The following is a 119,596-nucleotide window of genomic DNA, read 5'->3' on the forward strand; positions in this document are numbered from 1 at the left end:
AGTAGAGCTTTTATGTCAAGGACAGTAGTTCTCTTAGCAGCTTCACTGTAATATCAACATCCCTTCATTACCCTTTGCAGGCAGTGGGGACCTGGTTGAAAAGCTGTACTTTATAAATCTCCCCACTGTATTTTCCACTGCATGCATCCGATGAAGTGGCCTGTAGCTCACCAAAGCTTCTGCTCAAACAAATTGGTTAGTCTCTGAGGTGCCACAAGTCCTTCTTTTCTTTTTGCGGATACAGACTAACACGGCTGCTACTCTGAAACCGGTACTTCTCCAGTGCTAGACGCCTCTTTCCCCCAGGTCCTATGTAAACATAAAGGTTTCCAGACTCCATCTGGTTCCAGTTACTCACTCAATACAAATACACCCGCTTTCGGAATTTGTAGAAGGAGACTTACCGCCCTTGCATTGCCTTATAAAATCCTTTGCAAAGCGCTCTGCTGCCCCTGATATACCTGTCGGTCTGCAAAATTGATTTCCCCCTTGCCAGAGATTAACAATTCCGGGCCCTTCTTCCTCATAGTCTGAGCCAAAGTTCACTACTAAAAATGGCTTTATTAACCGCACACCCCCCCCCCTTGACCACCAAGGACTGCCTCTTCCTGAAATCCCCTGTTCGTATAAATACAGGAAGTAGAAAGAAGAGAGGCTAAAAGCGGTTTTCTCTCACTTCAGTACTTAGTCCACTGTCCCCCTGGTACTACTGAGGCAGAAATTGGTATTAAATCGCCTCCACCACCATCTTCCCAGCAATAAACCATCAGGATGCGGCGGCTTCGCCCAGGGATGGGAAGGGATTGCTGTCTGCACAAAGGAGATCTAACGCCATTCTGAAAGAGAAAGTCTCGCACAGTTCGCTGTAATGATGAAAACACCGGCCGAAGCGGAGGGGGCCTGGGGTCTCGCAGGGTAAGTCTCGAACCTTTCGCCACTGCAAGTTTTGAACACGAATTTTGCGTCGCTCGCTGCTTTTTTTGGTTTTTTTGGACAAAGGGCTCGCGGCTCCATTCAGAGGCAGCTGGGGCAGCTGTCAGCCGGGTTCACCCGGGCGCTCTGCCCTTCCTTGAGCGCCCAGGTGCCTATGGAAACGAAACGCGAGGAAGTGATGTGCGGAGCAAAGGCAGGTATTTGGGGAGGGAAGCAAGAGGGTGAGCTGCCGCTGTAAAAAGTGTGCACCGGGGAGTCCCGTGCTTGTGCCAACAGGGCACATCTCTTCCAGCAGACTTGGTCTGAGTTCACCGAAATGCTGAAACAATGAATCAGGGCCCAATTCTGCCACATGCCGCTCACTCCGGCTCTGATCCAGCTTTGCATTTTCGTGCACGCTTAACCGTAAGCACCTGCGCAGGCCCCCGACTCCGGCGAGACGCCAGGCACGGGAAAGTTAGGGCCCCGCTCGGGTGCTTTTCTGGCCGGGCGGCAGCCTGCTCCGCGCCTGGCAGGATCAAGCCCGAAGAGGAGGTAAGCAAGCTGGTCTTCGGATATGGAAGAAGTCCAATTTCAAGGGCCGATTGGCAGCCACCCAAGTATCCGCTCTGTTGAAAAGTCCCCGCTGAAGCTGGGCATTCCTGTTTCCTATGCAAAACAATCAGGGGGAAATGACATAACTGCTGCCCCCTCCGGTTACCCAAAGGGAAACCCATAACGTCCCAGGTATTGTGCGGGCCTCTTATCGGGCTGACACACTCCTTTACTGTTTCCCATCGCCAAAGGCTCCCGGATATCCCGGTGGTGGGGGTGGTAGAAGAATCGGGATCGGGACAGCCAAGGAAGGGCTACAAATACGCTTGCATTATCAAACAGCAGACCCTTGTTCCATTGTGTGACCCGAGAAGCGAGGGGAATTGCCCTTAATGTCACCAACAGTGGCTTGTGGCCAAAGGGATACAAAGATGTGTGTACACGTGGAGAGGAGGTTTGGGGGAACGCTGCTCTTGAAGTATCGCTGTGATTTTAAGCATTGTGGGTATATCCCGGCTCCAGATACTTCAGGCTGGATTATGCAACCTTTATTCACATGGATGAACACTTTTACTCCCACTTAAACTGGTAGATTCATTCATGTAGGGAAGTGATCACTAAGTGAGCAAGGGCTCCACACTCTGGCCCTTAGAGCTGGTTGAATGACTTTTCTTTAACCGTGGTATCTTGCCTTTGCAATATTAAAATGTTTCCCCAATTCATATGAGCAAGGTTTGTTTCCGTTCCAGATTTCACTTTTCATATTACTTCGTTCAACTTAATGCTAAACAATAAAGGACAAGGTTTACACAGTAACAAGATACAAAGCAAATAGACTGGTTATTCAGATGATCAGTGGAGACCCAAAAGGGCAACTTATTAGATGCTGTTGTAAAGGAATAAATATGCACTTTGTAGATATTTCCTGCATCCATGATAGTTAAGGTGCCAGCTATCGAGAAATGAGATGAATTAGGCTCTTTATCTCTTTCTCAGCTCAGCTGAAAGGATCCACGTTTGCATAGCAGAAAGATTTGCTTTCAGTTTAGAGTTTCATGGGGAAGTAAATACAACACACAACAGTGATTTGGAGCGTAATAAAGCTGCTTTCAGGGATAATGCAAAGTGAATGTGTTCCCCTATCTTGTTCAGATACTTGCATTGGTTAGATTTATTAGGAACACATTTGATTTTACTTTTTTTTCAACTGACAGTCTCCCCTTCTTATCAATAAATCCCGACTTGTAGACAGTAACTTCCATATTAGGAAATTCCTGGTATCACTAACTCTTCCGATTTGTCACACAATTCCTGAAGACCTGTAATGTGATATTTATAATATATAATTTGTGGCCTCTTGCCTGACACACTACAGAATTAAGAACTTGTATGTGTGGTGCCCAACTCATTTCCTATTACAACCACATGGAATAGAGCAGGGGTGGGCAACCTTTCAGAAGTGGAGTGCCGAGTCTTCATTTATTCACTCTAATTTAAGGTTTCGCGTGCCAGTAATAATAATCCATGTGATCCATGCTGAGCTGTGCCCCCTTTGGCCCTGTCTGCACCCCTCACTGCCCCAGGCTGGGGCCAGAGGGCCACAGCTGGGGGCGGCTGCAGAGCCCCGGGCCAGCGGCCGGAACCCCAGGCCGGCAGCAGAGCCCCCGGGACCAGTGGCCGTGACCCGGGGCTGGCAGCGGGCTGAGCGGGGCCGGCGGACGGAACCCCGGCTGGCAGGGGGCCGGCAGACAATACCCCAGGCCGGCAGCGGAGCCCCCCCGACTGGTGGGCAGGACCCGGGCAGTGTGAGTGCCACTGAAAATCAGCTCGTGTGCCGCCTTTGGCACGCATGCCATAGGTTGCCTACCCCTGGAATAGAGCATAGAAATCACAAAATGTTTATGGAAAATATTAAAAAGCTGCATTTTACATTTTTCAAAACAACTTTAATATGATGGAAGATGAGTTTCTGGTGAAGGACAGGGACCTGATTTTTAAAATTCTGTGCATAAAGAAATGCATATGCAATTGACCAAACAATCTTCTTAATTGCATATACCAATGCAGTACATGAGTCCGCAGGTGGCTGGCTAAATCCATAGTAGGCCAGTCATATGCAGAACGTCTGTGTACAATTACAGTATCCGTGTGAATATGGAACACACACAAGTGCACTTGCAATTTACAAAGTATCAGTCCCTAGAAATGGCATCAGAATCAGCCCTGTGTAATCTAAATCAGTAAATATGGACATTTTTCCAGAAATGTGAGAGAGATGCTGAAGGGATTACTGGTCCAGAGACTGGATTAATAGGTCCTTAGAGAGATGTCTGGGGAGAAGGGTAGCTAGGAGCTGCATAGCAGCCAACCTAATCAAAGTCTTTAAGAAAGGGATACAGGAGGAACCAGGAAATTATACACCAGTAAATCTGACCTAGAGTCAGGCAAGTTCCTAGGAAAATTAACAAGTGATGAGATCACAAAACATCTGGAGAAATGTGAGCTGATCAAAACTAGGGAGCATGGTTTCATAAAAAGTTACATGCTTTGACTCCAACATCTGGCAAATTTCTGGAGGAGATAATGAAGAGAGCAGACAAGAGCTAAGTGAGAAACATAACGTGCAGTACTTCCATATTAAATCGTCATTTTGGAAAATAGATGGATGGGGACTTGGAATGAGTTATGGAGGTTTTCACTTATGGGTCACCAATCTGCATCCAGTTTAGTTCTCCAGTGACTCAGTTTTCTGTGTGAAATGAATTGATGGTCTCAGTCCACTTCTTCGTGACAATTGGCCCTGGCACAAAACACACCATCACAACCGGCACTAACTTTGTACCCATGTGGCCAAGAACTGAATGATCTGGAAACTGAATTACCTTCATAGTTTCATAGATTTTAAGGTCAGAAGGGACCATTATGATCTTCTAATGTGACTTGCTGCATAACACAGGCCAAAGAACCTCACCCAGTAATTTCTGCATCAAGGCCATAATTTCTGTTTGAGCTATAACTTTTAGAAGGATTGTCTCATCAGGTCAAGTTGAGACACGTTGCAAAGGAGGACTGAAAAAGCCAGCAGTGGTGCTGCCTGGGCTGTGTGTGTTGTGTAATTAAACAAAGATCTAATCTCTAGGACCAATCAGTAGGGCACATCTTACCAGCACTAAAAAACAGAAGTAATATTATGTTAAAAAACCCTCAGCAGTCCTCATTTCACCAGGGTCCTGATCCAAAGCGCACTGAAGTCCATGGAAAGATTCCTATTAACTCCAGTGAGCTTTGGACCAGGCCCAAAGTTCCACTTAGTAAGCTAGTACTCAAGTATCCAACTACCACATGCGATGCATCTTCTCGGAATGGAGAAGGAAGGAACTGGTCTGATGGTTACAGATAAATTGCTATGGTGAAATGTTATAAGTCATGGTGGAGAAAGGGGGCAAGCAAGCAGTGCCTAGATTAATGTTTTCCATTCTGATTGTAAATGACTCATAGCGGTGGTGGGCAACCTGCAGGGACATGCTGGCTGCCACTTCCCGCAGCTCCCATTGGCTGGGAACAGAGAACTGCGGCCACAGGGAGCTGCGGGCGGCTGTGCCTGCAGACAGTCAATGCAAATAAACTCTCTTGCAGCCCGCCAGTGGATTACCCTGATGGGCCGCGTGCGGCCAGCACATTCCTGCAGGTTGCCTACCACTGATTTATAGGAAAGAAAATACCACCACCGAGACTTACGTGTTAGTACGTAAGACCAAACTTAGAAGATTGCTATAAAGATGGAAAGAAGAGATGATATCAAAATAAATCTGCCATGGATGGGTTAAGAGTTTGGACAGGAAATGCCTCATGAAGTTAATTTTAGATAAACACAAAGCATATCTGCACCTGTGTCACTGCAGCTTGTGATCTTATCAGGTGTCACAAGCTAAGCAGGGCTGTCTCTGGTCAGTATTTGGGAAGTGATCCTGAAGGGAGTCCTGCCTCTGACTCAGTGTTGAAGCGATGCCTCAGCATGGTACTAACTAGGAGACCCTGTGAGACTAGATGGTCTGTCTTTGAGAAGATGAACAGAACTGAGCTCCTGATGGCCACTGCGTGGCTCCTGAGGGCCCAGTATTTCTGTTCACAAAATTGGGGGGCATTAACCTAAGCTTCCTGTGCACATTCTAGTTCAACTAATTACATTCTGCTTATTGAAATTTCCACTGCCGAATTAACTAAATATAGCATTCTTCACTTCCTGGCCTAAATTGCTGGGTGCTGTTTAACAGTTTTTGTGCTCCACCCAGAAGTCAGGCAATGGTGGGTGAAATAATGTGTGTGTGTGTGTGTACGTATACTGATATTACATGTATGTGGAATCTTTAGTGGTGTAGTGTGAGATAAAGCTTTAATCAGCATGAGTTTCAGATGGTGGCATTATTCTTCAGTGTGCATTATTCATCATGCCATTGTGCATTTTGTGTTGATACATGCCAGGTATTTTACAGAAAATCTATTTTATATAGTTTTTACCTATTATATAGAAACTTTGTTTGTGTCCCTCGACTAGTAAAGCCAGGTGGCTTAGTTTCCCAGAATCCAATCATAAAGATGTTGAGGGAGCCATAAAGATCTCTTAAAAACTACCTGAAATATATACATCAAGATGTCTCTCTTTTAAGGTCTTAATATCTGAAGACTACCCATTGGAAAGTGGGGAATGTCCACTTTCCAATGGCACAGCATTTCCCATTTAGATTTCTAGAGAATGGTGAGTTATTGGACCTGAACCTGAAACTAAAACTAAATATTGTCCAATCTCAGCTTTGGACTAGGGCAGTCAATTAATCGCAGTTAACTCATGCAATTAGCGCAAAACAAATGAACTAGATTTAAAAAAATAGTCGCGATTAATTGCAGTCCTGAACAGGTGTTTTCACGGCACTGTTATAGCCAGTGTTGCAAGATATTTATGTGCCAGATATGCAAAACATTCGAATGCCCTTTCATGTTTCGACCACCATTCCAGAGGACATACTTCCATGCTGATGATGCTCATTAAAAAAATAATGCATTAAGTAAGTTTGCGATTAAACTCCTTGGGGGAGAATGGTATGTCTCCTGCTCCATGGTTTTACCTGCATTCTGCTACCTATTTCATGTTATGGCAGTCTCGGATAATAACCCAGCATACGTTGTTCAATTTAAGAACACTTTCACTGCAGATTTGACAAAACGCAAAGAAGGTACCAATATAAGATTTCTAAAGATAGCCACAGCACTTGACCCAAGGTTTACAAATCTGAAGTGTCTTCCAAAATCTGAGAGGGAAAAGGTGTGGAATATGCTGTCAGAATTATTAAAAGAGCAACGCTCCAATGCAGAAACTACAGAACCCGAAGCACCAAAAAAAGAAAATCTGCCTTCTGTTGGTGGCATCTAACTCAGATGATGCAAATGAAGGTGTGTCACTCTGCACTGCTTTGGATCGTTATCAAGCAGAACCCGCCTGTTCTCACTTTCAGGCAGGGCCGGCTCAAGATTTTTTGCCACCTCAAGCAAAAAATTTGCCACTCCGAGAGCGCAACTGCCCAAGCAACAACAAAAAAAAAAGGCTGGCGGGAATGCCGCCCCTGGAATTGTGCTGCCCCAATCACGTGCTTGCTTTGCTGGTGTCTAGAGCCGGTCCTGCTTTCAGGTAACCTTGTAAATAAGAAGCAGGTAGCAGTATCTCCCGTAAATGTAAACAAACTTGTTTGTCTTAGTGATTGGCTGAACAAGAAGTAGGACTGAGTGGACTTGTAGGCTCTAAAGTTTTACATTGTTTTGTTTTTGAGTGCAGTTATATTAAAAAAAATCTATATTTTTAAATGGCACTTTCACGATAAAGAGATTGCGCTACAGTACCTGTATGAGGTGAATTGAAAACCACTATTTCTTTGATCTTTTTTACAGTGCAAATATTTGTAATCAAAAATAAGTGAGCACTGTACACGTTGTATTCTGTGTTATAATTGAAATCAATCTATTTGAAAATTGTAGAAAAACATCCACAATATTTATAATAAATTTATAATAAATAATTCAAATAATAATTGGTATTCGGCTATTGTTTAATAGTGCAATTAAAACTGCAATTAATCATGACTATATTTTTAATCTCACAATTAATTGTGATTTTTATTTAATCATTTGACAGCCCTACTTTGGACCAATGTAATTTTGGAAGTGGAGAGAGGAGGAATTCTGGGTGTGGGGGGCAGGAGGAACTATTTCTCTGGCCGGCTAGTTAAAAAGAAAAGGCAGCTCTTTGAACCTGCTCTGGGATTTGGAATGTTAAACTAAATCCTGGTGCAGATGGATCAGTGGGGAGAATGTAAGTGAGGTCATCAAAGGTGCATGATGTATGTAGTTTATCACAATTCCACAATTTATCATGTAGATATCACCTTCATGTAGGGAGGTGTGTGCGTCTGTTTGTGTAGCACTTTGTGAGCCTTGATGGATGACTGGTACTGTGGAAATTTAGATTTAGGAGAAAATATATATTTAGCAAGAATCCTCTAAGCCACCTTGGGCAATTAGGAGTCACTTCCATGAAATCCCTAGTGCAAGGTAGTGTTGCAGTCAAAAAATAAATTGCCCCAAGTCAGCAGTAATGATTCTATTATTTTCAGGGATGTTTAGATCAGAGTTAGTATGCTGTACCCAATGTGGGGCACCAGGAAAAAGGACATTGAAGAACTAGCACAGGTCCAGAGGAAGGACTGAGACAGGAATAATTAGGACACTCAGAGGTCAATCCATTGAGAAAATACAGTTAAGATCCAATATGCCTGAAGTTTTTAAGATGCTAAAGGAGCCAATGCAAAGACATAGATTTGCCTTTTGAATGCTCATGGACCAAAACCAAGAACACAGACAATGGAAAAAGAAAATATATGCATGTAAAGGAGTGAGCTTCAGGGTTATTGGAAGCAATCAATCCAGAGACATGTTAAAACAAATGAAACAGGTACTACAATAGAGGTTTCAGGGAGAGGGGTATGGTCTGAGCATTGGTCTGAGAACCAGGAACTCATCAATTCTAATCCTAACGCTGACACTAACTCCCTATCTGATATTGGAGAAGTCATTTAAGCCAACATTTTCAAACTTGGGTAACTAAAGTTAGGTACTCACAGTTAATTCCATGGTTAGGGCCAGATTCTCTCCTGGACCAAGATCTTCTTGGTGCAGGGAGGAGCAGGAACTAGAGCAAGCCAGTTTCTTCTCCCTGACTGTGCAATCACAGCACCTCTGGCCCCTGCCCCTAGGCACTAATTTAACTTACCATAGCTGACAAAGGGCCCTACAGGACCACATTCCAGATGAGAATTTGCAGCATGCCATCCACCTCCTCCTTCTCCCACCCTACCCGCTTACTGGGGGCTGACCGGGGGATGGTTGATATAGGAGATGTCTCTATCAGCTTTATACCTGCAGAGGGATTTCTCTTTAGAGCAGGTGTGGCCAGATTCCAGCCATTTTGTGGCACCCAGGTTTAAGGGGAAGGGGCCTTGTCCTCCTGTATGCTGCACATTGGAGAGCTTTTTATGGTACTGAAGTACAAATAAATAATAGACCCCTACATAAGTGGGGTGATTTTCAGCAACAGTAAATACCTCTGAAAATCAGTTCCCCTTATTTAGGTGCTGTTTGATCTTAGCCTCTTTGTACCTCCCTTGTCCCAAATGTAAATAAAAATGGGATACCGACATCCAAAGAGCATTGTGAGGGTTCATTCAAGTTCAGAAAGAGCTTAGAAGATGAGGAGTGCTAAGCAATATTGTTGTTTAAAATGATACCTTGAACAAGCAGAGTCTCCTTCGTGCAGCAGTTCCTTCCATTAGATTCTCAGGTGCCATATACACTAGTTAATCAGCAAGACCCATAGTGGAGATTCTGTTAACCTGCAATTCAATCTCTATTTTAGAACACACCAGTAATTCACTTCTGCGGGAGTATCAGGTGTTCATCCCCCACCGCTGTGGCACCTCCTTGTGGTCATGTCTGGGGAATAGCTCTCGACTAGCCTGATGCCCACTCGGGTCTTGTGTGGGGTAGACACCCCATGACATACCTTCGGGGTAAGGATGCCTTCTCTCCTGGATTCAGAGTAACAGCCGTGTTAGTCTGTATTCACAAAAAGAAAAGGAGTACTTGTGGCACCTTAGAGACTAACCAATTTATTTGAGCATAAGCTTTCGTAAGTTGGTTAGTCTCTAAGGTGCCACAAGTACTCCTTTTCTTTCTCCCCTGGAGTTGCCAAAGCTGGCCCCCAGGTCATCTCGCTCTTGCTCCAGGTCACCTACCATGAGAAAAGCAGTCCACTCTTCTCCTCCATGGTATCCTGAAACTTTTCTATCTAGAATTCTAAGTCTTGTGATGCCACTTCCAAGGCTTGCTCTGCAGGTACTAACTTCTCTGGTAGCTTTTGCCCTTGCTCCACAGACTCTCCCCACACCCTTTCTCTAAGGGTCCACTGTATTTTGGTTTCCCTCCATCTTTGTCCCTGTATCCTTTAACTTTATCTGTAAGAGACTCTGTCTTTCAGTTTCTTCTCCCCCTCTGTCTTCACACCCCCCTTCTCTACTGCAGCCGTGCCCATGCTGTGGTCCACTAACCTTTTCTTCGGGCTCTTAGTTGGGATGCTGCCTTTCCCTGAGCTACAGTTCTATTGTTTGTAATGGCAATGCCCCTTCACATGTCCTCGCTCCCCACAGGAAAAACAGATGCTGGCCATCCCCCCGGCCCCTGCTATCTCAACAGGTTGGATGCCCTGGATTTTCCTGCATTCCCTCCTTTAGGGTAGGACTTCTTATCTCTGTACTGGCAGGGGCACTCTCTTCTAAGGCGTAACATTGCCTTGGCCGAACTTCTGGCCTCCTGGCCCCAGAACTTCCTTTCCACTCCTGACCCCTAAGGCCCCTGCTCGTGTCCTGCAGGATCCTGAATAAATATTCCTGCTCCTCTGCCAACTTCACCGACTAACCCTGTAAGTACACCTGTGCCTCCCATTGTCTCTGCTGCTTTTCCACGCCCTGTCTGAGTACAGTCTGGATCCCGCTCTGCTGTTTATTGGTCGCCTTCAGCGAGAGCAGTAACTCTGGGGTCCACTTGGGGAGGGCGCACTTGCCTTCAGCAAAGCACACAGCAGCTCCATTGTCCCTTCACTTCTTCTCTACTACAGCCTCTCCCACTCCACTTGTATTGGGGTGATCGTCTGCCTGAAATTTGACAGGGAGCTCCCTACTGACTGCTGTGGCGCCTCCTTGTGGCCACAGCTGGGGAATAGCCCTCGACCGGTCTGATGTCCATTCAGGCCTTGTGGCATGTAGACACCCCTTCACAAGGAGCTTTGATGTAAAGGTGATGAGATCAAGACACCTCTGTTTGTTTTCTCAGTTTCTTTCCTGCAAGATGGAGGGGTGAGGAGTGTGTTGGACAACAATCAGTTTTTTCCTTCCTGGGTAGTTTTTGGCCAATATGTTTGGTTTGGAAGGGATTTGAGCCTCCTTTATCGTGTATTTTAACACGTAAAAAATGTTCAGCCGCTGATGTCTGAATTGCCTTTTAATGCAGCTGGACATATGAGAACATGGCTACTAAAATTTGAGGCACAGCTGGTAATTGGGGGACTTAATATGTTGGATTTGCCAAACCAAAGCATACTGACTTCCTTAGAATGCTGGTGAGGAAGAACCAGACTAGCAGCTGTGCTACTGGAACCTATAGGGTGTGGCAGAAAGCCCATGAAAGTTAGTGGAATGACTCCCATTGACTTCCGTGCACTTTGCCAGAAGCTAGGACTGGACGACAGGGGATGGATCACGCAATAATTGCCCTGTTCTGTTCATTCCCTCTGAAGCATCTGGCACTGGCCATTATCGGAAGACAGGATACTGGGCTAGATGGACCATGGGTCTGACCCAGTATGGACGTTCTTATGTTCTTGTGAATTCTGCAGGCCTGGTTCAGGAGTCTAGCTCCAGAGCAAGGAGGATCAAAGTGTCTTCAGTCTCCCAGAGCTTTGAGCACCTGTATGAATGAATGGGATAGAGAGAGAGTGAGGGAATGTGCAGTAGTAGTCTACAGTACAGATTTAGCCCCTCTCAGAGCTGAAATTTCAGCAAAAGCAGAAATACACTGTGACTCTGAACAGGAAGCTGCTTTTACTACCTAACTTTTCATGACGTCATAGGAAACTGTGGTTTTTATAAGCTAGTGAAGTAATTTTATAGACTTTGAAATAAAGACAAAAGTAGTAAGAGGTCTTTGAGTTAATAGCCTTTTAAAACAGAGGTGTCTGTAGACAAAAATAGATTAAGGGCCTGATTCTGTAAGATTAATGATGTGCATTTATAGAGCACTTTCCATCCTGAAGGCTCCCAAAGCACTCCATGAACATATGAACACAGCACTGTTTACATGCAGCCACCTCTGGGGTGGAGAGCAACAACCAAGTGTTACATAGCATGCTGTACAAGTCTGAGGAGAAGAAAGTTTGATTAAAGACACAGGGGAAAAACCATGTGGCATTTATTTTTTAGACAGGAGAATCAAGACTTTGTCCATCAAACCCTATCCAGACCCTACATGCATACGTTGTAGATTGCATCTTCCTCTGACAGCTGTGCCAAGTTGCAACTTTCAGGGTTGAAACCTCAGGAGGGAGGGTAGGTAGTTTAAGCTCAACTTTTGCACTATTAAACCACCCCGTAGTACTTGGGGACACATAGACCATGCAAAGATGGTTGGGAAATCTACTAGCCAGTGAGAGAGACAGGCAACAATGCTGTAACATATGCTGAGTGGCTGGCCCATATCAGCTGACTGGCTCATAGGGCTGGGGCTGTGGGGCTATAAAATTGCAGTGTAGACATTCAGGCTCAGACTGGAGTCTGGTGCTGGGACCCCAGGGGCGGGAGGGTCCCAGAGCCCAGTCTCCAGGCTCCAGCCTGAGTCCAGATGTCTAAACTGCAATTTTATAGCCTCAAAGCCAGAGCCCCACAAGCCTGAGTCAGCTGACATGGGCCAGCCACAGGCGTTTGAGTGCAGTGTAGCCATACCTGAGTTGCTAAGGAAGGCACTTACTACTATCCTCTAATTTTTGCATAGAGCCTAATTTCCTGCCTATCTCCCCTCACAGAATCGTGCTGGGCAGCACAGATGCTACCTAAAAAAAACTGAGAACACTTGAAACCAATGGGCCGGATCCTTCCCTCACTTAGACAATGATTCAGCGGAACACTTATGCACCTGCCTATTTATAACTGCCTCATTGAATTGGAGCCTTACACTGGTTCGAATCCAGAGTCGCTCTGCTGAAGTCAGGAGAGTTCCATGGGTAGAGGTGAGGTTAGAATCCGGCCCGGTATGTGCTGTGTGCACTTTACAAAGAGAACGCTCTTCAATCTGGTATTTTCCACTGTGAAGTAAAAATGTGGGTTTTATTTTTTTTGTCACAAAACAGCAGTGCAAGCAGCTGTGGTCAAGCAAACTGCACAGTTTAAGCTCTGGAAATGTCGCAAAGCTTCAAGCTTCACCAGATGTGGTTACTGCTGTAGCCATAAGCACATTTTTTCTGTCCATCTGCTACCTTTCCGACTTACCTAAACAATTCCAACTCACCCCAGACGCTCGGTCTTTAAATCAATATGAACTCTGAGTTGGGGATAGAGGGAGCTGGCATTTCCTTAAAGATTCCATGTGGTGAAGGTTAACACTTAAAGTGATTTGCTCTGCTTTGGTCAGTACCAAAAATAGTATAAGTCAGATCTTTCCGTGAATGAAAATGATTACTTGAGCGGGAAGAGATTAGCAGATGTGAGCGCTGCATAGCTGATTGTGCTAGTCACATTTTCCTCATGCAAGCCAGGCAGTACTAGGGCATGTAGCTTGTTTAGATGTATATCAGTGTGCCTTTCCCGGTCTTTTGGCATCTTTGCTAAACACAGAATGTATTTGTGCTGGGCAAAACACAGTGGGAAGCGGAAAACCTGGAGTGCAGATGCTGACCTGGCCTGATGTGAAGCCCAGTCAGGGGAGAACACCCTCTGCTGGTCAGGGACAAGTACCTTGTCTTCAGCCTCCTGGCAATTAGGATAACCACCCTGGCTCTGGGCAAGTCACAGCTACAGCCTGGGAAGGGCCCAGATGAAACCTAACGTTTTGGCATTGGTGAGGCCTCATCTGGAGTAGTGTGTCCAGTTTTGGGCCCCACACTACAAGAAGGATGTGGAAAAATTGGAAAGAGTCCAGCGGAGGGCAACAAAAATGATTAGGGGGCTGGAGCACATGATTTTTAAAGATTGGCACTACATTAGCCTTTTTCCAGTCATCCGGGACTTCCCCCGTTCGCCACGAGTTTTCAAAGATAATGGCCAAGGGCTCTGCAATCACAGCCGCCAATTCCTTCAGCACTCTCGGATGCAACTCGTCCGGCCCCATGGACTTGTGCACGTCCAGCTTTTCTAAATAGTCCCTAACCACCTCTATCTCCACAGAGGGCTGGCCATCTCTTCCCCATTCTGTGATGCCCAGCGCAGCAGTCTGGGAGCTGACCTTGTTAGTGAAAACAGAGGCAAAAAAAGCATTGAGTACATTAGCTTTTTCCACATCCTCTGTCACTAGGTTGCCTCCCTCATTCAGTAAGGGGCCCACACTTTCCTTGGCTTTCTTCTTTTTGCCAACATACCTGAAGAAACCCTTCTTGTTACTCTTGACATCTCTTGCTAGCTGCAGCTCCAGGTGCGATTTGGCCCTCCTGATATCTTTCCTACATGCCCGAGCAATATTTTTATACTCTTCCCTGGTCATATGTCCAACCTTCCACTTCTTGTAAGCTTTAAAAAAGGGAAGAAGGAGGATCCTGGGAACTACAGGCCAGTCAGCCTCACCTCAGTCCCTGGAAAAATCATGGAGCAGGTCCTCAAAGAATCAATCCTGAAGCACTTACATGAGAGGAAAGTGATCAGGAACAGTCAGCATGGATTCACCAAGGGAAGGTCATGCCTGACTAATCTAATCGCCTTTTATGATGAGATTACTGGTTCTGTGGATGAAGGGAAAGCAGTGGATGTATTGTTTCTTGACTTTAGCAAAGCTTTTGACACGGTCTCCCACAGTATTCTTGTCAGCAAGTTAAGGAAGTATGGGCTGGATGAATGCACTATAAGGTGGGTAGAAAGCTGGCTAGATTGTCGGGCTCAACGGGTAGTGATCAATGGCTCCATGTCTAGTTGGCAGCCGGTGTCAAGTGGAGTGCCCCAGGGGTCGGTCCTGGGGCCGGTTTTGTTCAATATCTTCATAAATGATCTGGAGGATGGTGTGGATTGCACTCTCAGCAAATTTGCGGATGATACTAAACTGGGAGGAGTGGTAGATACGCTGGAGGGGAGGGATAGGATACAGAAGGACCTAGACAAATTGGAGGATTGGGCCAAAAGAAATCTGATGAGGTTCAATAAGGATAAGTGCAGGGTCCTGCACTTAGGATGGAAGAATCCAATGCACCGCTACAGACTAGGGACCGAATGGCTAGGCAGCAGTTCTGCGGAAAAGGACCTAGGGGTGACAGTGGACGAGAAGCTGGATATGAGTCAGCAGTGTGCCCTTGTTGCCAAGAAGGCCAATGGCATTTTGGGATGTATAAGTAGGGGCATAGCGAGCAGATCGAGGGACGTGATCGTTCCCCTCTATTCGACACTGGTGAGGCCTCATCTGGAGTACTGTGTCCAGTTTTGGGCCCCACACTACAAGAAGGATGTGGATAAATTGGAGAGAGTCCAGCGAAGGGCAACAAAAATGATTGGGGTCTAGAGCACATGACTTATGAGGAGAGGCTGAGGGAGCTGGGATTGTTTAGTCTGCGGAAGAGAAGAATGAGGGGGGATTTGATAGCTGCTTTCAACTACCTGAAAGGGGGTTCCAAAGAGGATGGCTCTAGACTGTTCTCAATGGTAGCAGATGACAGAACGAGGAGTAATGGTCTCAAGTTGCAATGGGGGAGGTTTAGATTGGATATTAGGAAAAACTTTTTCACTAAGAGGGTGGTGAAACACTGGAATGCGTTACCTAGGGAGGTGGTAGAATCTCCTTCCTTAGAGGTTTTTAAGGTCAGGCTTGACAAAGCCCTGGCTGGGATGATTTAACTGGGAATTGGTCCTGCTTCGAGCAGGGGGTTGGACTAGATGACCTTCTGGGGTCCCTTCCAACCCTGATATTCTATGATTCTATGATTCTATTTATGAGGAGAGGCTGAGGGAACTGGGATTATTTTGTTTGCAGAAGAGAAGAATGAGGGGGGATTTGATAGCTGCTTTCAAGTTCCTGAAAGGGGGTTCCTAAGAGGATGGATCTAGGCTGTTCTCAGTGGTAGCAGATGACAGAACAAGGAGTAATGGTCTCAAGTTGCAGTGGAGGAGGTTTAGGTTGGATATTAGGAAACACTGTTTCACTAGGAGGGTGATGAAGCACCGAATGGGTTATCTAGGGAGGTGGTGGAATCTCCTTCCTTAGAGGTTTTTAAGGTCAGGCTTGACAAAGCCCTGGCTGGGATGATTTAGTCGGGGATTGGTCCTGCTTTGAGCAGGGGGTTTGACTAGATGACCTCCTGAGGTCCCTTCCAACCCTGATATTCTATGATTCTAGCCAGAGCGGTTGGCCCCCAGCCGTACTACCAAGAGGGGGTAATATGGACTTAGATGCCAGACCCCTCCCACAGGCAATGCAATCCTCAGATGAGAGAATGGGCCCAGACCATAACATGGTGACCTGTTTCTCGTGTGGGCAACCAGGACACATCTGAAGAGAATGCTCCCTTATGAACTGCAAGTACGCCAAAGTGTGGACAAGTACGCCAAAGTGTGGACACCTACCTGGGAGGCAGAAAGAACCTAGGCTCTAACATGGGAACCTGCTTAAGCATTGGAAAATCAGAGAGGGGATGTTAATAACTCTTACCTGCCAGAGCCAGAGCTGGGGCTCCAAGTACCCATTTCCCCAAGGCCAGCACAGGTGCAGATAAGTGCCGAACTCCTGTCTGAGCAAAGAGCTCAGGTTTTACCCCTTATTGAGGCCTTCTCCAGTGTAGTTTCCTCTGCACCAGGTCAGGCCCAGCTGATACACTGCCACATTGAGACAGTCCTGGGTCAGTGATATAGAGAGACCCCTTGGCCATTATCACAGAAGATGTGGGAGACTGTTCAGGAGCAGATGCAGGCTACACTGGATCAAGGGTAGTCGAGGAGTTCCAAAGTGACTGGCCAAGTCCCATCACGCTTGTCCCAAAACTTGAAGGTTCAACACACTTCTGCATAGACTTCTGAAAAGTTAATGTGATTTTGACTTTTGATGGATACCCAATGCCACAAGTAGACAAACTTTTGGAACAGGTAGGGCCTGCCAGAACTTTAGAGCTTACAAAAGGGTATTGGCACATCCCCTTGTAACCCACATTGCAAGAAAAAACAGCCTTCTCAACACCCTTCAGGCTCTTCCACTTCCAGACAATGCCCTTTGGCTTACACAGAGAAGCCGCAATATTTCAATGTTTAGTGGACAAGATACTCAGGCCTCATCAGCAATATGCTGCTGCATATTTGGATGACGTTATATACTGCGACCACCTGGAGCTGTTCTCCAGTCCTTGCCTGAAGCAGGTCTCACAGCCAATCTGGCCAAATGGAAACTAGCAAATAAAGAAGTTATTTATCTTATCTGGGTTATAATGCAGGAAGAGGTCAATTTAATTTAGGCTGCTAGATAGCGTGCTGGCATTGGTAGTATGTCTCATTACTCAGACAAAGAAACGATAAGACACTTCCTTGGGCTAGCTGGCTATTGCAGGCAATTTCTCTCTGGTTTCACTAGTATCGCGGCCCCTCCGACAGACCTAATAAAAGGTGGGAGTCCAAAGAAGATCCACTGGAACAACAACTGTGAAAAGGCCTTCAACACTGTGAAAAACTGGTTGTACCAGGAGCCAGTCCTGTTCAATCTGGATTTCTCAAAAGAGTTCATTTTACAGATGGATGCCTCAGATGTAGGCCTTGGTGCTGTACTCTCACAGGAGGTGAATCGTGAGGAGCACCCAGTCATGTACCTGAGTATGAAGCTGTTCCCCAGGGAGAAGGCCCACTCTGTGACTGAAAAAGAGGCGCTAGCCATCAAATGGGCCGTGAGTCTCTTAGACATTATTTGCTGGGTAACCCTTTCCCCCTCATTAGGGGCCACATCTCCCCTCAGCAGCTCAAAAAAAGAAAGAGACGAACACCCATGCTATACAGTGGTACGTTGCTCTCCAATCCTATAATGTTAGGGTAGAACATCATGCTGGAGCAAAACACAGCAATGTTGGACTTCTTTTCATGGGAAGTGGGGGAATCCAGATCAGCTGTGGAGTGGGGGGTCCAAGCTCCATCTTAGATAGTGGGGTATGTGGTGGGGCAGGTGCCCACCCTGGTCAGGGAGGAGTTAAAAAGCTCCTCTGCACACAATCAGCCCCACCCCAGCATAACTGTGAGGCCTGTGGCACCTAGAGAGGGGTGGCTCCTTAAAAGGGAGGCTACAAGCCCACTAGGGGGTAGCACTCAGATAGAAGTGGAGTTAGAACACAGAGGTCTGTGCCCTGTAGAGCTGGGGCTGCTTGTACAGAAAGCTGGTGGTGAGTCTCTGCCAGCTGGACTCTCCAGAGAGGTAGAGGGACCATCTTTACTTTACTTTACTTTACTTTGCTTTTCATTAGTGCCCAGGGTACTGCTTCTCAGATGCTCATGGGCTTGGGAACCCAGCCCCATTCACAGAGACTATTTACCTTTGGTCTGGCACAGTCCAGACTGTTTTGTGGACTGCAGGATTAATTTGTTTGCCTTTTCCTTTCTTTGGGACTGTGATTGCATCCAGTGATGGGGGAGCCACCACCCTCAGACTTACAGCGGGGAGACTGCACTTCAGATCAGTCCTACAGCCAGAGAGGCACTGTGCTCTGGGGTACGCCTGCTCTGAGAAACAAATAGCTGGCTCTCCAAATGCTGCACACATGTATGATTTAAAAAAAAAATACAGTAAACTTGTGTTTCATAAAGCATGAGGCAGTTGCTGCAATGCAGCTATCTGAGAATTTGCTTATCTGTGAATCAGATTAAGCAAAGAGCTGCTTGGGAAACTTAACCAAGCAAGAACAAACACCAAAATGTTGGCAGCCTCCCAGCTTTGCTGGCTACCTGCAATATTATTTTGCAAATCTCTATTAGTCTCCTTACCAGACTCAGTGTCCCTAGTGACATAGGCACATTTGGCTAAGTTGCAGCCTGTGAGCTGGCTCAGCATTTAATCCTAGCTGCCAAAAATGTGTGGTGTGTTTTTTTTTTTTTTTTAAAGTCATATCTCCAAGGATATTACTCAAGATGCACAAGAAAAAAACAGAAACCGCTCAACACGCTGAGCTCCTCATGCTTACTCAGCTTAGATTTGGGCCACTTTTCTTCTTGTCCAGAAACAAATTGTAGGGTGGCTGCCATTTGAACTGCCCTGGGTCTGGAAGTGAGCTTCAGTTTGCTCCTAATCGTTAACTGATAGGATGCATTATGTAGTTCGTTAGGCTAAAAAAACCTCGACACAGGGATATGGACTTCTCTTCCTTCACGTTTAACAAAGGCAAAGTGAAGGGATCCTCGGTGGAGTTCTGACCTCTCTTGGGTTAGTTGCTTTACTAATTGCCTCATGCTCTAGCCATGTGTTCAGAAGCATATTTATTATGTGTTTGTTTAACTGCTGATCATTTTTTCATGTGAAACCACCAGTGTCACGAACGTTCACTTTTGTGCAGCTCTTTGAAATGCTAAGGTAACTTTTCGTAGAGTGCTTTGAAAATGAAGATGGGGCTGAGTATTTTTCTTATAATTAGGAACTGTTGCAAAAAATGTGGTAAGTTCAAATCAACCTTGTTTCAGTGCTGTCCCCCCGTTATTGTTAATATTGGTCTGGCCAAAACCCTACAGCGTGACAGGTTCCTAAGGTGTGACAAGTATACCTCAGTCTGCCACGTACAAGGGTATCAGCCATAAGCGCGCTATTGTTTAGCAATGCATGGGTATAACTGTGTGACATCCACTTGCTCTAAGTGGTAAAAACAGCGGTAGAGGTGTTAAACTCTTGGACTTCAAGCAGCCGCAGGTGACTTCCTGCTTGCATACAACTCCATCCGGCTCTCTTACAGTACAACGGCATCAGTACAGAGTATTTCCACTGAAATCAACTAAGGGCTTGTCTGCAAAGGCAGGTATACCAGTAGAAGGTACAGTGTGAATTTATAACGCAATTCTTACACTAGAATAAGAGAACCCACACAGGGCGTTATACTAGTATAACTCTTGCACTGTAAATTTACACCCTATTTATATGGGTATAAGTGGCTGGGGTAGTTTTTTGGGGTGGGGTTGTTGGGTTTTTTTGGTTTAGCTTATGATGTTTTGCAAAGGGTTTAAGCTAAACTGAAAAACGCTTTTAAACTGGGATAAGGGTGTGCACCCAGGCAGGTATATGGGTACAAATGAGTTGATTTAACTATACTGGTATAATTATACTGATATAACTATTAAAGCTTTCCTGTGTAGACAAGCCCTTACTGGAATTGCTATATTGTGAGCTGTACTTAACTGTTCTCACCCATTTGAGAGCAAATGTAGGGCCCAGTTTGGCCACTCCTCAGTTAAGCAGTACCTCACTCTGAGTAGTCTCTGATTTCAGTGGAACTGCTCAGCAGGAGTAAGGATAGCAGAAAGGGGTCCTTTATCAGCTGGAAACTGAGTGCCTGATTCTGTTACATTAAGGCCCCATTTCATCACTGGCAGAGTAAAGGGGCTTTAACTGTGTGTAAGCATAACTTTTATGCCTACTTGAAGATGCCTTTACACTGCCAGAATGGTGTAAAGGGACTTAAGTGTAACTCAGGCCTTGTCTACACTGCTGGCAGCATATAGGGTATGTGTAGCTACATACCACAGTGAAAATCGGGCTGCGTCCATGCTGCAGTGAGTAGCTACGTGTGGCAGTGAAAGGCTCAGGCACTAGGGAGGCCGCAGGGAAAGGCTCAGGCAGCTCCCTCCTGCCAGAGCCTTTCCCCCGCTCCCTGAACATTTCTCTGGGGTGGAGAAAGGCTTCAGCAGGAGGGAGGCAGTGGGACACTACATTGCTAAAAATAGCACTGCTTAGGTATGTAGAGGACATACCCATCGGGTTCAGGTGTGTCTTTATTCTTCTAAGTAGTGCCACACCCTCTATACTGCTATTTATACCTGGGCTAGGGGTAGCGCACAGTATATGTACTCTACTGCACCTTTGTTTATCTGCCACGTCCTCAGGTTTGGCCGATCGCGGCTCCCACTGGCCATGGTTCGCTGCTCCAGGCCAATGGGGGCTGCAGGAAGTGGCATGGGCCGAGGGATGTGCTGGCCGCCCTTCCCGCAGCCCCCATTGGCCTGGAGCGGCGAACCGCAGCCAGTGGGAGCCGCAATCGGCCAAACCCGCGGATGTGGCAGGTAAACAAACCGGTCTAGCCTGCCAGGGGCTTTCCCTGAACAAGCGGCGGCCCTAGTTTGAGAACCACTGGTCTTCTACCGCTCGCCAGAGGCATAGCGGTAGAATCAGGCCCTGACGATGGTTCTTTTCCCATCAGTTCAAGGGAACCAAAAAGCAAATCTTCCTGAAATGAGGGCTCTGCAGGTCTGTTTGCAGGGTAATTCCATTTCCAATTGTTCATGAACAAGGCACACAGGGATACAGTATTTTTGTACCATAGCAACCAGAAAAAAAAGTAGGAAGGGAATTTTTGTAAGTAGTTACCTCTTTTTTTTAAGAAGGGGAAACTAAAGCAGGTTTTCTGAACTTCCTCATGCCATGAAGCAGCACATTAGGGAGTATTTGGAAAGCCACCAGCAGGGCAAAAGATGGACAAGTTTGCTTTTTTGATTTCAAAGCATGTCAAGCAGTTTTAGGTAAAGACCACTCCAACTGTGACTGAATGGCCAGTGTTGTTGACAAAGATTTCTACTCAACCCCCAGTCAATTGGGCCAGAGCTATTTGAGTAGGCTACATAAATAATTGCTAGGGACACCCTTTGGTTAAACATTCAATTTCTTTTGTCTCTGGTTATTAATAATTTATATTATGAAAATGGAAAACACTTTTTTAAAAATCTCATTTTACTTCTCATTAGTTGTGCTTTGTTTCTATTTTGCATTTCTCTTAGTTTGAACAATGACCATAGACTAGTCATTTTCACTCTGGTTTGGATGCACTAACTTAGTTCTGCAATTAGAGCTGGTCAACAGCTGTTTGTAAAAGAGGGTTTCATTAAAAAAAAATAGACCTGTATCAAGTTGAACTAACTCTTTCAGTTTTTTGACTGGGAATTTCTAAATGAAACAAAATGAATATTTGTTTCCAATTGAAATTTTTGTTCAAAAATAGAAAATAGTTCGAAACATTAGACTCCTTTTTTGCCACTGAATGCAAGAAAATGAATGATGTCTAGGTTTGGGGGGTTTTCCACTTTCTTTTCCACTCTAACTTTTCAAACATTCCTCAACTTCAGAAAAGTTACAGAACAGCAGAGTTGCAAAGTTTCCTTTTGTCACTTTGTAACTTTCCCAAAGTTGAGGAATTTTTGAAAAGTTATAGAATAGTAAAAAAGAAACAGAAGGAAAGAGGAATACAATAAAGAAGAAAACAATCTCAGACATCCTTCATTGTATGGGACAGAGTGACACAAAAGGGAGAAAAAAGACTTTCCAAAACTTAGGACATTTTTGAATTTTTTTCAGAAAAAAATTGTGAACCTTTTTGAAAAAGTAAGACACAACTGTGCTGTTTTGAACCCTGCAAAAAATAGAAACAACTTTGAAATTCCAAATCCCTATAGGTAAGGTGACCAGACAGCAAATGTGAAAAATCGGGATGGGGGTGGGGGGTAATAGGAGCCTATATAAGAAAAAGACCCCAAAATTGGGACTGTCCCTATAAAATTGGGACATCTGGTCACCCTAGCCATAGGTTTTAGGTTTCGGAAAAAGTTTGCTTACAAAACCTAAATTCTGGACTAAATTTGACCTGAACAGAAGTAATTGAATTAACATTAAAAGACAATACTTCTAAATGTTTGAGTGAATTTAATGTGCACGGAAGTAAGATGCTAACAGTACTGACTGTAGCCAGGCATAATATTGGCAAGAGCTGAGCCAGCTTCCTCTTGTACAAAAGTCTGCCAACGCACAGCTTAATCTTGACTTGCCACTTAAATGGACATTTTGTTGATTCAGAGAATCTCAATAGGGAACTAACTAAACCCAACAAACTTGTTTCTACTTGGGATTTAATAGGACAGGAATACAGAAGTGGAAGGCCAGATCCCCTTGTGTTAAAATGTAATTCCTAGGTTCCAAGACCAGAAGGGACCATTGTGATTATCTAGTTTGACCTCCTATATAACACAGGCCAGAGACCTTCCCCAAAATAATTCCTGGACCATATCTTTTAGACAAACATCCAATCTTGATTTGAAAATTGTCAATGATTGACAATCCACCACAACCCTAGGTAAATTGTTCTAATGGTTAATTACCCTCACTACCAAAAACGTATGCCTTATTTCCAGTCTGATTTTGTCCAGCTTAAATTTTCCGCCATTGGGTCATGTTATACCTTTCTCTACTAGATTGAAGAGACCTGTATTAAACATTTGTTCCCCATGTAGATACTTATAGGCTGTAATAAGTGACCCTTAACGTTCTCTTTGTTAAGCTAAATAGACTGAGCTTTTTGATCCTATCATTATAAGGCATGTTTTTGAATCCTTTAATCATTCTCATGGCTCTTCTGTGAACCTTCCACAATTTATCAACATCCTTAGTCCCATGCAGTAGCACCTTACTTACTTCATGAGTGGTCCCAGTGAAGTCCATGGAACTATTTGTGGAACAAACTGCTATGCAACCTGAGGCAGGGTGTCAGGATGGCATTCTTTGTTTTTTCCAGCATGGCTCTGTTCGGTACCTACGTCCATATTTATTATGTGATTTTTCAGAGGTGCTGAGCACCCAAAATCTTAATTTCAATGGGAATTGTGGGTGGTCAGCACATTTGAAAAATCAGGAGAATCAGTTAGGTGCCTGTATATGGATCAAGGAGCCTAGCTTTGGACATCCTCACTGGAAAATGTTGGACTTCACCTTTCAGTGTCTTTCTTTACCCATGTGTAAAAGGAGGTTTTGAGATCCTTGGATGGAAGGTGCTTGGACCTGTAAAATACTATTACGTAGGTTTCCATTAAAATTAGGATATGGTATTTTATTATTAGGTGCCAGGGTCACCGTTCCAGAGACTGAAACCTTCCACTTGTCCTCTGACCAGTCCTCTGTCACAGTCAATGACAGTGAAATCCTCCTTATATCACCCTCACCAGTGTGCCTCAATTCATGGCCCCAGAGGGACCACTGTTAGGGTGAGAAAGTAATACAGAATCCATAGCCTATTTGTTCTTTGCCATCTCTGCTGAAAGCTCCTCCTGTGAGTGCTGGCACTGGCAGTGGGATTTCATGAGATGAACATTCATCTGCTGAGAAGTGGACGACCACCAGCCTATTCCTTATGGGCCACTGATGAGCTCTCAGAAGTGAAGAGTTTCTAGCCTGATAACTGCCAAAGAGAACTGTCTCAGGGAACTGATTGCTGGTATTCAGGGCAATATGCTGCAAAAGAGGGCTTCAAAGAACAACAAAAACGGGAAACACAGACATTCGCTGAATTAATAGCCTGTAGGTGATACAGAAATAAAGGAGAGGGAACCTTTAAAGACTCAGCATTTACGAGAAGATTCACTTACATATTATTCACCCTTTGGCTGCTGGAACATGTACTGTAAATGTTACTATTCTATCATTTTGATAGTGCCATGGTGCTTTACAGAACAAAATAAATAGACAAGGGCTCTGCTGTAAGGCGTTTATCAGTTAGACTAATGACAAAACAAATTAGTGACCCAAGTGAAAGCATGAGGTGGGACAGACGAAACCAATAAGTGAAAGGAAGTGCTGTGCTGACCATTAGTTGTCCATAGACCACAATTTGAGAACTACTAGGCTACTTCCTAAGTCATGCACACTTTTTACAAGGCAAGACTGATTGTTCATAGGATGGACTTCCCTCTCTGGGAAAAGGAGTATTTGTGGCACCTTAGAGACTAACAAATTTATTTGAGCATAAGCTTTCATGAGCTACAGCTCACTTGCATCTGATGAAGTGAGCTGTAGCTTACAAAAGCTTATGCTCGAATAAATGTTAGTCTCTAAGGTGCCACAAGTACTCCTTTTCTTTTTGTGAATACAGACTAACATGGCTGCTACTCTGAAACCTCTCTGGGAGTATCCAGTGAAATCAGATTGGAGCCCATCGCTATCCTTCTTATCCAATTTTATTTTCAGTTTTTTCCTGTAATTCTCAGAGCCTATGGGGCAGGAACCCTCTGTCCCTTACTCCTAATCTATCCAGAAGCTGTTGCGGCTTCTTTGATCACCCATTTCCTTGCATTGAGACCCAAGAAGACACTTTCATTTTAAATGAATGGATGTTTACCTCACTAGTGCTTGACATGGTGGTTGCTGTGATCTCTGATAACATTGATGGTATATCCTTTCTGTGCCCTTTTCACCACTTTCTCTTGGGTCTACCATGAAAAAGCAATATGTGATCATGAAATTAAAGCCTTTGTGCACTGATATGTACAAGGGAGTCGATTTAAGGTTAGGTGAGCAACCTTAACTATAGCATTTCCTGTGGGGGGTGGTGGTTGTTGTTGTTTTTTGCTGAGTCCTTCACTCTGCAACCTTTGTTCTTCTAATCATGTATGTATATTGCCATGAAGTGCCGGAAAAAAATGTAGAGGACAGAGTGCTGACTGGTCAGTTTCAGGTTAATGCCTCCACACCAACTACTACACTGAGATATTTGTACTCTGCACAAGATCATCTGTGAACAGATTCATAGATTACTAGGCCAAAAGGGACCATTGCAATCGTGTAGTTTGATACCTTGTATTATACAGTCCACAGGATTTCCCTTAATTCCTATTTCAACTAGCCCATATCTTTGGATTTTTTCCTAAATCTTGTTTTAAAAATCTCCAGGGAATCCAGCATGGCACTTGGTAAATTGTCCCAAGGGTTATATACCCTCACTGTTCTACTGTAAATTTGTCTAGTTTCAACTTCCAGCCAGTAGATCATCTTATACCTTTGTCTGCTAGACTGAAAAGTTCTGTTATCAAATTTGTGTTCCCTGTGTAGGTATTTATAGACCTGTGTGGAGAGATTCAAGTGGTGCAGAGCAGCCTACGGCTGTTAATCCTATAAGAGCAGCCATGCTTCACTCCAAACGCTGGATCCATTAGCTGCAAACTAGGGAAAGTTCAGATCTAGATCTAAACTTTGCAATTTGCCCTTATTTCTATAATAGGCTGAACCAACTTGCAGATCCAAACACCCTCAACCTTTTGAGGAAGTTTGGATCCAGATTCACACTTTGCAGTATGGGTCTGTGATGCAGTGTACTCCCCACATTGGCCCTGAGAAAGCTGAATTAGGCCAGATGGGCCCAATCCAGGGGAGAGATTTAGGCTAGGAGGAGGCCACTAATTGGAAGCAAATTCACATATGAGGGTACAGGCGGGGCTTACATAAAGCCAAGAGACTGGCAACAGCTGCAGCATGGAGAGTGGCAGTCAGTCATTCCTTTTCCCCGTCCCGAGGGAAGGAGGGCTAGCAATCCTGAGACCTAGTAGGCCTAGGAGAGATGGGTTTGACTAGAATGAATGGAAGCAAGGTAGGAAGTAGTCCAGGGGTGAAAGCAGTAAGGCCAGGGAAGCTGCAGACCTTGCCTGCTTGTTAAAAACCCTGGGCTGGAACTCAGAGCAGAGGGTGGGTCTGGGTTCCCCTACCAACCACTGCGGAGTGGTACTGCGTGGACAGTGAACTAGAAGACTGCCTGAGTCACTGCAGGAGTGACAGGGTTAGGGCAGTGGGTGTGAGGAGTGCCGGATGCCGCTTGAGCAGAAAGACTTTGGAGGACATCACCCTGCGTGCCCCCCCTCCCCCCCTGCTCAGAATGCCTAAAGGGGGTGCCACCCCAGTATCAGTAATGAGCCCTGTGACAGGGCCCATCTAATGTAACCCTAGCCTGTCACCTCTTCTACTGTACTTTACCACAATCCTGATTAATTATTATTTTGAGGACTAGGATTGGAATTTACAATTCAAGCTAGGAGAAATGTTTTGGCCAAAAAAATGCAGTTTTGGTGTCACCATAACATTTCTTGCAATTGAGTTGATTTTGCTGAATTGTTCATGTTAAAATGCCACAAAAAACGAGACAGCCAAAACATTTTGTTCCGACATTTTCTAAATTAAATGATTCAATTTTTGGATTCAAAACTACTACTTTTCATTTTGAAATTTCCTCCAATTTTATGAAAATTGAATAAGAAACACTTCATTTTGACGCAGATGAAAAATTTCATTTGACCCAAATCTTTTACTTTTAAATTTGTCAAACAAATTTTTAAATTTTTTTGGGTGAACCCCACAGAATTTTTGTTAGCTTTTCAGAATTGTCTGAACAAACAAAGCAAAAAAATCAGTTATTTGCACAACTCCACTTACTGACTATCATTCATGTGCCATGAAGCTGGCTATAAAGAAACGTGGTGCAGTAGTTAGCTTCTATGATAGTCAAGGTGAAGGTCTGAACTCAAATTTGTTTTAACGTGGTCGGCTGTGAGGCATGCCACAAATGTATACTTTCTCATTCTCTGCCAGCCTTCGCATGGGTTACAGATAAAGCGCCCTCCTTGTGTCATCCCCACTCAGCCCCCTGCTTACAACTGGGCTCTCTCTAGGTTTGTAATTACCATCATTCTCCATCTAGTTCCAACAGTGCTGTAACATCAGCTCCATAAGGTCTTAGCTTTTTCCCTGTGTTGGATCTGATACTCCTTGAAGATGATATTACAGCGTTTGACGATCTCACCCAGATTTATGTGCTTTAGCCACAAGCTGGCTTATCCTCAATTTCAGTCTCCTGGTATTTGATGCTTTTGGTCCAAAGGTTAATCTGTTGTTCTCATCCTTACAAGTGGTGTTTGACAGCTGTTGCCTCTGTCTTTCTCAGTAGCGTGCTGGCTGACCAATGTTGTGAGAGCTATAGACTGCCTCCTCTTACACCAATTCTAAATCTGTCTGAGCATCATTTCCCTCTAGGACGAGGAAAGCATAGCAATCTTGTTTCTCTCTAGATATAATTAAATGTAAGATCCAAGAGAAATGTAGATGCAATAATTTATAATAAAAGGAACAAATCAGTCAACCAATTCTGACAAACAGCTTATTTCAAAAATCCAAAATCAAGACAAACTGACAAAATACAATATAGGATTTTTTTTACTTGTGTCCATTCTTAAGATCTGATGAGTCTTCTCAATATAACTGATGCTGGCTAATGAACAAAACTGAAGTTCTAGTGCTGTAGTTAACTGGTTAGTGTGTGTATACTACTGCCCTCTCCTGGCTGGAATTGGAATAGCTCAGCTATGTGTCATGGACCTATATACAGCTAACCACTGACAGGTTCTCATTCAGATCAAGTGGTAAAGGTCTGGTTGCAGAAGCACAGACAACATACACTCTCTTTCTCTGCTCCAGCTGGTCTTGGTGTATATTACAAGTGACACCCATAAAGTCCTAGACAGCCATGAGTTTGCATTATTTTTAGAGAACTGAAGACCAGAACCCAAGTCTGCACTGAGCTGACAGGATCACTGCCCTTGTCAATGCCTTTGACTTCAGTGGGGTTGTATAGGTTGTAAATTTGGCTCCTTAATGGCAAAGAAATGAGTTATGGTGGTGATGTATTTATTACACTGTTACCATGAGACAAAGCAAATTACCGTGCTATTTCCAACAGAGCTACCATGCAATCCTGCCAAAGAAGGCATGGTGTTTTAGTATAATTATTATACAATTAAATAATCCGTGTTGCCAATGAACATGCACTGTACATGTTCCCAGCAAGCTGCTTGAATTCAGCTCAGCAGAGAGTGCGAGGGGATTTAATCCTGATTTGGAGTAAGAACTCAATACAGAGATGTGGTGCAGGCAGCTCCGGGGCTGGCTTTTCTCATTTACATTGCAAAGAACAAAAGGTCCCTGTTGGCCCAAACAAATCTCTGCCGAGATGCAGGGGTGGGAAGGCAGGATGTCACTTCAGAAAGGCTGTGGATAAAAATCATCAGCTGTGTGTGAGGACCGAGCAAGCAAGTGTGGCAGGCTGTATGGCTCCTTACACTTGGCAGAACAAAGGGAATTCTGAACTGTTCCCTGCTTTTTCCTTGCCCTGGTCTGTGCAGTTACCTGTGGAGTCTACTGTTAAATGGCTGGGTTATGCCCTTCCACTGCCTGGCATCTAGGTCTTGTGACTGCTGCACGGAGAGAAGTCAAGTGTTGCTATCGTGTACCGTATTGACTAGCATGGCATGGGGGTCCCAGCAATTAGAGCTGGAAAAGAATTGTTATGTCACCCACTCCAGCCCTATGTCAATTGACTCTACAGTGCTTTCTAGAATTTAAAATGTGTAGCTTTCAGGGGCTCAAGCAATGGGGCTCCTAGTGCCTTCCCTGGGGAGGTTATTCCACAGTCCAATAGATCTCACAGGCAGGAAGTTTCCCCTATGTCCCTTTCTTAATTTCCCCTATTACTTGCTCCTCTTTGCACCTCCTTGTACTACCCTAAATCATCCTCCTTACTCCAGCGCCCACATCCTTTCACTGCCGCCCTGTAGATTGGCTGTAACTGAGCCAAGCTATGCATGTTTAGCTCTTTTATTTTTACTCATCAATCAACCCCTTCAAGTCCCTAATCTGTTCTGTTCTTCTCAGATCTCCCTCCAATTTGACATCACCTCTCTGGTAATAAGGTGCAATATTCCCAATTGAATTGTATTGGAACTGTACAGAGCGAGACTGTTACCTGCCCAGTTCCTATCCCACAATGTGATGACTCTCTGCATACGCAGCTACAAATTGCATTTATCTTTTCTGGTGTCCTAGTGCATTGCAAGCTCATGTCTAATTTGCAGTTCACTCTTGCCATCAGGTTTCTCTCAGCAGTGCTGTTTTCCACATTCTCCTCTCTCGTTAAACTGCTTTCAGTTTCCATGTGTTAAGCTGCATTCTTCCACAATGAATTCTGCCTGTTTCTAATCTCTGACTCCAGGCTGCTTTGTATTTGTCTCTTGGCCCTTCTGGTACTTGCATTTTCTCCCAGTTTAGTAACTTCTCTGGATGTCATTAACATGTGTGCTATACTGGATCACTACTCATTAACACTAGATCTAAAAACACCAGTCCCTGCTATATGCTGCTTCATACTTACCCACACCTGTATATATACACCACTGATCATTAAATCAGGCCCTGATCCTGCAGTGTGTAGTTTATGGGGTGGGTTAACACAGCTGCAAGGAGCTCCACTGAAGTCAGTGGGACCTGCAAGGCATAGCAGCAGACTGCCTGCATGCTACATATTAAAGGACTGGGGTATTGTGGCTATCCATCTGTTTTTTTTGCAAGGCCAGAAAGAGGCCTTGGAGAGCAATGGGCCAGATTTTCAAAGGGATTTAGGCACCTAAGGAAGCAGACACTTGAAAATCCCAGTAGGTGCCAGTCTGAATCTTTATGCCCCTGAATATCTTTGAAAATCTGTCCCTTCCACAACACATAACAATGAACATTGTCCCTCTTTTCACGTCAGTTTTCACTTTTTATTGGCAGGGTTCAGGATTCCAGGCTTGTTTGTCTGATTTTTAATCCACATATTTTGCTTCTTCTGACTTCCCTTCTTCCACTAATTATCATCTCCCATGTGTTTCCTTGGCTGGTATCTTCAAGACTAAATTAACATGGGGATATTTTGATAGTAGTTGTTGCAAAGAAAAAAAAGGAGGGGAGGAAATATAAGAATAATTGTATTTTGCCACAGCTTTAATTCATTTTTATTTTAATGGATCCTTTGTACTTCTGTTTAAAGGACACTGTCTGATTAAGCATCATCTGCTGTAGTTTTAAAGAAATTTCCTCACCTGTGTGACAAATAATTTTATATGAAAATTGAAAATTTGTAAGTCTTTCGCTTATCTCTATCTGTGCTCTTTGTCTTGTGTTTCTCTCTGCTTGGATAATGAAAATGGACTGATCAATATCGGGTTCTCCTGCACTACCACAATGGAGCAATGTTTGGCTTTGTAAAAGATTGCTTTGACAAAACTTAAAGTGGGGGGCCAAGAGTGCTGCATTGACTTAGTGCCTTTGACAGGAGACATTCAACTAATTCAGGTCTGAAATTTGACCTACTTTACAATGTGCCCTAGATACTAAGCGCTGTATTTTCCTTTTTTCTTAAGTAATACCAAACCAAGAGAAAAATAGAGCCAGATTAATTTCAGCTCTCAAATCAAAAGGATGAAATTGACACTAAAAGAAATAGAAATTTCCAAGAATCATGTGCTTGTTTTTACCAAAAGAAAGTGATCTTTTAAAAATAAACAAATATAGAGGGGCCAATGGTGAGATTGATGATCAAACCTAGTGCTTAAATAGCGCTTTTCACCAGTAGGTCGCAAAGTGATTTACAAAGGAGGTTAGTGTCATTATAAATAGGGAAACTGAGGCACAGAGGTGGGGTGACTTACCCAAGATCATCAGAAGGCCAGTGATAGAGCAAGGATTTGAAGCCAGGGATTCTGAGTCCCAGTCCAGGACTCTATCCTTTAGACAACACTGCCTATGAATACAGGCTCTGATCCAGCAAAGCACTTAAGCATGTGTTTAACTTTAAGCACATGAGTAGTCTCATTTACTTCAAAGTTGAGCATGTGTGTAAATGCTTTGCTGGATTGGGGCCAGGGGCCGGGATCAACCTTTGCTTCAGGGTGGTAATCTGACTGCAGTAAGATAATAGCAAATAGGAGTAACCTTTCTCTCTTCCTCCTCCTTCCAGCCCCCTACTTAGGATCAGGGCCTAAAAGAACACCTATCCCTCGTCCTTAACAATGCATCCACTTCACTATTCTAAAGGTTTCTATCAGGCTAAAAATAAGCAGCCAGAAATAAAATGAAAGCTAATGTGAAGTAGCCGATTGCACCCTCTCCCCGGCACTGCCCCTCACACTGTATTCCCCCACTTCTCAGCAGTCTCCACAAGGGTGCACACTGTGGAGGTCACTATTATAAAACTGAGGACTGACACAGTTTCCGCCTTTACTTTCTCACTTTACAAAAGTTCCCTTTCCAGTGGCTTCTGATATCAATGCAAGAGCTGCAAACATCTTGGGCCTGGCTCTTCCCTTCCGTGCACCTTCTGTAGTCTTTACACCAGTGCAGACTGGGTGTGAGATGTCACTATTGGTGTACTGGAGTGAAGAATTTCCATTGGGTAATACGTTACATTTCCTTTACCCAGGTGTAAATGACCAAACAAGGTGCAAGTGGAGTTCACTGCTCAGTGTGCACTACACCGCCACCACCCTCAGTGCCAAATTCAGGGGGTGTGAGTCTCTTCTGCTCAAGCTGTAGCTACTCATAGGGGTATGTGTGTGGGGGGAAGAGAGGGTATTTATTTATTTTTTAAAGCTCTGGAGTTTCCCAGTTACATCCTCAGTGTTGGTTAAGATTGTAGTTGTCACACAAAGGGGGGAAGAATTAGGCCCCTTGTCTTTCTAGTCCCTGAGCTCCCTCTAGTGTTCACACATACACATTGCATCCGTTCACTTCAGTTTCACTACTGGTTTAGTAGCACGTGAGAGAGGAGTTCCGCTCGTGGTCTTTGGGTCCAGTCCTGCACTCTCTGCTAATCTGAGCTCGCCCACCCTAGCTCAGTGAGTAAGCTTTTGAGGATTTTGACTTTGATTTTTGAGGATTGAGGACTTTTTTTTTTCCCTTCAGTTCACTCTTGGTGAGGAAGCTCTGTAAGTAAACACACACCTTTACGCTGATGTAAATTAAACTGTGCACAAAAAGCATCGAGGCCCAGCTCCTCAAAGGGCCTGAGCTCCTAAGCACACCACCTCCTTCTCTCAGGCTATTTGTTGCCATGGTTTTAACCAAAGGTGGGGACCACCCCACCCCACACACTCCTACCCAGGCTACCCTGTGGCTGTGGTGTGTGCTCACTGAACCCTGTCACCAGTGTGTGCAGGGGTGGGATTTCAAATGTCAAACTTCACAAATACTGTCCCACCTGCTCCTAGCATCCGCAGAGAAATGTAATCATAGAAGGGGGGTGTCAAGGTTCCTTCCCTACTCTGAACTCTAGGGTACAGATGTGGGGACCTGCATGAAAGACCCTCCCCCCCCAAGCTTATTCTTACCAGCTTAGGTTAAAAACTTCCCCAAGGTACAAACTTTGCCTTGTCCTTGAACCGTATGCTGCCACCACCAAGCGTTTTAAACAAAACAGGGAAAGACACCCTTGGAGACATCTTTCTCCCCCCCCCCCCCCAAATATCCCCCCAAGGCCTACACCCCCTTTCCTGGGGAAGGCTTGATAAGAATCCTCACCAATTTGTACAGGTGAACACAGACCCAAACCCTGGGATCTTACGAAGAATGAAAAATAAATCAGGTTCTTAAAAGAAGAATTTTAATTAAAGAAAAGGTAAAAGAATCACCTCTGTAAAATCAGAATGGTAAATACCTTACAGGGTAATCTGATTCAAAACATAGAGAATCCCTCTAGGCAAAACCTTAAGTTACAAAAAGACACAAAAACAAGAATATACATTCCATTCAGCACAGCTTATTTTACCAGCCATTAAACAAAAGGAAATCTATGCATTTCTAGCCAGATTACTTACTAACTTTACAGGAGTTGTAAGGCTGCATTCCTGATCTGTTCCCAGCAAAAGCATCACACAGACAGACCAACCCTTTGTCCCCACCCTCCAGATTTGAAAGTATCTTGTCCTCTTATTGGTCATTTTGGGTCAGGTGCCAGCTAGGTTACCTTAGCTTCTTAGTCCTTTACACGTGAAAGGGTTTTTCCTCTGGCCAGGAGGGATTTCATAGTACTGTATACAGAAAGGTGGTTACCCTTCCCTTTATATTTATGACAGGGGGAAACCTCAGTGTTAGTGTCTCAATTTTTCTTAGTTTGAGTATCTGAGAGGACCTTAGGTACAGAACCAAGGCCTCCCAGCTAAAATCAGACCTTTTCTAACTCACTATGTCTTACAGGCAATGTACTCCTTCAGCTGGGCTTCGGTTGGGGGCTTCCTGTGGCACACTCAGGCTAATCATTTAAAGCTACTGTATGATTCCAGAAATCCTGGGAAGGTTACAGATGCAGGCTGACCCTGAGGCAGTCTGGTGGCATGAGCTGTCAGGGTCCCTTGCTCTCTTTAAAAATATGGTATAGTGAAGTGTACTTGGCATTCCTGAAAGCTGATTTGGTAGCCTTGGGGCTCCTACTCTTCCAGTGCAGAGGACAAATACCTTGTTTTAAAGTCAAGGGCAGTCACTCAGATCCTTCAGGTAGCGAACTGGGCCCCTGGAGGCTGAAATCTTTGATCCACAGAGGTACAGCATAGGACAGTGCTAGCTTCCCCCCCAGCCACTGACAATGTGCCTCCACCCTGTTCTGTAGGTGCCAGCACTGGGAGGATAGGAGAGAGGTAAGTCCAAATACCACCAGCCCCCAGAGCAGAATAACCACCAATGTCTGACATGGCTGGAACGCCAGAGGTGAATTTATAGCTCAAGTTAATCTTATTTCAGGCAGGAACTGTCATTTCCTCTATGTTTGTGCCAGTGCCTAGCACAATAGGGCTTTGACTTGTAGGCACACAATGGAACTGTTAAATAATAATAATATCTCTAGTTTGATGCCAGTCAAGTAGTGTGGTGTGTGTGTGTGTGTATTTACACTTCTTCACAACAAATGGTCGCTCTTCACTTCTCCTTAAAGGGGTTTTCTTGTGTTGTTTCAGTCCTGCCACAGATCCTGGTGAAGAAGATGATGATGAGACACGGCCATCTCAGTCCATCACTCTGCAAAACTGCCTTCCAGTGCCTGGCATCTGTGTTCTTGATAAACTCATCAAAACATGCCCAGTCTGGCTTCAGCTGAGCATGAATCAGGACAGGGCTGGAGAGATACTCAGCAAAGAAGCAGCAGGGGTAAGTCTACATTTGTCCAAAACAATTTCAGCTCAGACAAGCACATTTCCTGGCCCTCAGGGGAGATGGATAGCTGTGGTATGGTTTTGGTGGTTGTTCCCTCCCTCCCCCCCCCCAAAAAAAAAAAAAGTGAAAGCAAATGTATTTAGCAGTTTCTGGTCTTTGTTGGCTAGTCTTATGTTCGTGGGATAGACATTTCCATTCTCTCTAGAGTGGTGGTGCGTGTGAAAGAGAAGGCTTATACCTTTGATTTACTTATCAGTTGGTGTCTGGGAATAGTTTTCCTATTTGTTTCGTAGCCCTGCTCTGTTGTGCTTTCAGATATCTCCATATACTCTCTGTAGTCTGATGCAGTATTTTTCCAATATCTCTGACTTGTAGCTTCCTTAAAAAGTGAAATCTTAAAGGTGAACAACAACAAAAGCGTGTTCATATCCCCAGTTGCTTCTTTGGGGTGTCAATTTTGCTTGTTGATTTTTGTACCTTAGGAAAACCAGCAACATCAAAATTGTCTTCCTTGTAGGAGGACATGAGAACTAGTGGCAGTTTTCAGCCCTTTATTGGCAAGAGATGGGGTTTGGAAAGAAATCTTTTCTCCCAAGCGCATGCCAGGTGTTTGCGATAGAGAAGGGTTGACAAAAACAACAAACAAAACGTGTTTTAAAAAGTTTTGATACAGTTGCTCAGATTTCATGTCCTTGGTACTGTGATGTCATTACAGTACCTCTCCGGTTATCCATAGAAGCTCCCAAAGTAGACAAGAACTGAATTTCTAATGTAAACAAAGCAAGATATAAAATGCTTTTTGTATTGTTTAGTCTGTGGGGGAATAACTCTCAGGAATTCTTTATATGTCATAAAGTATTGGGAGATGATTAGGAGGAAGTAGGGTGGATAAGCCCAGTTTTTCCCTCTACTAAAAAGTGGCCTGCTCCCACTTCTCTTCATTCACTGCCTGGTGTTCTAAGGGAAGGTAATGACCCTGTGCAAACCAAAGAGACTAAAATGACTAAATGAAAACTGATCTGGAATGAGGCTAGGATTAGGGGTAGAGATGCTGCGGCAGGGAAACCTGAAGCACAGCCAAGCTGAAGGAGAAATTTTAGACTGTTTTATGGTTTCATTGTTCTTTAGCTTACCAATAAAGCCAAATCCCAGGAAGGGGTTAGGTGAGCACAGATGCCACAGAGTGAGCCCAGGCCTGCTGCCTGTACTTACGTTTAGTTGTATATTGTCATCTGAGTAGTGTCACTAAGCTCAGTGTGACTACTCAGTATGAGTAAGCGTAGCAGAATTGGGTTTATCGGAGAGAGTCTGTTCGGTCTCATCGTGTCATGAGCCTTGAAATGTTGCTGGGGTGTTGCGGGTTTTGTTTTTTGTTTTTTATTTAAATTAAGTCCTGATGCATGAGGAGACCTGGTCAAAAAAAAAAAAAAAAAAAAGAGGGCCTGGTGTTTGTGATAAGGGAGGTTTTTACAGTAAAGGCTGTATCTGGGTTAGACTAAAGCCTGTACAAGCCCATCTCCCCAGATGCAGGGAGTAAGTCCCAGGGACACATGGTAGAAACTAGATGACTCAGACCCAGGCCTGCTGAGATATATATATATATAATATAAAGGGCAGCTTGAGTTGAGGGACATGAGGAAAGGAGTAGAGAAGTTCCCCTTAACTTGTGGGCCGATGGCCGGGGAGAGCAAGGTTGCAGGTAGCAGGCTAAGAAGTCTGGGAGCCAGTCAGCGGGAGGAAAACTTCAACAAAGGGAGGAGAGAGGCTCTCCTTAGCTCCCAGGCAGGGGGCCTGAAGAGTAAGACCTGCAGGAGTCCCTGGCTCTGAGGAAAGGACCTGGTCTATATGATGAACCTGTGCTGCATGGTTTTAATTTAGAGAGGTAACACTGAACCCTGAAGAAAAGGTCTGGAAATCCTGATGCTTTTGGGTGGAGGGGGGTTGGCGCACTAGCTGGGGAGTTCTCCCTCAGGCTCATGTGGCCTCCCTGGACAGAACATTAGAAAAGGGCAGTCTGGCTAAGAGCTTGCCTCCCCCTTTTCCTTCTTTAATCTTTTGCTAGCAATAGAAGCCGTAGTGGGTGTTTACACCAGTTCCTTTGGAAATGAACAGACCACCTTTAGCTGAAGGAAAGGTGGGAATAGATTGTGCGGACTGCAGAGTGCCCAGGCAATTCACGTGCTCTCATTGTGAGGGTGGCAGTGGATGTTGCCTTTTCATTCTCTGAGTCAGCGTTCAGGGATGAAATCTAGCTCGTGGCAAGTTAGAAACCAATGTCTCCTCTGCCATTTGCTGGTTCTCGCAATGGCATCCAGCTGCCACAACGTTAACATCTTTAAAGCTCTCCAAGACATCCAGGGATGGGCAGTGTCTCTGAAGGACATTCGGGGGCAAATCCTGTCTCTGCTCCCCCACCCACCTCTTCCACAGGCATGATCCCTCCCCCTCTGCAATAGGTAGCCAGGAGAGGAGCCAGCCCAGAGGGGTGCCTCCCAGGGGAGAACAACTGGCCAGCCGCAGAGGGGAGCATGTGCTGATGCTGTATCCTGCAGAAGAGGGTGCAGTGGACATACACTAGTTTAATGTCAGAGAGCTGGGGTGGCGCATGCTCTGCCTGCTCCTGAAGCTCATTTTAGGATGGAGCAGCTCTCCAACACCCCAGAGGCACAATCTGGAAAGACTTATTTACACAATAGGCTCCCAAAACCTGCAAATTGGGAACTAGTTAGCTGCAAGCTCAGGAAGCCTGTGCAGCTAAGGCCCCATTTCTACAAACATGGCCCAAATATAACCTTTGGAACCATGGCAACAAGTCTTCCTGATTAGAAAAGAGAACAGACCGGTTTCCAGGTTTCACTTCTCACCTTGTTAATCTGAATTTGAACCAAAATGGATCGTGTTAATCGGTAACTCAGTGATCTCGGGGGTCAAACATACATTAATTCTCACAACAGCCCAGTGAAGTAGGTTAGAGTTATCAGCTCGGGGAGCTGAGGCACAAAGAGATTAAATGATTTACCTCCCTCCCTGTACATGGGAAGGTGCAGGGTGCTCACAACCATCTCTGACACCTGCTTGTCTACCTAGCTAATCATTTATATCCTGCTCACCACCATGGCATGGGGTCAAGCTGCCCTTTGAGTCTGATCCAGTTCAAATATGAAGTGCTGAAGGACTGAATTTCACATCAGAGAGCAGAAGACCTTACCAGGCTCTCTGTTGTATTGAACAGAATGGAGAGCCACGCAAGATACACCCAAGGACACTCACTCACTGTCTTAGCAAAACTGCTTTAGCCTGTGGCCAGAGTGGTTGCTTGAATGTGACGTGAGATGCTCCCAACCCTAGGACCCCTGAGGGTTTGTGCATTAGCAATGCTCCTAACCTGCCGACCTCAGAACCTACATCAGTTCCCCCTATGGCAGTGCAGTGCATTGTGACTTGGCTTCTAGACAAACTCCTCTCAGTTCCTCTTCCCGAGAAATCAAAGCTTTCCTGGTGTAGTTCCAGTGCACTGCAATTATTTAATCATTTTCCAGAATCACACTTCTCCTTTAGAATGTTAATACCGTGGTCCCAGAATTAGCTAAGTCTTTGAAATCACTTTTATAAATACCTTGACTCTGTCTTACCTAAAGCTGCTTTAAGGAAGAGGTGATGACAGAGTCTTTGCTCATAGGATTTCAAGCTACAGTAACTCCTCACTTAAAGTCATCCCGGTTAACGTTGTTTCGTTGCTACATTACTGATCAATTAGGGAACATGCTCGTTTACAGTTGTGCAATGCTCCCTTATAACGTTGTTTGGCAGCCAACTGCTTTGTCCACTGCTTGCAGGAAGAGCAGCCTGTTGCAGCTAGCTGATGGGGGCTTGGAACTAGGTGGACCGGTAGCCCCCCTATCAGCTCCCCTGAGTTCCCTGTGCGGCAGCTGCCCCAGGCTATCAATTGCCGGCAGTTCAGCTGTCCCTCCTGCCACTGCCATGTGCTGCTCCTGCTCTCTGCCTTGGAGCTGCTCCCGGGAGCCTACTGCTTGGTGTTCGGGGTGGGGGAGAGGGGTGCTGATGTCACGGTGTCCCCCTACCCCCCTGCTCCTGCCCTCCGCTTACCCCATCCCTATAGAGCGGGGGGTGGGGACAGGGGACATGATAGGGCTCAGGACAGAGACAGCTTGCTAGCAGCAGCTGCTGTCTCAACTTGCTGATCTACTTAAAAAGGCAATGTACTTAGAGTGGCGTCAGCGTACTTAAAGGGGCAATGTGCATCTCTCTCTCTCTCTCTCTCTCTCTCACACACAGGGTGTCTCTCTCTGTCTCTGTCTGCCATGCTGCCTCCCCTCCCTCCATTTATGTTGCCTTGTAGAGTGAGGCTACATTAACAACAATGTTAACCCTTGAGGCCTCAGCTGAGTGCTAGTTCATCATTCAGCACTAAGGCATTTCCTGGGAAATATTCCACTCTCTGACTCCACCACCTCAACCAAGCTTCACAATCATCATCACTGTGTACCAGTATTAAATTGTTTGTTTAAAACCTCTTTCTCCCCCCCACCCCCTCGTGAGTGTTTTGTCTGGTGAGAAAAATGTCCCTAGAACCTAACCCCCCCCATTTACATTAATTCTTATGGGGAAATTGGAGTCGCTTAACATCGTTTCGCTTAAAGTCGCATTTTTCAGGAACATAACTACAACGTTAAGCGAGGAGTTACTGTACAAGTTAGATACATATTTGACATTGAAGTCGGATTAGAAACAAACTGAGGAATGCACACAGTGCTTACGCTGCACAAAGAAGGTACTGACTCAGCCAGAAAGCCCTTTCTCTTCTTGATTAAACTTGCTCCTGTGCTAGTCCAACATGCCCACTGCTTTGAGCCACTCAGGACCAAAAGTTAGTCATTTGCTATAAAATCAACTTATGGCTATTTTAATCCTTTTTTCTATAAATGTCTAGGGGGCCCCTATTCTATACTCATGCTAGAAACTCGAGTGAGGATGTACTGGGGCAAATTCACCATCACTTAGGGCAGTTGCATCAGGGGTTGTCATTTGGCAAATTGTGTGAAGTTGTGCAGCTTTATCTTCAGGTTAAGTAGGATATCAGTGGTGCATTGGGATTCTGCTAGTCCCTACTGCAGGACTGAATTTCACCCAGAGAAAATATCCCTTAGCAGTAGTTATCTTTGTCATGGAAGATTTGACATACTGGAGTGAAACTAGAATGAAATGTGTTAGATGTGAATTGAAAAAGACCTTTCTCTGGTTACCGGAAAGAGTCTCATTCTCAGATATTTAACGTTAAGTTCACAAGCTCCTACTTCTTTTCCTCTGCTTTAGATATTCCTAGTTAGGAGAGATGGTAACATGAACAACATGGTACTCTTGGTCCACTTCCCAGCCCCGAATGCGGCTTCTGATGTGCAGGAGTACAACATTAAAGAAGAAAAATCACGTAAGTTTTCTCAGACTTTTATCTCTTGCTCTGACCATCAGATGGGCTTGACTCTTGACTGCAAGGTATGTACACAAATGTGCTTGTAATGAAAAAGATCTACCGTTCCTCCAACTGTGGCAGGATCTTGACTCCTCCAGGAAAATTTGTTCAGATTCATTGTGACCAATTGGCCCAATTCTCCACTGATCTGTACCTTTTGTCATCATTTGTACCTGTGCACAGGGTAGTGTAAAATGCTATCATGTTAGAAGAGTAGCATTTTATTCAGGCAAATGAGAATGGAAGCATTTACACAAGTGTGAGTAGTGATAGAATGTGGAAGGCAATGGAGAATCAATCTCAATCTATTTGATTGATTTAGTCTTTATTTCTGCTCTTGAATTAGCTGCCAACAGACTTTGATTTTTGCTAATTTATTCTTTATTCATTTCTTATTCAAACACTTTGTACAAATATTTTTACCTATTGGTTGTTCCTGAATTGTTTGTTTTGACTGTGTCTTCAGCTCTTCAGTATTCACAGTATATGATTGGTCCCCAAAAGAGCATAGTGTTGTTTCTGTTCCCTGATTGGATGACTGAACCTTTTAAAAGCAAGAAAGGGGAAATCAAAGAAACTCCAAAAGGCACATGTCTGGTGCAGACTTTTGGGTGAGCACAAAGCCACCAGAGCTTAATTTGTACCTTGGCTCAGCCCCGGCACCTCTTTTCAGGCTGGGCCACAGCCTGGGCACCTCTTCTGTCAGTGGTGCAACGCATGATCTTGCATGTACGGTGTGTGCAAAGTCACACTATGCAGAGGATGCCAGTTTGTAGAACAAAATGTCATCCTCCATGCAGTGTGACCTCACACGTACAGTGAATGCGAGGTCACATTGTGTGAAGGATGCCATTTTGTGTGCCCTGGCACTTCCCTCTTTATAAATTAAGCACTGAAATTCACACCTGTATTAAAGACATTTTTGCTTTCCAAAAGATGTTTGCAAATAATTTCTTTGATAAGCTATTCAGAGAAGAAGGGTCCATGAAAGAAAGTTCAGATTTTTTTATTAAAATGATGAACATTCACACATTCGGTTCCACAGTGTAAGCCCTGTGGCCTCAAGCCTACATGAGAATGGAGCTAACTGAGTGAGCTCTCTGATGGCATCTACTGGAGAGCGAGGGGAGCCAACTCAGTGAGGCAGTACCTCATTTACATATTAACTGTGGGTAGTTTGGGGACACTGGGGTATAATTTGACAAAGTTTTGTTCTTGGGGGTGCATATTTTTGACATTATCCTGTTGGGAACTCACCAGGCAAAGCCTGGACAATGACTGGGCATGGGGTCACCCTGATGAAAACTGATGGATGTTGAGATGGGGTAAGAGGCCCTGGACAGAGCCAGAGGGCAAGGAGAGAGAAATGGTGCATTGCTGGCTAGTTGCTAGGAATGTCTCTCTAGGTGGTAGGGACTTGGATGAGTTTTTAAGACCATTGATCCCCTTGTATTTGAAAATCTGAGCTAAGAGCTTTAGTTGCCTTTTTTAAGCCAAGCTCACCAGAAGTTCCAGTTTTCTAGCCAATGGCAAGCAGAAGTGAGAGCCCAGCAGCAGTTTAGATCACCTGAGCTTCAGGCAGAGCAAAGCATTAGTTGGGTTCGCCACAGGCCACAGCTTCTAATGGGGGAGCAGCAGACAGAGCAGCAGCATGCACTACGCTGGGAGCAGAGGAATTCAGAGCAATAGTCTGTCAACCTAGTGACTCTGGCGTGGCCCCCAGTCCTAGCTGCAGACATCAATATAGCAGGACAGGTGGCAGAGCCCCAGAGCAATCTATGAAACAGGGAGCCTGATTTTCCTGGCCTCTTGGAACCACAAACAGTGAGTGAGGAAGTTGGGGACCTATGAACTGAGAGTGGGAGGCTGGGAGATGGAACAAACTGCATCAGCCAGTCAGGGTCCAATTGCTTGGGACTGGGACTTATGCCCCCTGAGCTAAATGGTGGTGGTAAATTGTAAATATTTGTCCCCATTCAACCTGGCCTTCCCCCCCACCCCCACCATACAGTTCGTTTTAAACCTCTGTGCTCATGCCATGGGTACAGCTTTGCAAAGGTGCCCAGATTGGTTATAGGTTCCCAGGTTACGGGAGGGGTGGGTGTGGGGAGGTCTGTAAAATAAAGACCTGGCCCTTGCCGCTGCTGACGCTATTGGCAGGGGGGTTACAACAGTATACCCAACTCCGCTACATAACCAGCTGGAATGGGGATTACATTTTACTCTTAGATTCATCCTGAAAAGCTTAATATTAATTTATGATAACCAGCATTACGAGCTGTTTCTTTTCCCTCACATTTTTTCATATATTTGTTTGACTGTCTGGATTATCAAACAGCGAGGGCACAGGAATATTCCTAGATTAATGGAATCATAGAGTTTAAGGCCAGAAGGGACCTTTAGATCATCTAGTCTGATTTCCGTGTATATCACAGGCCAGAGAATTTCATTGTTAGTCCTGTATTGAACCCAGTAACTCGGTTTTGATAATGTCTGTCTTCCAGTCTTGAATATGTGTGTGCATAATGGTATATCACAGCACAGAGGGTGTTAAATCACCTTGAACAATTTAAGAATTATTAAACTATCTATAGCAACATCTATGCATTATTCATAAAGAAAATAATATGGGAACTTCAAGGGATAACTGCAGGATCTGGAGAAAAAAGATCTGTTCTCTATTGTAAGTTCATGTATCATTTAGATTTTGCTTGGGGAGCTATTGTTTTTTGATACTAGCAGTTATTCTTTGGAGCTGTTAGCAAGTTGCATTCTTGAACGCTGGCATTATCACAACATCAGATCCAGATGCTGCACTTGTTCAGCTTGTACTCTGCACTATAAAATCTCTGGCTTCTGTGAATAAAGGTAAAATGAAATACTCTTATTTAAAATCACAATATAATGCCTTAGCTATTTTTTTAAAATTTGCTATCTTAGTGAACTATCAATAGAACTATGGGCCCCATTCTCAGCTGGCGTAATTCTCTGTAACTCCATTGGTTATATTGATTTACTCCAGCTGAGGATCTGGCCCCAGGAACACCAACAAAATGAAGGATTTAGTGTAGCATTTCTCCAAATTACCTCCCAGTTTATAATTCATGTATTACACATGTATAGTCTGGGGTGCATACAGAAATAAGCTTCCTGTCATTTACAGCAAAAAATTAATAAATACACATCATATTTATAGAAGTGGCACAATTCATGGAGCGACAGAATTAAAACTTAGTTCCCATTCAGGAGTATGAGAAATGGCACCACATAGTCATGCAGAAGTCAGATTCCTCTCATGGTTCTTCACATTTTTAGCCCTGAGTTCTGTCAGTGATGTGTCCTAGATACCTTGTCAGTTCTTCATACTTAGCAAGTTTGACAGCAACAGACTAAAGCAAACTCTAAGGGTCATGCTTTTGGTTTCTTCTTCATTTAGGGTAAGTTGCCCACCTTGTTGATTCTAGAGGAATACAAATGAATTCCTATTAATAAAGCTAAAGGATTATATCAGATGTACGATCTTACATGAGAAGACAGGAGAACTGGAAAACCTAATACATCTGCTCTGATTTGTCTTTTTGGACAACAGTATCTCCTTCTTGGAGGTTTTATTCAAAAGATATTTATTTTAGCAAAGAATCTCATGTTGTCAGACTAAGTGGATTAAATACTGTTGCTGGGGTTTTGTGATTATTGTGGTAATTCATATTTTCTTTTACTTTTCTAAAGTGCATTTCTTTTTTCTTTGGTTTCAGAGTAGCAGCTGTGTTAGTCTGTATTTGCAAAAAGAACAGGAGTACTTGTGGCACCTTAGAGACTAACCAATTTATCTGAGCATAAGCTTTCGTGAGCTACAGCTCACTTCATCAGATGCATGCAGTGGAAAATACAGTGGGGAGATTTTATATACACAGAGAACATGAAACAATGGGTGTTACCATACACACTGTAACGAGAGTGATCAGATAACGTGAGCTATTACCAGCAGGAGAGCGGAGTCGGGGGAGGAGGACACCTTTTGTAGTGATAATCAAGGTGGGCCATTTCCAGCAGTTGACAAGAACGTCTGAGGAACAGCGGGGGGGGGAGGAATAAACATGGGGAAATAGTTTTACTTTGTGTAATGACCCATCCACTCCCAGTCTTTATTCAAGCCTAAGTTAATTGTATCCAGTTTGCAAATTAATTCCAATTCAGCAGTCTCTCGTTGGAGTCTGTTTTTGAAGTTTTTTTGTTGAATTGCCGCTTCTAGGTCTGTAATCGCGTGACCAAAGAGATTGAAGTGTTCTCTGACTGGTTTTTGAATGTTATAATTCTTGATGTCTGATTTGTGTCCATTTATTCTTTTACGTAGAGACTGTCCAGTTTGGCCAATGTACATGGCAGAGAGCCATTGCTGGCACATGATGGCATATATCACATTGGCAGATGTGCAGGTGAATGAGCCTCTGACAGTGTGGCTGATGTGATTAGGCCCTATGATGGTGTCCCCTGAATAGATATGTGGGCACAGTTGGCAACGGGCTTTGTTGCAAGGATAGGTTCCTGGGTTAATGGTTCTGTTGTGTGGTGTGTGGTTGCTGGTGAGTATTTGCTTCAGGTTGGGGGGCCATCTGTAAGCAAGGACTGGCCTGTCTCCCAAGATCTGAGAGTGATTGGTCGTCCTTCAGGATAGGTTGTAGATCCTTGATGATGCATTGGAGAGGTTTTAGTTGGGGCTGAAGGTGACAGCTAGTGGCATTCTGTTGTTTTCTTTGTTGGGCCTGTCCTGTAGTAGGTAACTTCTGGGTACTCTTCTGGCTCTGTCAATCTGTTTCTTCACTTCAGCAGGTGGGTATTGTAGTTGTAAGAACGCTTGATAGAGATCTTGTAAATGTTTGCCTCTGTCTGAGGGGTTGGAGCAAATGTGGTTGTATCGCAGAGCTTGGCTGTAGACAATGGATTGTGTGGTGTGTCCTGGATGGAAGCTGGAGGCATGTAGGTAGGAATAGCGGTCAGTAGGTTTCCAGTATAGGGTGATGTTTGTGACCATCACTTATTAGCACCGTAGTGTCCAGGAAGTGGATCTCTTGTGTGGACTGGTCCAGGCTGAGGTTGATGGTGGGATGGAAATTGTTGAAATCATGGTGGAATTCCTCAAGGGTTTCTTTTCCATGGGTCCAGATGATGAAGATGTCATCAATGTAGCACAAGTAGAGTAGGGGCATTAGGGGACGAGAGCTGAGGAAGCGTTGTTCTAAGTCAGCCATAAAAATGTTGGCATACTGTGGGGCCATGCGGGTACCCATAGCAGTGCCGCTGACTTGAAGGTATACATTGTCCCCAAATGTGAAATAGTTATGGGTGAGGACAAAGTCACTAAGTTCAGCCACCAGGTTGGCCATGACATTATCGGGGATACTGTTCCTGACGGCTTGTAGTCCATCTTTGTGTGGAATGTTGGAGTAGAGGGCTTCTACATCCATAGTGGTTAGGGTGGTATTTTCAGGAAGATCACCGATGGACTGTAGTTTCCTCAGGAAGTCAGTGGTGTCTCAAAGATAGCTGGGAGTGCTGGTAGCATAGGGCCTGAGGAGGGAGTCTACATAGCCAGACAATCCTGCTGTCAGGGTGCCAATGCCTGAGATGATGGGGCGTCCAGGATTTCCAGCTTTATGGATCTTGGGTAGCAGATAGAATGCCTCTGGTCGGGGTTCTGGGGTGTGTCTGTGTGGATTTGTTCTTGTGCTTTTTCAGGGAGTTTCTTGAGCAAATGCTGTAGTTTCTTTTGGTAACCCTCAGTGAGATCAGAGGGTAATGGCTTGTAGAAAGTGGTGCTGAAGAGCTGCCTAGCAGCCTCTTGTTCATATGCCGACCTATTCATGATGACGACAGCACCTCCTTTGTCAGCCTTTTTGATTATGATGTCAGAGTTGTTACTGAGGCTGTGGATGGCATTGTGTTCTGCACGGCTGAGGTTATGGGGCAAGTGATGCTGCTTTTCTACAATTTCAGCCCGTGCATGTTGGCAGAAGCACTCTATGTAGAAGTCCAGTCGGTTGTTTCGACCTTCAGGAGGAGTCCACCCAGAATCCTTCTTTTTGTAGTCTTGGTAGGAAGGTCTCTGTGGGTTAGTATGTTGTTCAGAGGTGTGTTGGAAATATTCCTTGAGTCGGAGACGTCGAAAATAGGATTCTAGGTCACCACAGAACTGTATCATGTTTGTGGGGGTGGAGGGGCAGAAGGAGAGGCCCCGAGATAGGACAGACTCTTCTGCTGGGCTAAGAGTATAGTTGGATAGATTAACAATATTGCTGGGTGGGTTAAGGGAACCATTGTTGTGGCCCCTTGTGGCATGTAGTAGTTTAGTGTCCTTTTTCTTTTGTAGAGAAGCAAAGTGTGTGTTGTAAATGGCTTGTCTAGTTTTTGTAAAGTCCAGCCACGGGGAAGTTTGTGTGGAAGGTTGTTTTTTTATGAGAGTATCCAGTTTTGAGAGCTCATTCTTAATCTTTCCCTGTTTGCTGTAGAGGATGTTGATCAGGTGGTTCCGCAGTTTCTTTGAGAGTGTGTGGCACAAGCTGTCAGCATAGTCTGTGTGGTATGTAGATTGTAATGGATTTTTTACCTTCAGTCCTTTTGGTATGATGTCCATCTGTTTGCATTTGGAAAGGAAGATGATGTCTGTCTGTATCTGTACAAGTTTTTTCATGAAGTTGATAGATTTCCACTCCATACGGCTAAATTCAGTGCCTTGCGTAATGCAGGTTTCAGAGGAGCAGCTGTGTTAGTCTGTATCCGCAAAAAGACTATGCTGACAGCTTGTGCCACACACTCTCAAAGAAACTGTGGAACCACCTGATCAACATCCTCTACTGTATCTGCAAAAAGACTGGGAGTGGATGGGTCATTACACAAAGTAAAACTATTTCCCTATGTTTATTCCTCGCCCCCCCCGACCCCCCCGCTGTTCCTCAGACGTTCTTGTCAACTGCTGGAAATGGCCCATCTTGATTATCACTACAAAAGGTTTTCCCCCCCGCCCCCACTCTCCTGCTGGTAATAGCTCACCTTACCTGACCACTTTCGCTACAGTGTGTATGGTAACACCCATTGTTTCATGTTCTGTGTATATAAATCTCCCCACTGTATTTTCCACTGAACGCATCCGATGAAGTGAGCTGTAGCTCAAGAAAGCTTATGCTCAAATAAATTTGTTATTCTCTAAGGTGCCACAAGTACTCCTTTTCTTTTTACAGGTTAAAGAGGACAATATATATATATACTTTTAAAAGATGATAGCATTGTAGTAATCTGTCAGCTCTGAATGTCTTTTAGGGCTAACCCAGGTTGACCCAGGGGGATCTCTTCTTCAGTTTCTTAGCTCCAGCCCTGTGAGCATCCAAACAGCAAAAAGAGAGGAAAACTTTCTTGTGCCCCTGTTTGTCCCTTGTTCCAGCATTCAAGCTGATGGATGGACTTTCTTGCAAGTAGCACCTTCATGGGTGTGAGAGGGCCGTTAACCAAGTCTTTGTATTGTGATGTTCCACAATGGCCCATTTAGTTTTGATAGCCCTCCTTGATGGGCAGTGGACCATTCCTCCTGTCTGGTTCACAGGTTCAGAGCAGGTATTTTTACAATTATAAAGCAATACTTACAAATCACCTTTTAGCATGCGATACAGACATTACAAGTGAAATTAATGCATGCAGATCTTACCAGCATTCCATAGAGTCTAAACACTAAATGCATTCTTCTAAGTCTAACACCTATCTTGAACAATATGAATGTACAGGTGAGCTGGTCTAGTTTCCAGCTATGAATTTGTCAGTGCTAAGCTGACACCTTCTGTCTTGGCAAGAACTGGCACCTGGTCTGCCAGCGTCACAGGGGGTTTCCAAGAACATCCCTCATCCTTTGACTTTGAAAAGTCCCTTTCTAGTTTTTCTGAGCATCCTAAATTGAGGCCTCGTTTAGCCTCCTTTACCCTTTCAGCAGCCCCCCACCCCCCACTGCGCATCACAAATCCTTGAGTTAATCATGGTTACTCCTACCTGCTCTCTGGATCTACAGTCATAATGAAAGTGATATTTGGATAACTGTGTACCAACAACGCTCCCAGGATCTTCCCACTCCTCAGTCTTGAGTAGAATTAGAGTTTCATAGCATATTCTTGAATGCCATCTATGGCCCTTTATCTATTAGCATCTATAAATCTTCTGTATGATTCTAAAACTGAGAGAGGGAGATGTCTTTCATAGAGCATTCCTCGAGCACCATATATGTTACGTTTCGTGCTTTATACTGAGAAATTATATGAATTAGTCAATATTTTCATTCCTAAAATCCAATTTCATAAAATGTCTGATTCAAACTTAGTTTCTTTCTGTAGTTCTGCAAATACATGTGTATTTTTACTGTGTACCATATAACAATTGTGTTTTCCCTTCCTCTTGACAAAAGAGAGGATGTGAGTCCTTTCCAAATGCGCAGAGCAAGGGGTAAATAAGAGAAGTAATTCACCTCATGTACAAAATAAGGAAGAACAGATAATTTTTGATAAAACCATTAGAGAATTAACCTGGCAAATAAACCAGTGCTAGGGGGTTTTTAGAGCATGAGAGAGCTAAATATGGTAAGTTAAAGTACTATGAGCATCAGGGCTTCAACATGGGTTTTGGTTTATTAGTCTAGGTTCCTAGGCCTCATTCTGCAACCCTGACTCATGTAGTTAGTCCCACTGACTTCAGGACTACTCATGGGAGTGAGGGTTGCAGGTTTGGCCATGAATTCTTGAGACTGACTTTAAATAGATGCTGTTGATCTTTTTCTAAAGGCTTTAACTGAGTTGGTCCTGGATATAATGAGAACTCCTTGCTGAGTCTTGCCTTCAAAGGTATCTGCACTCTTGCACCATCCACTCTAGGGACCTCACCCTCGGGTGCTTAGAGTGACAGGTGCTAGAGCCTTTGTGGTGGTGTCCCTTAGGCTGTGAATATCACTCTCCCCTTGAAATCTAGATCAGCAGCTTCCTCCTCAGATGTGAAATCTTTCTCTTCCTAAGGTGTTCTCTTTAACACCTTCTCCTCCACTCAGACAGATGCACCTAAATCTTCCATTATTTTTATTTGGATCCTCCCTGGTTGGTTGTTTTCTGTACTTTTGAGACTGGTCATTTACTTTATTGCTATAATGTGTATTTCACGTTGCTCTGATGAGGATGTTCTCTACAGTGTCCCGAGTACCTTTAGGAGGACAGTGCTTTTACAAACAATATTGGGCCCTCTCACTCCCTACTGCAATAAAACCCTTGGGAGAGGGGGTACAGGGTAGGGAATCTCCACTAGGTTGTTTTAATTTTCTTGATGGAGGTTTGTCCCCTGTCATTCTGTTGGGATGCAGGGTTTTCCCCTCTCTGGAACAGACCACAGGGCCAACCCACAAATCCTGGCAAGTGATCACCTGGAGGCAAAAATCTTCTGCACAGAGTCCCTGTACCTCTGATCAGGTTCTGTACCCCAGGTATTTCCTCTCCTGCCCCCAACTTTGCTCATGGGCAGAGCTCCAGCAGCTAATGACTGACCCAGGATGCCCCTTTAAAAGAGAAACCCCAGACAGAGAGGTAGGGTCCAGTGGAAAGATAACCCAGCCTAAAATGTGTATTCAACTCATAAAATCACACTGAAGAACTCCAAACACATAATGCAGATAGCCTGTCGAATGTGGTCTGAACGAGAACTGTGGGCCTCATTATGTAATAATTACTCACCTAAGCAACCCCCTGGAAGTCACACTAATGAATAAAACCCAACCACCCTCCTTCCAAAGTTCATGTAACGTGGTGGTTGGGCTGTTATAAAGAGGATGGGGATCAATTGTTCTCTATGTCCATTGAGGGTAGGACAAGAAGTAATGGGCTTAATCTACAGCAAGGGAGATTTAGGTCAAATATTAGGAAAAAGTTTGTAACTATAAGGATAGTTAAGTACTGGCACAGCTACCGACATCAGTGAGTTTACTCTAAAGGTATATTTGGCCCACTAACTTAATGTAAGACTGAGTTGGGACTTCAGCAATCAGGGCTCTTTTTTTTTTTTCATTACTGCTCTGGTCTGAAAAATTCTGAGGTTTAAGTCAAAATAATGCCTGATGTAACTCCACTGACTTCAGTGAGGTTACACCTGGGTTGAATTTGAGCATAATTGAAATCCTTAAACAAACTTAACAAAAGCAAACAACTTTGATATTATAAATGGAAATAAGATGTTCCAGATTATCCAAACTTGGTGGTATTTGTAATGAGACACAATGAAGTAGGTTATGGTGCATGATACCTTGGCTTATAGTATGCTGTGTGTATCCATATAGTAGGTCATGCTAGTACGTTGGCTTATAGACAGCAATTGTACTTCAGTGCACAGAAAACAGTTTCGAGGCAAAGCCAAAAAGGATACATAATGCACCTTGATAGGAAAGGTGCTGAAAATTACTGCCCTCGGAAGAAATTTAGGAGCAATCTCTGAATATTCTCCCAAAACTTGCAGAGATAATAGCAGAGAAGATGTTGGCAAAGCAATCCAGTATCAAAGCACTGGTCCTGGTTGGACCAATCAGAGTTTTATATCCTGCACTGATCACCTTATTTGGCCTATCATAGAGAGAGGCCCAATTCATGAAGTTAAGAGCTAGATCCAGATTCCAACTTCTCCAGAAGTTGAGGAGGAAGGATGGAATTTCAGAGATCAAACTTTGGAGCACTCCACTCTGGACCCATCTCTAGTTTAGGCTCACGTACTTGTTCCCACAAGCAGATGGGTATTACTATTGGAAGCAGCTGTGAAAGCAAGCAGCACCGATGAGTCAAAACAACAATTCACGGAGCTGAAGGAGCTCCTGGAATAAGAGGAAGTTCAGAAGGGTGGGAATTAGTTAGGCAAAGGGAAGAGACAAAGAACAGTGGAGCAAGGAAGTTGCTCCAACAGCTGAACTTCTGCAACTGATTTCCTTAGCTGCACTATTTCAAGCGGATATGCTTTCTAATGCATCACAGCCAGCTAACTTAAACCCGACTACCATGTTGTTTCAGCTATTTCCTGACTCCTGCCCAACCCCTCTCCTCCTTTCCAAGCACCAGTGAAAAGAAAACTCTGTGATTATGGACTGCTGTCATTTGAACTGAGTGATATGAGGAAAGTTTAAGATGAATTAATGGTGGCTGTGAGTGTACTGTGAGGCTCTCTGTAGCAGTGGCTCTCAGACTGTACCCCTTTCAGGAGTCTGATTTGTCTCGCGTACCCCCAAGTTACACCTCACTTAAAACCTACTTGCTCACAAAATCAGACATAATACAAAAGTGTCACAGCGCACTATTACTGAAAATTGCTTACTTTCTCATTTTTACCATACACTTATAAAATAAATCAACTGGAATACAAATATTGCACTTACATTTCAGTGTATAGTATATAGAGCAGTATAAACGAGTCACTCTGTATGAAATTTTAGTTTGTACGGACTTCGCTAGTGCTTTTTATGTAGCCTGTTGTAAAATTAAGCAAATATCTAAATGAGTTGATGTGCCCCCTGGAAGACCTCTGCATACCTCCAGGGTACACATACCATGGTTGAGAACCACTGCTCTGTAGTGTGTAAGTAACCTTGGCCAACAGCTAGCAATTTTTAAAAAAGACTGCATATTTTACACAAAGACATGCAATCGGGTGGGATAGACAGTCCTGAGGGGGCGCTCTGTATATTTCCCATAAGCTCAGATATAAATAAAAACAACAGCCCTGATCATATCCCCTAATCAGAGAGAGGTGAAGGCCCTGTGCATACTGTCACATCCCATCCACATGGAAATGGGGTTTAACTGCCTCAGACGCTGAGTCTCCCTTTCCCCTGACCTTGCACGGGGTGTGCCAGGGTTCAGAGTGGGCACTGAGCAGGGGAAGAGAGAGCAGACTAATATGAATTGAAATAAATAATATGTACATTGTTGTTAGATGTTCTGCAGTGGCTCAAATTTCCACAAGCCACTTCTAGTGCAATTGTCTGCTGTGCTTTGTTTACAGCAATAGAAAAACTAAATGTCACCATGGTAATCAATGGCAGATCCCTCTCATTTACTTGTTTACATTTTTGTCTAGTGCATATAGTGGTGTTAGGGTTGCCAGGCGTCTGGTTTGTGACTGGAATGCCTGTTTGAAAAGGGACCCTGGTGGCTCCAGTTGGCACCCCTGAGCAAGCCATTAAAATCCGGTCAGCAGAGTAGCAGGGGCCTGGGGCTAAGGCAGGCCTGCCCTGGCTCCACGCAGCTCTCGGGAGCAGCCACCAGGTCCCTGCAGCTCCTAGACACATGGGCAGCCAGGTCCAGCTCCACTGCTCCCACTGGCTGGGAATTGCGACCAATGGGAGCTGTGGACGTGAGGGCAGTGTGTAGAGCCTCCCTGGCCACCCATGCGCTTAGGGACTGTAGGGACCTTGCAGACACTTCCTGGGAGTCGTGGTAAGCGCCGTCAGGAGCCCGCATCCCAAACTGTCCCCTCCCACACCCAAACTCCCTCCTGGAGCCTGCACGCCGCAACCCCCACCTCAACCCCCTGTCCCAGCCTGGAGCCTCTTTCTGCATGCCACACCCCCAGCTGGAGCCTTCACACCCCCTGCCCCAGTGAAAGTGAGTGAGGGTGGGTGGGGGAGAGCGAGCGACGGAGGGAGGGGGGATGGAGCGAGCAGGGGCAGGGCCTCAGAGAAGAGATGGGATGCGGTGGGGCCTCAGGGAAGGGGCGGGACACGGGTGTGGCAGGGATGTTTAGATTTGTGCGATTAGAAAGTTGGCAACCCTAAGTGTTGTTCTGGCATCTATAACAGCCCTGGAGACTGACCTCCTGACACTCTGAAAAAGACAGGCCCCTGGTAAGAGTGAGGGGATACTTCAGTCTCCAGGGCCCATTCGCTCCCTAGGGCTTGTCCACATAGTGTATTAGTCTGCACCAGAGGGGCGTAAATTCTAGTGTGCACTAGAGTGTTGCTCAGTAACTGGCCAGTGTGAGCCCTGCAAACATGCACTAAAAGTTCCCTAGAGTACATTATTGTAGTCCTGTTTCACACAGTACTAATTTAATCACTGAGTGGCAACTTGTGTTAATGATCTTTGTAATGTGAATATTTGTCTAGAAGTATTGCCAGCTCGTGCAATTTTATCATGAGTCTTGTTGTGTCTTTTTCTTAAAGCACCAGCTGATGGAATCAATAAATTACATGAAATCTCAGCTTCCATTTAAAAAGAAAAAAAGTCCCAAACCCTTAGGTTAGGGTTGCCAGGTGTCCGGTTTTCAACCAGAATGCCCAATCAAAAGGGGGCCCTGGTGGCTCTGGACAGTACTGCTGACTGGATTGTTAAAAGTCTGGTTGGTGGTGCATGGGGGCTAAGACAGGCTCTCTGGCTCCCTACGGCTCCCGGAAGCAGCTGGCACGTCCCTGCAGCCCCTAAGTGCAGGGGCAGCCAGGGAGGTTCCGCGTGCCCTGAGTACTGGCTCCACAGCTCCCATTGGCCAGGAACCAGGGCCAATAGGGGTGGGGTCTGCAGGTGCAGGCATTGTGCAGAGCTGCCTGGCCCCTCTGCCTAGGGGCCCCAGGGACATGCTGGCCACTTCTGGGAGCCGCCTAAGGTAAGCACTTACCAGAGCTCACATCCCCTCATGCACCCCAAACCTCTCATCCCTGGCCCCACCCAGAGTGTGTACCCCTAGCTGGAGTCCTCACCTCCTCCCACACCCCAACCCCCTGTCCCAGCCCTGAGCCCCGTCCCACACCCAAACTCCCTCCCAGATCCTGAACCCTGCACCCGCTCCTACACCCCAACCCCCTCATCCCCGGCCCCATCCCAGAGCCCACAACCCCAGCTGGAGCCCTCACCCCCCCCCCCCGCACACCAACATCCTGCCCCAGCCCAGAGCCTCCTCCCAGACTCCAAACCCCTCATTTCTGGCGACACCCCAGAGCCCGCACCCCCAGCCAGAGCCCTCATCCCTCCCACACCTGAACCCTCTGCCCCAGCCCAAAGCCCCATCCCACACTCTGAACCCCTTGGCCCCAGCCCAGAACCGCCTTCTGCACCCCACACCCCTCATCCCCGGCCCCACGCAAGAACTCGCATCCCCAGCCGGAGCCCTCGCCTCCTTCCGCACCCTTACCCCTTGCCCCAACCCAGTGAAAATGTGTGAGGGTGGGGAATCATAGAATATCAGGGTTGGAAGGGACCTCAGGAGGTCATCTAGTCCAACCCCCTGCTCAAAGCAGGACCAATCCCCAATTAAAATATCCCAGCCAGGGCTTTGTCAAGCCTGACCTTAAAAACGTCTAAGGAAGGAGATTCTATCACCTCCCTAGGTAACGCATTCCAGTGTTTCACCACCCTCCTAGTGAAAAAGTTTTTCCTAATATACAGCCTAAACCTCCCCCACTGCAACTTGAGACCATTACTCCTTGTCCTGTCATCTTCTACCACTGAGAATAGTCTAGAACCATCCTCTTTGGAACCACCTCTCAGGTAGTTGAAAGCAGCTATCAAATCCCCCCTCATTCTTCTCTTCTGCAGACTAAACAATCCCAGTTCCCTCAGCCTCTCCTCATAAGTCATGTGTTCCAGACCCCTAATCATTTTAGTTGCCCTTCACTGGACTCTCTCCAATTTTTCCACATCCTTCTTGTAGTGTGGGGCCCAAAACTGGACACAGTACTCCAGATGAGGCCTCACCAATGTCGAATAGAGGGGAATGATCACGTCCCTCGATCTGCTGGCTATGCCCCTACTTATACATCCCAAAATGCCATTGGCCTTCTTGGCAACAAGGGCACACTATTGACTCATATCCAGCTTCTCGTCCACTGTCACCCCTAGGTCCTTTTCCGCAGAACTGCTGCCGAGCCATTCGGTCCCTAGTCTGTAGCAGTGCATTGGATTCTTCCATCCTAAGTGCAGGACCCTGCACTTATCCTTGTTGAACCTCATCAGATTTCTTTTGGCCCAATCCTCCAATTTGTCTAGGTCCCTCTGTATCCTATCCCTACCTGCCACCGTATCTACCACTCCTCCTAGTTTAGTATCATCCGCAAATTTGCTGAGGGTGCAAGCCACACCATCCTCCAGATCATTTATGAAGATATTAAACCGGCCCCAGGACCAATCCTTGGGGCACTCCACTTGATACCGGCTGCCATCTAGACATGGAGCCATTGATCACTACCCGTTGAGCCCGACAATCTAGCCAACTTTCTACCCACCTTATAGTGCATTCATCCAGCCCATACTTCTTTAACTTGCTGACAAGAATACTGTGGGAGACCATGTCAAAAGCTTTGCTAAAGTCAAGAAACAATACATCCACTGCTTTCCCTTCATCCACAGAACCAGTAATCTCATCATAGAAGGCGATTAGATTAGTCAGGCATGACCTTCCCTTGGTGAATCCATGCTGACTGTTCCTGATCACTTTCCTCTCGTGTAAGTGCTTCAGGATTGATTCCTTGAGGACCTGCTCCATGATTTTTCTGGGGACTGAGGTGAGGCTGACTGGCCTGTAGTTCCGAGGATTCTCCTTCTTCCCTTTTTTTTCACTCTGCCGACTACATGCACTTAGAGCATTTGTATGGGGACACACACAATTGACTGTATAAAAACGCTTTCTACAAAACCGACTTCTATAAATTCAACCTAATTTCGTAGTGTAGACATACTTAGTGAACTGGAAAGGGAAGTGGCATCTGGGTGGAAGGGATCAGACACACAGAGAGAGGCAGGGGGCAGTGAGTGGAGGTAGCAGAAAGCCTGATAGCTGGACCATGGAAAAGCCAAAAGCTCAGCAAGATTCAAAAAAAGGAATAGCCATTCATATGAATAACACCTACATTTTCACTGTCAGGATAGAAATTTACAAGGGATATTTATCCTCATTAGTCAGATTATAAGCAGATGCCAACTGCCTAACTGGAGGTATAAATTCCCCAATGATAAGCTTATCCCATTAAGGTGTTTCCTGCACTGTGCTCTGAATTACTGGTACTGGCCGTTGTCAGAGACAAGAGATTGGATTAAGTGGAATGCAAGTCTGATTTGGCAATTCCTGTGTTGCTAAAAGTGCTCCTCGTTAGCATGAACAAGTGAGCTACCCGTACACTGCTGCCTGGGACGAAGAGCTCAATTGTCTAAAGGGAGGGAGTGTGATCAGTGGACAGAGTAGGTGACTGAGGCTGTGTACACTTACAGTGGTGTAGAGAGCACGTACACTGTATCAATAGCAGTGGAGATGCTGGGCACTGCTTAGGAGAGTAAAGACAGGCCAGAACCTTTGGGTGTGTACATGCCTAGCCACTGCTTCCCCCAGCTCTTTTTAGCAGGGAAGGTCTCCAGCAGCGGAGAAAAGGCTCTGGCAGGGAGGACAGCAGGGAAAGACTCCAGCAGCTCCCACTGCAGCAGCCTTTCCCCTCTGCAGGGAACTGCCGGAGCCTTTCCCCCCTACTTTCCCCCTGCTGGAGTCTTTTACTGCCACATATAACATACCATAGTGTGGATCCAGCCTGCTTCTTACTGTGATGTGTAGCTACACATACCCTATATGCTGCTGTCAGTGTCGACAAAACCTGAGAGACTGTCCCTAATTCTGCTATGGGATCGGTGTGGGCAAGCCACTTAACATCTTTGCCTCATTTTCTCCATCTGTAATAATAACGCTTACTAGCTCCAGGGCTGTTGTCAGGCTAAGTTAGTGTTGTCAAACTTTGAGGGCCTCACATGTAAGGTGTGTTATAAGTGGAAAGTATTTTCTATCCCATAAGCCATGTTTGAGTGATCCTGGAAGCAGGTCACTTTTCAGCTGATGTGTAGTTCGGTACCACAGACTGATTTCCACCTTTCGTCAGACTGGTTGTGGTGGGCGTAGGTTCTCTGCTATTCCCACATTCCCAATGCTGGAAATTCTGGTAATTTTAAGGGGTTCCCATTCAGAAGATTCAGCTGAGCTGTGTGCATAGAATGGAAGCTTAGGCAAACAGCTGAGTGGGATATTGTTAAAAATGATAGCAGGAAGTTGTAGTCTCTCAGAAGCTCTCCTTCAGGTTCACCAGTACTGTTCAGTATAGTATGAAAATGCATGGGGAGCATAAAATCTCACCATTTATACTTGAACTGTGTTTAACATCTCTTTAATGTGCTTCCCATTTTAAACCTGAAACCCTTGTGCATACACTTTTTCTGAGGTGACAAACTCGCTTTCTATGTGGCTTCTATGTAAACATACTATTGCTTATCAGTGGCTATTTTTCTTTTCTGTCAACTGGATTTCTCCATGAAGAATTTAAAAAAAGATTTTCCTCATTTTTACACTAGGCTTTAAACCAGTAGGATTGTGGGAAACACCTGCTGGAAAGATGGCCACACTGCTCTGTTCTTTAATCCCCACTCTGGCTTTTTTTGCTTGATTTTCATTTGCAGGAAGAGTGATGCAAAATCTCTGTTTCATCATTATAGATGGAGGCAAGACATGTAGTTCTAGGGTAATGCTGCCTTACACTGATCTGCAAACTGCCTTAAACATAACCCAAAGGATTCAGTGTTTCTAACACTGCTACTTTTAATCAGCACCCCTCATCTGTGCCCTTGTCTTAGTGACTGAATTGGAACATATTATATATAATACTTTGCATTTGTACAGTGCTTGCTTTGATGATTTCAAAGAGCTTAACAAATATTAATGAATTAAGACTCACACAAGTCTACACTAGGTACTTACATTGCATGGAGTAAAATGAGGAAACTGAGGCACATAGAGTTTACGTGATTTGCCCAAGAAGTCGGTGACTGAGCTGGGAATAGAATTTAGAATTTCTGATTCCCATTCCAGTACCTTAACGTCAAGAATTTCCTTCATGCTGTGAGGCAGTATGCTGGGAGGGTGGCCCTTTAAGCTAGAAACATCACTCTTTTGATTGACTCCTCTACCCTTTCAAAGCAGATTCTAACCTCCTATATACAGTTGGAAAGTTTGGCTTTTCACTTGAGTGGCTTCATTCCAGTTCTTGAACCCTCCCTTCAATATATCAAATTGCTTCCTTCAGAATCTCACTGAAAATTTCCCTTTTCTATTTAGCTTATGATTGATTCTCTCTGCAAAGTGTTTCATTATGCTGTGTGTTAGAACTAGAGAACTACATTGTTCACAAAATGAGAGAGAAAAACTGGTGTTTAGTAAATTTTAAAAAAAATCAGAAACTGCAAATCCCATACATTTTTATTCTGTGTTAACTATACAGCATAAGAACTAAGGGTCAAAGTTTAAACAGTGGGCTCCCTTCTTGTACCAACAGACACTGGTTAGGTCATTTTAAATGTCTACAGCCTTGTCCACACTGGATAGGATTTGCTGGTATAGCTATAGCAATATAGCAATACTGACACACCCTCCTAGTGAAGACTCAGCTAATACTGAACAAACAGCTGGGCTGGATTTAACCAGCTCCCTAAGGGTTCTCTGGTAATCCTTGCATGGTGTAATTAGTGTAATGGCTCTGTGCCACCCCCTCCCAGGGAGAAAGGTGTCCATAAACCCAGCGATTCCCTGACTGCCAGAATGGCCCTTGGAGAGGATATAATTTAGAGTAACCCTGATGCTCTTTTAGATTATGCCAGGGACCAGACCAGACTGTGGCCAGCTCCAAGATCAGAAGTGTCTCCATGTCTGCTGCACTAAGGGCTTCTCTCCACAGCAAATCAGGGTGTGAACGTACAACAACAGCCTCACTACACAGTAACTGGTTGTGTGGACCCTGCTAGCATGCACACAAAGCAGTGCACTTTGATGTACTACAGTTTGAAATGGGAGTATGTCAGAAAGCACTAGGGAACTTTTAGAGGATGATAGCAGGGTCCATGTAGCTTGTTAGTGCATGGCAGGCTAGTGCGCTGTAGAGTTACACCCAAGACCATAAACTGACTCCCTGTGGAGACAAGCCCTGACTGTATCTTGTCCGCAGCTGAAGATCCAGGGTGAAATCCAGGCCACAACTGAAGTCAATGGCTAAAGTCCCATTGACTTCAATAGGGTAGGGATTTCACCCCTAGCCTGTTTCTTTTCCATAGCTCCCTCGAGATGAATCTATATAGGTGAGCCGTGGCAGAATTTCAGATTAAATATGTTAATCATACAGCTTGGGGTTTTCTGAATGATTTTCGCTGTATCCTAAAACTTAAGAACATCCCCCCCCAGAAATTCAGGGAGTGGAAAATGGATTTTGAGGTCTGTGTTTCAATATGGACATCTCTAATTTATAAGAGAAATGATAGTTACAGATGCATTCAGTACATTGAACCATTGCACCCATGGTACCTATTGCAATCCTGGTAACCATGAACCTCCACGTAGGGTGAAGATACCTGAATCTGATCTCGCTTACACAGGTTTAACACCAATCTAACCCCATTGAGTGAAATCCTGGCCCCTATTGAAACCAATAGCAAAACTCCCATTGATTTCAAAGGGCCCAGGATTCCACCCATTACTTTCAGTGGAATTATTCTTGATTTACACTAGTGCACATAAAAGGAGAATGAAGCCCAAGTAGTTTAATTAAAAAATGACATACTGTGTAGGTGTTCCACTGTCTTGCAGAATAACAACATGCAAGGACAGGCAGGGAGCAACTAGTTAGAATGTCACTTGAAATTAGAGAATCCCCAAATGGAAATTTTACCTTCTATTCAATATTAGCCAAGGCATTCCAAATCTGCATAATCCTGCATGCACTGTAATATACTGCTATTCATAGTGGAAAGGAAAAGGAAGATTCATTCTAAATACTTTTAGTAGGTGATTCTATTGTAAATGTGGCAATATTTCTCTACTGCTGGGCTGTTATAAATAGGTTGGTGCTCAATGTGCCGCTTTGCTATTATGGAAGGAAATTCTGAAGCAGACAATCAAACAAAAGATTGCCATCTAAGACTGTTCTAAAATTGATTATGCTGTCCTGTCTGAACTGTATTCAATGTGTTATGTACCAAATTGCACTGAATTATCTGAATCAAAAGTTCACTATTAAGCCTCTAAAATTCAATAATCTGGGGTGCATTGACATCCTATCATATAATAATCTATTTTAAATTATCATTAAATGCTATGGGTCCTGTGTAGTATGTTAAAATTCCATCTCTCTCTCTCTCACTCACACACAGTATTTGTAAGATTGTAGCATTAATCTATGTATAGTGGGGGTGCTGAGAACCATTGAACCCCCTGTAAACCCTGTGTATGATAGAAACCACTTCAAGCCAGGGGGTGCAGCTGCACCCTGGCACCCCTAGTTCCAGCACCTATGCAGTGGCCAGAGCATTTACTGGTAGCCCAAGATGGATATAAATATATATAGTTGATACAGAGGTTTTGGCCATTATCGTTTGTATTGTTACACGGTAATGGCCAAAACCCCTACAATAATGTAAGTATTTTGCACTATTACTGCAAAACACTCTAGTATATATTTCTATGATGGAGGAAGCCTTAAAGAATCTTTGCAACAAAATTTTATACTCTCTTTTATCATTAAAAACAAATCTCTCCCACTGTAAAATACATAGAGAAAGGTACATAAAAGAGGGGGAAATATACTGACAAACTAGGGTTGCCAACTTTCTAATCGCACAAAACTGAACACCCTTGCTCCGCCCCTGTCTTCCTCTTCCCTGAGACCCTGCCCCCCACTTGCTCCATCCCCCCTTCCTCTGTCATTCTCTCTCCCCCACCCTCACTCACTTTCACTGGGCTGGGGCAGGGGGTTGGGGTGCAGGACGGGGTGCAGAGTGTGGGCTCCAGGAGGGAGTTTGGGTGCAGGAGGGGGCTCAGGGCTGGGGCAGGGAGTTAGGGTGCAGGAGGAGGCGTAGGGTCCGGGGTCCAGGAGGAGGTTCTGACCTGGGGCAGGAGGTTGGGGCGTGGGAGGGGGTTCAGCCTGCCCTGACTCCACATGGCTTCTGGAAGTGGCCGGCATGTCCCTGCAGCCCCGAGCGCCAGCTCCACAGCTCCCATTGGCCGCCGGCACCTGTGGGCACAGGCAGCACGTACCGCGCAGACCCAGCTGGCCGCCCCTGCGCTTAAGAGCTGGACTTGACAGCTGCTTCCAAGAGCCACGCGGACCCAGGGCAGGCAGAGAGCCTGCCTTAGCCCCTCTGCGCTGCAGATCGGAAGCTGCCTGAGGTAAGTGCTGACAGGGTCCCTTTTTGACCAGGCGTTCCAGTTAAAAACCAGACTCCTAGCAACCCTATGACACACACATACAGCAGAAAAATAATTATTTGCATTTTTAACTTCAAAATGCTTTTCCCATCCAGACAAACACACATGTAGATATGGGGAGAGAAACATGCAAATGAGAACAGCCACATGTATGTTCCAAAACTTCCATCTGTCAGTGACAGATTTAACTAGAACAAAGTGTGTTTGGCTGTGATCTATTTTTTCATCCCACTATTTCTATTATCATCATAATATATTGACTTCCTCTAAATTAACTAATATTAAGTTATGCTGGGTCATCAACCCTCCTCTGCTTCCCTGAAAAATCTTTTTACAATATGCCATCTGAAGCCAGTTCTCTGCCATTTGTACTAATCCAAATGTTGGCTAGGAAAACACTTACCCTCAGATGAGTGAGAGTCAAACCCATCCGACTTTTCCCCCATAGGGCTCAGTGAGAGCAGTTGCTGAATGCTTTTCTTTTTTCTCATCAGTACTGTACCTGGAAGGATCTGTTCTAGTGTTTGAGGACATCTTCAAACTGGTAGCATTCTACTGTGTCAGTAGGTAAGTTGGACTCATTGAGTTCATAGAGGGATTGGTTCATGCATGGCTGGGGTAACACCGTGGCCTGAACTGGTTTTTGCCCTCTCTTGTGGTGGTGCTTCTATATTTGACTTGAGGGCATGCTTAAGTCAGAAGGAAGGACAGCTTGGTCTATAAATGCAAGCTTCCTGTATGAACTAATGTTATATCTAAGAGCATGCAAAGTAATCAATTCTTAAATGATCTTTCTCCTTTCCTTCTCTGCACAGCTTCAATTGCAGAGCAAGGGGCAAGTTTTTGTTGTCAGGGTAACTCCATTGACATCAGTGATTCACACCAGTAGCACAAAGAGCAACACCTGGCCTTAGAAATGCAAACATTATTCTTCTTCCTTTTAAAAGATGAAGATGGGATGGCAGAGGGGAGAATACTGTCATTGAGAATGAATTCGAGATTGGCCCACATTGTGAAGTTCTGGCCCAGATTTAAATTCAAACTTCCCCAGAGTTTGGAATTCAGACCATTATGCAAAGAGGCCCAGTCACAAGATTCAGGTTCAGGTCTGAGACCAGATCCAAACTTCCCCAGTGTTTAGGGATAGGATGTTCACACACTGTGTTCCCATCTCTAAAAGCTCTGCTACACTTTTGTACAGTAAAGTCCCAAGTTGTACACCTTCCAGTAGTGTTACTTCTGGAGCTCAGGGGAACTCGATGGGTTTAGATCACAAAGGTTTGGCAAACCTTGTTTTCAGCCTTTCACAATCCTAGAGCCTCGCTTTGTGTCTTCATGTTCGAACAACCTCAAACACAAAAGTATCATGGTGAAATCATGCAAAATCTACAAGTATCCCGTGTAATGAAACCACAACCATAATCTACTTGGGTTCACTCCAAACTTAGCCCTGACTCACAGAAAGGCTCATGCCCCTTGGCTTTCAGACTCTAGTTATTACTACAGAGCTGTCCTTAGTCGTTACAGACGTAACTCCCATTGACTTCCCTGGAAGTTTTGTCTAAAGTCTGCAGGACTTGGGCCCACAGCTGGAGCACAGCATTCTGCACAGTAGCTGGGCAATGGAATTTTTGGTGAAAGGTGTCACAGTTAACCTACTGTTACAAAAAGTCCCATGGAATCATCAATGTTCATACAGAGCAGACAGGACCTGAGTTTAAATTCTGCAAGCCTGAGAACAGACCTTGGTTTAGCTATTCCATGCCGGAAGTTTGGACTAATAAACTAATCCTTCCACTTTAGAGGAATCTGAATCTAATCCAGATGGAGATGGAAGTCTTGGTGTTACCTGGGTTACTTCTATTAATTGACCAGCATTAAACAAAAAAATATTGCAGGAGAGAGGAGTTAACACCAGGCATTTATTTAGAGACAGAAATTCAAAATATACTGTATAGACGCTAGAGTGGAAAAGACTTGTTATGACATCTTGTCCATTTCAGCAGGGCCAGGCCCTCTCTTATGTAATACCTGGATAACCTAGCCTATGCATCTACAGTAATCCAGTCTAATTTAATCTACACTTTTATGCCAACCATATCGCTGTGACAATCTGAGCATCCTACTCCTACTTTATGTAGTCGAGTTTTAAATTCAACTTGAATCATAGGACTGGAAGGGACCTCGAGAGGTCATCTAGTCCAATCCCCTGCACTCAAGGCAAGACTAAGTATTATCTAGACCATCCCTGACAGGTGTTTGTCCAACCTGCTCTTAAAAATCCCCAGTGATGGAGATTCCACCACCTCCCTAGGCAATTTATTCCAGTGCTTAACCACTCTGACAGTTAGGAAGATTTTCCTAATGTCCAACCTAAACCATCCTTGCTGTAATTTAAGCCCATTGCTTCTTGTCCTATCCTCAGAGGTTAAGAACAATTTTTCTCCCTCCTCCCGTAACAACCTTTTATGTACTTGAAAACTGTTATCATGTCCCCTCTCAGTCTTCTCTTCTCCAGACTAAACAAACCCAATTTTTTCAACCTTCCCTCATAGGTCATGTTTTCTATACCTTTAATCATTTTTGTTGCTCTTCGCTGGACTTTCTCCAATTTGTCCACATCTTTCCTGAAATATGGTGCCCAGAACTGGACACAATACAGTTGAGGCCTAATCAGTGCAGAGTAGAGCAGAAGAATTACTTCTCGTGTCTTGCTTACAACACTCTTGCTAATACATCCCAAAATGATGTTCACTTTTTTTGCAACAGCGTTACACTGTTGACTCATATTTAGCTTGTGATCCACTATGCTGTCATTCCTAGTGCAAAGACTATGATCTTTATAGTGATTGTTCACATTATAAGACAGGTCTGATTTTCATTTATCCTAATGCTACTTTACACTGCTTGAGCTGTGTAAAAGGGCCACAAGGTACATTTAAGGACACTTACACTGCCAGAGTGGTGTAAACAGCCTTCGTGCAGAGTCTCTAATCATATGATCCACTGAGAAAAAGACCACTCAACTCACTTCTGCGTTGCAATTCTAGTAATGCCTATTGCAGCTAAAAATGTACATTCTCAACAGAGAGGAAAATGTTTCTCTTAGTTTCTTTTATAAATGACATTACTGAATGTAACCTATGCTCTTGATGTTTCTACTATTTTCAGAGATTGCTGTCAGATAAGAGAAGGTAAATGGGAAATAATTTTCAGACAGCACTAGATTAAAACAAAGGCTATTAAGCACTGGCCTTCCACTGCTGGGAGTTTGTAAGAGTCCAGCATATGCTCCCGAGTGCTGATGAGTTGTGTGACCTCTGCTCAGACTCTAGTAAATAGTAATCTATAAATAATTGGAAACAATTTATTGTAGCTGAGAGCCTCTGCTCAGGAGAAAGCTAGGTCTGTTCTGGCATGGTGGCTAAATTACCTCGAACCACTAAAATAGTACCTGTAGGTGAATGGGTGATTTGGTGGCAGCCCAGGTAGTGAATAAAATAGATTTTTTTTCTAGGGGTTTCATTTCTTAGTATTTTCTAAGTTACAAATATTTACCTAAATAAAAAACGAAGCCAATTCCCACCCCCACATATCCCACACCCAGACCCATACGAATAACAGAATAAGAGAAGGCCAATGGCTCACACTCTGTTCCTCTTTTACACCAAAAAATTTTCCATGCAAAGAGATCCAAACATAAACTCAGCTTATTAAAAATAGTTACACAATTACGTGCTCAGTGATGCACATAATAGCCATGTTAAGGGTTTTCCCTTCGCCCTCCCCTGGTTCTTGTCACACAGACAGAAAGCAGAAGACCAGAAATCCAAAGTGCAGGCAATGCAATATTTATTGGGGTTAATCAAGCAAGCATGTCCATAGCTCTGTATGCTGCAGAGCCTTCACGGTCCCCTTTCCCTTCCTTAGCAGACATAATTATACCTGTACTGCATGCCCTTGGTCCCACCCCTCACAATTTATGGTCATTTTCCATTTTGGAGGGTCTTGGGTCCAGGGGCTTCAGTACCACCTCTTTTGTATCCCATGGGAGGGGTAAGGAGTGAGGTTGTGCTTCAGTCAGGGACAGGCATTTCTTTGGCTTTTAGCTTTTCTTATACCTTCCCCACATCCTCCTCGCCCCCCCAGACTGGTTGCTTGACCTTATCTCAGGAGAGGAGTTGAGGCAGGACTGTCCTTCAAGTGTGCGCTCGTATATTAAACTCCCACTTTACCTAGCAACACTTTAGCTCTATTTCTTATCTCTTCTCGCCCCATCTGCTTGTGGGCAGATGTAACACACAGTGTCTTGTTCTTTGTTCACACGTATTAGTAAGAATATAAAAATATCAAAAGTCAAATGGGCAAACAAGACCCAGAATTCTATCTCGGGCAAATATACAGGCCTGAATACTACATTATCATCACTAGCACTCCTAACAAGCCATGGCGCGTGCATTTCAGTCAGCAAAATATACACCCTTTTGTAAGGGGGAAGGCAGTTCACAGTGGGTTCATCTACCAACACACGAGACCTTCTCAGAACTGCAAAGTCATACGGTTTTTTTTAAATAGAGACCATCCAGTCATGTGGTTAGTTTTTCTAAATATGATTTCCTGCTGCTTGCAGAACGGTTAGCTAAGCTTTTTCACACATAAAGCCATGCAGACCCAGCTCTTCACTGTCTTGTTAATTTTATTATTGACTTTGAAGGGCCTTGTTAGGATGGGGAGTCGGGAGAGACAGTATAGCAAATTATTGTTAGACAAGGAGCAAACCTAAACAATTTGTAGTGATCCCAAAAGCATAATTACCATAGAACTCAGAGTGAAGGTTTATTTCAGTGGAATCCAGCTAACACCCGTCACATTTTCCTTATAAAAATTCTACACCTTCCAAAACCCCAAATGTTAGAAAGTCTAGGAATAGACGACTCATGAATGCAGCCAGTTTCCCACTGCCCAGATGATCCTTCACCAGTCACTCTGTCACATCACTCAGTGTAGCCAGACCCTACTCCATAATCCTACTTTGCTATTTAGAATCTAAAATATGTTAAGCTCCGATTTTATGTAAAGGAGGGAGGCGGAGTAGGAAGAGATGAGAAAAGTGATAGAGGAAAGTCTGTTACCCCAAGATAATTCGAATTATAAGTATTAATTCATAACTTTGTACATACTTATTATTCTTTATTATTTGTACTGCAGTAGCACCTAGGAGCCCCCACTAATGGGCCAGGCCCCCCCGTGCTAGGAACTGTACAAATACAGAACAAAAAGATGGTCCCTGCTCCAAAGAACCCAGTCTAAGTACTGAAGTGCTAGAGGGGGTTAGACTAGATGACACTTGCGGTCCCTTCTAATACTATGATTCTATCATAGCACTTTCCATCCAAAGGTCTCTTTGTGTTTTACAAACATTACAAGCATTTAGCCTCACAGTGGCCCAGCGGGGGTGGGTATCCTTATCTCTCCTTTAGCATGGAAGAAACCAAGATGAAGCCACCAGCCTGGCCCAAAGCAGCCTCACTGGGGCTGAGAATCTGCTTGAGACCAGAGTAATCTCAGCCAGTGCATCTTGCAGCTTTCCTTGTCTAAGCTTGGGGATTGCACTGGTGCAGCTGCGCTGCTGCTGACTTTAGTGGCATTAAGGGCCCTTCACACCTGGCAGAGTAGAGCTAGAATTGCTAGCAAATCAGATCTCTAAAATCAAACGGCAAAACTCTGAGTTCCTAATGGTTGGGTTTTTTGCTTTATTTATTTTCACAGGGATTTGCTGCCCTTCACACTCAGGCTTCCCCAAGCAATACTGGAGGCCAATAGCTTTGCAGACCTCGAAACCATTGCTAGCCTGGGGATCGGTAAGTCTTTTATGAAACAGCTTGAGCTTTACGCAAGCTCACGAGAACCTAGTAGCTTCAAAGCAGTTGAGGGTTGTCATGGCTGGCGGATAAGAGAGGCAGTACAACCGCTTTGTGCTGCTCTCAGAACAGGTAGAGAAGCCTAAATAAAGGGGAGATTAATTTTCTTTTCTTTTATACAGACACACTGAAAAGGGGCACCTGTCCAGGACCTGTAGGTGCCCAGGGTATAATGTAGAAATACCCACACTAAAGGACACTCCAACATAACTAATGTGCATCGGTGCCTTTCAACATAATGGGCAAATATTCAAAATAACTGGCAATCCAGGCAAATGAAAAGCTAAAACCACCCTCACACTCCAGCAGTTCATCACCTCACAATCTTTTCCCTGTTCTCAAGTGATTGGGGGAAAAAAAGACCTGTGAGCTGTGAAACCTCTATATTTGGATTAATCTCGCAGGACTCATGGGAAATGCAATGACTGCTGTGGATGGGTCACAAGTGGTAGAGCTGATCTGCTTTTGATTACTTGGGTCAAGCTTCAGCTGGGACAGAATCTTCAGAAGATTGGGTATTTTTGACTACATGACCCACCTTCAAACTAGTGATCCACTGCCACCTTAAATGGTGCCATTCTGAAAAATGTCATTTGGAGGATATCAGATCAGTGCCAATTTGCTGATTAAGCACCATCTTCATTTATGTTGATGTATAAAGCTGACCTGCTTTCATTACTACGCCCTGGAGTTGCGCCTTGGTGGCTTCAAGGTGCATGAACTCAGTGCTCTCCAAGTAACGTAGAATGGCCATACTGGGTCAGACCAAAGCTCCATCCAGCCCAGTATCCTGTCTACCGACAGTGGCCAATGCCAGGTGCCCCAGAGGGAGTGAACCTAACAGGTAACGATCAAGTGATCTCTCTCCTGCCATCCATTTCCACCCGCTGACAAACAGGCTAGGGACATCATTCCTTGTTATACCAATAAAATAAAAACTAGCAGAATCTTATTAAAGGGGAAAAGGCAAAATGCCACATTTATTGTGAATACAGAAAGAATTATAGTAAGCAGTTAGTTATAACATTATATAGCTATAACATTCCATTCAATTTCATATTTATTCACACACACACAGGTTCTGCAAGGTTGTTATCATAGTTACCAGCCTTAGAGTTGCTCATGCCAAGCCACTGGCCAGGTGGCCTGGACATGAGGAGGGAGCAGGGCCTTGTCAGATGCTCATCTGATGCTCCTGGAAGTTGGTTTGCAGAATCAGACCCCAAAGTTCTCACTTTCTAGAGTCCATTTTTATAGGAATTTCTTCCTACGCCAGTCTATGGGAATTGCTTCATCATGCTGTTGCTGAATCAATCAGCAGATGGCACATTCCTAATGGCTCTGTGCTGCCAGATGTTATCTTGTTCTTTGGTTCTCCCATCCTTGAGGCTGTTGGGTGGATTCCAGTCTGCCTTCTGGGGGTCCTCTGGTTATTTCCACTTGACGCCTTCTTCAGCCGATGGACACTGGATTCTTAGGCTGGCACCTCCCTGATCATTCAGTTATTATCCACACCAAACATCCATCCACATACATCCTCTAGCTCTATTTTAATCACAATTGTTAACAAAGCGAGATGAATAAAACAAAAGGGCGGGGAGTCTCTGGGTGCTGTTTCTGTTGTTACAGAGTATTGCTTTGGGTCTCTCTCTGTGTGAGTAGTTGTTGTTACAAAGAATTGCTTTGAGAACGGACTCTGTCTTAGAATGTACTAACACAATTAGCAGCTTGCAAGTTTCGCACAGAGAAGGAGAGAAACAGTACCAAAAACCAAGAGACCTCTTAATTAGTAATACTCTGGAATTTAAACTATGGGGAATCAAACTAATTTGTGATTTTAATACAGAACTTCTTTAATACGGCCTTTCCCATCCTGGCTAATAGCCATTAATGGACTTAACCTCCATGAATTTATCCAGTTCTCTTTTAAACCCTGTTATAGTCCTAGCCTTCACAACCTCCTCAGGCAAGGAGTTCCACAGGTTGACTATGCGCTGTGTGAAAAAGAACTTCCTTTTATTTGTTTTAAACCTGCTGCCCATTAATTTTATTTGGTGGCCCCTAGTTCTTATATTATGGGAACAAGTAAATAACTTTTCCTTATTCACTTTCTCCACACCACTCATGATTTTATATACCTCTATCATATCCCCCCCTTAGTCTTCTCTTTTCCAAGCTGAAAAGTCCTAGCCTCTTTAATCTCTCCTCCTATGGGACCCGTTCCAAACCCCTAATCATTTTAGTTGCCCTTCTTGGAACCTTTTCTAATGCCAGTATATCTTTTTTGAGATGAGGAGACCACATCTGTATGCAGTATTCAACTGATCAACCCAAAAAATTAGGGCTATAGCATAACACAGACTTTTATTATGACTCTCCAATCTCTACTTGCTGCTGTAAATGATTGTTCAAAATCTTAGTGCCCTAGATAATAACTGTACACGTGCACTTTGCTCATTTTGTTTCCCCACTAAGTTCTGTGTTCTGTTAACTGAACTAGGCCTCTGGCTTAAGCCACTCTGATTCCTTACCACTAAACTCACTCCTGTTACGTCAAATGTTGCATCCAACAACCAGCTCTAACACTAATTTCCTGTTCAACTTTTCTTCTGCTCTTTTAACCAGATGAGCTTTGACTTTTCTTTGAGATTACACCTGTAGCTTCTTTTATATCCATGGTGAAGCCAGTGTCTGATATGTTTAACCAAGTGATGTAAACCTTGTTTGCTCAGCTACTATACTCAGCAAGATAGTTTCTCCCGTTGTTTTTTTCTGCATGAACTAATGTAGCAGAAAAATTATGTTGCTTGGTGCTTTCTGTCAAATATATCTATGAATGCTTTATTCTGCAAACAATATTTGTAATAGTGTCCCATTACAACATCCAATGGAAGGAACTGCAGTCAAGATATCCTGAAATCTGTGTTGACCTAATTTGTCATAAATGCTATAGAATCACGTGGGAGTTTTCACATCTGTTTTTTAATATTCTGCATTATATTTCCAAGTAGGGGTGGGAAAAACCCACCAGTTTCAAATCATACCAGCTTTGATGAATTTAGCCAGCAGGTTCACTCAAGTTTCAGGATCCCCTGTTTATTGCTTTGAGTTTTGCTTTTGTCCAAACTCCCTTGGCTCTGGGTATCCAACCAATACTGAATGCTCAGAAAATGCTACTTTGCAGCTCAAAGTTATAACAAAAAATAAAATTTCACCTACATTTTCAAAAGTGGCTTGTGATTTTTGGGAGCCACAATTTTTGGGAGCCGATCCTGAGACACTGTAAGGACCTTGATTTTCAGAGGGCAGGTACTCAGCGGCTTCTGAAAATGAGGCCTCTTTAAAGTGTCTCAAGTTGGGCACCCAGAAACAGAAGCAGCCAAAATTAGTAGCTGCTTTTCAAAAAAGCAAGCTGAGGTCTTTTTCTTCCTCTTCTTTCCACTGTGATGACGGCAATAGTGAGATAGCATTTGAACGTGTGTACTGGATCCCAGTGAAGTTTCTGAAGACAAAGAACGTCCTGCAGTATACAGTTGTCCTAGAAGGGATGCTAAATCTCCAGAGCTCCATGACATCTCAGCAAGGTCAAAGAGGATGAAATATTTAGGATTGGGTTTCTTTTTAAAACAAAATCTAATCTGTACAGACAGATTGTGCTAGAAGCAGCCACCTTTTTGTCTTCCAGAAGGAAAGCTGGCATCGCTTGAAAGTCTATTATGTCAATTTCCACTTCCTCCAAAAGTGTTATATATTCTCCTGGGACAGAAATTAGATGTCCCACTGCAAGCTAGATTGCCCTTTTCAGGATCTGGTTATTACACAAAGGGTCAAAGATTATAAGGTGTAGAGCACTGAAATGTGGTTTTTAAAAGAGTGGATTCATCAAAAAAAGAATCCCCCTTTAACTGACGCATCACTGAAAAGACAGAGGAAAATCCAGCCCTTCCAGATGTGTTTCTGGTGGATGGGAGGGCAGCACAGGAGGAGCCAACGCCGGTGTGCAGCGCAGACCCACTTGGCAGCAGGCTGTGGGTGGGAAGGTGTAGGTTTATGGGTGTGCCAGGAGAGAGGAGTGGGAGCAGATCATCCTATTCTTTCTTCAGTGGGAGGGAATATTTATTGCCCCGGAACAGCTTCTAGGAGGCAGCTGTGTGTAGCCCTCAGTTACTTTGGGAAAAGAATTCCTCCCCCATTTTAACTCCAGGCATCTGCCCAGTGCCTTGTCAGGCTATTCAGCTTGGGTCTGAGCTCTGGGTTTTCTGCATAGTGCGTCATCTTTTTTATTTTACTGAGAAAAATCATCATCTTCCCCTTTCATAGGCTGATGCATGACGTGCCTGTCACTTCCTCAACCCACAAGATGCTGTAACTCCATCCCGCTACCTAGATAAGCAAATTCCACTGCGCTGCATTTGCTGACGTGCGGTGGAGTTAAACAATTTAAGGAGAACTGTGCCCCATTTGCTATTGTGGGAAGCAGGGTATTAGACTAGGTGATGCCAAATGAATGATCATGTTCTTGCAGTTGTTAGTTTAATTTGTTCTCAAACAGTTCAACTGCCCCCAACAATGTGTGTTTGTTTATTTCAAGCAGACATGTCCAGTTCATCATCATCTCTCCCATGGCAGGAAATCACAGTATGAAGTGACTGTAGTCTCAGCTTTCCTGAGTAAGAAAATACTGTGACATGCTTATAAACCAAAATTTGTCCTAGACGCCAGCCCAGTCCTTGATGGGCTAAAGCAGCGCTTGATCCTGTTTGCAGTAGGTTTTGAGGGACCCCGTAGAGGACCATAAGCTGATGTCCAAAAGCATCACTGTAAGAAACAGTGCTGCATACGGGAGGTACCAGAGAGTTTTGAGCAGCACATGACAAATGGGAAGAAAGAACAATTACATTTTAGCACTGGTGCGGCTACATCATGTGTGCAAGCTTGACGGTGGCTGAAGTTGCCTCAGGTGAAATCAAAGGAGTTACTGTGGCGTGAAAGTGGGGTTGGGCAGGGGTGAACCAGCCCTCAGATACTGAAACTCAAAATGAACTCAGGTTTCAGAGTAACAGCCGTGTTAGTCTGTATTCGCAAAAAGAAAAGGAGTACTTGTGGCACCTTAGAGACTAACCAATTTATTTGAGCATAAGCTTTCGTGAGCTACAGCTCACTTCACGAAAGCTTATGCTCAAATAAATTGGTTAGTCTCTAAAATGAACTCAAGAGCTATTTCATTGATTCGTGGCCAAAGGCTCTTCTGTTCCACCCTCAGCTGACGCTTAAGGGATTATGCTGGTGTAACTGAGAGGAGGCTTTGGCCCTCAGAATTTACTGCTGAGGGCACAGGCCTGAAAGCTTTGCGGAAGGCATAGCGCCTGCTCCTGGGAGCAGTTTCAGTCACATCAATGGGACTTCTCCTGGCAGAATGAGCATTGTGTCTGATAGCAAGTGTTTGCAGGATCCGTGCCCCAGGCCATTGCTTCCATTCCTAGAATGGCCAGTTGGCTTCCCTTGCTGAAACGCAGAGATGTGCCTTGTGCACTGGGAGTGTGCAAGGAGCACCGGTTCTATGGTTAGGGGTCCTGGCTGGGTAAAATAAGATGTATGGATCTCCATTCTAAACTACTGTGTACAGCAGAGGCGGTGCTAACCCATTGGGGGCCCTAAGCAGGAATATTTCCCCTCCCCCTCCCAACACATAATATAAAGTGAATAGGGGGGCCCCCTTGAACTGCTTGGGGACCTAAGCAATTGCCTAGACTACTTAAGCCTAGCACTAGCTCTGGTATCTAGCTATCCTCCACCTCTGTGTTTCCTATCATGCCTTTGGGTTGCGTGTTGGATTCCTGAGTGCATAGGCCATACAGTGGGTGCCTCACAAAAAAGTGTCATTTTTTCCTTAGATCAATAGATAAGGGATTTGCAGTAGTCCATGTGCTTCATAATACTTCCTATAGGGCAGTGTTTCCCAAACTTGGGACACCGCTTGTTCAGGGAAAGCCCCTGGCAGGCCGGGCCGGTTTGTTTACCTGCCGTGTCCTCAGATTTGGCCGATCGCGGCTCCCACTGGCCGCGGTTCGCTGTGCCCAGCCAATGGGGGCTGCAGGAAGTGGCAGCCAGTAAGTCCCTCTGCCTGCGCCACTTCCCGCAGCTCCCATTGGCCTGGAGCAGCGAACCGCGGCCAATGGGAGCCGCGATCAGCCGAACCTGCGGACGCGGCAGGTAAACTGGCCCGGCCCGCCAGGGGTTTTCCCTGAACAAGTGGCGTCCCAAGTCTGGGAAACACTGCTATAGGGAATACAGGAAACCTGTACTGAGCAACCACACAAAGGACTAAAAACAAGTGGTCTCTTAAGCTATGTGGTCTTTTAATACAAGTAACTGAGTATTTATCTCGGAGAGAAGGGGAATCCCATCAAAGGTTAAATTTGATGCTAAAAATGCTTATAAAACACTTACAGATGCAAACACTTAAATCCTTTTTTGTATACACAAAAAGAAAAGGAGTACTTGTGGCACCTTAGAGACTAACCAATTTATTTGAGCATAAGCTTTCGTGAGCTAGAGCTCACTTCATTGGATGCATAAAGTGGAAAATACAGTGAGGAGATTTATATACACACAGACCATGAAAAAATGGGTGTTTATCATACACATTGTAAGTTTTACTTTGTATAATGACTCAACCACTCCCAGTCTCTATTCAAGCCTAAGTTAATTGTATCCAATTTGCAAATTAATTCCAATTCAGCAGTCTCTCGCTGGAGTCTGTTTTCGAAGTTTTTTTGTTGAATAGTCACTTTTAGATCAGAAATCGAGTGACCAGAGAGATTGAAGAGTTCTCCGACTGGTTTATGAATGTTATAATTCTTGACATCTGATTTGTGTCCATTTATTCTTTTACGTAGAGACTGTCCAGTTTGACCAATGTACATGGCAGAGGGGCATTGCTGGCACATGATGGCATATATCACATTGGTAGATGTGCAGGTGAACGAGCCTCTGATAGTGTGGCTGATGTGATTAGGCCCTATGATGGTGTCCCCTGAATAGATATATGGGCACAGTTGGCAACGGGCTTTGTTGCAAGGATAGGTTCCTGGGTTAGTGGTTCTGTTGTGTGGTGTGTGGTTGCTGGTGAGTATTTGCTTCAGGTTGGGGGGCTGTCTGTAGGCAAGGACTGGCCTGTCTCCCAAGATTTGTGAGAGTGATGGGTCGTCCTTGAGGATAGGTTGTAGATCCTTGATAATGCATTGGAGAGGTTTTAGTTGGGGGCTGAAGGTGATGGCTAGTGGCGTTCTGTTATTTTCTTTGTTGGGCCTGTCCTGTAGTAGGTGACTTCTGGGTACTCTTCTGGCTCTGTCAATCTGTTTCTTCACTTCAGCAGGTGGGTATTGTAATTGTAAGAATGCTTGATAGAGATCTTGTAGGTGTTTGTCTCTGTCTGAGGGGTTGGAGCAAATGTGGTTGTATCGTAGAGCTTGGCTGTAGACAATGGATCGTGTGGTGTGGTCTGGGTGAAAGCTGGAGGCATGTAGGTAGGAATAGCGGTCAGTAGGTTTCCGGTATAGGGTGGTATACAAACACTTACTGAAGACAGGTTTTCAGTGTGCCAAAGTCACTTGCATCTGAAACAATGGCTTCTCTGCCAGTCAGGTGTAGGTGACATTGAAATATTTTAACTGTTCTCTGATACTTTGGTCTAACGCCTTAAAGCAATACACATAATTCTCCAGGCTCTGTTTTGTTTCCATGAGCTGCAGCGGCACAGCTGAGCAGAGAGCCAGTTTCAATGCAAGATTCAAAGAGGGATCAGGCATTCTATGCATGACAGGAATACCCAGCGTTATAATACTTAATGCTAACAACAGCTTGCGGAAGGGATAGGAATCTACATGCTTCAGGGTTTAGCTAATCTTCAACTGTTGGAGACCAGGATAAAACCAAATGCATGGGGCAGATTATGCCACATGTGCAGGGTTCTTATACTTTCCCTTGAAACAGCAGGTGCTGGCCACTGTCAGGATACCGGACTGTTTGGACATGGGTCTGATCCAATCTGATCCTATGCTCCAGCTCTCTGAGTCTTGGCCCCTTGGCAATGATGGAATTAGAGTAGCAGGTGGTCTGCTCTAACTTCTGCCCTGGAGTAGGGAAACTCGGCTCCACCATGCCCACCCTCCACCCATCCCTGTCATGCCCCCTCCTTCCTTAGTTATCTAAGGTTATTGGTATATTTTGAGGACAGTGACCACAATAGGGGGCATACCTACTTTATTTTAATTGCTTCTATTGCCTTCAGACTTAGCAGTGGACAAACCGCATCAGGTCAATGGTTCTCATTGGATGAGCTTCTGACAGTTGGACTGTGGACAGTTTTCTAGTGAAATTTCTGTTTTTTTTCCTAGCTGCATCTGAGTTTGAATCCCTAAGAGGGTTGGGTCCAGTGTGGATTTGGGATTTGCAAAGTTTGCATCACTTCTTTTGATACAAAGTAGTTTTCCCATATCCTGTCAGACATGATAATGTTCTCTCAGGGCATTGTCTCATTCTGTTATTTTTTTACAGGTTTCTGGGACTCCTCTTTAAACCACAGAAGAACAGGAGGGGGGATTTCCCAGCCTGTGAAAGACTCTGCCCTCAGAACTGCCCAGACGAACAATCTAAGGTCTAGCCAACAGTTTGCAAGTAGCACAAACCACTGTTCATGTGAAATTGAGCTGTCAATAGGAAATGACAAGCTGTGGTTTGTGAATCCTATTTTTATAGAGGAGTGCAGCAATCCTCTTCCTCCGGATGTACCTCCTTACAAGAGCTCCAGTGCAAGGGCTGATCACTGTAGTGCAACCACACCAAATCCTAAGAGGTCTCCTCACCGTCCCCCTCCACCTCCTTCTCTTCCTCACTGTCAAGTTCTGAAGCCACCTGAAAAGCTATCTAAGGATTCCATGACTGCCTGTGAAGAGGACCAGCTGCTTCTTCAGCAACTGAGGAAGAGCACTAAGGAAATGAAAATTGAGGGCAGTAAAGATAAGGAAGAAAAGGGAAAAGAACCCTACTCATCCAGTGCCCGATCATCAGCCGTCCCTCAGAAATGTGCTCTTCCCTCCATACCTCCGAGGAGGCGGCCATCTGAAAGAGCTTCAGAAGAGAGCTGCCTTGGTAAGCCTGGAAAATGTGAAATGCAGAGAGGGGAACAGACACAAGAAGAACGGGCTGTTCGTACAGAGAGCAATGATCCTCAGTGCAAAAAGGCAGTAAAAATGCCTGTTGCGGTTACTGAGAGAGCCACATCAGAGTGCCAGGAAGCAAAGCCCAAAGCTGCAGAAAAAGAGAACTTGACTGAGCTACAGAGGAAGCCCATGGCAATCGTAAAGGTGCCCCCTGTCCCACCACCAAGAAAGAAGAGGATTTCTCGGCTGCTGACTGCTTCAAGCTCCTGCAACTCGAAACAAATAAACATTGCAGAACCAGACACACACAATGCACAGTCTTCAGCCAAGGATAGCCCACAGCCAGGAGGTGATGCCACCTGCCAACACACTCAGGATGAATCAGATGCTAGCTGTAAATCTGTTAGCTCATCTGAACTTAAAGGTTCTCATACCTCGCTGGACTGTCCAGGAAGTAATGCAGTGGCTCAGACCTCTGCTTCTGAGCCTGATTCTTACTCCACAAGCAGCACGGAGGATGACCTAGAGCAACTGAGCAGCCCTTCCATTAAAAAGACACATTCTGTAATCTTGGGCAAGGCCAAGCACAGGCTTTCCTTTGTAAGCCTAACAAACGTCTTCACAGTCTTCTTATCTGCCGACAGAAAGCTGCAGAAGAAGATTGTAGAGCTGTCACAGGACAAGGACTCTTACTTTGGCAATTTGGTGCAGGACTATAAAGTGTACAGTTTAGAGATGATGGCAAAACAGAGTTCCAGCACAGAGATGCTACAAGAAATTCGAATGATGATGACTCAGCTGAAGAGTTATTTAATACAAAGTACAGAGCTGAAATCTCTCGTAGATCCATCTGTTTATAAAGAAGAACAATTAGGTAATGCCCACATTTTACTCTTTTCAGGGGGAGGATTTCTAGAAGTTTGGGGGTAATGGTGACACAGAGAAGTTTTTCCTTATAAAATTGTTAGATGCCTGATGAAATGTAAATGCTGTGGGCTAAAGCTGCTCTCAGATTGGCTGCATTCAGGGTAGCAGTATTAAAACTCTGGAGACCAATAAAAAAACTCAAACAAAATTGCTTTGAGAGAGATTCAACTGACCAAGCATAATCTTTCCTAAGCTCCACAAAAAGCTCTGTCTGCAGCTACAAGGTCCACAAAGCAGATCTCTGCTACAAAGTTCTGCTCTTTATGGACCTCCATGTCTTGAGAAGGTCCAGTCAAAGTAAAACATAGAGTGAAGCTCTGGAAGCAAAATTTTGCCCCACCTATGACATCCATTTCAGGTATTAGCAGCTGAACATTAGCTGGGAAAGGCAAGGTTATGGTTTGTTTTCAAAGGCAGAAACCATGAATTCTTGCTCCATGTGCCACAACTAGTAAGAACACTGGAGCTGCACTGGCAGCCCTAACCCCAAAATACAGCACTCGCCTCATTTTTACCTCAATCACAGCTTCTGTTCAAGGGGAATAACTTTGTTAACAATACAGAGATTTTAATTTAAAATTTCTGGAGAATATTGTGCCAGTGGCCTTTGTACAAAGATCTGCAGTAGTTTAGAGCTTATTTGTGGGAACAGTACAAAGAGCTGTAAAATCCTTATCTCATGCAAATATGTGCAGATGCAAAATCACACACCCTATTTCTTTGCTGTGACGGTTAGTGGAAGGCCTGCTGGCTACCCTGAGAACTTGAGCATTGCTTTAAGAAGCATCTATGTTGTAATGTTATCTTGGTTTTTAATCACTCCTGATCTGCATATCTGGACAGGTCATGAGCCTCTTTATTCAGTACTCCCAGGCATAGGAATTCACCTATAAGAAGGAAAGTGGAAACACCAATCCCTCCTTGCATAAGGCATTTGACCTGATACCATTTAATGGTGACTGACATGTCCTGCAGTCCTGTCTTTTCTCTCTCTCTCTCTCTCTCTCTCTCTCTCTCTGGACATCTAGCCTATACTTCCCCAAATGTCAAAGCTTTGATGCTGCAAAAGCTAAAATCCAGGGTTGCAGGCAGACTAATGAACATCAGCAAATTATATTCATTGTTAAGACAGACCTTGAAGTGAATAAACAGACCAAAACCCAACCGTAAAGTAGACGGTGACTGAGGGCTTGTCTTCACTGCTAAAAAAGATGTGGGTTTTTTCCTTTTTATTTTTTTTTTTTGTTTTTTTTGTTTTTACCTCAGTGTAATTAGCACATGTGAGCTATCTCAAAAACACACTGAAGACAAGGCATGTTAGTTTTACCATGAGGTAAATTTTGTGAGGTCAGCCCCAGGCAAAGACATAGGTTGAACTCAGCGAGTATACCTTGTGTTAAAACTAAAGTGCCTGGTCTTCACTGTGTTTTTACCTCAGGATAGCTTGCAAGCATTAGTTACCCTGCAGTAAAAGCCACAGCTTTTTTAGAAGTGAAGACAAACCCTGAATTCCATGAGTTCTGGTGTATGGCTACAGTTCCCATTCTCCAAATGCTGGCTCCATTGTGGGTTATTCCTGTAGAGGAAGCTGAAAACGGTGCAAGTTTTCACTGCCTGAGATTTCTTCTTTCCACTGTGAGAGTGGTTTACATGTAGCACCATCACCTTCAGAACAGTCACAGACGTCATCTTAAATAACCCACGCATCCCCTGAGTTCCATCAGAGGCTAGGACCATCAGATGGAGGTTCTGGGCCTCTATCCTGCCTCAGAGCTCCACCTGAACTCCTCTGTTCCTTTGTCTGTAGGGTCCCCACTGGTCACTGCCCTGGAACCCCCATCCTTGGAGATGGGGAGAGGTTCAGAGCGTGAAGAGTTACCTGCTTAAGTTAATGCTCACTTAGAGGAGGAATCTGTTTGTTATGGCTGGAAATGCAATGCTGCAGAAACAGAACTCCCTTCTTCCATGCCTCCCCCCACTCGTGGTTGGATGATGGGCTCTATTCCTTCAGACCAGCGAGAGGAGGATTTGACCCAAAGTCAGCAAACTCCTCACAGGTTAAACTTGGCCAGGGATAGCTCTATTGAGGGCAGTGGGGATTTCCATGGGAAAAGTTTTCAGACTCCAATTCTTCTCCAGACTAGCCGCTAATGCACACAGATTAATTGTCTCCCATGTAACCTGTAGTAGATTCTTTAAAAGAGCTGCACGTCATGCCCATAAACATAACTGCCATATTTTCATTGCTCCCTGTCTGAGCGGCTGCACTCTTCTGCAGTGCCATTGAACCATATTATTGAAGTAGGCAACAGGCATAATGCAGTTTCCTGTAGTTTCTCAAGCTTGCTGTCATCTGGGTGTTTTTTTTTCTCCAGTTGAATGTTAAGCAAGTGTTAGGAAATAGACTTCATGGGCCATATTCACAGATAACATAAAATGTGGTGTAAATTACTACATATCAGTAAGTTAGTGTAACCTACACAACAAGGGTCTAGAAAAGCAGAGTTGTTAGAGGAATAGCAATCAAGAGTGGTGTGGGAAAGTGGGGTTCTGCTTTACTTTACACTTCCCCTTCGTTGCCCGTCCTGTTACGGGATAGTAATGCACTTGTAAAATGTGTGTCACACAACTGCTTCTGGTTAATGGAGTTACTCCTTTAGTTCAACTGGTAGAAGTCTAGTTTTGATACTGTGCTCTGGTTCAAACCCTGCCCATGACCTGTGGTGGGTATAGTTACACCTCCCCCACCAACTTCTGCCCCTTTGGTGTGTAGATTACCTGTGGCACACCTACTGAATGCCAACTTGATGCAAATGACACTACTTGACCAACTGCATTTATTTGCACCCCACTTGTAACTGACATGGCCCAGGTTCTTGCATGGGAGTTGCACTAGGTTGGTCTAGGGATGCATCTGTGCTACTAAGTTAGTTTTTTTTCCATGGATCCCATGTTCTCTTATTCCCCTCTCCCCTTCCTATGCAGAGGTGATTGTTGAGTCAGCGTTGTACAAATGTGTCCTGAAACCTTTAAAAGATGCCATCGATTCCTACTTAAGGGAAATCCACAACAAAGATGGATCCTTACAGCTGCTGAAAGAGAACCAGTTGGTCATACAGAACACAACCACCACTGACCTGGGTGTCACCACCAGCGTGCCTGAAACTGTTGTGCTGGAAAAAATCCTTCAGAAGTTTACAACCATGCACAAGTCCTACTCCCCAGAGAAGAAGATTAGCACCCTGCTGAAAGCCTGCAAACTCATCTATGACTCCATGGCTCAGGGAAACCCAGGTACAGTAGAGATCTATTAAAACATTTGCTCTCCCTGTCCATTTCATCTCTGCTTTGCTCTTTTCATGGCTATGGTGCACAAGGAACTAAGGGGTTTGTTGCAGTTACATGGAAAGAATTTGGTTTGATAGTGAACTTGGTTGCTAGTATGTTTACCATAACTCTTTCATGGAGGTATGTTTAGACTTAATCAGTTAATGTTTGCGAAGTACTCTGAGATGCTCAAATAGAACATGTTATAAGATGTACACTAAGTGAGTCAATGTTCTTTGAATCAAAGCACTGATAACGGGGTCCATGACTATAAGATTCATTGATCATCATGTCTGTCCTGCACAAGTGTCACGGGTCCATTCAAGTGCTTCCTCTTGGCCCTCAGGAGTCTGCTGTAAGGGGATCCAGCAGTTGGATTCCATGTATTTTAAGCCTCTGGAATCTGAATGGAGCCTGGGCACTGGCACTGTCTTAGGGCCTCTTGGCACACTCTTGAAGTACAGATCTTCTGTGTGGTGCAATGTCCAGTCTCTGGAAGCACTGACCCCTCAGACTTCCCCCGTTGCTCTTTCTTTAATAGAACAGGAAATACAGAGATCTGTACAAAAATAATAAACCCTGCATGCATTTCCCTGCCTCAGTTTCCTCATAATTCCAGACCATTCCTTGGGCTGGGGTTAGGGTCCCCTAGCACCATTCAGGGATCTTCTGTTGCAGTGCATGACTTGGGTTCTGAAACATGGATTGGGTTCTGAAACATGGGTTCTTCCCCAGTTTGCCTGCTCTGACCTTGGTTGATCTGTCCCCTTCCTCTCTCCTTTCCAAACTTCCTGTGTGGTTCCATGTGAGTCTTCCTTTTATAACCTCCTGTTTTGTCACCTCTGTCTCTTTGTCCTGCGTGGGAAAGTTACACTCTCTTCACTTCCTCATGCCTTTCAGACAAGAGGACGAAATATTTTCTCCCAGCAAGAGCAAACCCATTGTCCCAAAGAGCTTCACCCAAAGAGCTAGTTGTTGCATACTAGCAGCTCACCATTGTCCCTCGTTTGGGAGGTACATGTTGAAAGGTTTGTCAGCAATGGTGGATACACAAAGACAGAGAGACATTCATGATACTGCAATTTTCATAGTAACAACTGCATAATAATTTCATAACAACCACCAGAATTTTTAAGTTGTCCAGACAGATTTCCTAAATTGTCAGAAGTATTCACATAGCTCTCCCTAAACTCCCAAAGTCCTGACCCACAATGCACTGGACTAAGCGTAAAACCTGAGAAGGGTTCTCTGGGGAACATCTCCAAAACCTTGGCTGGAATGTGCAGAGTGTGTGCCCAGGACATTGTGTAGGTGCAAAGTGTTAATATTGTTTGTTACTATTTCATGATTGCTATAGTAGGCTTAGAAAACCATTATTGCACTTCTCTAGTGTATCTGTCCTATCAAGACAGACTTTAAATGTAATAAAATATATTCGGACACATTGTGGTGGAATACACAGCACTGTACATTAAGAAAATTCATCATCATTTTACTCTTAAAAACACATTTTGAATTGACTGGCCAAAGTGTTAACCCTAAGTGCCACATATCTGGCATAATCTGCATGTGATTCTTGTGCATTGCTTCTCAGATATAACTAAAGCTATGCGAAATTCAGAATTTTTGTCCCACAGGCCATTCTGATATTTCAACATTTGTTTTTGCCTCAAAGATCAAAAATTCAAAATTTGTCATGGAATGGAAATTTTGAAAATATTTGATTTGAAAATGTTGAAATGTTTTGTTTTAAGATTTTTAATCAAAACAAAACACAACATTTTGACATTCCTGAAATTGAAGTGTTTCATTTTGGTTTGTTGAACTGGAATTTCAAATCAGTTCTACAAAACATTTACACTATATTTCCCAGTTCAGCTCATTGCCTCTTGGGAGCTGTAGTTTCAAAAACTGATGGTCCCATTATCCCCAGGGACTAGGTCCCTGGCTGGAATATATCTCCCATAATGCACCCAGATTCATGTGGCTCCCATAATATGCCATAGAGCAGGTCAGAGGGAAATCCATGTTGCATTATAACAGATATAATCCTCCAGGGAGTCTAGTCCATAGAAGAGACTTGGGGTCTAAACTACAACTTCCATAAGGGAATGAGCTGATTGGGAAAGGCAGTTTAATGTTTTGTAGAACTGATTCTGATCTAGGCATTTTTGGGCTAGCTCAACAAAACAAAATATTCCAATTCATGTCAAACCTACCTGAAACAAAATATTTCATTTTGATTTTCCTAACAGCAATTCAACATTTTTTGGCAAAAATTTTTCTGAAACTGCATTTTCCGTCAAAAAATCATTCCAGTGGAAAATTCCCAAACAGCTCTAGTCATAAATTTAACGAAGTGCTTTAGGGTGTTCAGAACCAGATTTCACTGTGCTGGGAATTCTCTTTATCCCTCCTAATCACCCAGAGAATAGGAACCCATCTCTCTCATTCTTTGAGCCAGCTTCAAGTCCAGGCAGTATTCTTCACATAGGAAGAGTACACTCTGTGCTCAGCTTCCTGTATAATTATCTGCACTTCATTAAGCTCCTTTTGCTCATCACTGAATCAGTAAGTTCCCATCTCTTCCAATTGCAGAGCAGATGGAGTCCCAATCCAACCTTTCCCTGTGCCAAAAAGACAAAAGTCTAGCTGTGACAAGAATGGTAACTGTAAAATAACAGTAACTAATTACACTATCTGGTGTGACTGCCCCAGCTGGCTGCATTTCCTTTGTGCTAATTCAGGGACAAGTCAGGCCTGAGAATCTACCTAATATTTCAAGATAAAACACAATTACACCAAGGTCCACCTGATTTTTGTGTCATAACCCTGCAAAACTGTCAGTTTCTTAAGTTTTTGATGCACTTACAAGGCTGCATTGAAACTAGAGATGAGCCCAGAGGGGAACACATTATATCTCTCCAGACTTCGCAGTGGGGAATTCAAACCAGAACTCTGAAGCTTCACACCTGAGAAGTCTGGGGAAGTTTGGAACCAAATCCAGTAGCGGAGGTTTACCTCTATCAAAACCCAGGCCAGGGCACTTTTATGTGTTTTTTCAGCTGGATTGTGAGCTGTAATCAAAACCAAGATAGAACCCCTATATGCATGGTAAGAGAGGAATGTGTAAGCCCAAGGTAGGAGGCCAGTATAGACGGCTCAGTTTTAACCACGCTGAATTCCCAGTTTCTTAAGATGAGAATTCAGTGTATACGTAGGTCAGCCCAGCCTGACTTAGAAGTTTCATGACCCTTTCAAAATTCACGGCAGTAATTCTAAAAACTGTGAATCCCCATTCCTTATTTGTTCATAAAAATCAACAACAACCTAGGGCAGTTCCTAATTATTCCTCAAGTTATAACTGCAGAGCAGAAATGTAGTGTCTCCAGCTTTCTCGCTGCTGAAGCAAGGAAGACAAATGTGTGAGGTGGAAGTAGGGGGGTGTGTCCTGGCAGAAAATGTTGCTCAGCCCACATATATGCAGACTTGTCAGAGAGTTTTAACCTGATGTCAAAAGTTTAACTTGAACGTACACAATAAAAATTCACAGTAAGTTTGCTGCAGTTAAATTCCCCAAAGCCCTACTTGCTATGTTTAGAATTTAAACACAATGGGATAGATCCTCATCTGGTGAAAACTGGAATAGCTCCCTTGACTTTAAGTCAAGGGAGCTATGGAGCTAATCCACTATTTTCAGACCAGTACAAGGAATAGCTAAGACAAGATCCATCTTCCTTGCCCATTCCTTTAACCATACCACCCTGTGAGGAGGCAGGGCTCACCGCTGAAGCAACTCCTTGTGGCCTGGCATGGTGTACTGGTTCTCCTCCCTCTGGCACCCGTTGCCATGGCCGCGCTGGTCCTCTGGTGGTCCACCTCTTCTCATGCCTCACCTCACCAGCCAGGTCATGATTTAAGGCCATCCCTTCTGGGGTAATAAAAAGTCCAACAAACCAGTGTCCAAGACCTTGTATCGTGACTTCAGCCCCAATTCTGGGCCTGTGATCTTCACTCCCTTTTCTCAGGGCTCTCTGTCATCCTTGTCCCCTCCTCCAGCCTCATGCCACCATACCAGTGGCTGGTAGGGGAACCCAGGCCTGCCCACTACACCACAATCCAGCCGTGACAACTCCTTGCTGTTGCCTTCCTTTGGTTCTTCCTACCCAGCCTTTCTCAGGCCTTCTCTCCTGCTGCCACCTCTGTAGGGTCACCCTTCTGTCATGGCTGGTGCACTCCAGGACCTTCCTTGGAATCCCTCAACAAAATACCAAACTGAAAAGCACAGGCTTAAAACCTCTTCTGCCCTTTTTGGGCTTGATCTTTCATGCTTCCACTGGACGCCTCCCAGGGCTCTCTCCCTGTAAATTCAGTTCCTGCTGTTTTGTCAGGCCTTCCCACCAGAGCCTGCTCCACTCTGCTGTCTCTCCCCTAGCCTCCTGCCACACTTTTCTATTCAGGAGAGGATCCCAGGACCAACTGTTCCCCTTGACTTCTTCCATGATCCTCCCAGTCTCTTCCCTCTCTAGGGTGGACTGATTTAAATCAGGGTGATTTAAATAATTAATTGATTTGAATCAACTTTTCTATTTGTATTTCAGTTATTTTCTAAAGAAAGGTACTTTCTCATTGGTCAATATAATCGCTAAAACATGTTGACATACAACTAGATAGACCCTTTACACTAGATTTGGTACATCTTTTTGCTACCTAGTGAGATCACATGATGGAGTCTCCTTGAGTCAGAGGCCAGGTCCCAATGCCTGTGATGACTTTGCCAGTCTCTTGCCCCCAGTAGCACAGTTCCTAGGCCCCTCACAGGATCAAGCACTTAATACTGTACATGGCCTGTTCTGCCATATTTATAAAGCTTGACCTTGAAAGTTAATTTTTTCCCACCCGATTCATTCTTTATATAGAAAAGCAGCCTTTAGCTTCAAGATAGGCTCATAGCATCAGTATATTTCTTAAATGTGTTAAGAGATTATAATAAGTTTAGGCCTTAACATATTTTGTATTAAATTCAGATTTCATGTTAAACAGGTTTATGTTTAAAAAGAAAATCTTATTATCGTTTAAATAATAAAATAAAACCATCTGAATTAAATTGAAAGCCCCTTAAATTACAAAATTGGATTTTTTATTTTTTTTTCAAAAATACTAATTGATTTTTATCTATCCTGCCCTGCTCTAGTCCCAGAGAATAACTGCAGCCTCCTTTTGCTCTCAACTTCTTCTGTTTACGGTCCTCTCCCAGCACCTGCTCAGCTGGGCCTCATTCTCAGTTAAGCCTGTCCCATTCTGCAGGCACAGCTCTGTATGTCAATTGGCCTCCTAGGGCCATTCCGAACCCGTGTGGGGTACACACACCCTGTCACACACCCTCTTCCTTGAATCTCTCTGTTGGCTCCCCCAGTTTTACAGCATCAAGGTCAAGCTTCTTCTTCTCATTTCCCAGGCCCTCCACAATTCTGCCCCTCCTTACTTGTCTGCTCTTGTGTCTCATCATGTCCTCCCTACCTCCTCCACTCCACCCACATGCCTTCTCTACCCATTTGTCAGCTTCCTGAGCAAGCATCTCTGCACCTTTTACTCTGACCTTTTATGCACAGAACTGATCCATCGGGCCACTACCCTCTCCTCCTCCAAATTCCTCCTCAAGATGCACCTCTGCTACAATGCTGGTGAGAAATCAGCCAATTAATTATGGCTAGGTCTATTTATATCAATTGTTTTACAAATTGCACGTCTACATGTGTGTATATATCACTTTACTCCTCTGCCTCCCTGCCTTCACATCTCACTGGTCAGATTAGATTGCAAGCTTTACAGGGTAGGAACCATGGGTAGCACGATGTCTTCATATATGTTTATATAGTGCTCAGTGCAACAGGGTGACGGATCTGAGGCCTTTGGGTTTTACTGCAATATAAATATTACATTTCAATGTGGCAGCACCTGGGAGCCTCAACCAGCTGTACAAACATTTAGTAGGTGATGGACCTTGCCTCAAAGAGCTTACAATCCAAAAATAACAATCCTGTAAATAACAATAATGTGCAGGAAACGGCTCTGAGAAGCAGATTTTGGCCTCTAATGCAATCTCTTCCTGCTCTTCTTGTTATGCTGAGGGTGTGTATCAGACACATACTTCGCATGGTTATACCTTAAAAATAGCAAATCAAACAGTGCCACAGTCTAATGGATAATGTAAAATATCACTCGCACTGGGTGAGTCCATGGTGGCTGGGAAGAGAGCCCTTCATGTTAACTGTGTCACTACACAGTGTAAGGAATTTAATTAGGATGGGGAAGTCAGCTTCATCCCGGAAGGCACAACAAGCTGTAAGAGCTGCAAAGAGTAGCCTGGAGCTCAGATCTCCTTAGCAGAGCTGCTGTCAGTTCACCACGTGGGTACCAGTTCCAGTTATGGCTATAGTTGGATGTAGGATGTAAACAGCAATTTCAACCCCTGATGAGGGACTCTACAAATTGGTTAAGTCTGCTCTAGGATTTGTAGACACGCCACCGGCCGCCTCCTTCAAAGACAACTGGGCACTTAATGAGAGCAGGATAATACTCATATCACACGTGCCCTGTGTGCTTGGAAGAAGCTTGCAACTTCCCCATTCTGTTTTACCCTGTGTCATTCTTCTAGCATAGATCCTTTCCACTAACAAAACATGAAGGGCCTGATCTGCTGTAAGATCAAAATCAGGCCTTAAATGTTTCAAACTCTTCTCAGAAGGACTATGAAATGTAATACAGATCTGGGGTAATAGTGAGACAGAAACATGCAATGTGCTATGGAGCAAAAAGATGAATGTCCTTCGCTGTAAGGAACTGGTGGGACCACAGCTAGAGCACTCTGATCAGTTCTAGGCACCTTGGTGCCTGAAAGATGTTGGTACGTAGGAGGGAAATGAAGGAAGAACAAAGAATAAGGAGCTACAGGGACTGGTAGAGAGAGAAATATTGAAAGAGCTAAGAGATTAATCAGACGATGACTACGAAGTCTGCAAGTATATGAAAGCTGGAAATGCCAATGCTGGGGAGAGCAATTATTTAGGGTGGTCCAAGGAATAAAGGAACAATTTTCTAACAGTTAGGTCTATTTGCATATGGAATAATCTCTGAGGGGAAGTGGTGGACGCTTCCTCATTTGAGTCACCTAAAATTGGACTGAACAAGCACTGGATCATATACTTCCAGGAACAAATCTGCACTGGCTTGGGGGATGGACTAGGTGAACTTATTAGCCCTCATGTGTAGGATTCTGTGCTTTGTACAGTTAGTATGACTCACACATACTGTGCTTTTAGGTTGAAAAGAACAAGAGCATAGTAAGGTTATATTGTATTAGAAATCTTTCCTCTCCCTGTTTTTGGAATAAGTTTTGCTGTCCCCTGTAAAACCAACCAACCCGATGAACATTAATTGCACCCTGTCCATTTGCTTTTTACGTAGGGTTCTGAGTTGATAGTGGCATGTGCTACTGAGCAAGGCAGAAACGTGAGTAGCATAGCTGAGCTACTGTCTATGTATTTGAAAGAGGATTTAAGCATTGGAGGCATCAGCATCAACAGCAGCGATTCTAGAATCTCTTTACAGTGAATCCAAGAGGCTCCTGTACGTTGCTCACTATCACATGTTGCTTACCAGGGAGAGAATAATGCCATGTATAAGTTTTGCCTTGTAGTGGACAGAGGCCTGGACAGAAGATGTTGTGTGAGGGCTACTGTTAATTAGAGCTGGTAGATTGGAGAGTATCCTTTATCTCATATGGTACAATTGCTACTTTGGGTTAAAAGTGCCAATATGAATTGATGCCTCTGACCTGTAAATTAAGGCAGTGGTTCCCAAACATTTTAGTAAGGGGACCCACCAAGTGCATTGTGTCTTTTTTTTTTTTTTTTTTTGGAACCCACTCAGGGTCCACATTCGTAGAAGGTGATGGCCAGTGTCCTCTCCCTCGTCTGCCTTCTTCTCCTCCTTGCCCCGCCCAGGGGGCATCAACCCCCCTGGCACCGCAACCCTAACCCAGTCCGGTAGGGGGGTTGCAACACTCAGAGCAGGAAGCCGGGTCCAGCCCTATGGGGCAGGAGCCACCACTGCAGGGTCAGAGTAAGATGAACTCACTCTCCAAGCTCTCCCCTCTCTCCCCCCACACCTCTGCCCTGGGGACTCCCCTCTGCGCTGCATTCCTAGGAGAATGTTGTGAGACTTCATTCCTGTGTGTTTTCAAAATGCCTTGAAAGCACTGGATGGATGGATGATGCAATATAAGTGCAAAGTATTATTACTACATTATGATTAGGCTTGGCAGAATTTGATTTTTATCCTTTTGATTGTTTTTTTTTTAATTTTTATCTATTTAGTTTTTCACAGTCGCATGAAATTATGTGGAGGTCAAACAATAATTGTTTCTTGAGAGAAGATGTTGAAATTCAAAATGTTAAAGTTTATAACCATTAAAACACAAACTGTCAACAGCACATGTCAAAATATACAAAGTAAATATCCCTAAATCAAACTCTAAGAAGTTCATAAGCAGCATTTTTCTTACTTTTCCTAGCTGTAGATCACAGTTGTTATTGATGGAAATATTTTTTTCATCACTTTGTGTGTGTATGATGCAATCAACATTTACCGACATTGAATCTTCCAAGCCTACTTATGATGATTATCAGCCCTGCTGGACAGAAGATCCACTGAAGAGGCATATTCATGAATGTGTATTTATTTATGGAAACTCGGACAGAATTCCAGTCGCATTAAACCATGCATTTAATTAATACCAATTCCATTCAAGCGCCGAAGCACAGCCAGGCGCTGATGTTGCAAACACTTTGCCTTGAGTGTAATAGGATGAGTTTGTGGCAGAGGAGAAGGCTTATTTTAAGCTTCTTATGAACGTTTATGAAACAAATGTTTCCTGTCATTGAAAACAAGCAAGCAAGTCCGATTTGGAGTGGGACAATTCCACCTTGAACTCGCAACCCCATTGTCTAATGTCACCGAGACAGCAGTTGGGGCAGGGGAAGGGGTGACAGCAGGATGTAATTCTGCAAGCTGTTAATGAGCTTTTCTGTGAAAGACACAAACTAAACTTGGATGTTTTCAATAAGGCTGGACGAGCCAGTTGCAATAGAAAAAAAACTGACCTGATCCTTTGATCTAAACCCCACCCATGTTGAGTAGAGATGGGCCTGAGCTCCGACACATCTGGATCTGTCCTACTTCAAACAAGTCAGGGTTTGAGATCAGCCCATTATAGAGAGAGGGCCAAATCAGCACTGACACAAGCTGCCATGACTCCATTTAAATTAGTGGAGATGCACTGGGTTTCACTGGGGGCGAATTGGTGTTTATCTTTTTGGTCTGTCCTGGTGCAAGAAGAGCCTGATCCTGCAAGGTGCTAAGCAATATTGCCTTTGCTGGGAGATGAGGATGCTCAGCGCATCACACGAGGTGCTGAGAAATTTCTGGATCAAGTACTAAGTCAGTAATATGATGGAAAAAAATCATGAGCCCAATTTTCAATGGTGTTTTCTTAAGTACTTATATGCCCGCTGTTACTGTAGTAGCTAAGCCCCTCACAACACCTCTGTGAGGTAGGGGAGTACTATTATCCCTAGTGGGGATACTGAGGCTCAGAGAGGCTAAGTAACTTGCCCAGGATCCAACAGGAACTTTGTGGCAAAACAAGGACTTGAACCCATGTTAAGTCCAAGCTAATGCCATAGCCCCTAGACAATGTTTCCTCGCAGCAAGTGCTTACAACTCCCACTGATTTCATCTGCAGTTTGTGGAGGCTCAGACATCGGGTCCTGTGTTCCTAGAGGTAGACTGAAATTAAGTCAACGATTATGTGCAAATTGTGAGCATATGCCACAAACCTCCCTAGCTGAGCTCATTAATAATAATAAAAAAAGAGTGGATTCCAATAATTAACTCATGCAAACAGCTGGGACTGCAGAAGTCTTTCTCAACTAATATTTCTATCACGTCTTAAAATTGAGAGAGGTTTATTATAAGGACTGGTGAGCAAAGCTGCTAAATCAGCTTATGAAAATGAGATGGGATAAGAATGAAAAATAATTGACTCAAAGCCTGGTTGTCAATATAAACCCCAGCTTAGTCAACAAAACAGAAATGGAGAGATTCTGTAAGAGTCCTGGAAGAGTATCATCTCCTGTCAGCTCTAGCTGGCTCAGGGGAGTGTACGTAGAACCTTTCACATCCATGTCCCCTGATTTGGGTCTAGCCCAGGCTGGCAGGTTAACACCACCAAGGAGCCAATTGGTGAGCTTTTTAAAAGGAGTCTGAGTGCAGGTCCTAGTGGAGAAATGTTCACATCACAAACAGATATCCGTGTTGGGCATCTAAGCGAAGAGGGCACAGAAGGGTCATAAAGACGGACTTGCCCTCTCCCTCCTAAGGGTGGTCCTTCCAGCTGAGACGTGGGGCAAGAGGGTGAAGGCTGCACTGCTGCAGCAGTAGTGTATCTTTCTAGGGCTCCCTAGAAAATTTGAGTTTCCAGGCCTGCTGGTCTAGCTCAGTCCACCAGCTACTTCAGAACTCAAATAAAGCATTTGAAGGAGCAGAAAAAATGAAGCTCAGTAGGCTCCTTGAGGCCTGATTGTATGCTCCCTCACACTGGTTTTACACCAGCGTGACTTCACTGGTAACATTACTCCGAATTGATTCTGATGTATGTCAGATCAGAATCAGGGTCCTGCTCCTTGAGGTTTTCCCAGTACTCAGTGTCTCTGTTGAGTGATTTTCCCAGCTGCACAATAGTTTAATAGCAGTAATATTAATACATTCATATTAGATTAATATTTATGGCAGTGATGAATTTGGCCCTGTGTCGCCAACCAGCTCAACCTTTCATAGAAACATAAGCCTTAGTAACAGTATGGAAAAAAACATCCAGACAGACACTAATCAAACAATGAAGCCCTTTTATGGTTTGGCTAAGGACCTGCAACATCATTTAACTGACTGCACATTTAAACAACAGAAAGTGTTAATTCTACTTTCACTGAATAGAGCCACAGTTTCCTTCTACCATATGTGCTAACTCTGTACAAACTGGTCTAATATACGGCTTCAGAAGTGAATATAACAGTCACAGCCTCACACAGCCTGTTTTAACTCATCTGACTGTCTGCTCATTAGATACGTTTTCTGGTTTATTTTAAAGTCACATTTTTTTTATCAAGAACGAGGCTTGTATTTATTTAAAACTCCAGCAGAAGATCTTCCTCTGCCAACGGAGAACTTATGTCAACTATATATGACAAATAGGGAAAGCTGACTCATGGCAAAGACTTGAAACAAGTCAGTGGGAACAGTTGAGGAATAGGAAATTATTCCCCACATGGAAGGACGTCTAGAATGTGGGCCAAAATCAGCCTTGGTGTAACTTACCAAAGCTACATCAGGGATTGATTTTTTTTTTTTTGGAGTTCTGACAAATCATTAAGGAGTGAGATATATGTGGCCGATCCCAAACCAATGAAGCCAAGACATGACATAGATGCATAAAAGAGAAAATGACTGAACATTGCAAGCACCATAAATAATCACAATGAGCTTGAAAGTGATCTTGGTTTATGAAGACGGTACATATCTGGGTGTCCTGGAAGATGGACTTGTGAAGCAACCTTATGCATGTACTGTACACGATGAACGAAAAGCATGCCAATTCAAAATAAGATGAACAGCTTCTAGATAAAAAATGCTGATCTCAGGTTCTTCGTAGTTCATCTGATGGAACTTCTCCTTGGATCCTATTTTGAGCTGTAATGATTTATACTGATAAGAATTTACATATAGTGCCTTTCATCTTAAAGGATCCCAAAGAGATTTACATACCATAAATATGGATCACTTCACAGACTCACTCTCTCTATTTGGATGCTTTAAGCACAAGACCATCCTCACCTGATCAGTATCACTTGCTGTAGAAGGTGCGTTTACCTTAGAGGTATCCCATCCAAATATTTACTCAGCCTGACATTGCTTAGCTCGGCCACTCTGAGGAGAGCTCATCCCAGGGTGCAGTGGCTATAACAATATCGTAGTTCTGTAGTTCAAGATTCTACATCTCCAACAGCAGTGGAGACAGGTTTTGTAACTAAGGGCAACTGGGCATTTGGGGTGGGGGGAATGAGTGACTGGTGGCCATTTTTCAATTGCAAAGTGTGCTTAAAAAGATGTCATACATATACCTAAAAGATGCCAGGGGAAGGTGCCTATTCATAGGATCATAGAATATATGGGTTGGAAGAGACCTCAGGAGGTGATCTAGTCCAATCCCATGCTCAAAGCAGGACCAACACCAACTAAATCATCACAGCCAAGGCTTTGTTAAGCCGGGCCTGAAAAACCTCTAAGGATGGAGATTCCACCACTTCCCTAGGTAACCCATTCCAGTGCTTCACACCCTCCTAGTGAAATAGTGTTTCCTAATATCCAACCTAGACCTCCCCCACTGCAACTTGAGACCATTGCTTCTTGTTCTGTCATCTGCCACCACTGAGAACAGCCTAGCTCTGTCCTCTTTGGAACCCCCCTTCAGGTAGTTGAAGGCTGCTATCAAATCCCCCCTCACTCTTCTCTTCTGCAGACTAAATAACTCCAGTTCCCTCAGCCTCTCCTTGTAAGTCATGTGCCCCAGCCCCCTAATCATTTTTGTTGCCCTCCGCTGGACTCTCTCCAATTGTCCACATCCCTTCTGTAGTGTGGGGACCAAAACTGGACACACTACTCCAGGTATGGCCTCACCAGTGCTGAACAGAGGGGAATAATCACTTCCCTCAATCTGCTGGCAATGCTCCTACTAATGCAGCCCAATATGCCGTTGGCCTTCTTGGCAACAAGGGCACGCTGCTGACTCATATCCAGCTTCTCATCCACTGTAATCCCCAGGTCCTTTTCTGCAAAACTGCTGCTTAGCCAGTCGGTCGCCAGCCTGTAGCAGTGCATGGGATTCTTCCTTCCTAAGTGCAGGACTCTGCACTTATCCTTGTTGAACCTCATCAGATTTCTTTTGGCCCAATCCTCCAATTTATCTAGGTCACTCTGGACTCTATCCCTACCCTCCAGCATATCTACCTCTCCCCCAAGTTTAGTGTCATCTGCAAACTTGCTGAGGGGTGCAGTCCACGCCATCCTCCAGATCATTAATAAAGATGTTGAACAAAACCAGCCCCAGGACCGACCCCTGGGGCACGCCACTTGATACTGGCTGCCAACTAGACATCAAACCGTTGATCACTACCCGTTGAGCCCGACGATCTAGCCAGCTTTCTATCGATCTTATAGTCCATTCATCCAATCCATACTTCTTTAACTTGCTGGCAAGAATACTGTGGGAGACGGTGTCAAAAGCTTTGCTAAAGTCAAGATATATCACATCCACTGCTTTCCCCGTATCCACAGAGCCAGTTATCTCATCATAGAAGGCAATCAGGTTGGTCAGGCATGACTTGTCCTTGGTGAATCTATGTTGTCTGGTCCTGATCACCTTCCTCTCCTCCAAGTGCTTCAAAATGGATTCCTTGAGGATCTGCTCCATGATTTTGCTGGAGACTGAAGTGAGGCTGACTGGTCTGTAGTTCCCTGGGTTCTCTTCTTCCCTTTTTTAAAATATGGGCACTATGTTTGCCTCTGCCACTGCTCAGCCTCACTCTGCTATTTGCTCTGCCACTGGTCTCCAAACCAAGTCTGAGAACTGGTTTGATCACCAGTACTATAGAAAAGCTCTTTGTTTTCACATCTTAATGCCCTGAATACAGAAATACTTCTCCTTGGCTCCCAGCGTCCTTGTGGCATCCATTGTAATTTAGTACTCACGGTATGATAGTCACCTCCTGAGGGAACAGGAAAGCAGGATTCCAACCCTAAGAACCGCCTTTGATATGCTGCTTTCACTATTCCCCATGGTCTGTCTCATATTTTGTTGTAACCCCTGGTTCTACAGTCAGATACAGAGAATGAGGATGAACCCAAAGGGTACACGAGTTTGTAATCCACTCTACTGATGGGAACAACTCAGGTACTGCACTTTTGAACAGCAACAGACCGAACTTCAAGAGAGAAGAATTCAGCCTTTGTGTCAATCCACAATTCTCTCTCATTTGTGTTTCATAATAACTAACACATTTTGATTTTAGTTGGTAAAGAATCGTAAAATAGAGCCCACTAGGAGTCTTCAACCTGATATTTTTTGCTTGAGGTTTAGTGTTAGGCGGTGTTTTTTCATGTTTGACTGTTGTTTAATTTTAGAATTTTCAGTGTCCTTTCATTGGCATTTTTTAGCTATGAACCCTTTAGCTGAAGTAATCTGAAAGGAAATTGTCCATGTAGGAGTCATTTAATGGGAAGTTGGCACTTCTGTATCAGAACCATCTCTTTTCTGGATAACCTGTTGATACCTGGATGTGTTCCTCTTGGTTGCAGGGAAGCCTTATGGTGCAGATGATTTCCTCCCAGTGCTCATGTACGTGTTGGCCCGCAGCAACCTGACTGAGGTGCTTCTGAATGTGGAGTATATGATGGAGCTCATGGACCCTGCTCTGCAGCTGGGCGAGGGTGAGAAAGAGCCTCCTCTCATGTTTCATGTTCCCTTCTGAAATGATTATGTATTTCTCTGCGGGATGCCTGTAGGGTTTGTGAAATAGATAAGAGCTCTAGCTAGGGTCAGGTAGCAGTAGTGTAAGCTTCCCCCATATGCCTCAGAATGGTGTGACCCAATGTTTGGTTTCTAAATATATCAGCAGATTTTCAAAAATGCTGAGAACCCAGAAGCTCCCACTGACCTCATTTAGAGCGGCAGGTGCTCAGCCATACTGAAAATCAAACCACTAATTTAGCTACCTAAATACAGACGTAAGAGGCAGAGACATTTTGAAGACCTTGGCCCAGGTGTTAGAAACTTAACAGCTCTCAATTTAAAAATAAACTTTGGTACTACAGTACATTCTGCTAAAGTTTTTAATTATTCTAATGAGAAAAGATCCTTTTGCTTTAATTGGTTGGTATGTCTTTGATCATGCCTAATTGTCAACCTCCAGGATGTTTGTGTAAACCAGCTGACCCCTTTGGCAATGTTATCTGAGTGATAAATACCCGGTGATGGTCCAAAGGGGCTGGAGTAACATTCACTGCAGGGGTGGGATCTCTCTGAAGAGGGAAAATTGAATTACTTTGCCTCCTGTGCTTGGAGACTGGTGTGTTTCTGAAAATATTGTTTTGAAGTAAAGTGTTTTCTAAATATCATTTGTCTGGCCAGCCGTGATAGTTACTGTGAGTTTCATTGACAATCAGAGGAATAGCTAGAGAGAGCCCACAGAGCACCCCGCAGGGGGAGGGTATGTGTGTGGCAGAATTGCCATCTAGTGGCCATTTTGGTCATCTGCAGGCTCTTAGTTTTTTCGTTTGTTTTCATAAAGAATGAGTAGACAAACCCGGAAGCCAGCAAGAACTGTGAAAGATACCAGTTAGAGATGGTCAGACTCAGGACCTCAAATCCAAATCCCTTTGAATTTGGGTTCAAATCCCTGGACGTGAACCTGCCCCTACAATTTTGTTTCTAGCATGGATCTCGCAAGAACAGCTTGCGGGACTTCAGCTCCATCCAGTTAAAATCGGAAAGTGAACACCAGTTTGATCTGGTCTCAAATCCCAACCTTTTACCTTAGTCTATACAGGATCCTTTCCCTCTCTAAGTTAGTTAGTTACTAATAGACCGGGTGAAATTTTTTTGAACCAATAGTACGTTCACTGAAAAATACAGTTTGGGGGTCGACTAAAACTATTCACAAATTTGGGTTGAATTTGATGAACAGTTGCAGTTGGAAAAGAGAGGTTTTTTTTTTTTTTCAAAAAAAGTCAAAATGTTTTATTCCAACATGTTTAAAACAAAATATTGAATGTTTTCATTTTGAAACAAGGTTTCATTTCAACATTTAGCTAGCTTTATTTTAAAAGGTTAAAAAAAAACACCCCTAGATTAAATGAAAACAAAAAAAAGATTTTGCTTCAGGTTGAAAAATGTTCTGTTTGACCAAAAATGAAATATGTTTTGGTTTTTCATTTGGGCCACGGAACTGAAATATAAATGATTCATTCCACTCTAGTTACTTATTCCTGCGCAGTTGTATACAGGTACATTATTATTAGCTGTATTACCATGGCACCTAGGAGCCCCAATCATGGACAAGGACCCCCATAGTGCTAGGTGCTGTACAAACACTGAATGAAAGGACAGTCCCAGCTCCAAAGAGTTTACAGTCTAAGGGAAGGTTGGTGATTTGGGTTTATCCAGGAAAGAGGATGCTGTATTAATTTACATGACTTCTATGTTGAACCTTAAGATATCAATTAAAACCCACAGCCCCGCCAGCCTGCAGTCACTGCTACTTCCAGCTGTGAGAGAAGGAAGTGACACAAGCAGGTTAGGTAGCATGTGTTACATCTCCAGCTACATCAAGCAGAATGGAATGAAGAGCACTGTGATAGTTGTTTATTATTTCTATTGCTATCACACCTACACATGCCAAACAAAGGTCAGAGCCCCACTGTACAACCAACGCAAAGACAATCCGTGCCCCACAGAGCTCACCATCTCAGATTTAAACAATTCACAGCGGGTGAATGAACATAGAAGCAGGAAGGAGGGAAGGACAAAGTAATGGTAGATTCAGGTGTGATGATGATTTGGGACCTTCTTGTCTTTTTTGTAGGTTCCTATTACTTAACTACCACCTACGGGGCTCTGGAGCACATCAAGAACTATGATAAGATAACAGTAACTCGGCAGCTGAGCATGGAAGTGCAGGATTCCATTCACCGCTGGGAGAGGCGGCGAACGCTCAACAAGGCCCGGGCGTCCCGCTCGTCTGTGCAGGTCAGCGGCTCTGGGAGAAGGGGGTGGTGGAGAGTGCGGCTTTCACAGTGTGAGAAGCAGATCAAAATTCCAACTGGAAACCAGGCTTCAAACAGGGCAGCAAATTATTCCCCGCAATTAGTAACACTATTACTCAGTGCACGCCATCTGCTTGCTAGGCACTGCACTGTGGACAGAGGAAGTCAAAGTTCCTATCCCCAAGAGCTTACATTCTGTGCTGGGCACCATGGAAGAAGCAAGGAAGTGCAGAATGGAAGAAAGCTACAAAGGGATCTGTGAGAAGTGGGAGGTGTGAGCAGGGGGAAGAAGAGGAGGAGCAGAAAGAAATGAAAATAAAGAACTAAGAGATACCGATATCAGTTGTCACAGTTTAGGTCAACTGCATCTGTATCTCCCCTCCATCAGGGCTGGATTTCCAGTTAGGCACAGTAGGCATGTATCGGCTCTGGCATTCTAGGGGCGCCTTACCTCTCTAAAACTGTGTGCAGCACGAAAGTCAGCTGTAGGCAGGTGGGGAGCGCTGAAGATGCTGTGCCTAGGGGCGCGTAAGGTGTAAATCCAGCCCTGCCCTCCATGGCCCCTCAAGGGCAGCCAGTCTGGGCTCCCAGCCCCTCAGCTGTCATCTCTCCTGTGCGTAGACCCACGGTTCTGTCCCTTCTGACCAGCGTTTTTCCAGGCTGCACTGTTTCCTGCCTACACTGTGATATTCCCAGCAAGCCAGGCATCCTAGACAGGCCAGCAAGTGCACTTTGCCTTCTCATCAAAGGCTGCGAACAGCTGTAATTGCCAGCAGTCACAAGTTACCACACAGCTCTTTCTAAACAAGCACCTTTACTCTGAAGGTGAAAGTACTACAGAGAAAACATATTAAAACCCATCAAAGAACCTACACATGTACTCATAAGCTTATCAGATATCACCATGCTCCCCAGCGCAAACAAGGGCTCTGGTAGGAGTCAGTCCTTCAAACCCCACCAAGGGTGTTTTCTGTGGTGAACAGTTCAGAACAGCTTCAGCTCAGAACTAGCACCCTCATGAATAGCTCCGTCTTTCCACTATACAGCTGGGGCCTTTGATCTTGGCCTCATGTAACAGGTAATCAGCTGACAATCCCCTCTCTCCCCCGCTCAGGGCATAGCTTCAGAAGGCTGGTTTTTTCATAACCAAAGGTGAGGGATTTGCATTCACCTCCCCCACATATGGCCCAGAAAATCCATTTCATACGTACGGTCCCAAAAGTCCATTTTTGTCTGGCAGATTGTTCAATATAGTCATTTGATCATCCAGGTCTTACATCTGTCACAGCTCCTCCCTCAAGAAGTTACATGCCGTCCTGGCCCACAATAATACATGAACCACTCATTGAATACAATAGACGTCTCCCAGGGGTAAGTCAGGAAATTGCCATATTTGTCACAGCAGCCTCCAACAATCTCTTAAGAGTGAGACTGATGCGAAGGCTAGTGGAATCCATTGAGGGGATACCAACAGGGGCATGGCCTAGTTTTAATATCAGAGGAGGAAGATGATTTTTGCAGCAGAATTTTGAACAGAGTTGAGAGGAGAAGTAGGGAGCCTGGACAGCAAGAGGTTGCCCTGATTAGATATTATACATACACAGAAATACAACAGACATTGCCCTTGAGGGACATCAGTACTGATCATAAAGTTACCCAAGATGGCTTTTAAACTCAGCAAACTCCTTTTCACTGATGACCTAATTCAGGATCTGAGCTGTGGACCAGATGCTGATCCCTAGCACCCCACATCAAAGGTCCCTCCTAGGAATTCCCCTAGGCAACCCAAAGGGTTTACTATTGTAATGATGGAATTCAAAGAAATTACAAGGAGATTGCACTAAAGGCAGGGAAAAGAAAAAAGAGTGGAGAATTTGTAAATCTGTAGGCAGGCAGAGGCAATGAGGTTAATCCCAGGGCAATATCATCTGAGTTCTGAAGACAAGGTGAAAATCTGAATGGACATATTCTTCTGGATTAATGGATATATTCTGTTTCCCATTAGCATTATCAACAACCACATATACACACTGATGGGAGAATGTGTCCATAAACACAGTTTGGAAAGGATCTCTTTGAACTAGTTGGGATAGAGAACATAAATGCCAGTTATTTAATAGCTGATGAACAAGAGGATGTAACTGAAAATAAAGGCCCAGTCCACCCCCTATTTAATAGGCCTCTCTTCTGTCATGAGTACAATACCTCCTTGAAACACTTCCTCTAGTTGGCTTGTGTGGGAGGTGTAATAAATTTACTCTTGGGAGAATTCTGCGCCACTGCACATGCACAGAATTTATGTCCCCAGCAGATTTCTTTGCTTCCCTGCAGAAAAAAGACTTTCTGATGGGAAGGAAAAAGAAGCCACAAAAGCAGTCATGTGACCCTCCCCAGCAGTATGATTTTGGTGCCCAGGGCAGCCAATAGAGAGGTAAATCACTGTGGGGCAGGAGGCAGGACTGGGGAAGACCCAGCTGGTGGCTCCTACCCAGCACTGGGCTCAGCTGCTAGTCCTGGCTGGGCTGGGGAGGATGGGACTTCCTCTTCCCCTGCACGGCATCGAGGGCTGTGTTAGACCCACCCACAGATTCCTCCCCCGGCTGGAGGAAGTTCTGCAAACTCCCCTCCCCCCCCCCCATGCTTCCTGCACCCATCACTCCTCAGGAGGAGGGATCACTGTACAGGGAGCTGTTCCCACATCCACCCAACCCCCATGCAGCCAGACCCCCTCATACCCAGACCCTCCTGCTGAGCCTCACCCCCCTGTACACAGAACCCCCCCCCAATGAGCCCATTCCCCCTGCACCTGGACCACCATGACGAGCCACCTGCACCCGGATCCCTACCCTACTGAGCCCCAACGAACTGCACCTGGATCCCCACCCCACTGAGCTCCACTCCCCCAGCATCTGGACCCACTACTGAGCCCCCCGCACCCAGACACCTCTCCTGCTGAGCCCCAACTACCTTCACCTGGACCCTCCTGCAGAGTCCCATTTCCATTGCACCCAGAACCCTGCAACAAGACCCTGTGCATCCAGATCCCCCCCCCCACCCGGATTCCCACTGAGCCGCTCGCACCCAGACTGCCCCACACAGAACCCTCTCCACCCACACCTGGATCCCCCCACACTAAGCCCCTCCACGCTTGGATCCTGCTTTGCTGAGCCTGCCTGCCCATACTTAGTCCACCTGGCACAGAGGGGCAGGGCCCTGGAGTGTTTCTGGGGCAGGCCTGGGCCTTGCGCTGTGTCAGGATTGGGTGCAGCCTCACCGCTGAGTCTGTGTCCCAGGGGGAAGCTGCACAGTGATCCCCCACCTCTGTGCAGCCAGTGGCCTGTGCTCCCCACTGCCATGCTGGAGCCTCCACATTTATGTGACAAATAAAAAAAAATTCTGTGCACAAGATTTTAAAATTCTGCAAATTGTGTGTGTGCATGTGCGCGCGCACTCGCACGCACAGAATGCCCTCAGGAGAAAATAAAGACTGTGGGATGTCCTGGAGAAGGACAAGGTGGACGTAACTAACCTACCGAGGGCTGGTTTCAGAGTAGCAGCCGTGTTAGTCTATATCCACAAAAAGAACAAGTGTACTTGTGGCACCTTAGAGGCTAACAAATTTATGAGAGCATAAGCTTTCGTGGGCTACCGCCCACTTCATCGGATGCACAGAATGGAACATATAGTAAGAAAATAAATATATATACACATACAGAGAAGGTGGAAGTTGCCATACAAACTGTAAGAGGCTAATTAGATAAGATGAGCTATTATCAGCAGGAGAAAAAAACTTTTGTAGTGATAATCAAGATGGCCCATTTAGACAGTTGACAAGAAGGTGTGAGGATACTTAACTTAGGGAAATAGATTCAATATGTGTGATGACCCAGCCACTCCCAGTCTCTATTCAAACCCAAGTTAATGGTATCTAGTTTGCATATTAATTCAAGCTCAGCAGTTTCTCGTTGGAGTCTGTTTTTGAAGCTTTTCTGTTGCAAAATTGCCACCCTTAATCTTTTACTGAGTGCCAGAGAGGTTGAAGTGTTCTCCTACCGGTTTCTGCATGTTATGATTCCTGATGTCAGATTTGTGTCCATTTATTCTTTTGTGTAGACTGTCCAGTTTGGCCAATGTACATGGCAGAGGGGCATTGCTGGCACATGATGGCATATATCACATTGGTAGATGTGCAGGTGAACGAGCCCCTGATGGTGTGGCTAATGTGATTAGGTCCTATGATGGTGCCACTTGAATAAATATGTGGACAGAGTTGGCATTGGGCTTTGTTGCAAGGATAGGTTCCTGGGTTAGTGTTTTTGTTGTGTGGTGTGTGGTTGCTGGAGAGTATCTGCTTCAGGTTGGGGGGCTGTCTGTAAATGAGGACTGGTCTGTCTCCCAAGATCTGTGAGAGTGAGGGATCATTTTTCAGGATAGGTTGTAAATCTGTGATGATGCGCTGGAGAGGTTTTAGTTGGGGGCTGAAGGTGACAGCTAGTGGCATTCTGTTATTTCTTTGTTGGGCCTGTCCTGTAGTAGGTAACTTCTGGGTACTCTTCTGGCTCTGTCAATCTGTTTTTTCACTTCAGCAGGTGGGTATTGTAGTTGTAAGAACGCTTGATAGAGATCTTGTAGGTGTTTGTCTCTGTCTGAGGGGTTGGAGCAAATGTGGTTGTATCTTAGAGCTTGGCTGTAGACAATGGATTGTGTGGTGTGTCCTGGATGGAAGCTGGAGGCATGTAGGTAGGAACAGCAGTCAGCAGGTTTCCGGTATAGGGTGGTGTTTATGTGACCATCGCTTATTAGCACAGTAGTATCCAGGAAATGAACCGCTTGTGTGAATTGGTCTATGCTGAGGTTGATGGTGGGATGGAAATTGTTGAAATCATGGTGGAATTCCTCAAGGGCTCCTTTTCCATGGGTCCAGATGATGAAGATGTCCTCAGTGTAGCACAAGTAGAGTAGGGGCATTAGGGGACGAGAGCTGAGGAAGCGTTGTTCTAAGTCAGCCATAAAAATGTTAGTGTACTGTGGGGCCACGCGGGTACCCAGAGCAGTGCTGCTGACTTGAAGGTATATGTTGTCCCCAAATGTGAAATAGTTGTGGGTGAGGACAAAGTCACAAAGTTCAGCCACCAGGTTTGCCATGACATTATTGGGGATACTGTTCCCGATAGCTTGTAGTCCATCTTTGTGTGGAATGTTGGTGTAGAGGGCTTCTACATCCATAGTAGAAGCAGCTTGAATAGGGTTTATGCCAGTGGAGGTTGACAATTGTTATTAATGAGATGGCTGTCTCTCTCCAGTGACTACTTGGAGAGCTCTCCCCATTATAAAAAACATTCTCAGAGTTGACGCTAATAACCACTCCTGTCAGTCTCGGTAGAGAAGCCACGGACAGAATAGAGCAGGGAGACTGGGTTATCCTCTCCTCCCTAGATGTCCTTCCAAGTCAGAGGTGTGGCACTCAGGCAGGACAGGCTGTGAACACTTCTGTAGCTGCTTCTTGTGTTGCACCTGGTCAGTGGATAAATATGCTGCCAAACCAGCACCTTCCCCAAGCACAAAATGAATTTTAAAAACAGTTTACATTCATCCTTATTTTCAACCACAAGGTGGCAGCAAAGATCATTTCTCTCAGTGAGAGGCCTGATTAGTTACTAACCGTATAGTACAAGGAAGCCCTTAACAACAAAAGTCGAAGAGGAGAGTGAACAGAAGTTGCTGTGGACAGCCCTTGCGTTTTGGCAGTGCTGGAGTTATCCAGTGCTCCCTTTGTCACAAAAGGAACATCCATGAAGAAACACTTCACTGCCTTTTACACATTTGTCCAAATTACCCTTCCCTTGAGCCATTTCACGATAGGCTGGACAAATCACTGGAAAATATGCAGGAGAGAAGAGCCTGCCACTGGCTGGGGAATGGTCCAGATCAGTGGTTCTCAACCTATTCATCATTGTGGGCTGCACATGCTGCTCTCTCTGTGTTATGTTGGCCTCATCCACACAATATATATATACTACCCATATGGCCCTGAGGATGTCACATGGGCCGCAGCTGTGTGCTGATTGGGCTGTGGGTTGAGAACCACTGGTCTAGATGAACTGTTAGTAGGAATATTTTGCAATTCTATAGAAGTTTTTACTGTCTCTTTTCAAAGCTGTCTCATTTTTCAAGAGTCAGAGTCCTCCACCAGGTCAGGACCAGGGGGATGAGGTGGATGAGGCTTTCTTCCGGCAACTCACGGAAGCTACTAGATCGCATGCCCTGATTCTCATGGGTGACTTTAATTTTCCTGATATCTGCTGGGAGAGCAATACAGCGGTGCATAGACAATCCAGGAAGTTTTTGGAAAGCGTAGGGGACAATTTCCTGGCGCAAGTGCTAGGGGAGCCAACTAGGGGGGGCGCTTTTCTTGACCTGCTGCTCACAAACCGGGTAGAATTAGTGGGGGAAGCAAAAGTGGATGGGAATCTGGGAGGCAGTGACCATGAGTTGGTTGAGTTCAGGATCCTGACGCAGGGAAGAAAGGTAAGCAGCAGGATACGGACCCTGGACTTCAGGAAAGCAGACTTCGACTCCCTCAGGGAACAGATGGCCAGGATCCCCTGGGGGACTAACATGAAGGGGAAGGGAGTCCAGGAGAGCTGGCTGTATTTCAAGGAATCCCTGTTGAGGTTACAGGGACAAACCATCCCGATGAGTCGAAAGAATAGTAAATATGGCAGGCGACCAGCTTGGCTTAATGGTGAAATCCTAGCGGATCTTAAACATAAAAAAGAAGCTTACAAGAAGTGGAAGGTTGGACATATGACCAGGGAAGAGTATAAAAATATTGCTCGGGCATGTAGGAAAGATATCAGGAGGGCCAAATCGCACCTGGAGCTGCAGCTAGCAAGAGATGTCAAGAGTAACAAGAAGGGTTTCTTCAGGTATGTTGGCAACAAGAAGAAAGCCAAGGAAAGTGTGGGCCCCTTACTGAATGAGGGAGGCAACCTAGTGACAGAGGATGTGGAAAAAGCTAATGTACTCAATGCTTTTTTTGCCTCTGTTTTCACTAACAAGGTCAGCTCCCAGACTGCTGCGCTGGGCATCACAGAATGGGGAAGAGATGGCCAGCCCTCTGTGGAGATAGAGGTGGTTAGGGACTATTTAGAAAAGCTGGACGTGCACAAGTCCATGGGGCCGGACGAGTTGCATCCGAGAGTGCTGAAGGAATTGGCGGCTGTGATTGCAGAGCCCTTGGCCATTATCTTTGAAAACTCGTGGCGAACGGGGGAAGTCCCGGATGACTGGAAAAAGGCTAATGTAGTGCCAATCTTTAAAAAAGGGAAGAAGGAGGATCCTGGGAACTACAGGCCAGTCAGCCTCACCTCAGTCCCTGGAAAAATCATGGAGCAGGTCCTCAAAGAATCAATCCTGAAGCACTTACATGAGAGGAAAGTGATCAGGAACAGTCAGCATGGATTCACCAAGGGAAGGTCATGCCTGACTAATCTAATCGCCTTTTATGATGAGATTACTGGTTCTGTGGATGAAGGGAAAGCAGTGGATGTATTGTTTCTTGACTTTAGCAAAGCTTTTGACACGGTCTCCCACAGTATTCTTGTCAGCAAGTTAAGGAAGTATGGGCTGGATGAATGCACTATAAGGTGGGTAGAAAGCTGGCTAGATTGTCGGGCTCAACGGGTAGTGATCAATGGCTCCATGTCTAGTTGGCAGCCGGTGTCAAGTGGTGTGCCCCAGGGGTCGGTCCTGGGGCCGGTTTTGTTCAATATCTTCATAAATGATCTGGAGGATGGTGTGGATTGCACTCTCAGCAAATTTGCGGATGATACTAAACTGGGAGGAGTGGTAGATACGCTGGAGGGGAGGGATAGGATACAGAAGGACCTAGACAAATTGGAGGATTGGGCCAAAAGAAATCTGATGAGGTTCAATAAGGATAAGTGCAGGGTCCTGCACTTAGGATGGAAGAATCCAATGCACCGCTACAGACTAGGGACCGAATGGCTAGGCAGCAGTTCTGCGGAAAAGGACCTAGGGGTGACAGTGGACGAGAAGCTGGATATGAGTCAACAGTGTGCCATTGTTGCCAAGAAGGCCAATGGCATTTTGGGATGTATAAGTAGGGGCATAGCGAGCAGATCGAGGGACGTGATCGTTCCCCTCTATTCGACACTGGTGAGGCCTCATCTGGAGTACTGTGTCCAGTTTTGGGCCCCACACTACAAGAAGGATGTGGATAAATTGGAGAGAGTCCAGCGAAGGGCAACAAAAATGATTAGGGGTCTAGAGCACATGACTTATGAAGAGAGGCTGAGGGAGCTGGGATTGTTTAGTCTGCAGAAGAGAAGAATGAGGGGGGATTTGATAGCTGCTTTCAACTACCTGAAAGGGGGTTCCAAAGAGGATGGCTCTAGACTGTTCTCAATGGTAGCAGATGACAGAACGAGGAGTAATGGTCTCAAGTTGCAATGGGGGAGGTTTAGATTGGATATTAGGAAAAACTTTTTCACTAAGAGGGTGGTGAAACACTGGAATGCGTTACCTAGGGAGGTGGTAGAATCTCCTTCCTTAGAGGTTTTTAAGGTCAGGCTTGACAAAGCCCTGGCTGGGATGATTTAACTGGGAATTGGTCCTGCTTCGAGCAGGGGGTTGGACTAGATGACCTTCTGGGGTCCTTTCCAACCCTGATATTCTATGATTCTATGATTCTATGATCTTAAAAAATAACCCACGTTTCTCAGATTTCCTACTTGAGCTGGAAGACCAAAGGGCTTTCTGACCAAAGGGCAGGGAATTTTTAATCTTCGTGCATGAGAATGAAGTTGAACCTTGTGCTTCCCATTGTGGCTATGAGCTGACTAGAACTGTGATGCAAGATTCTTCCCTGGGAGAAACAAGTATGGAATCATCATTTTCTTGGCCTGACTGTTGAGGCTAGGACATGAATGGAATTTACCACCACAACAATCATTCATTTATTTCCACTCTACTGAAGCAAGAGAGGGAAGATGCTACACCACGTTGTTACCTGCCAGGTTTGCCATGGGCCAATTCTTCTCCTGCCCCTGTGAGACATCTGGTTGTGAGGACCGATGTCCTTAGGAGAGGCTTGTGGCCTACTCATGATGATGGCACTTTCCTTTGCTTCCTGTCTTGCTGGATGATGTCTCACAGACGAGGGTGGGAATGATTTCAGAGTGCACCTTCTGCATAGCGGGAGATTCTCACTAGGGCCCCAAAACATCAAAACACTTACACATGTGCTTAACTTTAAGCATGTGAGCAGGCCCACTTACTTCAATAGGGTGGATTACTTGTTTAAAGCTAAGCGCTTCGTGGGATCAGGGTCTAACAGTGAATTTCCTTGGTTGTGTGTTTTCTTAATGAAAATCCCTAAGTGCTCCAGAACTGGGTCTGAACCAAAATCCTAATACAAACTTTTCTGAACATGGCATCTCAGGCCCATCTTTAGTATCCAATCTATCCTTATTGCCTGAACTTGGGTGTTATATCTAGTTCTATATTTTTCTTTGCAGGATTTCATCTCCATCTCTTTTTTGGAGACTGATGCCCAGACACGGACGATGGCCTCGCGGATAGACACGACAGCTCAGCAGCTAGGCCAGCAATGTGCTGAGAAGTTTGAGGTGTCGGATCCCCAGAACTATGGGCTCTTTGTTCATGTTGATGACAAGTGCCTGCAGCTTGCTGACGATGCCCACCCCCATCATATAAAATCCTACCTGCTGAAGAGCGAGCCCAAAAAAGATTTCCATTTTATTTATAAACTGCTGTGCAAGGAAGAGACACAGATTTCAGTCATCAAAGAGCCAGACTTTTTATAATGGCAGAACTGCTCTTGTATTGTGTATGCTGCAGTCTTTGAAAGACTGAGACACTTTATCTTATGAGATCTTCTGACACCAGGAGCATGCTGGAGCTCAGCCTTTTAGCAGTGCTGGACAGGATAGTAGTTGTAGATGCTGTCTCACTACTGCGCATTTCTCAGCAGAATTCATTTGCAGAAGCAAACAGAGCATTCATAGGAATGTTCCTAATTTGGAAAACTTGAAGTATTAAACCTCAAAACCTCTCTATGGCAACAAACAAACTCATAACGGATGTGGACAATGGAGCTTAATCCAGTTGCTCCGGAGTTTTTACAGAGGAGTATCTATCCCATTATGTTATATAGGTGAAAGTCACCTATGCAGAAGGCCTCTAAAGGGCAAATGCACAACTTAAACCCTATTTTTGAGGACTTATATGGTGTGAGTGCGTAGAGCTGGTGAGTGCACAGGGCTGAATTTCACCCTGTTTGAATAAATTATGAATCATGACTGATCTGTTCAGCAGCATAGAATTGTATCATGCAGCAGAACTCCATCTCTATCCTGGTATGTTATATTACACGTACTGACCTTTGAAAGACATGTAATAACAGAACATGAAATCCAATACTGTATGTGCGCTAAGAAGCCTTTCTGTGTGGTATACATTTCACTGAATTACGTAATTTACGCACTTCCATCAATATATTTTTTTCCTCTTAAAGACTGAAACTCCATCACCATCATTTTAGATGTACAACAGCCTTAATCAAATCTGTTGTACAAAGTTCCTGCTCTACCTTGGTGGGTCTTGCGCTTATTGGCGGATTTGCTCGCCTTGGAGCTTCACGGCAGCCCTCAGCTTGGCCGTTTATCTGAACCCACAGTCCAGGTCGACTCCTCCTGTGTCTGAGCAGGAGTTGGGAGGATTTGAGGGGAACCCGGGCCTGCCCTCTACTCCGGGTTCCAGCCCAGGGCCCTATGGAATGCAGCTGTCTAGAGGGCCTCCTGGAACAGCTGTGCGACAGCTACAACTTCCTGGGCTACTTCCCCATGGCCTCCTCCCAACACCTTCTTTATCCTCACTATAGGACCTTCCTCCTGGTGTCTGATAATGCTTGTACACCTCAGTCCTCCAACAGTCCGCGTTCTCACTCTCAGCTCCTAGTGCCTCTTGCTCCCAGCTCCTCACACTCACACCACAAACTGAAGTGAGCTCCTTTTTAAAACCCAGGTGCCCTGATTAGCCTGCCTTAATTGATTCTAGCAGCTTCTTGATTGGCTGCAGGTGTTCTAATCAGCCTGTCTTAATTATCTCCAGAAGGTTCCTGATTGTTCTGGAACCTTCCCTGTTACCTTACCCAGGGAAAAGGGACCTACTTAGCCTGGGGCTAATATATCTGCCTTCTATTATTCTCCTGTAGCCATCTGGCCCGACCCTGTCACACTGGTTACATGTATTTATTTCCATGTGTGATCATTTTAAAATCACTTCCTATTTGTGGATAACTTGATAGTGTAAAAACACTGATGGAAAAGGCAACACTCATTATAAAAAACTCTGATTTCAAATAGATCAATGAAAGGACTCAAGGTCAGAGACTTTTTTTAAAAAATACCACTTCCTTTTCAGCCAGTACTGGATGCTTCTGTTATTTTCTCAGATGTTTTTGTATCTTCAGGTTGTTACATGAGTAAATACATGCTGTTGCAGACTGAACTTGCTGAAGTTCCTTTTGATTTCTCCACTCCTATTCTCCAGGGCTCAGAACCTGCCAATGAAATCTCACTACAGGCTTGAATTTTCCGTAAAATGTCCTGATGCAAAAGCACACAAAACCTCAAGCCAGCTTTCTGCTTCTTGAATGAAGAATGGACATAGGAGTCCTTGGTTTAAGCACAGATATTAATCCATCATGGGACTGATCCCACAGCCCTTACTCAGCCAAAGTTCCCACTCATGTTAATGTATGTAAGGGACCCAGTTCTTCCCACGCAGGACAGGAGTAACTGTCGGTGTAGCGGGAATATCCTACCCAAGGACCACAGGAACAGGCCAAGTTTGATTGATTTATCCTTAGTAGGAAACACACATTGTTATGATTAGAAAAGGGGGTTGTGTAAGTCTGTTCATTCAGCACAACTTCTACATCCAGCTAGCATTAAGGAGGAAATGGTCAGTGGTTTTTTTGGCGGGGTGGGGGGACGAGGAGCCTGGAGCGCACAAGTCCCATTACATTTTTATTACATTACTTTTTAAAGGGTCCCAGCCTCATTACTGAACAATGAGTATACAGTTGTTCTCTCTGGGGTTTGAAATCCGTGTCCCTATATTCACTACTACTGTAGTTTGGCATTTATTTTGATGTGAGAATTAAATATATATGGATCCTTTGTACTGGTCACCAACCAAACGAGCATAAAAATTACAAATTATTACTGAGAGTCTGTTACCTTGTCATGCATTTAGTCTTGGGTCCATGTGGCCAGGAGAAAGTGATACTACATTTGGGAAAAGTAAATAAAATATTGTGGCTTCAAATATATCATGTGCAGCACTGAGGGATTCCTTATAAGAGAGTGTCAGGGTTCCTGCTCCACTCTGAACTCTGGGGTACAGATGTGGGACCCCCATGAAAGACCCCCTAAGCTTATTTCTACAGCTTAGGTTAAAAAGTTCTCCAAGGCACAAATCCTTTCCTTATCTTTGGGCGGTATTGCTGCCACCACCAAGTGATTTAGACAAAGATTCAGGAAAAAGACCACTTGGAGTCCCTATTTCCCCAAAATATTCCCCCCAAGCTCCTTCCTGGGGAGGCTTGAGAATAATATACTAACCAATAAGTTAACAACGTGAGCATAGACCAAACCCTTTGGTTTTTAGGACACTAAAAACCAATCAGGTTCTTTAAAAGAAGAACTTTATTATAAAGAAAAAAGTAAAAGAATCACACCTGCACAATCAGGACGGAAGGTAACTTTACAGAGTAATAAAAGATTTAAAACACAGAGGATTTCCCCTCTAGGCTCAACTTTAAAGTTACAAAAACAGGAATAAACTTCCCTCTTAGCATAGGGAAAATTCACAAGCTAAAACAAAAGATAATCTAACGCATTTCCTTGCTATTACTTACAATTTCTGTATCATTTCAGGATCTTTTTAGGAGCCGGTTTACCTGCTCTCCCTGTCCCGAGAGGGAACCAACAAAGAGAGCACAAACAAAACCTCCCCCAGCCCTCCCCAATTTGAAAGTATCTTCTTTTCCCATTGGCCCTTCTGGTCAGGTGCCAACCAGGTTAATTGAACTGATTAAACCCTTACCCGTAAAATGATTCTGTACCTCTGTCTGTACCTCTAGCCAGGAGGGATTTTATGTTACTGCATACATAAAGGTTGTTACCCTTCCTTTTTTATTTATGACAGAGAGGTTTGCGCCAAAGTCTTTGACTCATTTTCTCACCCTTCCCGCACGCATGCGCTCATATTGTGCAATTGGCTGGCACCCTCCACTTCTGGTGCTCTCCACTGTGTGAAGAAACTTGGGATCCTTCCAGATCAGATGTGCTGCATATGTGGTATTATTTGGAATACAGCCCAGAGAAAGGGCACGGCTGAGTTGTGGCATCTGGAGTTCAGGGTGGGGGGAGGGGACTCTTTATTGGGAGTGAAAAGGGCATTTCTGCATCTGGGACAGGTGGAGGGAACTTCTTCTCTGCTCTAAGGGGGAAATTCAGGAAACCCACATGAAGCCTGAGTGATTCGGCTTTATGTACACATCCTGTGCAGTGGTTGTGGAAAGGAAATCCATCCTCCAACCAGGGGGCATGCCATGGGGCTGTAATATTGCCCCTCCCACAACCATTATTCCAGCCTATAGACTCAGATACAAGCTACTGCCCCTCAGCTTCTCCTCTATGGGAATTCCTAACCCCTAGATTTTGCATATATATATAAATTCTTAGTCACTATAGTTTGCCAAGCTGGGTGAAATAATGGCAGCAAGGTATGGTTTCCTTTTAGCACAACAGCTGTAATCTCATCCAGTAATTTACATACCCTAGCTCCTCTGATCCTGAAGGATCCCAAAGTACTTTATAAGCTGTTTAGTAGTGGTAGATCTGGGAGTTATTTATTCCATTGCTCAAACATAATCACCAGTGGCCAGACAAATGACACCCAACATAGCCCACGTGAATGGAGTATGGGGAGGGGGCCACCTATCTTTTCTAAAAGCATCATGGGATTATTAATGGCCATACACACCCTCATCTGTGTAGGTCTTATGGAAAAAAGACAACCACCCATCCCACCTACATTAAACTACCTCATACTCAACATAGCTACCTTGAGGAGATTAAGGAGGGTAAATATTTAGCTGCCTCAGTCCAAAGGGCACAACTTGGGCACCTAAAATTAAGCGCACAGGCCATGATTTTTCAAAGCTAAGTAATGATTTTGGGAACTCAAATTGAGACACACAAAGTGCTGAGCATCTCGTCCTTTGAAAACTGGGCTCCATTAACCTGTTGCAAGTTGGGCTCCCCAGAATTGAGGGACCCAATGTCATGAGTCACTTTAAGAATGTTGTCCTTAAATCCGTATTCAGGCAGGTAAATCAGTGGCTTGATTAGAGGTGTCGTATCTCCCACTGAAATCAACAAGACTATTCACAGTAGTAAGGGCTTACTACACCTGGTGAATAAGTGCTTGTAGGCTCAGTCTCTAGACTCTCAGGGCTTTGGAAGGGGCTTCTCTCCTATATGTATGTAGAGCACTTGGCCACTTGGGGGCACTATATAAATGATAACAACAACACTAAAGCAAATACTAATAAGACCTGGGGAGGAGTTCTTGAGGGCAAAGTACAGGCTACTTGGTCTCTACCTGAGGTCTTCCAAATATAAAACAATCTATCCTGAATTCTGGCATTTTTCATCCTGAGAGAAATGTGAACCCCTGACATTCCACAGCTCTGCCAGTATGATCCCATTCCAGTGCAGTAAATCAGCTTAAGGGCTTGTCTACACTGGGAAATTTATCAAAATAGCTAGTCTGGAATAGATTTTCCAAATTAGTTTAATTGAGAAAGTGGATCCACTTTGTGGATTAAGCCTGTTATACCAGAATGAGAGTGTCCACATATGCCAAAATAACTTTTCTGGAATGGCTATTTCAGTAAATTTCCAAGGGTAGACAAGCCCTAAGTCACCAATAAATGAAAACATACAAACTAAACCACATATTTCAAGAAGCGCACAGTGTCTCCCCCTCTCAAGGCAAGCCACTGGGAGCCAGATTGTGGCAGATGACTGAGAGTTCTCAAGTGAGGCTAGAGCTATGACCCCACTCCACTTGCATCCACTGGGCACACTCGTAGGCCCTGCACTTTCCTGACTGCAGGGACTACTCCCTAGCACCCCACTCTGTGCACTGCAGCCACCCCAAAGACAGCCATACTGGGGAGTCTTGATTCCCATGCACACGCTGGAGCTCTCGGGGGCATTGTGTTGGTAGTACAGCTTTGCATAACCACCACCTCAGGGTTGTTGCTTAAAGCTTCAACAGATGCCAGCACCAGCAGTGATAGGAAGCAGTTAAGACTTGCCAGGCCCAATGAGATGGTAGTTTCCTAGCTGGACATGCAATGCCAGTGCTAGAAGGAAGTTCAGTGAACATGGCCATATGTCCATTGGCTTCTCTACTGAGACTGTCCGTTGTGATACAGACATCTTCCACTATAAACTATGAGCAGCACATCTAGTCTTTAGTGACCTGGGTCAGATATGAACCAGTGAACAGGCGGGGGAAGGCTCCACAGCCCAGATCCTCGGAGGTATCTAGGAGCCTAACTCCCAGTGAGTTCAATAGAAATTAGGTACCTAAACACTTTTGAGGAGCTGTGCCCACATGTCTTGGGCCATCCTGTCACCATGCTGCAAGATAGTCTTAAGTCATTGTTTCTCAACTGGAGGCCACAGTTCCAGATACTGAATATGGCAAACATGGAAGAAACTGTTTGGATTAAAAGCGATTTATTTATTTATTGCTTAGTATCTGCCACAATGCTCCTTTTTACCTAAAAGAAACTTACTTGACAATTTAACTAAAGGAAACTTCCTGGTCTGATGACCCAGTGCCGTCATGTGATTAGTCAAGGAAAAATTACTAAGTGACTCAAACACTAGCCCTCACGTGACTGATCAGCAGATCGAGCGAGAGTCATAGACTTTACCCTGTGAACAAGTGAAGTTGTGTAAGCCAGCCAAGGGCTCCTCAGGGGTTAGTTTCCACAGAAACATTGTGAAACTATTTGGACATAATTTACTTGCAAGGCCAGGAATAATGCACAAGGGAAACTTGCTGAGCACAGCAAAGTCCGTAAAAAACCCCCAGCTTTTTAAAGTAACCCTTCCATGCCTGGAAGCCTTTAGAGCCATGCTTAATACAATCTGGCACTAATTCACTAACCCAATTACACATGCTGGTCATTTAGGGCCTGATCTGAAGGCAATGGAAGGCATTCCACTGACATCAGACAGAATCAGAACTTAATCCACAGGCTGCGTTTTGAATACATAGAATAATTGCTTGTCCATTCTTATTGCCTGCACAGGAAAGAGAGAGAATAATACAGACGCCATAAGCACAGTGAGACTTAGCACTGTGGCTGTTATTGCCCATAATCATACAACATGCTGCGGTCCTCACTGGGCCTTTTCCCTGATAGGAAGCATTGCAGGATTTAACCCAGACCGGCTAACTGATGGCAGCAGATACGATAGCACGCGTCTCAGCCATGCCATTTAGGCACTGCCCTGCATTGGGGCAGGAGTGGCTTGGCACTGCCCTGGGGACTCTGAATGCCTCCCAGCGCTTCAGCCTCTGCATAGCAGCTAGCATGCCAGTTTGTGAGGTGCATCCTACGCCCCAGGTGCAGCTGGACAGCTCCTCTGGCCAGGGCCTGTGGGGGTGACAGAGACATGGCAACTCAGCCCCGGAAGGCCCCTGAGCATAAGGGATGAAGATTTTCTTGGCCCTTACTGAAGCCACATAAAGAAAAGGAGGACTTGTGGCACCTTAGAGACTAACAAATTTATTTGAGCATAAGCTTTCGTGAGGGAAAAAGGGAAGAAGGAGGATCCTGGGAACTACAGGCCAGTCAGCCTCACCTCAGGCCCTGGAAAAATCATGGAGCAGGTCCTCAAGGAATCAATCCTGAAGCACTTAGAGGAGAGGAAAATGATCAGGAACAGTCAGCATGGATTCACCCAGGGCAAGTCATGCCTGACTAATCTAATTGCCTTCTATGACAAGATAACTGGTTCTGTGGATGAAGGGAAAGCAGTGGACGTGTTGTTCCTTGACTTTAGCAAAGCTTTTGACACTGTCTCCCACAGTATTCTTGCCAGCAAGTTAAAGAAGTATGGGCTTGATGAATGGACTATAAGGTGCGTAGAAAGCTGGCTAGATTGTCGGGCTCAACGGGTAGTGATCAATGGCTCCATGTCTAGTTGGCAGCCGGTATCAAGTGTAGTGCCCCAAGGGTCGGTCCTGGGGCTGGTTTTGTTCAATATCTTCATAAATGATCTGGAGGATGGTGTGGATTGCACCCTCAGCAAGTTTGCAGATGACACTAAACTGAGAGGAGAGGTAGATACGCTGGAGGGTAGGGATAGGATACAGAGGGACCTAGACAAATTGGAGGATTGGGCCAAAAGAAATCTGATGAGGTTCAACAAGGACAAGTGCAGAGTCCTGCATTTAGGACGGAAGAATCCAATGCACCACTACAGACTAGGGACCGAATGGCTTAGCAGCAGTTCTGCAGAAAAGGACCTAGGGGTTACAGTGGACGAGAAGCTGGATATGAGTCAACAGTGTGCCCTTGTTGCCAAGAAGGCCAATGGCATTTTGGGCTGTATAAGTAGGGGCATTGCCAGCAGATCGAGGGACGTGATTGTTCCCCTCTATTTGACACTGGTGAGGCCTCATCTGGAGGACTGTGTCCAGTTTTGGGCCCCACACTACAAGAAGGATGTGGAAAAATTGGAAAGAGTCCAGCGCAGGGCAACAAAAATGATTAGGGGACTGGAACACATGAGTTATGAGGAGAGGCTGAGGGAACTGGGGATGTTTAGTCTACAGAAGAGAAGAATGAGGGGGGATTTGATAGCTGCTTTCAACTACCTGAAAGGGGGTTCCAAAGAGGATGGCTCTAGACTGTTCTCAGTGGTAGCAGATGACAGAACAAGGAGTAATGGTATCAAGTTGCAGTGGGGGAGATTTAAGTGGAATATTAGGAAAAACTTTTTCACTAGGAGGGTGGTGAAACACTGGAATGTGTTACCTAGGGAGGTGGTGGAATCTCCTTCCTTAGAAGTTTTTAAGGTCAGGCTTGACAAAGCCCTGGCTGGGATGATTTAATTGGGGATCGATCCTGCTTTGAGCAGGGGGTTGGACTAGATGACCTCCTGAGGTCCCTTCCAACCCTGATATTCTATGATTCTATGATTCATCGGGTTAGGGTTAGGGTTGCCCCATGGTACATCCACATACGAGCCAGACAGAATCTGGCTCTCAGAGACAGGCAGAATAGGGCCTGCAAATCACTGGCTTTAAATGGGCTGTGCACAGGGCTGTTTGTAGGGTTTGGGCACCCTAGGTAAGCAAACACACTCAAGTCAGCTCGTCTTGGTCTGGACTGAGATAACAATGACATGGCATCTGTGAATATCTACAGAGCAAAAATTCACAGACTCCAAATGAATGGTTCTTTTGCCTTTCTTAGCATTAAGGACGTGAACGCAGGTACAGGAGCGCTCTACCAAAGAGGCATCTGTAGATCTGGAAAGAGTTATTTATTAGAGAATGGGCTGGGGTACACTGGGGAGTTCAACAGCTGCACAGTACCCAGCCATACCTGTAATGGGCTGAGCCTAACAACTCACTCAGCGCTCACAACTGGCTTCAAGGGCACTGCAGCACCACACCCCTGGACCTTGCCTCAGTTGCTATGGTAACCCTCGTGGGGTAGCTAGTGGCAGCAACCACTAGTGAAAGGCAGTCTAAGGAGTCATGGTCAAACATTTGGTGAATAGTAAACCACAGAACCCAAATGAAGAATGGAACAGGCTTCATTTGCCCCCCTCCCCCTACCGTTGTTGAGCTGATGGACAGGAATCAAAGAACATAATGTGCCAGTAGACGGTGCTCAGGAACCTGCTGCATTGTTTAGAGAGGTTTTCTAGGCCCAGTAAAAGAAGTTGTGCACTGCAAATGGCTTCCTATGGGCCCCTTTTTAATGGAGGTCTTGAAATTGATTCCGTACAAATAGCCTGATGCCTGGAACCTACAATTGCAAAATAGCTGCTTTGGACTTTCGTACAGGCATCTGTTAACATAAGAGGAGGAAGAGGTGAAACCAACTTAGGGCTAAGGCACGGAGGGCACACATTGCTTGAGTTTAAGCTTTATTTCTTGTAGCTTATTAAAGCCATGCAATGTGAACTTTGCCCAATTTAGGGCAGGAAACCATGACAGAAAGCTGAGAACTGCACAAAATGTGCATAGAGGGAACAGCCAATTAACTTTAATATGTATGTGGCCCCATTTCCAAGTTCAGATGAAGCATTGCATACTGGGAAATGTAGTAACTGTAGCCACATATTAAATTTGTGGATGACTGCGGAGCACATTATAGAACTCCATGGTTCATCGGCCAAACTTTGGTCACTCCTGAACTAGTTTTTTAACACTTGTTTCTGAAAACACGCTCATGTGAACAGGGAACTGTTGTCTGTTAGCATTGGCATGCTGGTGCTGAGTGGATCCTTCCCTGGTGATTAACCGTCAGGTAGCATGGTGAGCCTGCTAACCTGCATTGTGAAGGTTTTTTTGGTAGGGTTTTTTATTGAATTGCTGCTAAAAAAATAGGTTTCAGAGTAACAGCCATGTTAGTCTGTATTCGCAAAAAGAAAAGGAGTACTTGTGGCACCTTAGAGACGAACCAATTTATTTGAGCATAAGCTTTCGTGAGCTACAGCTCACTTCATCATCCGATGAAGTGAGCTGTAGCTCACGAAAGCTTATGCTCAAATAAATTGGTTCGTCTCTAAGGTGCCACAAGTACTCCTTTTCTTTTTGCTAAAAAAAAGAAGCCCTATGAAAAGGCCTAACAACATCAGCAGGTCTGAGTGCTTCTAGGGCAAGAACTCAGCTGAATCCAAGGAGTTACTGGAGTGTGGTGCATCTCCCAGTTTTTTTCCTTCTCTTCCGTGCCATACTAGTTACTTAGGAATTGGTGATACACAGCCATGAGAGTCACGTTATGGAAAATAGCACTCTGGAAATTATTCTTGCAGAAAAGTTTATGGATGTGAGGTAAGAAACTAAAATTTATGCTTTGTCATTCCAGGTCTGCTCCCCTAGGGCAGTGAAGCTCCACACCGCCCCCAGTGCATTAATGCCAAATCATGTAATGTCTGCTCAGGCACAAGTCCCACCTGAGTATAGGATAACTGTGAAAATTGAGTTGAGAAGCAAGAAATCTGAGCCAGGCCACACGTGCTTTGTAATCGCTGGCAGGTCACTTAGCCTCATTTTTCATATGATACTTATTTGTTACAGGGCTTATTTAAAGCACGTTGAGACCCTCAGAAGGAAGATGCCATATTATTATCTGGAAGAAATGGAGAGCTCTGATCCCAGAGCTTCAAAAGTGTTTAGGTGTCTAATTCCCATTGATGTAAATGGGAGTTAGGCGCCTAAATATCATCAAAGGTCCTTTTTTGTAATGATAATCAAGATGGCCCATTTAGGCAGTTGACAAGAAGGTGTGAGGATTCCTGGATGTGAGGAATAGAGCCTGCAAATCACTGGCTTTAAATAGGCTGTCACCCCTTCTTGTCAACTGTCTAAATGGGCCATCTTGATTACCACTACAAAAGTTTTCTTCTCCTGCTGATAATAGCTCATCTTAACTAATTAGCCTCTCACAGTTTGTATGGTAACTTCCAACTTATCTGTATGTATATATATATCTACTTACTGTAGGTTCCATTCTATGCATCCAGTGAAGTGGGCTGTAGCCCATGAAAGTTTATGCTCTAATAAATTTGTTAGCCTCTAAGGTGCCACAAGTACACTTGTTCTTTTTGCGGATACAGACTAGCACGGCTGCTACTCTGAAACCTTTGTTTTCACTGCTGTTTTGAAAGGAATTTGGATGCTTGCCACAATATGCTGGTCTCACAGCCCCCCTACCTGCAAGCTTTTCCATGCAGCTAGACCCCACTGCCTTCAGTAAGACTCCAGACAAGTGTATGGGTCTGTGAGCATGTAAAAGCTTGCAGGATTGGGGCCTTATTTTGTGTGGTCTTCGAATGTCACTTCTTTCCTTCTATCACTATTAAGTCAGGGAGCCATAATGCTGATAGGGATGTTTCATGCCTTTTGAAATTCTGTGGTCTCATTTTTATTTTTAGACTTTTACCATCTGTAAAAGTTTCACAACTAAAAAGACACAAGAAGGGGGGTGGAGAGGAAGGCTGATGTTTAGGCAAGAATGAAGGCTTAATTCTTCTTTCATGTCCACTGAAGCATAGATTCTTGCAAACCCTACATCTGTCACCACCTGTTCTAAAAAATGCTCTGGAACTTGTCTCTTATACCCTTTCTTCAGGAGGCAGCAGAAACCTGAGAGTGGAGCAATGCTTCGAGCTTGCTCCTCCCTGTATAAATGGAATTTCAAGCAACTCCTGCCCCTATCAGAAGGGCTACCCAGAATTCCCAACCACACCACACCCCAAACAATGGCCTAGTTTTCTCCCCCACACCCATTCCCTTTCCAAGAAGAGCAAAAGGAGGTCTGGTAATCCAATCTATACCGTTCTTTTGAGAAGTACTCCAATGGTACTCTGGACATGAAGAACAGGAAAGAAAGGTATGGGGAATTT

The 119,596-nt window shown here is 44.6% G+C and overlaps 1 protein-coding gene across 1 annotated transcript; it reads left to right on the forward strand.

Annotated features, from left to right (window-relative positions):
• The first annotated feature begins 636 nt into the window (after positions 1-636).
• RIN3 (Ras and Rab interactor 3) lies at positions 637-109,807 on the forward strand. The gene is made up of 10 exons (XM_074956141.1): positions 637-915; positions 34,584-34,773; positions 40,114-40,228; positions 62,023-62,095; positions 67,298-67,389; positions 76,009-77,487; positions 80,526-80,834; positions 95,340-95,471; positions 97,625-97,788; positions 107,348-109,807. The coding sequence occupies exons 1-10, from the start codon at positions 869-871 to the stop codon at positions 107,654-107,656; spliced, it is 2,910 nt and encodes a 969-aa protein (XP_074812242.1). The 5' UTR covers positions 637-868; the 3' UTR covers positions 107,657-109,807.
• Positions 109,808-119,596: the final 9,789 nt, after the last annotated feature.

The sequence above is a fragment of the Natator depressus genome, chromosome 6 (genome assembly GCF_965152275.1).
Source record: "Natator depressus isolate rNatDep1 chromosome 6, rNatDep2.hap1, whole genome shotgun sequence".
Taxonomy (NCBI): Eukaryota; Metazoa; Chordata; order Testudines; family Cheloniidae; genus Natator; species Natator depressus.

What these genes read in the sequence shown, in the direction of transcription:
- RIN3 (XM_074956141.1), top strand. Translation starts at nt 869, where the DNA reads ATGATGAAAACACCGGCCGAAGCGGAGGGGGCCTGGGGTCTCGCAGG. An exon ending in TCAGCAAAGAAGCAGCAGGG is followed by an intron (nt 34,774 to 40,113) that starts GTAAGTCTACAT and finishes CCTCTGCTTTAG; the next exon opens with ATATTCCTAGTTAGGAGAGA. An exon ending in CATGGCTCAGGGAAACCCAG is followed by an intron (nt 80,835 to 95,339) that starts GTACAGTAGAGA and finishes TCTTGGTTGCAG; the next exon opens with GGAAGCCTTATGGTGCAGAT.